Source organism: Babylonia areolata, chromosome 8, assembly GCF_041734735.1.
Source record: "Babylonia areolata isolate BAREFJ2019XMU chromosome 8, ASM4173473v1, whole genome shotgun sequence".
NCBI lineage: Eukaryota > Metazoa > Mollusca > Gastropoda > Neogastropoda > Buccinidae > Babylonia > Babylonia areolata.
This window is the reverse complement of record NC_134883.1, coordinates 19,701,057-19,825,326: the sequence shown is the minus strand read 5'-3', so window position 1 is coordinate 19,825,326 and position 124,270 is coordinate 19,701,057. Positions and strand designations below refer to the sequence as shown.

General features: G+C 43.4%; 3 protein-coding genes, 1 long non-coding RNA gene and 1 pseudogene across 8 annotated transcripts; 1 reads left to right on the top strand and 4 right to left on the bottom strand.

Moving 5' to 3' along the window:
- Positions 1 to 24,558: 24,558 nt before the first annotated feature.
- LOC143284631 (RNA-splicing ligase RtcB homolog) lies at positions 24,559 to 52,444 on the bottom strand. Its single transcript, XM_076591498.1, has 14 exons — positions 52,398 to 52,444; positions 49,713 to 49,853; positions 49,173 to 49,319; positions 47,811 to 47,859; positions 46,765 to 46,972; positions 46,267 to 46,316; positions 45,301 to 45,407; positions 44,119 to 44,278; positions 42,173 to 42,348; positions 40,127 to 40,315; positions 37,218 to 37,328; positions 35,098 to 35,217; positions 30,915 to 30,957; positions 24,559 to 27,039 (listed from the first exon to the last, which is right to left on the bottom strand). The coding sequence occupies exons 2-14, from the start codon at positions 49,800 to 49,802 to the stop codon at positions 26,975 to 26,977; spliced, it is 1,515 nt and encodes a 504-aa protein (XP_076447613.1). The 5' UTR covers positions 49,803 to 49,853; positions 52,398 to 52,444; the 3' UTR covers positions 24,559 to 26,974.
- A 215-nt stretch (positions 52,445 to 52,659) lies between these two features.
- LOC143284629 (NEDD8-activating enzyme E1 catalytic subunit-like) lies at positions 52,660 to 85,483 on the top strand. Of its 2 annotated transcripts, none has more exons than XM_076591496.1 (16): positions 52,660 to 52,753; positions 54,609 to 54,765; positions 56,160 to 56,240; positions 57,045 to 57,127; positions 59,696 to 59,776; positions 63,468 to 63,511; positions 64,048 to 64,112; positions 64,789 to 64,944; positions 66,420 to 66,522; positions 67,973 to 68,086; positions 71,122 to 71,175; positions 71,669 to 71,705; positions 74,096 to 74,177; positions 77,029 to 77,129; positions 80,118 to 80,236; positions 83,344 to 85,483. In XM_076591496.1, the coding sequence occupies exons 2-16, from the start codon at positions 54,667 to 54,669 to the stop codon at positions 83,472 to 83,474; spliced, it is 1,350 nt and encodes a 449-aa protein (XP_076447611.1). In that variant the 5' UTR covers positions 52,660 to 52,753; positions 54,609 to 54,666; the 3' UTR covers positions 83,475 to 85,483. The 2 variants fall into 2 exon arrangements, 1 of the variants encoding a protein (XP_076447611.1); XR_013055590.1 differs by lacking the exon at positions 52,660 to 52,753 and having other exon boundaries at positions 83,344 to 84,075; positions 84,130 to 85,483.
- Positions 68,760 to 69,960, bottom strand: LOC143284942 (uncharacterized; annotated as a pseudogene).
- Positions 83,683 to 87,743, bottom strand: LOC143284630 (uncharacterized). 4 transcript variants are annotated; one of them, XR_013055592.1, is made up of 3 exons: positions 86,965 to 87,743; positions 84,009 to 86,923; positions 83,683 to 83,815 (listed from the first exon to the last, which is right to left on the bottom strand). It is a non-coding gene; the product is annotated as an uncharacterized LOC143284630 (long non-coding RNA). The 4 variants fall into 4 exon arrangements; XR_013055591.1 differs by lacking the exon at positions 83,683 to 83,815 and having other exon boundaries at positions 85,461 to 85,588; positions 85,620 to 86,923; XR_013055594.1 differs by lacking the exon at positions 83,683 to 83,815 and having other exon boundaries at positions 85,626 to 86,407; positions 86,439 to 86,923.
- Positions 87,744 to 96,409: 8,666 nt separating this feature from the next.
- On the bottom strand, positions 96,410 to 112,369 carry LOC143285079 (inositol-pentakisphosphate 2-kinase-like). The gene is made up of 13 exons (XM_076592285.1): positions 112,270 to 112,369; positions 109,713 to 109,889; positions 107,715 to 107,781; positions 105,935 to 106,077; positions 104,432 to 104,521; positions 104,084 to 104,142; positions 103,311 to 103,383; positions 101,943 to 102,034; positions 100,952 to 101,100; positions 100,230 to 100,368; positions 99,370 to 99,472; positions 98,188 to 98,261; positions 96,410 to 96,923 (listed from the first exon to the last, which is right to left on the bottom strand). The coding sequence occupies exons 1-13, from the start codon at positions 112,348 to 112,350 to the stop codon at positions 96,557 to 96,559; spliced, it is 1,614 nt and encodes a 537-aa protein (XP_076448400.1). The 5' UTR covers positions 112,351 to 112,369; the 3' UTR covers positions 96,410 to 96,556.
- Between the last annotated feature and the right edge of the window lie 11,901 nt (positions 112,370 to 124,270).

The window sequence follows — 124,270 nt, the reverse complement described above, 5'->3', positions numbered from 1 at the left end:
GGTGCTCCGAAAATAAATGCATTGACAGCTATGAAACCAACCATTATAATATTACTAAGTTTGGAAGAAAAGTGTTCCCCAGTTAAAATCAAAACAGAACATAGCTGCTGTTGCTGGATCTACCACTGCTCTGCCGTCATTACCATTTCATGTGACACCACCATTTCATCCACAAGCATCATTCAGTATTATAAACACACACAGACACAGAGAGAGAGGAGAGGGAGAGCAACCCCACATCCCGACACACACAACACCTACGACAGCAGTACATCCGTACGTCATATATCAGCAATGAACAGTTACTCAAGAGCAAGACCAAAAATATGTTTTCAGATGGGTCTTGAAAGAGCCTAGGGAAGGGGCTTTTCACAGGTCAGCAGTCAGTGATCGAGTTCCAGACAGTTGGGGCTGAGAAATTAAATGATCTGTGACCAAAGGTTTTCAGATCAGTGCTCTGCACCCGAAGTAACCTGATCTGATCAGCTGGATATGTTTATTAATGGAGAAGAAATTTTCACCGTGCCCGAATTCTACTGGATATTACTGCTTGTAGGTATGATGGAATCGATGCGTGAGTAATGTGAAGGTGCACCTGGATAAACTTGTGCATCCTGCCTGTATACCTACTGACGATCAGATGCAACTGTAGCAGTGAACGATCAACAAACAACCTGGTTATCTGGAATCCTGTTGTATGTGAGTTATTTTCAGCCATGTCAACAAGGTCACAGAAAAAAAAGCTTGGTGCACGTGGGGGACAGGTCGAGAGGAACTGAGGCGATGGAGCATGGTGGTGCATGGGTGCACGCGCGTGCACGTGTGTGTGTGCGTGTGTGTATGCGCGTGCCGCTGAAATGCTATTTGCGCATGGTTATGTCACAGTAACATTATTTTGACTGCTTATTATTTTGGCATCAAAACTACAAATTTTTTCCTTCCATTTTTATTCTGTTTGAATACTGAGTCCCATGACACCCACCTGCTCATGCTGGCTCTTTACGGCCCCCTCTCTCTCTCCCCATTTCCGAAGTGAAGTTTTTGTACAAATACTCTGATGGTTCACTGCAAAAAGTGTCAAAAATGCATTAGCGTTGAAATAATACTGTGTGATATGAATTATGGTAGAAGAGAGAGAGAGAGAGAACTCAACACTAACTCGAATGTTTTATTGAGGGTAAAAGGATAAGCTGCAAGCTTCTTTTCACCATGCCCTCCTAATAACAAAATAATGCTAATGATTGAAAAAAATTATAAAAAGCTGATCAAACGAAGTAGACAGAAAAAGAAGAAAATGGAGAAAAAAAGAAAACAAGAAGAAGAAAGACAAAGACAAAAACAAAAGACTTTTTTTTTTAATTAAAAGAAAGCAATCGTGATCCCTAATCATTTGTGTCATGTTCCTATATCATGTTGACATGCCTGGAGATAAAGACAACAGCGTTCCAAATAACCAGGGTGTTTCAAAACAGTCATGACCCTTTTTGACTCACTTGTGTAAACAAAGTGAGTATGTTTTAACCCAGTGTTCAGTTGTGTGTGTGTGTGTGTATGTGTGGTAAACTTTAACATTGCCATTTTCTCTGCAAATACTTTGTCAGTTGACACCAAATTAGGCATAAAAATAGGAAAAATTCAGTTATTTTCAGTCATCTTGTTTAAAACAATATTGCACCTCTGGGATGGGCACAAAAATAAAAAAAAGAAGCCAAATTATATGCAAACTGCATTTACTGTTTGTTTTTTTGTTTTTTTTTATTCTCTAAACTTGGCACTTTGATCTGATATTCTGACACAACAACGAGAGCAGTCATTATTATCATTTTTTGTTCAAACAGGAACTTCTTTTGCTAAGCATGGAAGTTTTATTTATTTTGCAAACGTTTTGATGCAGATAGTAAAGAAGGGAAATTAATCTGTAATTAATGCTAGGGGACTTAATTTGCTTTAAACTGATCTTTCTCATCTTAAACATTACATTTTGAAATTATACTCAATACATAAAAATCTTGTTTGTTTTACTCTCAGTATACAGGGCTTTCACTATGTTCATTCGCCCAAGTGGTCTTTTTCGGAAAATACTAAAATCAATACGACGAGTGGACTTTATAGATCTATTGGCTGAGCCCTGAAGGTCATGGGCAAAAATCAATTGCGTACACATATTTATACACATTCAAAGCACGTGCTCATATTCTTCGCGAACGCGAACAACGCCGTTTTCTTTCAAGTTGTTGATACGCCCGTTCAATCCTATATTCAATGGACAATACACGATAAAATGTGATGGAAAGTTGGAGAAGGAGACCGTTAAATATTTATTCAGAGAAAGATTTGTGAACGCCTCATCACTTACTGGATTATGCCCCAAACTGCCATAAAAATATCCACAGAATCCGATGGAATTCACAGTTAAAAATAATAAACCATGTGAGTTAATACCCTTGAATTAATCGGAAACGTAAAAATTTCCAGTCTTGACTTTTCTCAAAATGAAGTCCTTTTCACTTCATAAGACGTTTAGAAGTACTTGTACTTGGCTCTACGTGTTCTTAGTTTAACAAAATACTCAATTTTCATATCAACTTTAAAACTATAAAACTAGAATGAACATAAAAGAGAAATTGAATCGACCGTGTCAACCGGGTTAACATCTTGTACATCTATCTAGATCCAGAGAAAACGGCTAAATGTTGCAGTGTGATTGCGGCGATAGCCGCATCACCTTTACCGCGGACTTAAAAATAATTTTTAATTGCCCTTAAAGATTTTTTTGAATGCCAAAGATACCCCAGAATAATGTGATTTAAACAGCATTCTCACCGCGAATATCGCAATCGATTTATCGCCCTTTAAAAAGGCATGTTTAAATATATTTTTGAACGTCAGTTAAGGAGCCACGACAGTGTAATGAGTAAGACAATTACTTCTCAACCGAACACGCGGAGTTCGAATCTACCGTTAGGACTTTTTTTCTTTCTTTTTTTTCTTTTTTTTTTAAACCCGAAGCTTTATAATAACAAATACAGAACACATTTTAACGATTAGATTTTTGTTTTTTTAAGTGTATCACAAGTGAGTCTTGAAGGCCTTGCCTCTCTTGTTCTTTTGTGTCATGTTCATATATTTTACGTTTTGAGATTTCGGTTCAACAACCCGTTTTCTGTCAGTGTTTCTGTCACATGGCTTTCATCTTCCACGCAAGAGAGAAAGAGAGAGAGAGAGTGTGAAGTCAAGTCAAAATGATCTTTATTGAGGGTAAAAGAATAAGCTTATACAACTTTTTTACATCCTGTCCTCAGAAAAAAAAGAGAAGAAAAAAAGGGGGGGAGAAATGGGGGTAGTGGGGGTCTGGAAGTGGAAAGGATAATATGGAAATAAACAATTACAAGAAACACACAAAACTTCAATCGAAAACAACAACAACAGAAATAATACAAGCGTAAATAGCAATAAATGTGTGTGTGTGTGTGTGTGTGTGTGTGTGTGTGTGTGTGTGTTCCCGAAGGGAGTAACTTTCCTTTTTTTTCTGAAAATGTGTGGGTATAGGCCATTTCTTAGGTTGCAAATTGACTGGTCCAGTTGGGCCAGGTGTTGACTACAGCGATGATCAGAAGTTTCTTTTGATTCTTCGGGTGGTGAAAGAGGTATACTACTGCATTCGTTCAGTAAACTGAGTAATGCAATAAAATGCCATCCTCGAAATCTTCACCTGTTTTTTGAGTGTTTGAATGTGGTCTTTTCTGCACACTCAGAACAGCAAAAGAATGTGTAAAAACTAACAAATACACAGACGCTGAATTCCTAGCCTTTCATCAACCGTGTCTTTGAATTATTTTTCTATACAAGATAAATACTCGGCAAAATTGGCGTGCAGGTGAAAGCAGTCCATTCCACAACCAACTTTTTTAACCTCCAAGAAACTGGATGAAAAAGTATTAGGGAGAAAAAAAATCGAACTGTGGTCAAATGGACATATCAACCTGTTCCCTATCCTAATTAGCACTGATCTGAAATCCTAAATCCGATAATCAGTTACAGGGCAAGGGCGCTAATCTCTGAATAGAACAAAGACAAAAAAGCTCAAAGGAGGAGGGGCAGCAGGAATATGATCCGATTAGTAGTTCACATGCCTGGGCTTGAAATGAGAGAGAGTGGAGAAGAGGTGTATGGGAGAGGGGGAGGAGGGGGTTTGCAGTCAGTTTTTACGCCATATTTCAAACCAGTCGTGACCCCTATTCGTTTGTATCATGTTCAAATATTGGTTTACGGTTTTCCCTCAATGAGGAAAGAAGATAATTGAAAATGACAATATGGCTGGACGTGTTTTCTTTAGTGAGGAACGAAGATAATTGAAAATGACAATATGGCTGGCCCTGTTTTCCCTCAGTGAGGAAAGAAGATAATTGAAAATGACAATATGGCTGGCCCTGTTTTCCCTCAGTGAGGAACGAAGATAATTGAAAGTGACAATATGGCTGGCCCTGTTTTCCCTCAGTGAGGAAAGAAGATAATTGAAAATGACAATATGGCTGGGCCTGTTTTCCCTCAGTGAGGAACGAAGATAATTGAAAATGACAATATGGCTGGGCCTGTTTTCCCTCAGTGAGGAAAGAAGATAATTGAAAATGGCAATATGGCTGGACCTGTTTTCTTTAGTGAGGAACGAAGATAATTGAAAATGACAATAATGGCTGGACCTGTTTTCTCTCAGTGAGGAAAGAAGATAATTGAAAATGACAATATGGCTGGCCCTGTTTTCCCTCAGTGAGGAACGAAGATAATTGAAAATGGCAGTAGAGACCTGTTTTCCCTCAGTGATGAAAGAAGATAATTGAAAATGACAGTAGGGACCTGTTTTCCAGAAGATAATTGAAAAAGGCAGTATGGGCCTGTAGGCAGTATGGACCTGTTTTCCCTCACTCAGTGACCAGCGACTCGTGTTATACATTTACAGATTTTATTTTCGTTGTTTCTCAGATGTTTGAATGGCTACTATTAATGTCTGAGTCTCTAGACTTCGATTGACGCCCTTTTCATTTATTGTTCACTTTCAGAAGGGTGTTGTGGCCATGTATAGTCAAGGCGCCGGCTGATCGTTATTTCAATGTATCAGAGATTCGTTCCTTTGCGACTTGTTGTGCTCTGGAAGCCAGTACGATGTTTTAAAAGCCTGCCATGCTTCGGAATGTGGCGTATATTGTCCTATATCAGGCCGTTTTGTGGCGTGTGTCATCCTGTTTCACGCCGTTTTGTGGCGTGTGTCATCCTGATTCAGGCTGGTGACTGTGATGACAGGGTGTTGGGGTGACTGTGATGACAGGTTGTTGGGGTGACTGATGACAGGGTGAGATGACAGGGTGTTGGGGTGACTGTGATGACGGGGTGTTGGGGTGACTGTGATGACAGGGTGTCGGGGTGACTGTGATGACTGGGTGTTGGGGTGACTGTGATGACAGGGTGTCAGGGTGACTGTGATGACAGGGTGTTGGGGTGACTGTGATGACAGGGTGTTGGGGTGTCTGTGATAACTGGGTGTTGGGGTGACTGGTGACTGTGATGACAGGGTGTTTGGGGTGACTGTGATGACAGGATGTTGGGGTGACTGATGACTGGGATGACTGGGTGTTGGGGTGACTGTGATGACAGGTTGTTGGGGTGACTGTGATGACTGGGTGTTCTGGTGATTGATGACAGGGTGTTGGGGTGACTGTGATGACTGGGTGTTGGGGTGACTGGTGACTGTGATGACTGGGTGTTGGGGTGACTGTGATGACAGGGTGTTGGGGTGACTGGTGACAATGTGTCGGGATAACTGGTGACTGTGATGACGGGGTGTTGGAGTGACTGTGATGACTGGGTGTTGGGATGACTGGTGACTGTGATGACAAGGTGTTGGGGTGACTGTGATGACTGGATGTTGGGGTGACTGGGTGTTGGGTGACTGATGACTGTGTGTTGAGATGACTGGTGACTTTGATGACAGGGTGTTGGGGTGACTGTGATGACTGGGTGTTGGGGTGACTGATGACTGTGATGACATGGTGTTGGGGTGACTGGTGACTGTGATGACTGGGTGTTGGGGTGACTGGTGACTGTGATGACTGGGTGTTGGGGTGACTGTGGTGACTGCGTGTTGGGGTGACTGTGATGACAGGGTGTTGGGGTGACTGTGATGACAAGGTTCGCGGTGACTGGTGACTGTGATGACAGGGTGTTGGGGTGACTGGTGACTGTGATGACTGGGTGTTGGGGTGACTGTGATGACAGGGTTCGCGGTGACTGGTGACTGTGATGACAGGGTTCGCGGTGACTGGTGACTGTGATGACAGGGCGTTGGGGTGATTGCGATGACAGGGTGGTGGGGTGACTGTAATGACAGTGTGTTTGGGTGACTGATGACTGTTCTGACTGGGTGTTGGGGTGACTGTGATGACTGGTGTTGGGGTGACTGTGTTGACTGGGTGTTGGGGTGACTGTGATGACTGGGTGTTGGGGTGACTGTGATGACAGGGTGGTGGGGTGACTGTGTTGACCTGTTGTTGGGGTGACCTTGATGAGTAGGTGTTGGGGTGACTGTGTTGACTGGTTGTTGGGGTGACTGTGATGACTGGGTGTTGGGGTGACTGTGATGACAGGGATTTGGGGTGACTGTGATGACATGGTGTTGGGGTGACTGATGACTGGGTGTCGGGGTGACTGTGATGAATGGGTGTTGGGGTGTCGGGGTGACTGTGATGAATGGGTGTTGGGGTGTCGGGGTGACTGTGATGACAGGGTGTTGGGGTGACTGTGATGACAGGGATTTGGGGTGACTGTGATGACAGGACGTTGGTATGACTGTGGTGACAGTGTGCTGGGATGACTGGTAACTGTGATGACAGGGTGTTGGGGTGACTGTGATGACATGGTGTTGGGGTGACTGATAACTGGGTGTCGGGGTGACTGTGATGACTGGGTGTTGGGGTGACTGTGATGACAGGGTGTCGGGGTGACTTTGATGACAGGGTGTTGGGGTGACTGTGATGACAGGGTATTGGGGTGACTGTGATGACTGGGTGTCGGGGTGAATGTGATGACAGGGTGTTGGGTGACTGTGATGACTGGGTGTTGGGGTGACTGTGATGACAGGGTGTTGGGGTGACTGTGATGACATGGTGTTGGGGTGACTGATAACTGGGTGTCGGGGTGACTGTGATGACTGGGTGTTGGGGTGTCGAGGTGACTCTGATGACTGGGTGTTGGGGTGACTGTGATGACAGGGTGTCGGGGTGACTTTGATGACAGGGTGTTGGGGTGACTGTGATGCCATGGTGTTGTGGTGACTGTGATGACAGGTTGATGGGGTGACTGTGATGACATGGTGTTGGGGTGACTGTGATGACAGGGTGTTGTGGTGACTGCGATGACTGGGTGTTGGGGTGGCTGTGATGCCATGGTGTTGGGGTGACTGTGATGACAGGGTGTTGGGGTGACTGGTGACTGTGATGACAGGGTGTTGGGGTGACTGTGATGACATGGTGTTGGGGTGACTGTGATGCCATGGTGTTGTGGTGACTTTGATGGCAGGGCATTGGGGTGACTGGTGACTGTGATGACTGGGTGTCGGGATGAATGTGATGACAGGTTGATGGGGTGACTGTGATGACATGGTGTTGGGGTGACTGTGATGACATGGTGTTGGGGTGACTGTGATGCCATGGTGTTGTGGTGACTTTGATGGCAGGGCATTGGGGTGACTGGTGACTGTGATGACTGGGTGTTGGGGTGACTGTGATAACAGGGTGTTGTTGTAGTTGTGTGTGTGTGTGTGTGTGTGTGTGTGTGTGTGTGTGTGTGTGAGAGAGAGAGAGAGAGAGAGAGAGAGAGAGAAGGAGAGATAGGGAGAGAGAGAGTTCAGTCCATGAAAATGAAGGGGTTTATCGTATATCAGTATCAGTAGCTCAAGGAGGCGTCACTGCGTTCGGACAAATCCATATACGCTACACCACATCTGCCAAGCAGATGCCTGACCAGCAGCGTAACATAACGCGCTTAGTCAGGCCTTGAGGGGAAAAAAAGAATTAAAAAAAAGAAGTCAAAATAAAATAAAATTAAATAACAAAACAAACGAAATAAATAGATAAATGAAATAAAAAGAAATAAGTAAATAAATAAATAAATAATAGATAAATATGTAACAGAGAACTACTACTAATAATGGTAATATTTATAAGGCGCAAAACTTGATGAAGTCAACTGTAACCGTACAATAATAATAAAATAAATAAATAAATAAATAAATAATTTTTTTTTTTTAAGAAAAAAAGACAACGATGGTGATAAATAAGCAAATGAATGTAAAACATGCAGACACACATTCACACATACACACACGTATGCATAACAGATATGCAACAAACATGCAGTTTCACATATATGAAAGCACAATCAAATATACATAAACGTACATGAGCCCCAACACACACACACACACACACACACACACATTACCCTGCACTCCCCCTACCTCCCCTCCTCCACACACTCATTTCTAAGCTACGTATCGCAGCTTCCACGGCACACACACACACACACACACACACAGGCACACTTACTTGTACAAGCACACACACATACGTATAGTACAGATTATAGTATTATATTATCATACAGTGGAGAGGAAGTGAAGAGCAATTGTTAATTTGAAATGTTTCTGATGTGTGAATGTTTATATCCCTATTTCATCACCCACACTTTAATTTTACATTATAGTTAAAACATAGATTGCGGCCTGCGTGTAACAGCAGAAGACTGAAATGTTAAATTCTGCTCGTACATCTCTCTCTCTCTCTCTCTCACACACACACACACACACACACACACACACACACACAAAGAGAACCGAAAACCCGAACCCTGGCCCCTCCAGATCTAATACCATAATCCACCCATTGTGCGTGTAACCGAGAGCAGGGTGGGGAAAGTTGATAAAATCACGCCTAATGAGCAGGGTGGGTGGTGACAGGTATAAAAAGCCGGTGCCCAGAGCAGTCCGTGTCATACCGAGTCTGGACCCACACACCTTGACCAACAAGTGCTGACTGACTGACCACCCTTGGTGCTAGCTGTGCACTGAACCGTGACCAAAGTACCTGTTACATTCTGCTTCATCGGGCCGGTAGAGGCGGGTAGGGGTTGACTCATTTTCTGCTTGGAAACAGGTCAAGAGATTTTTCATTTCTTTTTACCTATTGATATGCTCATGTATTTCTCTATTTCTTTGCTGAGGCCTGTTCATTTGTCCTATCTGTTTCATAGGCTACTTTTCTCAACTGTGGAGATCGTCTTCATGATGATAACTGATTCCAGTTTTCAAGTAAAATGGAAATATTTTTAAAAAGAGATTTATTAAGATTGCATCTAAACAAACTTTCGCTTTCTAATCGGGCCTCGATACAACCACTTCATTGATTGCCGAGATAACAAAGAGTTAGTTGTGCATGCAGTTCGTTTCTGACACGACAGACTGAATGGAGCGATAGACGCGTGGTGAGGGACAACAGAGGGGAAGATTCCGAAAGAAGAGATGTTTCATTGCCAGTGACCAGGAAGTAAGTGATCCGAAACAGCATCTGACGGGAAGATGGCAAAGTATGCAACAGAAATGAAGCGCCCGTTTGCGGTTTGTGACGCCAGTACCACGTGGTCCAATTCTGGGTTCAGCAAGTATCTCTATGACGTACACGGCCTGCCGTTTCTGAATGTTGCATCATCATCGTAGCAAAGGTAGCCCGCAGTGTCTGTCAAATATTGTGCCGTCATCATGGTAAAGGTAATCCACAATGTCTGTCAAATATTGTGCCGTCATCATGGTAAAGGTAGCCCGCAATGTCTGTCAAATATTGTGCCGTCATCATGGTAAAGGTAGCCCGCAGTGTCTATTGAATATTGTGCCGTCATCCTGGTAAAGGTAACCCACAATGTCTGTCAAATATTGTGCCGTCATCATGGTAAAGGTAGCCCGCAATGTCTATTAAATATTGCGCCGTGATCATGGTAAAGGTAGCCCGCAATGTCTATTAAATATTGCGCCGTCATCATGGTAAAGGTAGTCCGCAATGTTTATTGAATATTGCGCCGTCATCATGAAAAAGGTAGCCCGCAATGTCTATTAAATATTGTGCCGTCATCATGGTAAAGGTAATAATAATAATAATAATAATAGTAATACATAGTTTTTCTATGGCGCGATACCCAGCACCAATGCTGATCAAAGCGCCTTACATAATCCAGTTGACCGCAATGTCTGCGCCGTCATCATGGTAAAGGTAGCCTGCAGTGTCTGTTAAATATTGCGCCGTCATCATGGAAAAGGTAGCCCGCAATGTCTGTTAAATGTCGTATGTCCATTATTGCAAATAGCGCAGTGTTTGTCAAATTATATGCTTGTATCATGATAAATATTTCAGTTAGCATCTAATAATACTGTTTGGTCGTCTTCTAAAAAAAAAAAAAAAAAAAAAAAAAAATACAGACCGAAGTATCAGTCAAATAACTGCGTAATTGTGATGATTTTAACTTTAACTGTTCTTGATATTGAAATAATTTTCATTCCTGTAAGTCTTCAATGACATTGAAATTTTTCCCTTTCACCGCCAGTCAGTTTAGAGTGAAACATTCCCTGGTGCCAGAAATACGAAACGATGGCCTCTAAGAATAGCTGGGGATTCCCCTGTGATGTGAACGAAATGTGCCCCATCCAACCACCGAAAATAAAGAGTAGTAGGTTTGTGAATAACCAATCCATGATCTGGTCGCATTTGAGCAACAAGACATCTCGGTGACATGTCCATTAAAAACAATCATGTCAGGACACGATGTCTCTGTGACATACCGTGTAAAAAAAACAAAAAACAAACAAAAAAAACAAAACAACAAAAAAAACAAAACTCGTCAGGACTAGATATCTCCATGATGGAGTCTCCCGTTGGACCGACGGATGAGTAGGCAGGCAAGCTTGTCTGTCGGTGTGTGTCCTCATATGGGAGGCCGATTCTGGATGCGCAGCACTTCCCACACGTGTCGCAAGGGAAAACGTCTCCAGAAGTTGAGCCCTGCTTCCTTCGCTCACGCTTCTCCTTCATGGCCAGCGTTCTCTTGTTTGCAAACGTCTTTTTGCCACTAGAGCACAGCATCCTGCAGCGAGAGCGGTCAAGGGCAACAGTTTCCCAGGAAGCAATGACAATGTCTGTTTTGGTGCTGAGCATGATGCCTTTGTTGTTCCACAGCCTACTATCTCCGTGACATACCTATTAAAAACAAACATGTCAGAACACGATATCTCCGTGACATACCCCTTAAAAACAAACATGTCAGGACACGATATCTCCGTGACATACCCATTAAAAACAATCATGTCAGGACACGATATCTCCGTGACATACCCATTAAAAACAATCTCCGTGACATACCCATTAAAAACAATCATGTCAGGACACGATATCTCCGTGACATACCCATTAAAAACAATCATGTCAGGACACGATATCTCCGTGACATACCCATTAAAAACAAACATGTCAGGACACAATATCTCCGTGACATACCCATTAAAAACAATCATGTCAGGACACGATGTCTCCGTGACATACCCATTAAAAAACATGTCAGGACACGATATCTAAGTGACATACCCCTTAAAAACAGTCATGCCAGGACACGATATCTCCATCACATACCCATTAAAAACAATCATGTCAGGACACGATGTCTCCTTGACATACCCATTAAAAAACATGTCAGTACAAGATATCTCCGTGACATACCCATAAAAACATGTCAGTACAAGATATCTCTATGACATAACCATAAAAACATGTCAGGACAAGATATCTCCGTGACATACCTAATAAAAACGGTCATGTCAAGACAAGATATCTATATCTGTCTATATCCAATACCTATATATCTATATTCAGTATTGTATCTGCATTCAATATATATATATATATATATTTAATATCAATATATCTATTTTATATCTATATTGTTGAGCGGAGGGGGAGACGAGTGATTGCTAACGCGTGACAACAGCCTTGAGTTAGCCCCACATTAAATGATTTGAACGTTAGTTTATGTTGTGCAGAAAAAAAACTGCCAAAAGAACAGAAGTCCGGCACTTAAATTGCCAATGAAGCAGTTCTGAGAAGGTTCCAGACCCAAGGCTCTTCCACGTACTGAAACAAGGGTCCACGCCCTCCACCCAGTGGGAATAGTGATGTGGGTGGTTTTCTTTTTCAGACGAGACCAATCAAATCATTCAGTCAATCAAAAACACTTTATTAATCCACTTGGAAATTAAATTTGCAATCACAGGTGGGGGTATAAATTAAAGATCCTATCAAGTTTGTTAAAAGTGTTGCATTAATGTCCCTTAATCCCTTTAAAATGTATGACACATTCATGGACTGACTGGGGAGAGAGGGAGAGTGTGTGTGTGTGTTTCAGTCTGATTTCGTCACTCGCTGTCTGCATGTGTCTCTGTTTCTGTCTGTATGTCTCTCCGTGCCTTTAGTAAGCTGCCATTAAATCGTGTGCCATGCAGGGGCTATTTCAATTTTATTTTATTTTCTCCGTTTCTTTCTTTCCTGTAGATTTGAAGGTTCTACGAGTCTGCCTGTTAAAATGTCAGTCTTTGAGTGTCACGTGTGTGAGGTGGGAACGTTTTTATTGTCTCCATTCTGAAAGTGGATTCTTTGTGACTTGTAACACCTCAGGGTTTCTGGTTTCACCCTGCTGGTGAACTCCGTTCCTTCAGCGATACCTCCCACTGGCTTCTTTGCACGGCTCGCACAGCCACACGCTTTTAGCCGCATTAGCTGAGCTTCAGTCTCTGAGTAGTGAGTGATCTCTGGCCAGTCCAGCTTCAAGTGGACTTGAACAAGTCGTTGGCAAGAATAGCGCTAAGCCGCTCAGCTTGCATTGGCGTAACCGTACAGACCCATAGGACAGGAGTGTTGGATGGTAACACACACCTCACTGCTTGGGAAATTAATTCTTACAAAAATCTTGAAGGGTCAGACTGATTGGAAAGTAACATTATGTGCGCCCCCTCCCTTCCTGGAGAAAATGGGATGGTGACAGACTCCTGACGGTGTTTGGGGCTGGGGGTGGGGGAGGGTTTGTGTGGCAAGGAAATACAGTCGTGGGGAACCCCTCTGTTGGGGAAACTACAAAATATTTTATTGTCTGCACTTGACAGACATTTTGACAGCATCAATGTATGTCAGTCTGAGGTGGTAGCAAGGACAGTAATAGTGTACATTTAGGCATGTACATCCTAAGGAAGAGCTGGATAATCCATACAGGATTGTACTCTCGCTGTTTGTCTCCGCGCGCGCGAGCGCGCGTGTATGTATGTAATATGAAGTAAAGTTTGTTACAGCATGCAAGGACACCCGGTTTTTTTCTCTCCGATAAATCCAGGTTCTGAAACGTGTTTGTCCTACGTAAGCTGAACTGTAATAGAATCGCCGTGCATTACGAGCCGGCTTCCTGTGTCTTGTAACCTCATCACAAAGACGTGTAATGCGAGAGAAGTTCCCCGAAAAGATGTTGCGTAGGCGTTGTGCACAGACTGCATCTGACGTGCTGTGCATCTCGCTTAGGCATCATGACCACGGGGTAATACATCACGTGCTGTGCATCTCGCTTAGGCATCATGACCACGGGGTAATACATCACGTGCTGTGCATCTCGCTTAGGCTTCATGACCACGGGGTAATACATCACGTGCTGTGCATCTCGCTTAGGCATCATGACCAAGGGGTAATACATCACGTGCTGTGCATCTCGCTTAGGCATCATGACCACGGGGTAATACATCACGTGCTGTGCATCTCGCTTAGGCATCATGACCACGGGGTAATACATCACGTGCTGTGCACCTCGCTTAGGCTTCATGACCACGGGGCGACACATCACCTGCTGACGTCACAGGGGAGCTACACGCAAAGAAACCACTTGGAACCCCAGTTCTGTTCCTGTGTTCATTGTTTATTCATGTTATTTAGAGCTTCATACTTTGCGTTTGTCGGGAGAAGTATTCACATGTTTATTCATATTAACTGGTTCTCCATAGTTTGTGTTTGCCGGGACAAGTATTCACATGTTTATCAAATGGTTTCGCTCTTCTTGCTTTGGGTTTGCCGGGACAAGGTAATGGTATTAACGGTGTCAGCAGAAATGGACCACAAAGGTAACGGTGTTAACGGTGTCAGCAGAAATGGAGCACAAAGGTAACAGTGTCAGCAGAAATGGAGCACAAAGGTAACGGTGTCAGCAGGAATGGTTCACAAAGGTAACGGTGTCAGCAGGAATGGAGCACAAAGGTAACGGTGTCAGCAGGAATGGAGCACAAAGGTAACGGTGTTAATAGTGTCCGCAAGAATGGAGCACAAAGGTAACGGTGTCAGCAGGAATGGTTCACAAAGGTAACGGTGTCAGCAGGAATGGAGCACAAAGGTAACGGTGTTAATAGTGTCCGCAAGAATGGAGCACAAAGGTAACGGTGTCAGCAGGAATGGTTCACAAAGGTAACGGTGTCAGCAGGAATGGAGCACAAAGGTAACGGTGTCAGCACGAATGGTTCACAAAGGTAACGGTGTCAGCAGGAATGGTTCACAAAGGTAACGGTGTCAGCAGGAATGGGGCACAAAGGTAACGGTGTCAGCAGGAATGGTTCACAAAGGTAACGGTGTTGATGGTGTCAGCAGGAATGGAGCACAGAGGTAACGGTGTCAGCACGAATGGTTCACAAAGGTAACGATGTCAGCAGGAATGGTTCACAAAGGTAACGGTGTTAACGGTGTCAGCAGGAATGGATCACAGAGGTAACGGTGTCAGCAGGAATGGATCACAAAGGTAACGGTGTCAGCACGAATGGTTCACAAAGGTAACGGTGTCAGCAGGAATGGGGCACAAAGGTAACAGTGTTAACAGTGTCAGTAGGAATGGATCACAGAGGTAACGGTGTCAGCAGGAATGGTTTACAAAGGTAACGGTGTCAGCAGGAAATGGACACAAAGGTAACAGTGTTAAAGGTGTCAGCAGAAATGGAGCACAGAGGTAACAGTGTCAGCAGGAATGGAGCACAAAGGTAACGGTGTCAGCAGGAATGGGACACAAAGGTAACGGTGTTAACGGTGTCAGCAGGAGTGGATCACAGAGGTAACGGTGTCAGCAGGAATGGATCACAAAGGTAACGGTGTCAGCACGAATGGTTCACAAAGGTAACGGTGTCAGCAGGAATGGAACACAAAGGTAACGGTGTCAGCAGGAATGGTTCACAAAGGTAACGGTGTTAACGGTGTCAGCAGGAATGGGGTACAAAGGTAACAGTGTCAGCAGGAATGGAGCACAAAGGTAACAGTGTCAGCAGGAATGGGGCACAAAGGTAATGGTGTCAGCAGGAATGGGGCACAAAGGTAACGGTGTTAACAGTGTCAGTAGGAATGGATCACAGAGGTAACGGTGTCAGCAGGAATGGAACACAAAGGTAACGGTATCAGCAGGAATGGTTCACAAAGGTAACGGTGTTAACGGTGTCAGCAGGAATGGGGTACAAAGGTAACAGTGTCAGCAGGAATGGAGCACAAAGGTAACAGTGTCAGCAGGAATGGGGCACAAAGGTAACGGTGTTAACAGTGTCAGTAGGAATGGATCACAGAGGTAACGGTGTCAGCAGGAATGGTTTACAAAGGTACTGGTGTCAGCAGGAATGGGGCACAAAGGTAACGGTGTCAGCAGGAATGGATCACAAAGGTAACGGTGTCAGCACGAATGGTTCACAAAGGTAACGGTGTCAGCAGGAATGGAACACAAAGGTAACGGTGTCAGCAGGAATGGTTCACAAAGGTAACGGTGTTAACGGTGTCAGCAGGAATGGGGTACAAAGGTAACAGTGTCAGCAGGAATGGAGCACAAAGGTAACAGTGTCAGCAGGAATGGGGCACAAAGGTAACGGTGTCAGCAGGAATGGGGCACAAAGGTAACGGTGTTAACAGTGTCAGTAGGAATGGATCACAGAGGTAACGGTGTCAGCAGGAATGGTTCACAAAGGTAACGGTGTTAACGGTGTCAGCAGGAATGGGGTACAAAGGTAACAGTGTCAGCAGGAATGGAGCACAAAGGTAACAGTGTCAGCAGGAATGGGGCACAAAGGTAACGGTGTCAGCAGGAATGGGGCACAAAGGTAACGGTGTTAACAGTGTCAGTAGGAATGGATCACAGAGGTAACGGTGTCAGCAGGAATGGAACACAAAGGTAACGGTATCAGCAGGAATGGTTCACAAAGGTAACGGTGTTAACGGTGTCAGCAGGAATGGGGTACAAAGGTAACAGTGTCAGCAGGAATGGAGCACAAAGGTAACAGTGTCAGCAGGAATGGGGCACAAAGGTAACGGTGTCAGCAGGAATGGGCCACAAAGGTAACGGTGTTAACAGTGTCAGTAGGAATGGATCACAGAGGTAACGGTGTCAGCAGGAATGGTTTACAAAGGTACTGGTGTCAGCAGGAATGGGGCACAAAGGTAACGGTGTCAGCAGGAAATGGGCACAAAGGTAACGGTGTTAAAGGTGTCAGCAGGATTGGAGCACAGAGGTAACGGTGTCAGCAGGAATGGAGCACAAAGGTAACGGTGTCAGCCGGAATGGGAACCGAAGGTAACGGTGTTAACGGTGTCAGCAGGAGTGGATCACAGAGGTAACGGTGTCAGCAGGAATGGATCACAAAGGTAACGGTGTCAGCACGAATGGTTCACAAAGGTAACGGTGTCAGCAGGAATGGTTCACAAAGGTAACGGTGTCAGCAGGAATGGTTCACAAAGGTAACGGTGTTAACGGTGTCAGCAGGAATGGGGTACAAAGGTAACGGTGTCAGCAGGAATGGAGCACAAAGGTAACAGTGTTAACGGTGTTAGCAGGAATGGGGCACAAAGGTAACGGTGTCAGCAGGAATGGTTCACAAAGGTAACGGTGTTAACGGTGTCAGCAGGAATGGATCACAAAGGTAACGGTGTCAGCAGGAATGGGACACAAAGGTAACAGTGTTAACGGTGTTAGCAGGAATGGGGCACAAAGGTAACGGTGTTAACGGTATCAGCAGGAATGGGGCACAAAGGTAACAGTGTTAACGGTGTCAGCAGGAATGGATAACGAAGGTAACGGTGTCAGCAGGAATGGTTCACAAAGGTAATGGTGTTAATGGTGTCAGCAGGGATGGATCACAAAGGTAACGGTGTCAGCAGGGATGGATCACAAAGGTAACGGTGTCAGCAGGAATGGGGCACAAAGGTAACGGTGTTAACGGCGTCAGCAGGAATGGTTCACAAAGGTAACGGTGTCAGCAGGAATGGTTCACAAAGGTAACGGTGTCAGCAGGAATGGGGCACAAAGGTAACGGTGTTAACGGCGTCAGCAGGGATGGGTCACAAAGGTAACGGTGTTAACGGTGTCAGCAGGAATGGGGCACAAAGGTAACGGTGGCAGCAGGAATGGGGCACAAAGGTAATGGTGAGCTCAGCTGTATGTGAGGCTGCTTTTTGATGATGATAATATGGATACTTATATAGCGTGTATGACAGTTTGGTTTATTTACTCCGGTATGTAGGCGTCCATACTCCGTTTTCAGGGTGGGTATGTTGGGTATGTTCTTGTTTCCATAATCCGCCGAACGCTGACATGGATTACATGATCTTTAACGTGCGTATTTTATCTTCTGCGTGCGTGTTGACACGAAGGGGGTTCAGGCACAAGCAGGTCTGTGCATATGTTGACCCAGGAGAAAATATCCACCTTTTACCTACCAGGCGCCGTTACCGAGATTCGAACACACTGTTTTCAGCCTGACTGTCCCGAAAGGTTGGTGTGTGACACTGTTTTCAGTCTGACTGTCCCGAAAGGTTGGTGTGTGACACTGTTTTCAGCCTGACTGTCCTGAAAGGTGTGTGACACAGTGTATTCAGCCTGACTGTCCTGAAAGGTTGGTGTGTGACACTGTTTTCAGTCTGACTGTCCTGAAAAGTGTGTGACACACTGTTTTCAGCCTGACTGTCCTGAAGGGTTGGTGTGTGACACACTGTTTTCAGCCTGACTGTCCCGAAGGGTTGGTGTGTGACACTGTTTTCAGTCTGACTGTCCTGAAAAGTGTGTGACACACTGTTTTCAGCCTGACTGTCCTGAAGGGTTGGTGTGTGACACACTGTTTTCAGCCTGACTGTCCCGAAGGGTTGGTGTGTGACACACTGTTTTCAGCCTGACTGTCCTGAAAGGTTGGTGTGTGACACACTGTTTTCAGCCTGACTGTCCCGAAGGGTTGGTGTGTGACACACTGTTTTCAGTCTGACTTCCTGAAAGGTTGGTGTGTGACACACTGTTTTCAGCCTGACTGTCCTGAAAGGTGTAGTGACACACTGTTTTCAATTTCATTAACAATTTGTACTGTTGGGGCGTGGGGGTGGGAGTGTAAAGGGATGTTGAATATTACGTAGAATACTGCTTGTCCGGCCATTGCTGTTTGCCAGTTTAGGTCTGAACATTAATCTCATATCATCTTTGTTCCTGAAAATCCCAAAAGACATTTTGACTCGTGTCTGATTAAGACAACACCGTCCATAGCCGGTGGCTGTAAAGTGAATTTCTAACCAAAAAATGTTCTTCTATGCGTTCATTCGGCTGCGAATCTATGCTGCAAGCAGACATGTAGACTGAGCCAAGCTTGTGAAATCACGTCTAATTCCATTATGTGGGCTGCTCAGTGTTTAATACCCTGGCGGTGTGTATGCCAACAAACAGTTGTGTGTGAACTACCCGACAAGCGATCATGAGGAAAGTGTGGATTAAATCTGTGTCGGGCCAAAAACCTCATTGTTGTCGCCTCGCCGCTCAAGGGCCTGCAGGAGATTTGGGCCTGCTCTGGTTTTGGTTCCAATCTTGTGGGATTACCACTAGAGCGTGGGGAGATTGAGAGGATTGGAAGGTCTCACACATGTTTAGACTCTCTCTTTCCCCCACCGCCTTCCTCCCAAACACACACATACTAGTATATATATATATATATATATATAGAGAGAGAGAGAGAGAGAGAGAGAGAGAGAGAGAGTCAATGCGAATGGACCATGTCATAAATATTACACATGTGACTAGCAGCCCCCCCCCTTCCCCCCACTCTCACACCCCCTTCCCAAACCTCAGTGCGTTCCTCAGTGGGACAACAAAAGTCTCAATCGCATGAGCAGGGAAAATGGGTTTTCCCCCTTTCCCTTCTATTATATCCCTTTCCTGATTTGGTTTCAGTTGCTTAAATCTCACATCTGCCCCCCCCCTCCCACTCCCCATACACACACACACCCCACCCCGGCACCCCCTAGTCAGGATAAAATAGCTAATTATGTTTTTTTCAAAGGTACAGTTGACTGTTTTTCTATGACATCTGGAGGGTCTGTACAGAGCTTATCCATGTAAGCTGATTTGGGAAAGGGAGACATGTTTCGAGACTGGCTGAAAAAAAAAAAAAAAATGACGTGACACCACTACCGTTCTTTGTACTGTCGCCATGTGGCTGCATTTCGGACACTTTTATTTTTTTAATTTATGAAAGGGGCAATGAGAGGGCATCAGGCAAGACTCTTTTTATGACCGCTCGCCTGAAATCTTTTCAAAATCATCGTGTTATATAAGTATAATCATTCATTTTGGGCATTTGGGAAGGGGGCAGCTTTCAGAGAAAGGAAAAGGTAGAAAGGTGAAGGTTTTTGTATAACCGAATTACCGCCCTTCGGTAGCGCGGCAGACGACAACTTGCGAAGTGCAATGAAAAGTGAATGCCTGGGAACAAAAAACTAAAGTTTATAAAAACCTTTTGGGTGGTAGTTGAATCCTCTCTGTTTTTACACGACGTTTCGGACCATAGGCCCGTTGTTAAGTGAAGAGAAGAGGACAGTGTGACACTGTTTTCAGCCTGACTGTCCCGAAAGGTTGGTGTGTGACACACTGTTTTCAGTCTGACTGTCCTCTTCTCTTCACTTGACAACCGGCCTATCGTCCGAAACGTCGTGTAAAAACAAAGAGGATTCAAATACCACCCAAAAGGTTTTTATAAACTTTAGTTTTTTTGTCTTTGAAGAATCGTGCAGTCATTTTTGTCTTCTTCCCTGGAAAAACAAGTTCACTGCACACTGGGTTAAAGAAAGTGAAGACTGAGAGGTAATGTCCACAGAAGGAACATCTGTGTCAGTTCTACATACAAGCAGAACAATTCATTGAACGACTCAGGGAAATTGAGGGCATGGAGGGGGCATGGACAGTTTTGTTTCAGTTTCACTTTCAAGATGTCAAAGCGTACATACTGATCCATGAAGTGATGTACGCTACATCACATCAGCATTACATAAAAAAAGATTATAATATATATATAAAAACAAAGAAAATTAAAAGATTGCCTCGGAATAAACCCAACGCTCAAGGTCAGGCATTATATATATAAAAAAAAGGAATGAAATAATGGAACAGTAGAAAACTGACTGGCTGACAGATTATTGATAATTTTAACAGTGGAAACACACCCACAACATGTTGACATAAGCTGCGGATGTCAGACAGCAGTGGAAACACACCCACAACATGTTGACATTAGCTGCGGATGTCAGACAGCAGTGGAAACACACCCACAACATGTTGACATAAGCTACGGATGTCAGACAGCAGTGGAAACACATCCACAACATGTTGACATTAGCTGTGGATGTCAGACAGCAGTGGCAAGTTCAGAGCCCCTCGTTACATTAATTCATTCCAACACACAAAGCATGTAACACACTCACTACCCCCCCCCCCCTTCCCCCCCCTCCTAATTTCACCAGCAGGGGAGTGCCTGGGTGCAGACATTTTGAGCGCATGTGGGATTGGGTGGCTGAGCACTGCATGCGTGTGGGTGGCGGGGTGCGGAGGAGGGGTGTGGGCCGAGGTGCACGTTAGCGTTACTGTGTGTACTTTCTTAATTCTTCTTTTCTTAATTTACTGGATTGCATGGAGGAAGGTGGCTGAATGGTCAAGACGCTCATCTGCCAATACAGAGTCCGCAAGGGTGTGGAAGTTTGACTGGAAAATTGAACTGAGCGTCTTGTCTTTCGGATGAGATGATAAACCGAGGTCCCATGTGCAGCACGCACTTGGCGCACTGCGAAAAGACCCACGGCAACGAGAGTGTTGTCCTCTGAAGAAATCCACATTGGTACACAAATACATATGCATGCACTCAAGGCTTGACAGGAGCGTTGGGTTTTGCTGCTGGTAAGGCATCTGTCTTGCAGATGTGGTGTAGCGTATGTAGATTTGACCGAACGCAGTGATGCCTCCTTCAGAAACTGAAATATATCTTAATGTTAATTCACCAAACTGATTGGCGTGGTATACGTTGTGGTTTGTGTGTGTGTGTGTGAGCGCACGCGTCAATGGCATCTCCCCTGTTGTCCTGGTCAATGGCCCCTGTTGTCCTGGTCAACAGCCCCTGTTGTCCTGGTCAATGGCCCCTGTTGTCCTGGTCCCTGACAGCTTGTACTGTGTTCCTGCCTGTTTCACTGACACAGCCTGTACTGTGTTCCTGCTGGTTTCACTGACAACTTGTACTGTGTTCCTGCCTGTTTCACTGACACAGCTTGTACTGTGTTCCTGCCTGTTTCACTGACACAGCCTGTACTGTGTTCCTGCTGCCTGTTTCACTGACACAGCTTGTACTGTGTTCCTGCCTGTTTCACTGACACAGCTTGTACTGTGTTCCTGCCTGTTTCATTGACACAGCCTGTACTGTGTTCCTGCTGCCTGTTTCACTGACACAGCTTGTACTGTGTTCCTGCCTGTTTCACTGACACAGCTTGTACTGTGTTCCTGCCTGTTTCATTGACACAGCCTGTACTGTGTTCCTGCTGCCTGTTTCACTGACACAGCTTGTACTGTGTTCCTGCCTGTTTCACTGACACAGCTTGTACTGTGTTCCTGCCTGTTTCACTGACACAGCCTGTACTGTGTTCCTGCTGCCTGTTTCACTGACACAGCTTGTACTGTGTTCCTGCCTGTTTCACTGACACAGCCTGTACTGTGTTCCTGCCTGTTTCACTGACACAGCTTGTACTGTGTTCCTGTCTGTTTCATTGACACAGCCTGTACTGTGTTCCTGCTGCCTGTTTCACTGACACAGCTTGTACTGTGTTCCTGCCTGTTTCACTGACACAGCCTGTACTGTGTTCCTGCCTGTTTCACTGACACAGCTGGTACTGTGTTCCTGCCTGTTTCATTGACACAGCCTGTACTGTGTTCCTGCTGCCTGTTTCACTGACACAGCTTGTACTGTGTTCCTGCCTGTTTCATTGACACAGCCTGTACTGTGTTCCTGCTGCCTGTTTCACTGACACAGCTTGTACTGTGTTCCTGCCTGTTTCACTGACACAGCTTGTACTGTGTTCCTGCTGCCTGTTTCACTGACACAGCTTGTACTGTGTTCCTGCCTGTTTCATTGACACAGCCTGTACTGTGTTCCTGCTGCCTGTTTCACTGACACAGCTTGTACTGTGTTCCTGCCAGTTTCACTGACACAGCTTGTACTGTGTTCCTGCCTGTTTCATTGACACAGCCTGTACTGTGTTCCTGCTGCCTGTTTCACTGACACAGCTTGTACTGTGTTCCTGCCTGTTTCACTGACACAGCTTGTACTGTGTTCCTGCCTGTTTCACTGACACAGCCTGTACTGTGTTCCTGCTGCCTGTTTCACTGACACAGCTTGTACTGTGTTCCTGCCTGTTTCACTGACACAGCCTGTACTGTGTTCCTGCCTGTTTCACTGACACAGCTTGTACTGTGTTCCTGCCTGTTTCATTGACACAGCCTGTACTGTGTTCCTGCTGCCTGTTTCACCGACACAGCTTGTACTGTGTTCCTGCCTGTTTCATTGACACAGCCTGTACTGTGTTCCTGCTGCCTGTTTCACTGACACAGCTTGTACTGTGTTCCTGCTGCCTGTTTCATGACACAGCCTGTACTGTGTTCCTGCCTGTTTTTGTTGTGGTGAGTGGTGATATTCTTTCAGGTTGACCTTGCTGTAGCATTGAGGTGTTTCAATCACATATTTTGTTTTGTCCTATCACAGGTGTTTCAGTCACATATTTTGTTTTACCATATAAGAGAGGAGTGCAGCTCTGCTTTACCTGAGAGAAAAGATGTGTAAGGTATGTGGAAGTCTGATAACTTTTCAATCTGTACTTGTGCATGCCAACATGCTTGTGCATGACCAGATATGTATGTGCATGTGGGTTGGTGTGTATATGTTTGGATGCATAAGGAAAGAGAGAGATAGACAGATCACTAACAGGAGATTCTTGATCAAATTTGTATTGCATTAATCAAATACTTGATCTTAGATTTACCATGTTATCTGGGACTCTCAGGCTCAAAGAGATGCAGCAAAAGATCATTGAGATGACCTTGTTCTTTCTTACAGTCAGTGTGACTGACACACCATAGCTCTGTGATCTGAATACTTCACTCTTTCATCAAACACAGTGTGACTGACACACCATAGCTCTGTGTTCTGAATACATCACTCTTTCATCAAACAGTGTGACTGACACACCATAGCTCTGTGTTCTGAATACATCACTCATCAAACAGTGTGACTGACACACCATAGCTCTGTGTTGTGTATACATCACTCTTTCATCAAACAGTGTGACTGACACACCATAGCTCTGTGTTCTGTATACATCACTCTTTCACCAAACACAGTGTGACTGACGCACCATAGCTCTGTGATCTGCATACATTACTCTTTCACCAAACACAGTGTGACTGACGCACCATAGCTCTGTGTTCTGTATACATCACTCTTTCATCAAACAGTGTGACTGACACACCATAGCTCTGTGATCTGCATACATTACTCTTTCACCAAACACAGTGTGACTGACGCACCATAGCTCTGTGTTCTGTATACATCACTCTTTCATCAAACAGTGTGACTGACACACCATAGCTCTGTGTTCTGTATACATCACTCTTTCACCAAACACAGTGTGACTGACACATCATAGCTCTGTGATCTGCATACATTACTCTTTCACCAAACACAGTGTGACTGACACACCATAGCTCTGTGTTGTGTATACATCACTCTTTCATCAAACAATGCGACTGACACACCATAGCTCTGTGTTCTGAATACGTCACTCTTTCATCAAACAGTGTGACTGACACACCATAGCTCTGTGTTCTGAATACATCACTCTTTCATCAAACAGTGTGACTGACACACCATAGCTCTGTGTTCTGCATACATCACTCTTTCATCAGACACAGTGTGACTGACACAACATAGCTCTGTGTTGTGTATACATCACTCTTTCATCAAACACAGTGTGACTGACACACTATAGCTCTGTGTTCTGAATACATCACTCTTTCATCAAACACAGTGTGACTGACACACCATCGCTCTGTGTTCTGTATACATCACTCTTTCAACACACAGTCTGAAGACCAGTTCATAAAATGCATTTTATAACCATTCAAAGTCACAGGACTGAACTCTTCAAAGGGCAAGCAAGAACTGTTGCCAAAAGGGCGGGCACACTGCCGCACCCCAACAGAAATCCAGGACACCATTTTCACTGACACTATTTCATGTCCCATCGTGACCCTGTCAACCCCATATTTACAATAAATGCACAACACCAAAGCTTTTTCAGGACTGACACTCTCACACATGTTAAACCTCAATGAAACACATACTCAGCACATGAACGATGTGCTCAACTTAGAGTACACATATCAATCTCTTTTATCATAATTTCAGACATTGTTTGTTAAGACTGGAAGAACCAAATTTCAAACTTCTGCATTTACATGGGGAAACTAGTAGATAATTCCAGTTTTTATGTAATTAATATATTTCCAGCGTAATTATTGAATGAAAGATATTGCGTGATCTGATCTTAAATACATATTTTGTTTAGTTTATCTGAGACTAGGTCACACCACATTTTCAAATCAACAAATTAATTTGCCAAGAGACTAAGCTGCTCTTCACTCTGATCAGATCAGTTGTGGCAGAGAACAGAGACTGATTGATTGATATGGATACTTATATAGCACCTATCCTCTGTTGGATACCAAGCTCTAAGCGCTTTACAAACATGGGGTCATTTGCACAACAGGCTGCCTACCTGGGTAGAGCCGACCAACAGCTGCCACTGGGTGCTTATCATTCATTTCCTGTGTCATTCAATCAGATTTCAGGCACGCAAAACATACATGCTCAGACGGGCATATAATATTTTACATGTATGACGTTTTGCTTATTTACCTTGCCATGTAGGCAGCCATACTCTGTTTTCAGGGGTATGCATGCTGGGTATGTTCTTGTTTCCATAACCCACTGAACGCTGACATGGATTACAGGATCTTTAACGTGCAGATTTATCTTCTGCGTACGTATACACACGAAGAAGGTTCAGGCACTAGCAGGTCTGCACATATGTTGACCTGGGAGATCGGAAAAATCTCCACCCTTTACCCACCAGGCGCCGTCACCGAAATTTGAACCAGGGACCCTCAGATTGAAAGTCCAATGCTTTAACCATTTGGGTATTGTGCCCGAGTTGCCAACTGTTATGATTTTTACGCTTGATCACCACAGTCAGAATTGTTCTGACAAGTTCATTTTCAACGACAAAGCATACTCACGTGCTTTCCTGTCGTAACATTACTCAGAGGCTCTAGACCTATCGATCACAAGGCCAGGGCAGTCACTACTAACCTTGGTCTCATGTGATGATGCTCAGCGAATTGCATGTGTGTTTACATTGAAACAGCACTGAGTGGACCAATCAGCTTAATCGTTCACCCGAATAAGACAGAACGTGGATGAATCAAGTTGCGTCTCAGTCAAACAGTGTCTCTCTCTCTCTCTCTCTCTCTCACACACACACTTTGGTGCTGAGGAGGAGATTCCCAACCAGAACATAAGGAAAAATCTCAAGAAAACATCAAGTCACTGACTGACACTTGCTACAGTATGCCTCTCAGGTGACCTGAGGAAGTATAAACAGAGAACAAATAAGAGACTGGACAATGGAAAACAGACCTAATGTAATTATTAAAAACAGCTTCCTGTAGCAGCTACACGGAGTTACAGGTAAACCCAATTCTTTGTATGCCTTGCACATAAAATGTACGTTTGCTGATGTGGCTTGCAGTCCGAGTGTTCCTACCAAATTCAGAATGTTCCTTCCAAATTTCCTGATTGCTCCTACAAACACTTGACAGGGGTTGGCATCTCTGAGAGAATGTTTTTCTTTTCACATGATAACTGATGTGTGCATAGTGATTAGCAAAGGGTGTGCGAAATAGAGATGTGTGTGTGTGTGTGTGTGTTTCTCTTTGATATTTGCTGGCAGGCATTTTGAGTCAGCTGAAAAATAATTTTCTGTTTTGGTTGAAGCAGACAATTAAGTATTTTGAATTGAATTAAATGTACACACACATGCATGCTTAGACACAGAAGGACAAGACAGCAAAAAAAACACACACACACGCTTCTTACAATGTCAGTCAAGTTCATGATAATGAAGTCAATTGAGAATATCTCCAATAAAAGAAAAAGAAAAAAGAAACACACACAACCCTACAAAAATCATAACTGTAAATTATTCGAGCAACATACCTTTTCATCAGTTTATGGAAAAGAAAAAGGGAGTGAAACTGAAGGAATATTTTCCTAACTTGACATGTAACATGTGTGCCGCAGCACTCATGGCCTGAGAGAGGAAAGCATCAGCTCTGAAAGGCAAGGGTAGTAATAAGCCCCAGTGACACATGTCCACATCCACTGTCTGTTCTTGCCAGAAGTGGTGGGCGCCATGAGCCAGGGTCACCACAGTGCCACCTCTCACCCCTTGATCACTGCCACAGGGCGAAGCTTGACACACTTCTTGCTGATCCCCGCAGCATGGCCTGCAACACAGTCCTCACCCACTATCATCACTGTCCAACCTCATCTACAGTCATCACTGTCCACCCTGATCTACAGTCCTCACTGTCTACCCTCATCTACAGTCATCACTGTCCACCATGATCTACTGTCATCACTGTCCACCCTGATCTACAGTCATCACTGTCCACCCTGATCTACAGTCCTCACTGTCTACCCTCATCTACAGTCATCACTGTCCACCATGATCTACTGTCATCACTGTCCACCCTGATCTATAGTCCTCACCGTCTTCACTGTCCACCCTGATCTATAGTCCTCACTGTCATCACTGTCCACCCTGATCTACAGTCCTCACCGTCTTCACTGTCCACCCTGATCTACAGTCCTTACTGTCCACCCTCATCTACAGTCATCACTGTCCACCCTCATCTACAGTCATCACTGTCTACCCTCATCTACAGTCCTCACTGTCATCACTGTCCACCCTGATCTATAGTCCTCACTGTCATCACTGTCCACCCTGATCTACAGTCCTCACCGTCTTCACTGTCCACCCTGATCTACAGTCCTTACTGTCCACCCTGATCTACAGTCATCACTGTCCACCCTCATCTAAAGTCCTCACTGTTGTCACTGTCCACACCCATCTACAGTCCTCACTGTCATCACTGTCCAACCTGATCTACAGTCCTCACTGTACACCCTGATCTACAGTCCTTACTGTCATCACTGTCCACCCTCATCAACAGTCCTAACTGTCCACCCTGATCTTCAGTCATCACTGTCATCACTGTCTACCCTGATCGACAGTCCTTACTGTCCACCCTGATCTCCAGTCCTCAATGTCATCAGAGTACATGTGGTCATGGTACACTGACTGTGAGAACTAACAATTGTATTATTTGTATTGTCATGGAATCTGGTCAGGTTAAGGGCATAGCCCTTGCTACTGGTACCATGTAACCCAGTACTACCTGCTGCATGTGAAGCCTCCCAACAACGGACCAGGCAGAGGAGGAAACCTTTCCCAAGGGCTGTGAAGGCGGAAGAGTTTGACCAAAGGGCAGGGGGAGCTCTTGTCCTTGGCTGGAAGTCCTCCTATGAGACGGAACTCCAAAGAAAAAACCTGCACCTGCCAAGGCCGTCCTACCCATGGCAGTATCTGCACCTGTGGGACTGTGAGCGTCGGTAGGCGAGAGAGTTGGGAAGGGATTGCACAACTCTTCACTAAAAAAAAAAGTCACCTGTGCTGGTCAGGGAACCAGGCTAATGTTGGAACGACGAGCTAGCCCTTCAACACCCAGCTTTCCCAAGCCCTGCGGCGATGGAGAAGTGGTAACAGGGACAGGCAGAGAATGCTGCTGGCAGTTCGTAGTCATGACTCTGCACGCAGGCGGCTGTGGGGTGATGGTTGTCCGCCATAGACTGGGGCAGATGTGGCGCCCGTATCCTCCCACAGTGTCAGAGCAGCCCTTTTTAGGGACAGCACTGCTCTCTCCACATGGGGAAGGGGAGATAAAAGGATCACTAAACAAAGCCTGCCTTGCCTAGTACCTAGTAGAAAACCACACCTACTTGGACATCCAACACTTGCGGTTGAAAACAACAGAAGAAAAGAACCAGGAGTCATGCCCTGACTGGGTGCCTGGAATGTTCGCACCCTTTTAGACAGAGATGGCAGACCAGAAAGGCACACAGCGCTCATTGCTAGAATGCTTGATCGCTACCAGGTGGACATAGCAGCCCTGAGTGAAACCAGGTTTGCCGGTGAAACCCAGCTGGAGGAAGCTGGAGGGGGGTATGCCTTCTACTGCATTGGGAAGCCAGATGGCACCCCAAGAACCTCAGGCGTGGGCTTTGCCATATGAACCAAACTTGCACGACAGTTGACAGCCTTTCATGTGGGATAAACGGCAGGCTGATGACCCTGCGTCTGAAGCTGTCTGAGGATCGCTTCTCCACAGTCATCAGCTGCTATGTCTCCAACACAGTCATCCCTGAAGCACAGTGTGGCTTCCGCTCAGGCAGGGGAACATGTGACATGGTGTTTGCCGTACACCAGATGCAAGAGAAGTGCCGTGAGCAGAACAAGGAGCTCCACATGGTCTTTGTAGACCTGACTAAGGCCTTCAACATGGTTGGTGAACTGCCATGGTCTGTGGAAGATCCTCCTAAAGTTCGGCTGCCCAGAGAGCCTAATCCAGCTGATTGTGTCATTCCACAATGGCATGCAGGCAAGAGTACAGGAAAATACTGACATGTCGGATCCATTCCCTGTGGTAAATGAGCGGAGCAGGGCTGCGTCCTGGCATCCACACTGTTCTCCATTCTCTTCTCTGCCATGCTGATTGACGCCTTCCAAGACTGTGACCGGGGCATCTACATTCAGTTTCGCACAGATGGCAAACTTTTCAACTTGCGGTGACTCCATGCCCAGTCCAGGGTGTTTGAGGCACTGTTGAGAGAGTTCCTCTTCACTGATGACTGCGCGCTTGCTGCACACACCCATGAGGACATGCAGTTCATTATGGACAGGTTCTCAACCTCCTGCAGGTGCTTTGGGCTCACCATCAGCCTCAGCAAGACCGAGTCCATGTACCAACCAGCTTGCTCACAGAACGCCAGTACCTCCCCCCCACCTGCAATCAAGATTGATGACACAGAGATCAAGTCAGTTGACAAGTTTTGCTACCTGGGCAGCACCCTATGCAGCAACGGAGCCCTTGATGCAGAAGTGACACTGAGCATCGCCAAGGCCAGCTCCGCCTTTGGCAGACACAACAACAGGCTGTCGAACAACAAAGGCATCAGGCTCAGCACCAAAATCAAAACCTACAGACCTGTTGTGCTGACCACCTTGTTGTACTGCTGTGAAACATGGACGACGTATCACCGTCACATTCAACAACTTGAGCAATTTCACCAGAGACACCTACGAAAGATCCTTGGCATAAAGTGGCAAGACAGGGTCTCCAACCTCCAGGTCCTAGAGAGGAGTGGCCTGCCCAGCATCAAAAGCCTGCTGATCCAGTGCCAGCTATGCTGGACAGGACACATTGTCCGCATGACAGACAGCAGGATCCCGAAGATGCTACTGTGTGGCCAGCTGAAGGAAGGCCACCACAAACGTGGAAGACCCTGCAAGTGTTTCAAGGACACCTTGAAGACAAACCTCAAAGCCTGTGACATAGACATCGCTTCCTGGGAAACTGATGCCCTTGACCACTCTCGCTGGAGGACGCTGTGCTCTTGTGGTATAAAGACGTTTGAAAACAAGAGAACGCTGGCCATTAAGGAGAAGCATGAGCGAAGGAAACAGGGCTCAACTTCTAGAGACGTTTTCCCTTGCAACACCTGTGGGAAGTGCTGTGCATCCAGAATCGGCCTCTTCTCCCATATGAGGACACACACCCACAAATAAGCCTGCCTGCCTACTCATCTGTCGGTCTAATGGGAGACTCCATCATCATGGAGTCAGAACGATAATTATTTCAATCGAAAATTTACACTTTGAAGAAAACATCATGGCCTTATTTTGAATGATTTATGTAAAATGAAAATATGTAAATGTTTTTGGTAAAAAAAAAGGACTGATACCAAAATGAGATCAGAAATAACCAAAAACAAAAAGACAAGTTAATGCCAAAGTGGCCATCATCTGCAACTATTTTGACAGAATCGGTAATACTATACTTCTGACAATGCTCTTGCTTAGAAGTCAGAGATCAGAAAACAAAAAGTATATCAAGTTTTGTAATGTAAAACAAGCATAAAAATCTGACTTCAAACTGAGACAGTTCTAAGGTTTTCATTTTTTAAATGTTTCCTTATTCATTCAAATCACACACACACATTAAATAAAAGTTAACAAAAAGAACCACAAAGGGATACTCACAGGTATCAACTACATCTGTCACATTCTTGTAGGACTCTGGAGCCTGCAATTGTCACAGAAACAGACACAATGACTTTTTCTGTCTGCAATCAATTGTCATAGAAATAGACACAATGACTCAGGAATCACCAATCAATTGTCACAGAAACGGACACAAGGACTTTTTCTGTCTACAATCAATTGTCACAGAAACAGACACAATGACTCAGGAATCTGCAATCAATTGTCACAGAAACAGACACAATGACTTTTTCTGTCTGCAATCAATTGTCACAGAAACAGACACAATGACATAGGAATCAGCAATCAATTGTCACAGAAACAGACACAATGACATAGGAGTTTGCAATCAGTTGTCACAGAAACAGACACAGTGACATAGGAGTCTGCAATCAATTGTCACAGAAACAGACACAATGACTCAGGAATCTGCAATCAACTGTCACAGAAACAGACACAATGACATAGGAATCGGCAATCAATTGTCACAGAAACAGACAAAATGACTTAGAAGTCTGCAATCACTTGTCACAGAAACAGACACAATGACATAGGAATCAGCAATCAATTGTCACAGAAACAGACACAATGACTTAGAAGTCTGCAATCAATTGTCACAGAAACAGACACAATGACATAGGAATCTGCAATCAACTGTCACAGAAACAGACACAATGACATAGGAATCAGCAATCAATTGTCACAGAAACAGACACAATGACATAGGAATCAGCAATCAATTGTCACAGAAACAGACACAATGACATAGGAATTAGCAATCAATTGTCACAGAAACAGACACAATGACATAGGAATCAGCAATCAATTGTCACAGAAACAGACACAATGACATAGGAATTAGCAATCAACTGTCACAGAAACAGACACAATGACATAGGAATCAGCAATCAATTGTCACAGAAACAGACACAATGACTTAGAAGTCTGCAATCAATTGTCACAGAAACAGACACAATGACATAGGAATCTGCAATCAACTGTCACAGAAACAGACACAATGAGATAGGAATCAACAATCAATTGTCACAGAAACAGACACAATGACAGGAATCAGCAATCAATTGTCACAGAAACAGACACAATGACATAGGAATCAGCAATCAATTGTCACAGAAACAGACACAATGACTAAGAAGTCTGCAATCAATTGTCACAGAAACAGACACAATGATATAGGAGTTTGCAATCAACTGTCACAGAAACAGACACAATGATATAGGAGTTTGCAATCAACTGTCACAGAAACAGACACAATGACATAGGAGTTTGCAATCAATTGTCACAGAAACAGACACAATGACTAAGAAGTCTGCAATCAACTGTCACAGAAACAGACACAATGACATAGGAATCTGCAATCAACTGCCACAAAAACAGAAAAATGCAGAATTTTCAAAGGACCTGTGCCATGTTATAAACTTCTTGGAACAACATCAGTGGCACTGCCATAACAAGCACACCATGTCTTGTGGTCTGAAATGTTACCCGCAGTATATGACCATCACACTACCACTGCTTCTGTCATTACCATTTTTTAATACTGACAGTCACACTGTGACTGCTTCGGTCATTACTTTTTTTTTTAATACTGATAGTCACACTGTGATTGCTTCTGTCATTATCTTTTCTTTTTTTTTTTTAACTCACTCGGGACAAAAAGTTTTCTCCCTTGCTTTTCCCTGCAGACTTGCTTCTGTCATTATCTTTTTTTAATACTGATCCTCACATTATGACTGCTTCTATCATCACCCTTTTTATACTGATCCTCACATTATGACTGCTTCTATCATTACCCTTTTTAATACTGATCCTCACATTATGACTGCTTCTATCATTACCCTTTTTAATACTGATCCTCACATTATGACTGCTTCTATCATTACCCTTTTTAATACTGATTGTCACACTATGACTGCTTTGTTAGGGTTTGGAAAAAAAATCACAAAAAATACAAAACATAAAGTAACTGAAAGAAACACGCTGTACTTGACCCACTGACTCCTCTCCTCACATTGTGTGTACGCCCACCCCTCTCCCTAGTCACTGCCCTCCGAATCTGGAGTCACTGGCAGTACCTTCCTGCTGGCAGCTTTCTTCACTGCAGATACTTTGTTCAAAGTCTTCATCATCCTTGTCAATGTCAGAACCTTCAGTTTGAAGCATTTCAATCACATCAGCAGCAGTAAAAGCCGTTGTCATGATCTATTTTGCTCCAAAAATTTCCACTTGTATTGCATGCGATGCCATTTTCGATAAGTATGCCGATTAGCTTGTCATGTGGGGTGCCAAAGTCAGTGGCTCGCTGGCGAATGTGTTGTTATGGAATCTCACGATGAACCCTTGACATGTTTGTAATGCCCGGTATAGCTGTGGTTGTTATGCTACCCCATGAGGAAAACGTGGAAAAAATTTTAAATGTCGAAACCGCTTTAGCGTTCCATCATCTGGAACCACGCCTTATGTCAGGAACGCTAAAACGTTCCACTGTCTGGAGTGAGTTAACACTGATCATCACACTATGACTGCTTCTGTCATTACCTTCTGTAATACTCATCGTCACATTATGACAGCTTCTGTCATCTTTTTTAATACAAACACATGATAAGATCCTCTGAAATATATTGCTGAAATAGATCTGACTGACTGAAATGGACAGATCTTGCTGAAACAGATCTGACTGAGTGAAATGTACTGACCTGACTGAAATGGACTGACCTTGTTGAAATGGATCTGACTGACTGAAATGGACTGACCTTGTTGAAATAGAATTGACTGACTGAAAGGGACTGACCTTGCTGAAATATTTACCTTTCGCTCTAAAGAATCCCACAAACCACCCTTTCTAAAAGTCAGTCCTATACCAGTGATCTACAGACTTTTGCAATGTCATTCTGAAAATATCCACGCTGGCCTTTCACAAACATGGACTTTTCCAGGATATAACAAATGATTATCACGGTCTTTTTTTTTTTTTTTAGATTGTCAGTCTTACTGTTGTTTTTCCTGCCATGCCATCTTACTGATGTCTTTCCTGCCATGCCATCTTACTGATGTCTTTCCTGCCATGTCATCTTACTGATGTCTTTCCTGCCATGCCATCTTACTGATGTCTTTCCTGCCACGCCATCTAACTGATGTCTTTCCTGCCACGCCATCTTACTGATGTCTTTCCTGCCATCTTCCTGTCTTACTGATGTCTTTCCTGCCATGCCATCTTACTGATGTCTTTCCTGCCATGCTATCTTACTGATGTCTTTCCTGCCATGCCATCTTACTGATGTCTTACTGATGTCTTTCCTGCCATGTCATCTTACTGATGTCTTTCCTGCCATGCCATCTCACTGATGTCTTACTGATGTCTTTCCTGCCATGTCATCTTACTGATGTCTTTCCTGCCATGTCATCTTACTGATGTCTTTCCTGCCATGCCATCTCACTGATGTCTTACTGATGTCTTTCCTGCCATGTCATCTTACTGATGTCTTTCCTGCCATGCCATCTTACTGATGTCTTTCCTGCCATGCAATCTTACAGATGTCTTTCCTGCCATGCCATCTTACTGATGTCTTACTGATGTCTTTCCTGCCATGCCATCTTACTGATGTCTTTCCTGCCATGTCATCTTACTGATGTCTTTCCTGCCATGTCATCTTACTGATGTCTTTCCTGCCATGTTGTCTTTCTGATGTCTTTCCTGCCATGTCATCTTACTGTTGTCTTTTCTGCCATGTCATCTCACTGAGGTCTTACTGCCATGTCATCTCACTGACGTCTTTCTTCAATGTCATCTTACTGATGTCTTTTCTGCCATGTCATCTTACTGATATCTTTTCTGCCAAGTTGTCTTTCTGATGTCTTTCTTCAATGTCATCTTACTGACGTCTTTTTTCAATGAAATCTTACTGATGTCTTTTGGTCCAGTCACCTCTTTCCACACTGCTTTCAGCTCAAATGGTGCATACCTCTTCCATCACCTGAGGCATGATAACAGACAATAGTGCATACCTCTTCCATCACCTGAGACATAACAGACAATGGTGCATACCTCTTCCATCACCTGAGCCATGATAACAGACAATGGTGCATACCTCTTCCATCACCTGAGACATGATAACAGACAACTTTCATCACCTGAGGCATGATAACAGACAATGGTGCATACCTCTTCCATCACAAGCTTAGGGGAGGCCACCCTAATGCTGATTCCTTTCTCCTCAAGGGCAGCTAACACCTGGGTGTAATCCAAGTTGCGTCGAGACTTGGCTCGTGACAAAGCTCTTCCCTGCACATGAAAAAATGTGTGTTGATCAAGGATTGCAGAACCTCTTCATTGCAGATGGAATGACACAGTAATGACACAGTCTTACAGCTCAATGACACAGTCCTACAGCTCCATGACACAACAATGACACATTCTTACAGCTCCATGACACAGTAATGACAGTCTTACAGCTCAATGACACAGTCTTACAGCTCCATGACAGCAATGATACAAAGTTTTACAGCTCCGCGACATAGCAATGACAGTCTTACAGCTCCATGACAGCAATGATAATCTTACAGATCCAAGACACAGCAATGACAGTCTTACAGTTCCAAGACACAGCAATGACATAGTCTTACAGCTCCATGACAGCAATGATATAAAGTCTTACAGCTCCAAGACACAGCAATGACAGTCTTACAGCTCCATGACAGCAATGATACAAAGTCTTACAGCTCCATGACAACAATGACACATTCTTACAGCTCCATGACACAGCAATGATAATCTTACAGCTCCAAGACAGCAATGACACAGTCTTACAGCTCCAAGACACAGCAATGACATAGTCTTACAGCTCCACGACACAGCAATGACAATATCTTACAGCTCCATGACAGCAATGATACAAAGTCTTACAGCTCCATGACAGCAATAATACAAAGTCTTACATCTCTATGACAAGCAATGACACAGTCTTACAGCTCCATGACACAGCAATGACAGTCTTACAGCTCCATGACAGCAATGACACAGTCTTACAGCTCCATGACACAGCAATGACAGTCTTACAGTTCCATGACTGCAATGATACAAAGTCTCACAGCTCCATGACACAGCAACGACACACAGTCTTACAGCTCCATGACACAGAAATGACACAGTCTTCTAGCTCCATGACACAGCAATGATACAGTCTTCCAGCTCCATGACACATCAGTGACACACAGTCTTACAGCTCCATGACACAGTAATGACACAGTCTTTCAGCTCCATGACACAGCAATGACAGAGTCTTACAGCTCCATGACACAGTAATGACACAGTCTTACAGCTCCATGACACATTAGTGACACACAAGTCTTACAGCTCCACGACACAGCAATGACACACAGTTATACAGCTCCATGACACAGCAATGACACACAGTCTTACAGCTCCATGACACAGCAATGACAGAGTCTTACAGTTCCAAGACACAGCAATGACATTGTCTTACAGCTCCATGACAGCAATGATACAAAGTCTTACAGCTCCATGACAGCAATAATACAAAGTCTTACATCTCTATGACAAGCAATGACACAGTCTTACAGCTCCATGACACAGCAATGACAGTCTTACAGCTCCATGACAGCAATGACACAGCCTTACAGCTCCACGACATAGCAATGATACAGTCTTACAGCTCCATGACTGCAATGATACAAAGTCTTACAGCTCCATGACACAGCAACGACAGTCTTACAGCTCCATGACACAGTAATGACAAAGTCTTCTAGCTCCATGACACAGCAATGATACACAGTCTTCCAGCTCCATGACACAGCAATGACACAGTCTTCCAGCTCCATGACACAGCAATGACACACAGTTATACAGCTCCATGACACAGCAATGATACAGTCTTTCAGCTCCATGACACAGCAATGACAGTCTTACAGCTCCATGACACATCAGTGACACACAGTCTTCCAGCTCCACGACACAGTAATGACACAGTTATACAGCTCCATGACATAGCAATGATACAGTCTTCCAGCTCCATGACACAGCAATGACACACGGTCTTACAGCTCCATGACAGTCTTACAGCTCCATGACACAGTAATGAGAGAAGTCTTACAGCTCCATGACACAGCAATGGCACAGTCTCACAGCTCCATGACACAGTCTTACAGGTCCATGACACAGCAATGGCACACAGTCTTACAGCTCAAAGACACAGCAATGACACAGTCTTACAGCTCCATGACACAGTCTTATCGCCCCATGACACAGCAATGACACCGCCTTACCGCCCCATGACATGTTGTTCCAAACGTGTCAACCATGCCCTGTTCGGTGCCGGTCAGGACGTAGCTGCAGGTTCCCATGGTGCCTCCGATCAGCACAGGCTGGCCAGTCAGCTGAAACAAGTCCGTCAGTCACTGCTGCAACATTACTTGCTTGACCCACCATTCACTGCTGTACCATCACGTGTTTGACCCATCATTCACTGCTGTACCATCACATGTTTAACCCATCATTCACTGCTGTACCATCACGTGTTTAACCCATCATTCACTGATGTACCATTACTTGTTTAACCCATCATTCACTGCTGTACCATCACATGTTTGACCTATCATTCACTGCTGTAATATCACTTGTTTAACCCATCATTCACTGCTGTACCATCACATGTTTGACCCACCATTCACTGCTGTACCATCACTTATTTAACCCATCATTCACTGCTGTACCATCACTTGTTTGACCCACCATTCACTGCTGTACCATCACTTGTTTAACCCATCATTCACTGCTGTACCATCACGTGTTTGACCCACCATTCACTGCTGTACCATCACTTGTTTAACCCATCATTCACTGCTGTACCATCATGTGTTTGACCCATCATTCACTGCTGTACTCAGAGAGGGATTTGACGGCAGAGACACGATAACGATTATGCCTGCTCTCCTGCCGCATGTGAAGTCTCTCAACGATGGAGCAGGCAGAGGAGGAAACCTTTCCCAACGGCTGTGAAGGCGGAAGAGGATGACCAAAGGGTAGGGGGAGCTTTTATCCTTGGCTGGAAGTCCACCTGTGGGACTGTGAATGGCGGTAGGCGAGAGAGTAGGGAAGGGACTGCACAACTCCTCTTCACTAAAAAAAAAGTCACCTTTGCTGGTCAGGCAACCAGGCTAATGTCGGAATGACGAGTTAGCCCTTCAACACCCAGCTTTCCCAAGCCCTGCGGCGATGGAGAAGTGGTAACGGAGACAGGCAGAGGATGCTGCTGGAAGTTCCTAGTCACGACTCTGCATGCAGGCGGCTGTGGGGTGATGGTTGTCTGCCGTAGACTGGGGTAGATGCGGTGCCTGTATCCTCCCACAGTGTCAGAGAAGAATCCAGGCTGACATCTACAAGTATGGAAGCGAGGTGCTGACAGACAAGCTGACTGCCCTGTTCCAGTCTATCTGGGATAGAGGGGAAGTCCCCCAGGATTTCAAGGATGCTTCAATTGCCCACATTCACAAACGGAAGGGAGACAAAACATTCTGCGATAACCACTGTGGAATCTCTCTCCTCTGCATCGCCGGCAAGATCTTCGCCCGCGTCATACTGAACAGGCTGGTTGACCATGTCTCCAGCACAGTCATCCCTGAAGCACAGTGCGGCTTCCGCTCAGGCAGGGGAACATGTGACATGGTGTTTGCTGTACGCCAGATGCAAGAGAAGTGCCATGAGCAGAACAAGGAGCTCCACATGGTCTTTGTAGACCTGACTAAGGCCTTTGACATGGTGAACTGCCATGGCCTGTGGAAGATCCTCCTAAACAGGCATGAGATTGGGAAATTGTGATCGAGTCTGAAAGGTGGGGGCCTGGGGGCCACAGAAGGCCCCCAGTGGGGGTCCATGGGGCAATGCTGAAGGTTTTTCTCAATTTCAAACCATAAAATCTGCACTTGCAGGCCACCAGTGCTGCTGAGGTATTCCAACCCACAGAAGACAAACAAATCAGTCCAATTCTTCCTAAACTGAAGTGTTTTTGCTTCCAAACCTGTAAACAAAATGTCAGACTGACTCCGTGCTCAAGACTGCTGTACCATCACCATAGATAGAAACACCATCTACGTCATGAGGCAGTCCTTTATCTGAATGTTTTGGTTGGGTTACTGGCCGCAGTGTTTGCCTGACTCCTCTCCTCACTCGCTCAACAAAATGTCGGACTGATGCCGTGCTCAAGACATGCAATCGTGGCGAACTAAATCAACCAAGATTGCTTTCTTTAGCTGATGCTCAGAAAGAATTGAAACATAAATTTGAAGGAGAAGACAGTGATAACAAAAATGGCTTAGTCACGGAGCCAGACTGAGTGAGCGTCCCTCCCAGAGTGGAGACAACCACCACACCCCTCAAACAACAGCCCCCCATGAATCTGCCAACACTGAAGACATTGACAGGACTCATCCCAAGCACAGAAGTGGAGGGGTATTGAAACTGAGGTCAACATGAGAGCAGAGCATGAAAGCGAGCATGTGGGACACAGTGTGAACGATTTTCTTGGAACTCCGCCAAAGCGGTCTGATGAGAACTGGATAAAGTGACCGTGTGAGAGGGGTGCAGAAGAGAGGGGTGGAGACTGAGGGTGCGTGGCCTTACATTCATATTATCACTTGGAAAAGTCACAATGCATTGTTTATCTATCTATTTTTTAAAAATCTTTTTTATTGTGGTTGTTCTAGTATGATATTGTGTGTGCAGATATCCATTTGTCCAGAAAATATGATATTTTAGTGCAAATTACCTGACTAATGTTTGAAATGAACAAGCTGAAAATGTGACAAAAAACAAAACACTGATTTTAAAACAACAGCATGTCACAAAAAATATATAAAATGGGAAAACATCATGTGTTTTGTATTCTTTATTCATTTACCTTTCAGAAAATATATATTTTTATGGGTCTTTCTCCAGTAACAAAGAGCACAGAATTTTTTGAAAATTTATACCCGTTTTTTGTGAAAAAACCCTGGCAAACAGATTTCACTTAAATCTTATTTTCCTAGCAGCGAAAGGGCTAAAGTGGCTCAGCAAATTCTGAAAGATATGGATATGATTCAGTGACAGGTTAAGAATGGACCAATGGCTACTGACCTGGTAGTCAACAAAGGGGAAAGCACTGTGACAGGTTTAAAATGGACCAACGGCTACTGACCTGGTAGTCAACAGGAATGAGGGGATGGTGTGGGGGGAAGGCGCGGGTGGACCCTTTACGATGAACCAGCAGTGTCTTCTGTCGGCCATCCACATAGTGCTCTTCCACCTTGGCGATGTTGTGCGACACGTCGTAGATCATGTGCATGTCCAGGTCGTCGGGCGTTGTCTTGAACATCTTGGCAAATGCCTGTCGTCATGAAACACAAACCTCATGCGTTGTCTAGAACATCTTCGCAAAAGCCTGTCGTCATGAAATACAAACGTCAGGTGTTGTTTTGAACATCTTGGCAAAAGCCTGTCGTCATGAAACACAAACCTCAGGCGTTGTCTTGAACATCTTGGCAAAAGCCTGTCGTCATGAAATACAAATGTCAGGTGTCGTTTTGAACATCTTGGCAAAAGCCTGTTATCATGAAACCCAAACGTCAGGTGTCGTTTTGAACATCTTGGCAAAAGCCTGTTATCATGAAACACAAACATCAGGTGTCGTTTTGAACATCTTGGCAAAAGCCAGTTGTCATGAAATATTGATGTGATGTCAGGTTTCATTCTGAATATTTTGGAAAAACCCTGCTGTCATGAAATATTGATATCAAACTTGGTTTTGAATATTTTGGCAAAAGCCTGTTGTCATGAAATATTGATGTCAAGTTTTGTTTTGAATATTCTGGCAAAAGCCTGTTGTCATGAAATAAAAACATCAAGCGCGGTTTTGACATACATCATCTTTCTGGCCAGGTGTCACACACACACATCACCTGTCTGGCCAGGTGTCACACACATCACCTGTCTGGCCAGGTGTCACAAACATCTCTTGTCTGGCACGGTGTCACACACACATACATCACCTGTCTGGCCAGGTGTCACACACATCACCTGTCTGGCCAGGTGTCACACACACACATCAATTGTCTGGCCAGGTGTCACACACATCACCTGTCTGGCCAGGTGTCACACACACACATCACCTGTCTGGCCAGGTGTCACACACACATCACCTGTCTGGCCAGGTGTCACACACACATCACCTGTCTGGCCAGATGTCACACACACACATCAACTGTCTGGCCACACATCACCTGTCTGGCCAGGTGTCACACACACATCACCTGTCTGGCCAGGAGTCACATACACAAACACTGTCTGGCCAGGTGTCACACACACACACATCACCTGTTTGGCCAGGTGTCATACACACACACACATCACCTGTCTGGCCAGGTGTCACACACACACATCAACTGGCCACACATCACCTGTCTGACCAGGTGTCACACACACACACATCACCTGTCTGGCCAGGTGTCTCACACACACATCACTTGTCTGGCCAGGTGTCACATACACATCACCTGTCTGGCCAGGTGTCACACACACACATCACCTGTTTGGCCAGGTGTCACACACACACATCACCTGTCTGGCCAGGTGTCACATATACATCACCTGTCTGGCCAGGTGTCACATATACATCAACTGTCTGGCCAGGTGTCACATACACATCACCTGTCTGGCCAGGTGTCACACACACATCACCTGTTTGGCCAGGTGTCACACACACACACATCACCTGTCTGGCCAGGTGTCACACACACATCACCTGTCTGGCCAGGTGTCACACACACATCACCTGTCTGGCCAGGTGTCATACACACATCACTGGTCTGGCCAGGTGTCACATACACATCACCTGTCTGGCCAGATGTCACACACACACACATCACCTGTTTGGCCAGGTGTCACACACAAACATCACCTGTCTGGCCACGTGTCACACACACACATCACCTGTCTGGCCAGGTGCCACACACACACATCACCTGTTTGGCCAGGTGTCACACACACATCACCTGTCTGGCCAGGAGTCACAAACACACATCACCTGTCTGGCCAGGTGTCACACACACACATCATCTGTCTGGCCATGTGTCACACAAACACATCACCTGTCTGGCCAGGTGTCACACACACATCACCTGTCTGGCCAGGAGTCACACACACACATCACCTGTCTGGCCAGGTGTTACACACACACACACATCACCTGTCTGGCCAGGAAAGTCATGGATGAACGGTTGACCCAGGCATAGTTTGCAGCGGACGCCATGCCCTTCAGGTAGTCCTGTCCTTCCACCGAGTTGATATGTGCACACGCCAACTGCCGGTCATTGACGTCAATCTTGTCACGCTTCATCGCTTTCTCCATGGCAACCAGTGCATCTGAAGGACACAGGAGGCTGGCCTGTCAAATTCAGTGTTCCAAGACAAACATCTCATTTCCAACAGCATAAAACTCAGGGTTCAACTTCAAAGACAAACATGGCATGACTAACACTGTGTTCTGAGTACTGAAGTGTACACACATCCTGTGTTGTTCTGAGTACTGAAGTGTACACACATGCTGTGTTGTTCTGAGTACTGAAGTGTACACACATCCTGTGTTGTTCTGAGTACTGAAGTGTACACACATGCTGTGTTGTTCTGAGTACTGAAGTGTACACACATCCTGTGTTGTTCTGAGTACTGAAGTGTACACACATCCTGTGTTGTTCTGAGTACTGAAGTGTACACTCATCCTGTGTTGTTCTGAGTACTGAAGTGTACACACATGCTGTGTTGTTCTGAGTAATGAAGTATACCCCCCCACCACCTCCCACACACACACACACACATAACAGATGCAAGACGTGCATGGTGTTCAAGGCTGTTGATGAGAATTCTGCCTTTAAAACCTGACCTAAAGTAAAAGGAAATGTTCTTCCTAAAATTACGTTTATTCTAACATAGCATGACCCACTGGTGCAGACTCCGGCAGGGGTCTGATTCCCTGTCCTGTGCAAACTACTACCCTGAGAAGGGGAGAAAACCAAAGTACATGCAGCTAGTTACCTCCCCATTATAGGTTACCTTCCGTGAGCATGCCTTTAGAGCACCCTCTTCTGACGGCAGCCATCTTCCATCCCCGGTCCTGTGCTTTCAAGCGGCTAAGTCTTTTGCATTTTTTATCGATCTCTTGATACTTTTTTCATTCTTATTTTCGCATATGGTCATGTGACCTAAAGTAAAAGCTTGTTAAAGAAGTTATGTTTAAAAGAAGTTGCTCATTATTCAAGAAGCTGAAATAAAATGCCTGGTACATTTTTTATTTGTTTTCCAAAGAAATGCAGTAGTTGGGGAAGCTGGAAAGAGGGTGTATACAGGTACACACACAAGACAACGCTGTCTTCATTTTCCATGTCTCACCTGTTGTGTATTCAGTTAAACACACAAGACAACAGCTGACTCCATTTTCCATGTCTCACCTGTTATGTATACAGTTAGACACACAAGACAACAGCCTCCATGTCTCACCTGTCATGTATACAGGTACACACATACACACACAAGACAACAGCTGTCTCCATTTTCCATGTCTCACCTGTAGTGTATACAGGTACACACATACACACACACACACTCACCTGTCATGTATACAGTTAAACACACAAGACAACAGTCCCCATGTCTCACCTGTCGTGTATACAGGTACACACATGCACACACACACACAAGACAACAGCTGTCATCATTTTCCATGTCTCACCTGTTGTGTATACAGGTATAAACAAAGACAACAGAGGTATCTATATTTTACCTGTGTATACAAGTACACACAAAAGACAAGACAGGTGTCCACGTCTCACCTGTTGTGTATACAGGTACACACAAAGACAACAGAGGTGTCCATGTCTCACCTGTTGTGTATACAGGTACACACAAAGACAACAGAGGTATCTATATCTCACCTGTGTGTATACAGGTACACACAAAAGACAAGACAGGTGTCCATGCCTCACCTGTTGTGTATACAGGTACACACAAAGACAACAGAGGTATCTATATCTTACCTGTGTGTATACAGGTACACACAAAAGACAAGACATGTGTCCAAGTCTCACCTGTTGTGTATACAGGTACACACAAAAGACAACATAGGTGTCCATGTCTCACCTGTTGCCACCTGATGGCCCAGGCCTCGACTGCCGCAGTGGATCATGACGCACACCTGCCCGGGAAACTCCACACCCATTTTCTTGGCAGCGTACTCATCAAAGATCTCGTCCACCACCTGGATCTCAGCGTAGTGGTTTCCTGCTCCTAGCGTTCCCAGCTGCACACAGACACCTCAACAGCCTGAAACCCTGACTCACTTCAACCATCGGAGATTACTTGTTTTATTTGTTTTTTTTTAATTTTGACATTTATTGACAACAGCTGAACTAAGGCTGAAGCTGAACAAGTCAGAATTCAAAGTAAAAATCTGGAATAAATCAAGAAAAATGTCTTCCCATGTCATGCAATTCAGAGCCCACTCATCGATACCAGTGAAAATGGAACTTGTATCCCGTGAACACAGCAAGAAAGAAAATCTGGCAGTATGCAGGTAAACTGAAGCACCCCACCTGTGGCAGCCCTCATTTCATGGCACAATTCACCTGAAGCAGCCCTATTTCATGGCACAATTCACCTGTGGCAGCCCTCATTTCTGGCGGGACTAGACACAACTCACCTGTGGCAGCCCTCATTTTATGGCACAACTCACCTGTGGCAGAGACACAACTCACCTGTTTCTTGGCACAGCTAGACACAACTCACCTGTGGCAGCCCTCGTTTCTTGGCACGGCTAGACATAACTCACCTGTGGCAACCCTCGTTTCATGGCACAATTCACCTGTGGCAGCCCTCGTTTCTTGGCATGGCTAGACACAACTCACCTGTGGCAGCCCTCATTTCATGGCACAACTCACCTGTGGCATCCTTCGTTTCATGCCACAATTCACCTGTGGCAAAGACACAACTCACCTGTTTCTTGGCACAGCTAGACACAACTCACCTGTTTCTTGGCACGGCTAGACACAATTCATTTGTGGCATCCCTCGTTTCATGGCACAATTCACCTGTGGCAGAGACACAACTCACCTGTTTCTTGGCACAGCTAGACACAACTCACCTGTTTCTTGGCACGGCTAGACAAAACTCATTTGTGGAAACCCTCGTTTCATGGCACAACTTACCTGTGGCAGAGACACAACTCACCTGTTTCTTGGCACAGCTAGACAAAACTCATTTGTGGCAGCCCTCGTTTCTTGGCATGGCTAGACACAACTCACCTGTGGCAGAGAGACAACTCACCTGTGGCAGCCCTCGTTTCTTGGCACGGCTGGAAACCCTGGAGGGGTCAGCGTTCAACATGCGGCCGTACTCCTCACAGTGCTCCTTGTCCTCCGCCCATGCATAACCTGTACAGGTACCTCTGTCACCACCCATAACCTGCACAGGTATCTGTCACCACCCATAACCTGCACAGGTACCTGTCACCACCCATAACATAACCTGCACAGGTACCTCTGTCACCACATAACCCGCACAGGTACCTCTGTCACCACATAACCTGCACAGGTACCTCTGTCACCACCCATAACATAACCTGTACAGGTACCTCTGTCACCATCCATAACATAACCTATACAGGTACCTCTGTCACCACTCATAACATAACCTATACAGGTACCTCTGTCACAACCCATAACATAACCTATACAGGTCACCACCCATAACAAACCGCACAGGTACCTCTGTCACCACATAACCTGTACAGGTACCTCTGTCACCACCCATAACATAACCTGCACAGGTACCTCTGTCACCACCCATAACATAATCTGCACAGGTACCTCTGTCACCACCCATAACAACCTGTACAGGTACCTCGTCACCACATAACATAACCTGCACACATACCTGCCATCATGGCAAACTCAGGCATAACCTGCACAGTGCTACTGTCACCATATTGTAAACTTTCTAGGTTCAAAATAACAAATGGAACATAAAGAACAATGCACACAAAACCAAAACAAAAGATATAAACACACAGAAGTGAAAAAAGACAAAGACAAGAAAAACCAAACACAACTACAACAAGCCCAAAACACCTTGGTGTGGACACACACCCATTCTAGGCATCTTACTACCCCTAGCTTCTGCATAACACCTCAATGTGGACACACACCCATTCTAGATATCTTACTAACCCTAGCTTCTGCACAACACCTCGATGTGGACACCCCCCCATTCTAGATATCTTACTAACCATACCTTCACGTAGAGACCAGTCCATTCCCATCTCTAGGGCTTCTTCCAGATTCCTGAAAACAAGTTATAACAGTTCTCACAAAAAAAATAAAAATAAAAATACAGCTCTCATATTTCCATCTGGTATAAGTCAAGTGAGTAAAAGAAGACTATTAAAGATACTGGAATAATTAATAATGCAGAAAGGATCTGCAAAAGAGTCTTCTTTTTTTCTTCTTGTTATATTTTATCTACCTGTATGAGAAGTGTACCTTTAATATCAAACAGAATGTTCTTATGCAAATGAGAAAAAAAAATCATATGCTGTGTGTGTGTGTGTGTGTGTGTGTGTGTGAGTGTGTGTGTGTGTGCATGCATGTGTGCAACGCTCGTGCGTGCGTGCATGCGTGTGTATGTACACACACACCAAAAACAACATCCCAGATTGCTCACTCTTGCCTCTGTCCCTGTAGAAAAATGGAAAGAAAGAAAGAAAGAAAGAAGAAAAAAGTAGCTGCTCACTGTGCGGACATGGGGATGATTCCTTTGGACCCAACGCCCACAGGAATGTGATCAAAGAGACACTGTGCCAGCTGTTCTTTGACAGGCAGCACGTCTTTCTCGTGCAGGTTGGTTCGCAGCAGACGTACCCCACAGTTGATGTCAAAGCCAACACCTCCCGGTGACACCACCGCCTTGGGGTCACTCATGTCAAAAGCTGCCAAGTTACCTGGAATCAGATTTTTATCAACACATGGGGGAGAAATCTGTCATCTTGGTTATAAAAAATATCTCACCGTTTTCTTCATTCACGATCTTGTTCTATCAGGTTTGTCTGAGCCCTCTCATCTCTTTCTTTATAAAATCAGACATGTGCAGGTATTCATACAGGGGAGGGATGTGCAGGTATTCATACTGGAGAGGGATGTGCAGGTATTCATACAGGGGAGGGATGTGCAGGTATTCATACAGGGGTGGGATGTGTATTCATACAGGGGAGGATGTGCAGGTATTCAAACCGGGGAGGGATGTGCAGGTATTCATACTGGAGAGGGATGTGTATTCATACAGGGGAGGGATGTGCAGGTATTCATACAAGGGAGGATGTGCAGGTATTCATACAGGGGAGGGATGTGTATTCATACAGGGGAGGATGTGCAGGTATTCATACAGGGGAGGGATGTGTATTCATAAAGGGGAGGATGTGCAGGTATTCATACAGGGGAGGATGTGCAGGTATTCATACAGGGGAGGATGTGCAGGGTGGTGGGAGTGGTTTGCAACCTCTGTGTATTGTAGATATTACATATTGTATATATTACATATATTTAGTGAGTAAGACACAGAGTATTACAGAGTAAAAGAGAGAGTGAGAGTGTGTGTGTGTGTCAGTGAGAGTACAGAAGGATGACAATGGCCACAATAACAGACTGGTTAGAGTGACAGACTTTGTTTCACAAAGACACATATGCACATTCTCTCACACATGCACACACACGTCTTCACCAAAGACAGGAGTATTCACATGCATGATACAGGCATGCACATCCTCACAGACTGGCACTTACCAATGGCAAAACCATATCCAGAATGTACATCAGGCAAGCCAACAGACCGCTGAAACAGACCATAGCACTTGCCATGTGTTGTTCACTTCAGAACATAAGACTGCTTCAGATTCATGTCCATCAGATTATGTTAAGTAACTCTGGCAATATTCTGTACAGAGATGTCAACATTGTCCACCCCCCGCCCCCCACTTCCCCTTCCCTAGTTATACTTTGTGCATTTTGGTATGCAGCATAAAGAGGGTTGAACTCTCTGTGTCATGTCAATGTATCTATACATCATTACATGTATGACTGCACAGTGTGTCAACTTCTGGACTGACCTTTTTTTGTTGTTGTTGAAACATTTCTTACAGGTTTATTCTTTTGTGTTAACATCACTTAAGATTTTTCCGATGAAAAAAAAAAAAAAATCCAGCTTGCTTTTTTTTCATCTCTTTTTAAAAAATATGGCTCCCCAATCAAGCATGAATACAATACAAACTCTCAGTCCTTTGTCACAATTCTTCATTGATTATTGTCTTGTCTGCCTTTCAGATCTACTTTCTATCTATTCACCGTCCAGACAACTTCGTTCTTCAAATGACAAGCACACACTGTCTGTTCCAAACATTTGTACAAAATTTACAGTGATGTTCCTTTTCTTTTGTTGCAACAAAACAGTGGAATTCACTGCCCTCACACCTCCATTACACCCCAACACCCGTACTCAAGAGAGCACCCAAAACATCTCTTTACTGTACTTTTCTCACTGAAACTTTTCCTGCATTTGCTTGCTGTGATCTTATTTCCAGATGTGCTCTTTGTGTTGATTTGTGAGTAGGTACATTTGTGATGATTTTTTGTTGTGATGCTGGTTCCTTGGTGTTTATTTTTGACTATGGTGAATGTGATGTGCCTTGTTTTGCTGTAATTTGTGCCTGTGTGATCTGAGACTGTGGTGGTGCCTGCATTGATTTTACATATTTTTAAGCCACTTTGTCATAAATATGTATATCTTAGCCAATGTCCTGTGAGATTGTGTTGACTTTGTACATATTTCTATGTCATTTAGTTTTAAATATGCATATTTTACTATAAAACGTGGTGTGCCCTATCTGAGACTGGGGTACTGCACTACATAAGCCTGCATTTTATTCATTTATTATTATTAATATTCTCAAGGTGAAGATGATAAAAGTGCCACAGTCACACACTGTGGAATATCATCAGCAAGCATGAAGCTGACACAAAGCACATCACACAGTGTGGAATATCATCAGCAAGCATGAAGCTGACACAAAGCACATCACACAGTGTGGAATATCATCAACAAGCATGAAGCTGACACAAAGCACAAGCTGTGTCCCAGGAGTGACTCACGGAGACAATGCCAGGCAGAGCGGCCACGTTGGCAATTTGTTTCATCCCAGGCAGGAAGCCTCCGAAGCCTTTGCTGTGGCAGGACTGCTTCAGTTCATCAAACATCAGCTTCTCCAGCCGGTCATTCACATAGAAATAGCCATCAACCTGCAAATGAAAACACATTTCACTTCAAAATGTAATCAGCAAAAAATTATGTATTTCAACAGTAAATGTAAAAACATCTTCAGTTCATACATGTAGGTGACCTGGTAATAGCAATATTTCTTATTCATTGATTATACACAGATGGACCTCTGAGACTGGGAAAAAAAACTAAATCAAATGATTTATTTTCTTTTTATTCCTTCACTGATCCTGGTCCTGAAAGCTGAATAAAAACCATGAAGATTTAAGCTGTCAATAAAACAAAAACAAAACAACAACGATAAAACAAAAACACCCCGCCAGAAAAACAAACAAAAAACATCAACAAAAAACCAAGAAGACTTTAAAAAAGTCAGTCTCTAAGTCTAAGACAAGGTATCACTTTCTACTTACTTTCATGTTGTCCACAAAGCCTTTCTTGATCTTCCAGCAGAATGGGTTCATCTTCTCCAGGAATTTCATTTCTTCATTGTAGGTCCTCATCTTGCTTGTCTACTTCTTTACTTCTGGCACAAAACAAACCCTGTGCTGGAACTGTAGGGAAAGAAAAGTCAATTTAAAATGCTTGCAAGACTGTATTTGCACACCCCTTTCCGGCTTCAATAAATCGTAATAAATAGTAAAATACTCTATACACAGAAACAGACTTTTGGTAATCTCTATTCTAGAATTAATGTCTTTCGCACTGATTATTGAATTATTACAATTAGATGATATGTATACTATGCAAGCTGATCTAAATCATATTAGTATTCACTGTAAAAAATTGAAAAAAAAATCTTTTCATAGATGTGTTGAAATGTGCTAGTTTGTGCCAGACAATTTTAGCCACATCATATCCAAAACAGGGCAAGACATGCTTATTTCAGCAGACATTATAGGGGCTTATGAAAACATTTCATAAATATCCAAACGACTTATCACAGCTGTTAACGCGCATGTGCAGCCTGAATTGGTAGGTTATGACTCAAATGAGCCAAACTGATTTGAAGCATAAGACATGTAGAAGGCCTGTTTTCAAGTGAATTGTAGGCTTAATTACGGACGGGCGCTGAAATCCAGAGAAAATCAAGTCAAAGTTAACAAACAACAACACACACACATATGCAGGCACACATGCACATATGCACACACACACACATACACACACACCGACTCGTACCGCCCATCCACCCCGAAATTTCCCCTTCATACAAACACACACACACAAAATACAACAACACAAGTTTTCTGCCATTCCCATAATGCTGAAACATTCATGAACAATAATATACATAATACTTTAACAATAATATACATAATACTTTAACAGTTTATGCATTTCGTACCGCTGACTCTTCAATATATACATCATACTTTAATAGCTTATGCACTTCATACCCTTGACTCTTAACTACAACATATACACCCACTGGATTACGCTGCTGGTCAGGCATCTGCTTGGCAGATGTGGTGTAGCGTATATGGATTTGTCCGAACGCAGTGTCGCTTCCTTGAGCTACTGAAACTGAAACACCCACTGAGATCTAAGTAACACATTACTTTTTCTTATTTTGGAATGTTCATGGTGATTCTTTCCAAAAAAGAAACTGGCAACACCATGTTCTGTTAATAGATTTTCATAGATTTTCTAGACTAGACTCTACTTTTGTTGCTTAAAGTGAATGATGTGTGCAGTGATCTATGGCTTTTAGCTGAATGAACATAGGAAGTGATTCGTGTTTCCTTGTGTTCTTCAATTTTTTCCCCAGGATAAGTCAAAACATATATGTTATTCAGATCTGGGAACGAAAGATATTGTCTTGATCAAAACATGCTCCATGTGACAAAGATGTGTTTTAATTTGATCAAAATGATACCCTTGCCTCCCAGATCTTTATAATCTAATCCAAGATATAACATTTTGACTTAAAATCATAACATAGTTAGCGCTTTTAGTCGAACAAAACAATATCAATAACAATAAGTATGGTTATGGAGATGATGATAACAAAACAACAAGAGGAAAGAAAAGACATGAGAAATAAAATCATATTTTGATGTGTTTCAGATACCATACTTGCTTGGCAGCTTTTGGATGGTTTTTGCTTGCTGATAACAATACACAAAAACACTGCACTATTGTTCACTTCTGAATGGTTACTATAAAAGTTAATAAAAAACTAGAGCTAATAAATGTGATTTATTCTGCACTTAACAAACAGTTTGATGAAAACTACTCTAAATCTAAAAAGTGCACCTACTAAAAAAGTTTGTCTGCTACGACTGACATCAGCTCTCATGTGACGAAATCAAAGTGAATGATGCAAAAACTCTACGGTGATCACACTGCATCAGGCTTGCAAACTGATGAAAGTGCCACATTTTCAAAACCAAACACGATTATGCAGAAAACTTCATCGTCCGATTTTGGTAGACATGTTTACCAATATTCATTGTGTCATATCCTTTTAATTTTGTTTGTGTACCTTTTAATTTTACCCCATTCTTTCTACTGACTGGACTGTAAATCAGATATTATGAAGTGGTTACTGTGGTATTTTCCAGCACAGTGATCGCTGACTGTAAACTGTTGGAGAATTATGTAGGCAATCATAGTAAGAAAACATAGTAAGAGCACGAACTCCTGAGATCTTCAAAAAAATATTAACATCCCGACAGTGAACCTGCCAAGCTGCGCACCCCCCCGCCCCTCCCCCCACCCCGGCGCCCCCACCCGTCGTGATAATGCCATAATCTTGGCGACTTTCACTTTCACTGCGTTGACGGCGACAGCGATGTACCCAACAGATGCAGATACAGAGATCATAACGCACTTCTCACTACTGTCAGCAGAACGTCGGAGTCGTTCATTAAAATATTCATTTTATTACCAAAATTAATATACGTGTATAAGTGTACAAGTTCCACAAACTGCAATGTCAGCATATGAGCAATTGAAAGCTTGAAATATCCACTTTCAAAGCACGTTACAAATGTGTATAAAATATGCGTTCTGGAACGAGAACAGCTGGGATCAAAGCCAGAAGAAGTTAAAATTGGGCTGAATTTTCCTATTATTCAACCAGTTTCTCTTACCAGAACGTGCTGGTGCAACCGGAACACGATGCGTCGGCGACAACAAGGAGTGAGAGTTATACAACTTGGATTAGCTTCGTACAAAGTGACAGAAGAACAATGTCGGGATTACAACAACAAGGAATAAATGTACTTTATGCATTTTCATTTTGAACGTGATTATGTATGTGTTTTATTAACTGTAATAATTTGTGCATCGTATTTCACATATCATTCTACTGAGCTAAAGTTTTGGAAACCTATTTATTCTCAAAATACTATGCTCTCAACTGGTCATGAAATGTGATTTTTTCGATCACTAGTTTGTTTGGATTCAGGTATTTTCTGCCGGGACACAAGCAGAACTTTCGAAAAAGGTAGGCTTACCGTACGACATTTGACTGCGGGTGAACTGAGTAAGACACTAAGGAGGAGAAAAGAATCGTTTTGATGTCTGTCTTCAACAATGTACGGTCACATTCTACGGGGGGTACTACAAGGCAGGCTTTGGTCATCTGGTTTGGGAGGTGTCGGTAATGTTTGGCTGGTCTGAGCCTACCAGTTATGGAAACAAAAACATACTCAGTGTGCAACCCCCACCCCCCACCCCCAACACATTCTCTCTGTATGCCCGTCTGTGTCTGTCTCTCTCTATAAAAAATAATGTATAAATGTATTGATAGCTAGAGATACTTATATATTTTGTACTGAATATAGATATCATATACCATGATATAGGCTTCACAAAAAGTTAGTGACCACTTTCCCCCATGAACATCAGACAGACGGATATTCTGAATCATTATTTATTTTTTTTAACAGATAATTCATTTGGTTATCAGAGAACTAAACAACAGAACCATCAATAGAATGATGTTGGTTGTACAAAGGAAGAAGAAGAAGAAGAAACTGAGAAAATTCAAGTCAGTCTGATAATCAGAACACACACAGGGCTGTTCACAAAATCTTACCCCTTATTTCGAAATCTGAGAAATACAAAGATATCAGTCATATTTTCAGTACTGGGAGGGTATGTCCACATAGATGCAAACTGAAAGGCAGCAGGGGAGTGCCATTCCTCAAGCCTTGGTGGCCAGCCTGGTTGGCTCCACCACACAGCTGTACCTACTGTCATGATGGCAATGCTGAACACAACATCGACTGACTTCTCTGAGGTTTATGCTGAACACATCATTGAGTGACTTTTCTTAGGTGTATGTTGAACACACCACTGAGTGACTTCTCTGAGGTTTATGTTGAACACATCACTGAGTGACTTCTCTGAGGTTTATGTTGAAGTGACTTCTCTGAGGTTTATGTTGAACACACCACTGAGTGACTTTTCTGAGGTATATGTTGAACACATCACTGAGTGACTTCTGTGAGGTTTATGTTGAACACACCCATCACTGAGTGACTTCTGTGAGGTGTATGTTGAACACACCCATCACTGAGTGACTTCTGTGAGGTGTATGTTGAACACACCCATCACTGAGTGACTTCTCTGAGGTTTATGTTGAACCTGAACACACCACTCAGTGACCACTCTGAGGTTTATGTTGAACACACCACTGAGTGACTTCTCTGAGGTTTATGCTGAACACATCACTGAGTGACTTCTCTGAGTCTGAGGTTTATGTTTAACACACCCATCACTGAGTGACTTCTCTGAGGTTTATCTTAAACACACCCATCACTGAGTGACTTCTCTGAGGTTTATGTTGAACACACCCATCACTGAGTGACTTCTCTGAGGTTTATGTTGAACACACCCATCACTGAGTGACTTCTCTGAGGTTTATGTTGAACACACCCAACACTGAGTGACTTCTCTGAGGTTTATGCTGAACACATCATTGAGTGACTTCTGTGAGGTTTATGCTGAACACACACCACTGAGTGACTTCTCTGAGGTTTATGCTGAACATATCATTGAGTGACTTCTCTGAGGTTATGTTGAACAAATATGAAATATGGAATTTCTCACTTTGTTTAAAATGGAGTACCCTCTTAGTTTGTGGAAAAGGACAAGTGTAGAAAAGTTGTAGAGTTTTTGTGAAGCCTGTTTATGTATAGCTGTCTATAGATATGGCTATCTATCTGTTATCTGTCTGTCTATCTATCTATCTATCTGTCACCATATTTTATATTCACACAGAAAGCAGCCATAACTTGATTGCTGTAATCACATGGTGACCTCCAAGTTAGCACACAATGCTTTCATTGTTTGAGGTGGAGGAGGACAGAGACAGGAAGTGAGGGGCGGAGACCGGAAGTCAGGGGCAGAGACATGGGCGAGAAGGACTGGCCAGGACGGTGGAGTCATGTCCAGAGGCTGCTGGAGAGGACGGGGCCCTTTGCCCACCCTGACTTTGAACCCAGCCCTGAGGTACTGCACAGTCTGTCAGTCATACTGAGGTGTTGTCCTGATGTATCACCCTTTCTTTCCTATAAACCATGTTGAGCTGTCTAAAGTCTAACGGGTTATTTGCTACAGCAATAAGAGTGATAAACCATGTTGAGCTGTCTAAAGGGTTATTTGCTACAGCAATAAAGATAGAGTGATAAACCATATTGAGCTGTCTAAAGGGTTATTTGCTACAGCAATAAAGATAGTGATAAACCATATTGAGCTGTCTAAAGTCTAAAGGGTTATTTGCTACAGCAATAAAGATAGAGTGATAAACCATATTGAGCTGTCTAAAATCTAAAACTAAAAGGTTATTTGCTGCAGCAATAAGATAGAGAAATAAACCATATTCAGCTGTCTAAAGTCTAAAGGGTTATTTGCTGCAGCAATAAGATAGATAACCACATTGAGCTGTCCAATGTTTAAAGGGTTATTTGCTGAAGCATATAAGATAGAGAGATAAACCATATTGAGCTGTCTAAAGTCTAAAGGGCCATTTGCTGCAGCAATAAGATAGTGACCCCGTTTTGTTAATTTTAACGACCTTCTTCAAACCTTGCGTGTTGTTTTTTCACCAGAAACTGAGAAAGTGCTGTGCATACATATATGTATATGTTTGTGCAAATTTGAAAGAATATGGACTGGAGTAAAGTCAGGTCTATTAGAAAAACATTTTGAGCAGGGTTTTTTTATTATTTTTTTTAAATAGAATATTATTATAGATTAATACATTTTACTTTGACTGACTTAACACAGCAAGAGAAAATGTTACTTCAAATTTTTCGTTGTCTGAATAGACACTAAACACATTTAACATAACTCTTAAATGAACAGATTATTTTTTATTCGCTATACACCCCAAGATTTTAATGCCCGATTCTTAAAAAATTGATTTTTTTAATTTTGATTTCAGAGCATGTATTTGTGTTTCAGATTCTAGAGTTCATGAAAGAAACCTGTAAACTGTTTGTAGTTGGTGATTTTTTTGTTTTGGAATTCATAGCATGTATTTCTTTTTCAGATTTTAGAGTTCATGAAAGAAACCTGTAAACTGCTTGTAGTTGGTGATTTTTTTGTTTTTGAATTGATAGTATGTATTTCTTTTTCAGATTTTAGAGTTCATGAAAGAAACCTATAAACTTCTTGTAGTTGGTGATTTTTTTGTTTTGGAATTGATAGCATGTATTTCTTTTTCAGATTTTAGAGTTCATGAAAGGAACCTATAAACTTCTTGTAGTTGGTGATTTTTTTGTTTTGGAATTGATAGCATGTATTTCTTTTTCAGATTTTAGAGTTCATGAAAGAAATCTGTAAACTGCTTGTAGTTGGTGATTTTTTTGTTTTTGAATTCATAGCATGTATTTCTTTTTCAGATTTTAGAGTTCATGAAAGAAACCTGTAAACTGCTTGTGATTGGTGCTGGTGGCTTGGGATGTGAACTGCTCAAAGACTTGGTAAGAAAAGTTTAAAATGATTACAGTGTTATGGCCCATAACAAATAACTGTGGTCGCAATGACCCACAACTTTGTGACAGGTTGGAGTTTAGGTTCAGGGTATTTTTAACTGGTGATGACAGACCCTTTCCAACTCTCAACAGCCAGTCTTGCCCTGGTTACATTTGAATGTTTTAAGATTGTACGGAAGAGCATGTTTTTCCTTCATTCTCTGGCCATGGTAAAAGGTGAGTCCTGATCAAGGACTTGTGTCAGCAGGCTTGGTGTGTAGCTAGATGTTACAGCCTTTCTTGTGTTGGCAGGATTGGTGTGTAGCTAGGTATTATAGCCTGCTTTGTGTTGGCAGGCTTGGTGTGTAGCTAGATGTTACAGCCTGCCTTGTGTTGGCAGGCTTGGTGTGTAGCTAGATGTTACAGCCTGCCTTGTGTTGGCAGGATTGGTGTGTAGCTAGATGTTACAGCCTGCCTTGTGTTAGCAGGCTTGGTGTGTAGCTAGATGTCACAGCCTGCCTTGTGTTAGCAGGCTTGGTGTGTTGCTAGATGTTATAGTCTGCCTTGTATTGGCAGGATTGGTGTGTAGTTAGATAATAGATGTTACAGCCCCTGCCTTGTGTTGGCAGGATTGGTGTGTAGCTAGATGTTATAGCCCCTGCCTTGTGTTGGCAGGATTGGTGTGTAGCTAGATGTTACAGCCCCTGCCTTGTGTTTGCAGGCTTGGTGTGTAGCTAGATGTTATAGCCCCTGCCTTGTGTTGGCAGGCTTGGTGTGTAGCTAGATGTTACAGCCCCTGGCTTGTGTTGGCAGGCTTTAATGGGATTCATGGACATCCACGTGATTGACATGGACACCATTGATGTGTCCAACCTCAACAGACAGTTTCTCTTCAGGTTGGTTTTTCTTTCATTATTTTGTACCTGCTGACAGCTAGCTTGCTGCTGGTTCCATCAAGATCCATTTCACTAGTGTTCAGTTCCTGATTGAACCATACTGTTTAAAAACTACCTGTAACTATGTCCAGGTACATGACTGAATCAAGAGACTAAGAGAAGAGTTGTATCAGAAATGTGCTCAGTAACTGTGCAAGTTGTGCCCCCCTTTGGCAGTGGCAGCTGTCAGTGAATGATTCAGTGTTTAACCCGTTCAGTGCCAGAGATTTTTTGTAAAACAACAACAAAAAACTGCTCTCCTCATTCCCAAGGAATTGTGAATATTCAGGGGTAATTTATTAGAGAAAAAGTCTACTACAAGGAAAGTATAGGAGATACAGAAAGAAAGTAAGTGTTTGTGTGAAAGAAAATGAACATGGATTTTGATTCCCAATTCTTGTTTTCCCAGTTAGTTTGATTGCAGATAACTAATCAGACAAATCAAAGTGAATATAATGATTTCTGTGCATTAAACAGTCTATCACTGCCACAGAATCACATCCAAAAAGAAAACAAATAAAATTCAGCTGGAAATATGCTTATCGTCAGATTATACCTGTAGAAGAAAATAAAATAGGTTATAAGTTTATGGTAACAATCACAATTCTTGCGGACATGTAAATGAATAACTGTCCCAACAGTGACAAACGTGGGTTCAGTCAAGTTTAAAGTGAATTGTGTTCTCAGAAACTCAGCAGTCAATCTTTCTTTTTTTTTCTTAAAAAAAAAAAAAAAAAAATTGACACCTATGAGTGTCCCCCATTTTGATGGGGAAGCTCTGATGATTCTCATGCACTCGTGGTTACAAAGTGAACTGATACAATGTCTGCTGTGCATCCGGTTTGCCTCCTCCACAAAGCAATTGATCAACTGATCAGTGACAAAAAGCATGAAAAAATAATTGCAGGTAATTCCCGTCCATTGTCAGTCAACCTATGGGTTATTGGTTGTGTCAATTCCTGCTACTTGAATACTCTGGAAAGACAGGGAACTGATGTTGACGTACTGACTCTCAGTGTCAGTCATGGTTACCTGCTCCAAAAAGTCAGTCATGGTCACCTGCTCCAAACTGTCAGTCACCTGCTTCAAACTGTCAGTCATGGTCGCCTGCTCCAAACTGTCAGGATGGCCACCTGCTCCAAACTGTCAGTCATGGCCACCTGCTCCAAACTGTCAGTCATGGTCACTTGCTCCAAATTGTCAGACATGGTCACCTGATCCAAACTGTCAGTCACCTGCTCCAAACTGTCAGCCATGGTTGCCTGCTCCAAACTGTCAGTCACCTGCTCCAAACTGTCAATGACCTGTTCCAAACTGTCAATCACCTGCTCTAAACTGTCTGTCATGGTCACCTGCTCCAAACTGTCAGTCATGGTCACCTGCTCCAAACTGTCAGTCACCTGCTCCAAACTGTCAGTCATGGTCACCTGCTCCAAACTGTCAGTCATGGTCACCTGCTCCAAACTGTCAGTCACCTGCTCCAAACTGTCAGTATGGTCACCTGCTCCAAACTGTCAGTCACCTGCTCCAAACTGTCAGTCATGACTGGATTGTTGGACTGATCCAAGTGTTGAATATTGCTGTCACTGTTGTCATCACCTGTGTGTTCAAACAAATCGTCAGACAAAACAGATCCATCTCTCATTGTAAAATGCATACATATTCATCTGCAGTCTGCGATGTCATCAGACAAAACAGATCCATCTCTCATTGTTATATGCATACATATTCATCTGCACAGTCTGCGATGTTTTATTGGAACCACTGTCTTTGCTGGATTAAGTCTCTTTGCAGATAAGGCAAACTCACTTTTTTTGTGTGCTCCATGTGGGCCAGTTAGCAAAACGTTATTATGAAGAAAGTGGTCTCCCATATGGCATATGCTAATTGAAAGAGAAGGTTTAAAATCCAGGCTCATTTTACACTAACTATTCAGATCGTTTACATGTTCATTGTGAATTTTTGTTTTAATTGACTAGTTAAAAAAAAAAAATTATGGTAAGCCTGATCATATATATGCGTTTATAATGAACCTGTGATTGTACAAATGAACTTCCATGTATATTGATATAGTATTTTTGATTTGATTTGTTGACACTTTGTGTAAGAGGTCAGCTGACATCTGAGAGGCTGTGAACAGGTTAACCCTTTCACTTCTGGAACTGTGATTTTTGCAAAATAATCTCCAACCTCTAAAAAAAAAAAAAAAAAAAAAAAAAATCACAAAAATTAGAATTATGCTCAGAAGTATGTTAAAGTATATTTTTTCTTGAAGGAAAATGAAAGGAGAATATAATTTTCATAACTTCAGGTTGACAGGATGAGATAACTCTCGATCAGGGGAAGATAACTCAGATTTTTAGGAAAAAGACACACAGAATAATGGGGGAAAAAAAAGCAGCATGAGTTTGATATGCATTTTCTAAACATCAGATACATTTGTGTTCTTTTTCACTGCATTCAAAATGAATGCATTATAGTTTATTACATCAGACAACAGATTTTGTTTACTGTGTGTGTGTGTTGCAGACCAAAAGATGTAGGAAAACCCAAAGCAGAGGTGGCAGCAGCTTTCATCAATGCTCGAGTACCAGGCTGTAAAGTGACCCCGTATCCTGAAGTCTGTGAAGAATTCATGTTCTGTCTTGAGTGCTACCCAGTTCTGTCCATGAGAAATCTTTATGTAGTATACATGCATGCAGACATATTCGCATTGTTTACCATTGTTGGTTGTACAGCTGATGCACACAGACACAGAGATAAACATACACACACAGACACAGAAATAAACATACAGACACAGAGATAAACACACACACAGATACAAACATACACAGATACAGAGATAAACATACACACAGAGATAAACATACACACATACAGACACGAAGATAAACACACACACAGACAGAGATAAACATACACACACAGACACAGAGATAAACATACACACACACACACACACACAAAGATAAACATAGACACAGAGATGGACATACACACACACAGACACAGATAAACATACACAGATACAGAGATGGACACACACACACACACACACACACACACACACACACACACACAGATGGACATACACATATATATACACAGACACAGAGTCGGACATACACATACACACACACCGATACCAAATCCATCAGCTTGCTATACAAGATTAATAACCTCTACTTTCTTCCGTATAAAACTTGATGTGCTGAAGACAAAGTATAGTAAACATGTTACATGCATCTGTGGTAAGCTGTTCAGCTTCCATCTTTGTTTGTTTCACTGTCAGCAGTTATGTACCGTCTTGCCCAAGTATTTCAAAGAGAATAACTATTCTGCAGATGATTTTTGGAAAGTTATTTCTGACGAGGTTCTTATGGTCGAATGTTCACAGGCATTAGTTCATAGCACTATTTCCATATTCCTTTAACCCCTTCACTGCTACATGTAGTAAATTTTGCTATAGCCTATGCTGAGAAAATTTTCAGAAAAACAAGAAAAACATGCCAATGATTTTAATTTGCTTATATTTCAAAAAGTACTGAAGATAAGTGCATAAAAGTATATATCAAATGAAAGGAAAATGAACCAAGATTTTGTTTTTAATACTCACATGTTCAAAAATTCCATAAAATGCTACAACATCAACCAGGTTATCAACCAGTCTTTCTTGTGACTGTTGTGATCAACCACACGCACTGTCAAGGCTGTGCAACAGTGTCCAGGTCCATAAAACTCCAACACAGTCCACACAAAGAATGAAAAAGGTGTACTCACCCAGCATCTATCATCAGTAAAAACGCTGTGTGTGGTACTTGCAGAAACAGTCTTCAAGACACAGTGCTGGTTTGCTGAGGCAGTCTGGGCAGTAGAACCTCACATCCTTTCTTTACCCTTTCTTCCAGCAGACGCTGCACCTCCTTCGTAGCCAGGCCTTCTGTGGGGTATGTGGGATGACATCAGTGAAGTGTCGTCCACACAGATGAACAACGTGGTCATCTTTAGCAGTGTCTGGGTCTTGGTCACTAAAAATCATGGCACTGATTGCATCCTTCTGGAAGTCCAGGAATGTACTGCTGTTGCCGCTTTTTTGTAGAGGATGTGTGCATTCAGCATGGCAATTTGTAGAAAATGCACACACAGCTATTTGTACCACTTCAGGGTTTTCCTTGTGGCATCATAGGGCTGCAGCTGTTGGTCATGATGGTCCATGGCACCCATGTTTTTGTTGTAATCCAGAATTGCTGGAGGCTTGTTTACTACCCTTTGGTCTTGCTGCTGCTGGTCTTCAGCTGCAGGTTTGTGGCAGGATGAACATCATGATCATCACCATGCTGCCTACCTGAAACACATTGCATAAAAGACTAAGTTTGTTGGTTTTTTTGGGGGTTTTTTTGTTTGGTTTTTTACATATAAAAAGGTTATGAAATGGTACCAATTTATTTCTTATTGTTTTCAGAAGCTGAAATACAAACACACACACACCTACCCTCCCCCCACTCCACCAACCCCTGACACACACACACGCTGAAACTGGTTCATGGTATGCCACACCCTCTTCATTCTCTCTTTCTCATACAAAACAAAATGACCACACACACACACACACACACACACACACACACTCTCTCTCACACACACACTTCTTCAAGTGTTGCATTTACATAGTAATTTAGGCATACAATTCTGTATATCGTTCTCTGATTTCAGTTTTGTAAACATCATCTCCTCCCTCCCCCTAGTCCCCTCTCTCTCCTCTCTCTCTCTCTCTCTCTCACACACACACACACACACACACCAAGAACAACAACAACAACAAACCAATACACACTCAGGAATGAATTCACAGAAAGCTCTAGGCGAGCGACACACGCTGTCATCAACAATGAGCCAGCCAGTGAGCCACGCCTCCTTGCAATGTGATGGTCACACACAGTACACATTTGATTGACTCTCACACACACACACTGATTAGTGACTGACGAAGCTACTTACCACAGCTAACACGTTCAAAACACACACAATGCAGTTATATTCATTGTTACAACAAACAGAAAGCAAATAATAAACTGACAAACCTTGTAAACACCCACCTGCATCTTGAATCAGCTGAGCTTGTCTGTTTTCATTTTCGTCAAGCAACCCCACCTCCCACCCCCATCCATGTCAAAATCGGCGTCTTTGGCAGCAACTTCACGCAGTTCTGTCTCATTCAGTCCACAATCTTCATCTCTACTATTGCATCGTGAAAGATTTCTTCCAATATTTGTGCAAGTGTTGGGGTTTGTCTGCGTTCAGCCATGGCTTTGCAAACAACTTAAGCTTCGTACAAACTTGCAAAACTTTTGCCATAAATATGACAATGAGGTGAATAGTTTTAGCTTATGGAACTCAGGAGATAAAGAGCTCTCAGGGGAGCTAATTTAATGGTTAGCAGACTGTATTTTCTGTAATGCGGGACTCAAAACAGAACGTTATAACATGACGTACGGTGTACGTCAATACAGCATTGATGAGCGACATTTCATGACGTACGCAGTACGTCAACAGCACAGTCAAGAGGTTAATGTACTTCAGAATTGTGTTAATCACTTAATGGCTTCTGATTATTATTATCATTATTGAATTGTTACTATTAAATGTAATTGCATGTTAGTTAAGCATTTTTTGGTAGTTCTCTACCTTTTCTGTTTTCCTCTTCCCTTTCCCCTCCCCCTCCAACCCCACTGCCCCAGCCCCCACCCACACTTCTTTTTTTTTTTCTTTTTTTTTTTTAAATCATCTAATATCACTGATAGTGAAAAGACGCTAAACTAAAGAACGAACGAATACACACACACACATAGATCGACATACATATACACACAGACATGTACAGCTGATGCACAGAGACACAGACACAAAGATTCACACACACACACACACACACACACACACACATATATATATATATATATATATATATATATTTATAGACATACAGAGACAGAGATAGACATACATATACACACACAGACACACACTGGCATTGCCATCAGAGAATCCCTTCACCCATCTCGCATTTTGCACACATTGTTTCGCATCTGTGACTGACATGCATATGAGCATGCACACACACACACAGATATGGCACAAACATGCCAGTACTTTGGTTGGTATTTTCTGGACAAGGAAGAGAAACTCCAGTGTGGACATTCAAGGTTGTGTAATTTTTTGTTTGAAGCGTATGGGACAATTAAGGTGACGTTCATATCATTAGGAAAATGAAATGGATTGCTTTCCTTGACAGAAGAAGTCATTTTGCCAAGATCCAGGATTTTGACGAGTCCTTTTACAGAGGTGTGTTACTGGTGTAAAATGTTTGTTGCATGGGAACAGCTGTTTGCTCTATATGTGTGTGCAGGGTTCCACATTGTGGTGTGTGTGATGTGTGTGCAGGGTTCCACATTGTGGTGTGTGTGATATATGTCCAGGGTTCCACATTGTGGTGTGTGTGATGTGTGTGCAGGGTTCCACATTGTGGTGTGTGTAATGTGTGTGCAGGGTTCCACATTGTGTGTATGTGTGTGTGCAGGGTTCCACATTGTGGTGTATGTGTGTGTGTGCAGGGTTCTGCATTGTGATGTGTGTGCAGGGTTCCACATTGTGGTGTGTGTGATGTGTGTGCAGGGTTCCACATTGTGATGTGTGTGATGTGTGTGCAGGGTTCCACATTGTGTGTATGTGTGTGTGCAGGGTTCCACATTGTGGTGTGTGTGATGTGTGTGCAGGGTTCCACATTGTGGTGTGTGTGATGTGTGTGCAGGGTTCCACATTGTGGTGTGTGTGATGTGTGTGCAGGGTTCCACATTGTTGTGTGTGTGATGTGTGTGCAGGGTTCCACATTGTGGTGTGTGGACTGGACTCCATTGTGGCCAGGCGCTGGATCAACGGCATGATGGTGGGTCACCTCCCTTGTGTCTTCCTCATGTGTTACCTCCCTTGTGTCTTCCTCATGTGTTACCTCCCTTGTGTCTTCCTCATGTGTTACCTCCCTTGTGTGTCACTTACCTTGTGTCTTCCTCATGTGTCACCTTCCTCATGTGTCACCTCCTTATGTGTCACCTCCATTGTGTCCCTCATGTGTCACCTACCTTATGTGTAACTTCCATTGTGTCTTCCTCATGTGTCACCTTCCTCATGTGTCACCTCCCTTATGTGTCACCTCCATTGTGTCCCTCATGTGTCACCTCCCTTATGTGTAACTTCCATTGTGTCTTCCTCATGTGTCACCTCCCTTATGTGTCACCTCCATTGTGTCCCTCATGTGTCACCTCCCTTATGTGTAACTTCCATTGTGTCTTCCTCATGTGTCTTTTCCCTTGCGTGTCTCCTCCATCATGTGTCCCATGCCTGGCCTTGGACTGGAGCCACTGGTACCAGTTCTGTGACACACACAGAACACACTGCCTCTGTCTTGCCATCACTTTCTGCTGTACGTACCTGCTCCACATCAAGTGATGTTAGTGATGGTGACAGGTAGTGTATAGCCTGGGTGTCCACACCACAAACAGTGGAAAGCAGGCAGCACATGAAGGGACACCTGCCAGTCCTGACTGACCTGCCCTGTGTTCCAGGTGAGTTTGCTGACCTATGAGGACGGGGAGGTGGACCAGAGCACCATTGTTCCCATTGTGGATGGCGGCACTGAGGGCTTCAAGGGCAACGCCAGAGTGGTGCTACCTGGAATGACGGCCTGCATTGAGTGCACTCTGGACCTCTACCCCCCACAGGTGACTGGCCTTAGGTGTGGGGGAAAGAAATGACCCCCCACAGAGCTTTGGGTGTCAGGGAAAGAAATGACCCCCCACAGAGCTTTTTGGTGCTGGGGAAAGAAATGACCCCCCACAGAGTTTTGGCTTTCAGGGAAAGAAATGACCCCCCACAAAGCTTTGGGTGTCAGGGAAAGAAATGACCCCCCACAGAGCTTTTGGTGCTGGGGAAAGAAAATGACCCCCCACAGAGCTTTGGGTGTCAGGGAAAGAAAATGACCCCTCACAGAGTTTTGGGTGCCAGGGAAAGAAAATGACCTCTCACAGAGCTTTGGGAGTCAGGGAAAGAAAATGACCCCTCACAGAGTTTTGGGTGCCAGGGAAAGAAAATGACCACCACAGAGCTTTGGGTGTCAGGGAAAGAAAATGACCCCCCACAGAGCTTAAGGTGTGGGGGGAAAATGACCCCCCACAGAGCTGTATCTTAACTTGAATGTTAGATTAAATCACGTTGGAAGCTAGATCAGCGTCTTGACGAAGAAGACGAACCGAAGGTTGTTTACCCGTTGGTAGCAAGTCTGTCATTCCAGTCCCTGTGCGCATGTCCGGACAATCACAGTTAAGTCCCTTTTCGTTAATTATCGACTGCTGTCACATCCGCTAAGGTGATATCATCACATCCCCCTTTCTCTAGAAGCAAAGCGTTTTCTTTCAGGCTATCAAAACAACGAAATACTTCTAGAAAAATTCAATAAAACACATACCAGAATAAGTTCAACTCTCGGGTTGTACGCAATGTTTTCTTAGTCTTGGCGGAACCGGATCGGCTTTCTCACACGTCTGCCGCTGTGGGTGAAATAAGTTTTCTCTGCATCACCATTAAGTGGTGCAGTATCAGGTGTCTTGTGTACTGGAGAAGCAGGTACATGCTTGCCCTCAGCAGGCCTGGACAGGTTGATGTTGACCCATAAGTGACTGCAGGTGGTCGCCACACCTTAGGATCAGTGGTACCAGGTTTTGGAGCTGAAGATGTTGGGGCAGCTGTCTAGAGACACAGGTGCTTCCGACTACGCCTCAGAACACCCCTAGCGGTTTCGATGAGGTAGGATCTTGGGGCGCATTTCTTCTTCACAACACCAGGTTGTTTCCATCCTTTCTCTCCATCTGTTTTGATGAGCACAGGATCTCCAGTATGAGGCTCAGGCAAAGGACGAACTCCATGATGACGAACATAGTTTCATTTCTGTTTCTGTTTCATTGCCACATCATGTTTCCTCACTCGGTCATTGTTGACAGACAACACATGCACATGTCTATGCACACATACACAAACGAACCAAAATTCACTATTATTTTGGTCAGTCACACACACACACACACACACACACACACACACTCATGCCTAAGTTGACAATTATTTTTGTGATTGATTGACCCCATTACTCTCCTTACTGCATGGACATGTGTCACTGGATGATAGAGCGGGTTGGTTTCAGGTCAACTTCCCACTGTGTACCATTGCCCACACCCCGCGTCTGCCTGAGCACTGTATAGAGTATGTGAGAATCCTGCTGTGGCCCAAGGAAGAACCGTTTGGAGGTAAAGGGTAACTGTAGGTAATGTGCACTGTCTGTGGCCCAGGGAAGAACTGTGGTGGTAAGGGTAACTATAGGCAATGTGCACTGTGTGTGGCCCAGGGAAGAACTGTAGAGGTAAGGGTAACTGTAGGTAATGTGCACTGTCTGTGGCCCAAGGAAGAACTGTGGTGGTAAGAGTAACTATTAGGTAATGTGCACTGTCTGTGGCCCAAGGAAGAACTGAGGTGGTAAGGGTAACTGTAGGTAATGTGCACTGTCTGTGGCCCAAGGAAGAACTGTGGTGGTAAGGGTAACTGTAGGTAATGTGCACTGTGTGTGGCCCAAGGAAGAACTGTAGAGGTAAGGGTAACTATAGGTAATGTGCACTGTCTATGGCCCAAGGAAGAACTGAGATGGTAAGGGTAACTGTAGGTAATGTGCACTGTGTGTGGCCCAAGGAAGTACTGTAGAGGTAAGGGTAACTGTAGGTAATGTGCACTGTGTGTGGCCCAAGGAAGTACTGTGGTGGTAAGGGTAACTGTAGGTAATGTGCACTGTCTGTGGCCCAAGGAAGTACTGTGGTGGTAAGGGTAACTGTAGGTAGTGTGCATTGTGTGTGGCCCAAGGAAGTACTGTGGTGGTAAGGGTAACTGTAGGTAATGTGCACTGTGTGTGGCCCTAGGAAGTACTGTGGTGGTAAGGGTAACTGTAGGTAGTGTGCACTGTGTGTGGCCCAAGGAAGTACTGTGGTGGTAAGGGTAACTGTAGGTAATGTGCACTGTGTGTGGCCCTAGGAAGTACTGTGGTGGCAAGGGTAACTGTAGGTAATGTGTACTGTATTGCGGTTTTGTGGCTCTGTTGTTTCCGTAAACTGATAATGTTGAACCCCAGATGTGTTTCAGTTGGAGAAAGAGACAGAGAGAGCACTTTCTGAGTAATAACACCAGCAGCACAAAATGCATTACATAGATAAACATTTACAAAGCTTTACATATTTACATGCTGGAATGGTATTTCATGTCTGTTATTGATTGTCAGTCAAGCGGGAGAAAGCATCTTGCCAACCAGTTTGATTTGTTGTGCATGCAGTTGCTGAGTTGTTGCAGTCCTGTTCACTCAGAAAAATGTTGAGGCAGAAGTTGTGGATCCTTTGGCAAACATGAAATGTGAAGTGACAAGAGGGGGCAGGAAGTGTGTAGAATGGAAATGTGTCTCTGCAAAACAGTGCTCCCAATTCCTTGCAGTGTCGCACATTTCAACGTTAAAAAGAAGAGGAGGGTGGGGGTGGGAGGGGGCTTTAACACAAAACAGAAAACTGAAGGAAACAAGTTGTTCCAGAAATAACTTGGTGCATGTTCACACCCCTGATGGCTATTTCAGCATACTTGCAACAGTTTTTGTGCTGATTTATCATGTAATTGTTTGTTGTATCGGAAGCGTCCTTCACAGAGCACTGTGTGTTGTCTGTCCAGCTGGAGTGCCCATTGACGGTGACGACCCACACCACATCACCTGGATTCTGGAGAAATCCCAAGATCGTGCCAACGAGCATGGCATCTCTGGTGTCAACTACAGACTGACTCAGGGTGAGTAGTCCTCCTGTCATAACCTCATCCAGTGAGTATGGCATCAACAGACTGACACAGAGTGAGTAGTCCTCCTGTCATAACCTCATCCAGTGAGTATAGCATCCACAGACTGACTCAGGGTGAGTAGTCCTCCTGTCATAACCTCATTGAATGAGTATGGCATCTACAGACTGACTCAGGGTGAGTAGTCCTCCTGTCATAACCTCATAGTATATTGTTATATTGTAACCTAGAACGAGTTCTGACTGCATTAACAGTATCAGCTCAGAATCACCATGATTGTGAATTTTGATATCTTTGATACATGGCTATTAATCATCAGTGTTGATAATGAATTACAAATTGTGTGCTCTTAACCCGCTCAGTGCCTGTAAGATTGTTAGACGTCACCTGACACCATACACAAAGTGTTGCCATTGTGCATATTTGACATCAACTGACGTCCTGCATAATTGTATTCCGATTTTTCCTTCATCACAGTTGGAAAAAAAGGATGGTTTTGTAGTGTTTGTAGATTTTCTGCCCATTTCATGAGATGCAAAGAGGAAGACGTGGCATTGGTAGATGTGGAATTGGTAGTCATATGTGATATCAGGATAGTGTATGTCACATAGGATGTGATGTCATGACAGTGTATGTCACATAGGATGTGATGTCAGGACAGTGTATGTCACACAGGATGTGATGTCAGGACAGTGTATGTATGTCACATAGGATGTGATGTTAGGACAGTGTATGTCACATAAGACTTTATGTTATGACAGTGTATGTCACATAGGATGTGATGTTATGACATTGTATGTCACATAGGATGTGATGTCAGGACAGTGTATGTCACACAGGATGTGATGTGAGGACAGTGTATGTTACATAGGATGTGATGTTATGACAGTGTATGTCACACAGGATGTGATGTCAGGACAGTGTATGTCACATAGGATGTGATGTCAGGACAGTGTATGTCACATAGGATGTGATGTCAGGACAGTGTATGTCACACAGGATGTGATGTGAGGACAGTGTATGTCACATAGGATGTGATGTCAGGACAGTGTATATCACATAGGATGTGATGTTATGACAGTGTATGTCACACAGGATGTGATGTCATGACAGTGTATGTCACATAGGATGTGATGTCAGGACAGTGTATGTCACATAGGATGTGATGTTATGGCAGTGTATGTCACATAGGATGTGATGTCAGGACAGTGTATGTCACATAGGATGTGATGTCAGGACAGTGTATGTCACACAGGATGTGATGTCAGGACAGTGTATGTCACACAGGATGTGATGTCAGGACAGTGTATGTCCCATAGGATGTGATGTTATGGCAGTGTATGTCACACAGGATGTGATGTCATGACAGTGTATGTCACATATGATGTGATGTCAGGACAGTGTATGTCACATAGGATGTGATGTTATGGCAGTGTATGTCACATAGGATGTGATGTCAGGACAGTGTATGTCACGTAGGACTTGATGTCAGGACAGTGTATGTCACATAGGATGTGATGTTATGGCAGTGTATGTCACATAGGACTTTATGTTATGACAGTGTATGTCACATAAGATGTGATGTTATGACAGTGTATGTCACATAGGATGTGATGTCATGACATTGTATGTCACACAGGATGTGATGTCATGACAGTGTATGTCACATAGGATGTGATGTCATGACAGTGTATGTCACATAGGATGAGATGTGAGGACAGTGTATGTCACGTAGGACTTGATGTCAGGACAGTGTATGTCACACAGGATGTGATGTCAGGACAGTGTATGTCACATAGGACTTGATGTTAGGACAGTGTATGTCATGTAAGACTTGATGTTAGGACAGTGTATGTCACACAGGTCATATTTTTACAGTGTATGAATTCTGGACGTTTCCAGATTGTGATGTGTGTGGGTTTGTGTGAAATGAAAATCTCCAAAACAGCCTTACTTGTTTTCTGTCAGACTTTAAATAAAATAAACTGGTGATGACAATGTTCTGAAAGTATTAATGAGGTACGAAGTGTGTGAGTGTGAACGCTTTGGGCAGTATGTCTGTTCATATAGTGACACAGACTGATTGTATGCTGTCTATTGTGTCAGGTGTTGTGAAAAAAGGATGATGTCTGGTGTGTCAGGTGTGGTGAAAAAAGGATGATGTATGTTGTGTCAGGTGTGGTGAAAAAAGGATGATGTCTGTTTTGTCAGGTGTGGTGAAAAAAGCATTATGTCTGGTGTGTAAGGTGTGGTGAAAAAAAAGATGATGTCTGTTGTGTCAGGTGTGGTGAAAAAAGGACGCATTATGTCTGTTCTGTCAGGTGTGGTAAAAGAAAGGATGATGTGTGGTGTGTTAGGTGTGGAAAAAAGGATGATGTGTGGTGTGTTGGGTGTGGTGAAAAAAGGATGATGTCTGGTGTGTCAGGTGTGGTGAAAAAAGGATGATGTCTGTCAGGTGTGGTGAAAAAAGGATGATGTCTGGTGTGTCAGGTGTGGTGAAAAAAGGATGATGTCTGTCAGGTGTGGTGAAAAAAGGATGATGTCTGGTGTGTCAGGTGTGGTGAAAAAAGGATGATGTCTGTTGTGTCAGGTGTGGTGAAAAAAGGATGATGTCTGTTGTGTCAGGTGTGGTGAAAAAAGGATGATGTCTGGTGTGTCAGGTGTGGTGAAAAAAGGATGATGTCTGGTGTGTCAGGTGTGGTGAAAAAAGCATGATGTCTGGTGTGTCAGGTGTGGTAAAAAAAGGATGATGTCTGGTGTGTCAGGTGTGAAAAAAAGGATGATGTCTGGTGTGTTAGGGGTTGTGAAAAATTAATGTATGTTGTGTTAGACATGGTGAAAATTGGATATTTGTTTTATTAGGTGTTGTGAAAATTGAATGATGTCTGTCAGGTGTGGTTAAAATTGCATGATGTTTGTTGTGTTGGGTGTGGTGAAAATTGCATGATGTCTGTTGTGTCAGGTGTGAAAATTGGATGATGTCGGTTGTGTCAGGTGTGGTGAAAATTGCATGATGTCTGTTGTGTCAGGTGTGGTGAAAAGGATAATTCCTGCTGTGGCCTCTACAAATGCTGTGATAGCTGGTGAGTGACTCCCTCTTTTCCAGAAAGAGTTTTCACACATAAACATATATAGCATAATGAGTGATTCTGTCTTCCAGAAAGAGTTTTACATATAAACATACCAAGCATTCTTGAAGGATTGGAAGGGTCAGCATTAAAGTTTCTGTTATGGAAATGGTTTTTTCATATTTTTTTTTAGTTGAACAAATTTTTGGCAGTTTAACAATTTAATTATGTTTATTCGTATGCAAATATTCCCACTTATTGACTGCAGGTTCATTTGATTTCACACTTAAATCTTCCCTTGACCTTCCATGCATGCAGTGACTTTTCTGAAGTTCACCATTGAATGTTGAGTTTTGAACTTTGTGTGACTGTGATGAGTGACTGCTGAAGTGTATTCTTTGCTGTATACTTTGTAAGGTATGAAAACATGAGTTTGCACATGGCCTTGCTCAGTTCTGATGGTGTTTGTTGATGTGATGATGATGACAGCTTGTCGTTGGTCTTTCAGCTGCCTGTGCAACAGAAGTGTTCAAGGTGGCTTCAAGGTTTGTGCTTCACTTCCTGTCTTGGTTTCCTCGGACTGAGTGCTGTCCTTTTTTGAAAATTTTATTTGTATTATTGTTTCCTTTGACTGAGTGCTGTCCCCTTTTTATCTGATTGCTCTTTGTTACTGAGTGCTGTCCCCATTTTATCTGATTGCTCTTTGTTACTGAGTGTTGTCCCCCTTTTTTTTTATCTGATTGCTCTTTGTTACTGAGTGCTGTCCCCCTTTTTATCTGATTGCTCTTTGTTACTGAGTGCTGTCCCCCTTTTTATCTGATTGCTCTTTGTTACTGAGTGCTGTCCCCCTTTTTATCTGATTGCTCTTTGTAACTGAGTACTGTCCCCTTTTTATCTGATTGCTCTTTGTAACTGAGTGCTGTCCCCTTTTTTTATCTGATTGCTCTTTGTTACTGAGTGCTGTCCCCTTTTTATCTGATTGCTCTTTGTTACTGAGTGCTGTCCCCTTTTATCTGATTGCTCTTTGTTACTGAGTGCTGTCCCCATTTTTATCTGATTGCTCTTTGTAACTGAGTGATGTCCCCCCCCCCCTTTTTTTTAAAATCTGATTGCTCTTTGTAACTGAGTACTATCCCCCTTTTATCTGATTGCTCTTTGTAACTGAGTGCTGTCCCCCTTTTATCTGATTGCTCTTTGTTACTGAGTGCTGTCCCCTTTTTATCCACAGATGCCAACTGTTATGGTTTCGCCGTATTTTGTTAAGCTCGATCGCAGTTTGTTCCACTGTTGCGCAAATGTCAAAATTGTTCTGAAGAGTTCATTTTTGACTACGTAGCATGGTCACATGCTTTCCTGTCGTAGCAATTACCCAGGCACACTTAACCTATTGATCATGAGGCCAGGGCAGTCACCACTAACCTTGGTCTCATTTGATGATGCTGATCTAATCGCATGCTAGTTTACATTGAAACAGCTATAATCAGCTTGATAGAGAGAACCTGGCTAAATCAAGTTGCGCCTTTGTCAAACAGCTTTTGTGCCTGGTGGATTAAGCTGTGGAGTGCAAAGACGGAACAAGTGGCTCAAAACCGAGAAAGTCAGCCATGGATTCCAATTGTGAGAAACAAGACGAACAAAGAGCAGGGAAGCGACACAGTGCCACATATGTGTCAGCTGTAAAGAAGCAGCGGCAGGAACAGAAGATTCGCCAAACATATACTGAAAAATATCTGAGCATAGTGCCCTCCATTTTGGGGAACTCACATGCTTGTTGTATTATGTGCGAGTTGGACATTTGTATCAACCGATGTCAATAGACATGTGAAAAGTGCCAGGCATATTAGGCCCAAGTGTTTGTATGTCTTGTAGATAAAATGTACGTTTGCTGATGTGGCTCGGAGTCCATGTGTGCCTACCAAATTTTAAAATGTTCCAACCAAATTTTCTGATTGTTCCTGCAAACTTTTGACAGGAGTTGGCATCTCTGTTTTATTTGATTGTCCTCAATTACTGAGTGCTGTTCCCTTTTTATCTGATTGCTCTGAGTGCTGTTCCCTTTTTATCTGATTGCTTTGAGTGCTGTCCCCTTTATCTGATTGCTCTGAGTGCTGTCCCCTTTTTATCTGATTGCTTTGACCGAGTGCTGTCCCCTTTTTATCTGTTTGCTCTGACTGACTGAGTGCTGTTCCCTTTTTATCTGTGTCAACAACTACATACATGTATGGTCTGTTTTCTGTAGCTGTGTCAACATTACATACATTGATGGTCTGCTTTCTGTAGCTGTGTCAACAACTTCCTACATGTATAGTCTGCTTTCTGTAGCTGTGTCAGCAACTACATACATGTATGGTCTGTTTTCTGTAGCTGCTATCAACCTGTCAACAGCTGCATGTATGGTCTGTTTTCTGTAGCTGTGTCAACAACTACATACTTGTATAATCTGCTTTCTGTAGCTGTGTCAACAACTACATACATGTATGGTCTGTTTTCTGTAGCTGCTGTCAACCTGTCAACAGCTGCGTGTATGGTCTTTTTCTGTAGCTGTGTCAACAACTACATACTTGTATGATCTGCTTTCTGTAGCTGTGTCAACAACTACATGCATGTATGGTCTGTTTTCTGAAGCTGTGTCAACAACTCCATGCATGTATGATCTGCTTTCTGTAGCTGCTGTCAACCTCTCAACAACTACATATATGATCTGTTTTCTGTAGCTGTGTCAACAACTACATACATGTATGATCTGTTTTTTTGTAGCTACTGTCAACCTGTCAACAGTTGCATGTATTGTCTCTTTTCTGTAGCTGTGTCAACAACTACATACATGTATGATCTGCTTTCTGTAGCTGCTGTCAACCTCTCAACAACTACATATATGATCTGTTTTCTGTAGCTGTGTCAACAACTACATACATGTATTGTCTGTTTTCTGTAGCTGCTGTCAACCTCTCAACAACTACATGAACTTCAACGACACAGAGGGGGTCTACACCTACACCTTTGAGGCCATGAAACGGGTCAGTTCTGTCTGATGTCACATGAGTGGTGAGATATATGACAATAGAGTGGTGAGAAACCTGACTCACCAGATGGTGATGATATTCCTGACAACCTGGTGATGAGATACTTGACTAAAGCTGCTGTTGAGATACCTGACAAAAGTGTGGTGAGATACCTGAAAAAAGTGGTGAGGTACCTGACAAGAGAGTGGTGAGATGCCTGACAAGAGAGTGGTGAGATAAGACAAGAGAGTGGTGAGATACCTGACAAAAGTGTGGTGAGATACCTGACAATAGTGTGGTGAGATACCTGACAGAGTGGTGAGATACCTGACAAAAGTGTGGTGAGATACCTGACAAAGTTGTGAGATGCCTGACAAGAGAGTGGTGAGATACCTGACAAAGTTGTGAGATGCCTGACAAGAGAGTGGTGAGATACCTGACAAAGTGGTGAGATACCTGACAAGTGAGTGGTGAGATACCTGACAGAAGTGTGGTGAGATACCTGACAAGAGAGTGGTGAGATACCTGACAAGAAAGTGGTGAGATACCTGACAAAGTGGTGAGGTACCTGACAGTGGTGAAATAACTGACAAGAGAGTGGTGAGATACCTGACAAGAAAGTGGTGAGATACCTGACGAGAGTGGTGAGATACCTGACAAAATTGGTGAGGTACCTGACAGTGGTGAAATAACTGACAAGAGAGTGGTGAGATATGTGACAAGAGTGGTGAGATACGTGACAAGAGAGTGGTGAGATACCTGACAGAAGTGTGGTGAGATACCTGACAAAAGTGTGGTGAGATACCTGACAAAGTGGTGAGGTACCTGACAAAAGTGTGGTGAGATACCTGACAAAGTGGTGAGGTACCTGACAAAAGTGTGGTGAGATACCTGACAAGAGAGTGGTGAGGTACCTGACAAAAGTGTGGTCAGATACCTGACAAGAGTGTGGTGAGATATCTGACAGTGTGGTGAGATACCTGACAGAAGTGGTGAGATACCTGACAAGAGAGTGGTGATATACCTGACAGAGTAGTGAGATACCTAACAGTGTGGTGAGATAACTGACAACAGTGGTGAGATACCAGAGAAGAAAGTGGTGAGATACCTGACTAAAGATGGTGATATTCCTGACAGCAGAGCTGCAGAGAAATAGTTGACAAAGTGTGGTGAAACACCTAATTGGTGAGATATATGACAATAGTGTGATGAGAAACCTGACAATAGAGTATAGTGATGAGTTTGCTGACAATAGAGCCTGATGATATGCCCGACAAGAGCCTGGAGATGAGATACTCGACAATAGAGCCTGCTGATGAAGTAAGACGTGTTGTGATGTGTTGTCAGGATGATTGACAAAAGTAAGATGTGTTGTCAGGATGACTGACAGAAGTAAGACATGCTGTTTTGTTGTCAGGATGACTGACGAAGTAAGACGTATTGTGTTATCAGGATGACTGACAGAAGACAGACGTGTTGTGTTGTCAGGATGACTGACAGAAGACAGACGTGTTGTGTTGTGTTGTGAGGAAAACTGACAGAAGTAAGACGTGTTGTGTTGTGTTGTGAGGAAAACTGACAGAAGTAAGACGTGTTGTGTTGTCAGGATGACTAACAGAAGTAAGACGTGTTGTGTTGTGTTGTGAGGAAAACTGACAGAAGTAAGACGTGTTGTGTTGTCAGGATGACTGACAGAAGTAAGACGTGTTGTTTTGTGTTGTCAGTATGACTGACAGGAGGAGGACATGTTGATTTGTTGTCAGGATGACTGACAGAAGTAAGACATGTTGTGTTGTCAGGACGTCTGACAGAAGTAAGATGTGTTGTTTTGTTGTCAGGATGACTGACAGAAGTAAGACTTGTTGTTGTTGTGTTGTCAGGACGACTGACAGAAGTAAGACTTGTTGTGTTGTGTTGTCAGGACGACTGACAAAAGTAAGACTTATAATGTTGTCAGGACGACTGACAGAAGTAAGACTTGTTGTGTAGTGTTGTAAGGACAACTGACAGGTTAGTAGATGTGTTGTCAGGATGGCTGACAGAAGTAAGACATGTTGTGTTGTGTGTTGTAAGGACGAATGACAAGTACGACATGTTGTGTTATCAAGATGACTGACAGAAGTAAGATGTGTTGTGTGTTGTGAGGATGACTGACAAGTACGACATGTTGTGTTGTGTTATCAAGATGACTGATAGAAGTAAGATGTGTTGTGTTGTCAGGACAACTGACAGAAGTAAGAGATGTTGTGTTGTGTTGTCAGGATGGCTGACAGAAGTAAGATGTGTTGTGTTGTGTGTTGTCAGAATCAGAGTGAGGATGACTGACAGAAGTAAGATGTGTTGTTTTGTGTTGTCAGGATGACTGACAGCAGTAAGATGTGTTGTGTTGTCAGGATGACTGACAGAAGTAAGACGTGTTGTTTTGTGTTGTGTTGTGCTGTCAGGACAACTGACAGAAGTAAGACGTATTATGTTGTGTTGTCGGGATGAGTGGCAGAAGTAAGACATGTTGTGTTGTGTTGTCAGGATGACTGACAGAAGTAAGATGTGTTGTTGTGTTGTCAGGATGACTGACAGCAGTAAGAAGTGTTTTTGTGTTGTCAGGGTGACTGCCAGAAGTAAGATGTGTTGTTGTGTTGTCAGGATGACTGACAGAAGTAAGACGTGTTGTGTTGTCAGGTAGACTGACAGAAGTAAGACGTGTTGTGTTGTATTGTCTGGATGACTGACAGAAGTGAGACGTGTTGTGTTGTGTTGTCTGGACAAATGGCAGAAGTAAGTCGTGTTGTGTTGTCAGGATGACTGACAGAAGACAGACTTGTGTTCTCAGGATGACTGACAGAAGTAATTCATGTTGTGTTGTCAGGACGACTGCCTGGTGTGCAGCTCTCAGCCCCAGAGTCTATCCTTCTCTGACAGCGACAGACTGCAGGACATCATCACCTTCCTCACCGAGAGCCTCACTTAGTGAGTACATCCACCCATTTAACATACCCAGCCTCACTTAGTGAGTACATCCACCCCTTTCACATACCCAGCCCAACTTAGTGAGTACATGCACCCCTTTAACACATCCAGCCTCACATAGTGAGTGCATCCATCCCTTTTACATACCCAGCATCACTTAGTGAGTACATCCACCCCTTTAACATACCCAGCCTCACTTAGTGAGTACATCCACCCCTTTAACACATCCAGCCTCAGTGAATGCATCCATCCCTTTTACATACCCAGCCTCGCTTAGTGAGTACATCCACCCCTTTAACAAACCCAGTACATCCACCCCAGTAAATTCACCCCATTAACACAGCCTCACTTAGTGATTACACCCACCCCTTTTACAAACCCAGCCTCATTTAGTGAGTATAACTACCCATTTAACATACCCAGCCTCACATAGTGAGTACATCCACCCTTTTAACATACCCAGCCTCACTTCGTGAGTACATCCACCCTTTTAACATACCCAGCCTCACTTATTGAGTACACCCACCCCTTTTACATTCCCAGTCTTAATACATCCACCCCTTTAACATACCCAGCCTCACTTAGGACATCCACCCCATTAACATACCCAGCCTTACATAGTGAATACACCCACCCTTTTTACATACCCAGCCTCACTTAGTACAGCCACCCCTTTAACATACCCAGCCTCACTAAGTACATCCACCACGTTTAAATACCCAGTCTCACTTAGTGAGTACATCCACCCCTGTAACATACCTAGCCTCACTTAGTACATCCACCCCTTTTACATACCCAGCCTCAGTGAGTACTTCCACCCCTTTAACATACCCAGTCTCACTTAGTATGTCCACCCCTTTAACATACCAAGCCTCACTTACTACATCCACCTCTGTACATCCACCCCTTTATCACAGCCTCACTTAGTGAGTACATCCACCCCTTTAACATACCAAGCCTCACTTAGTACATCCACCCCTTTATCTCAGCCTCACTTAGTGAGTACATCCACCCCTTTAACATACCAAGCCTCACATAGTGAGTACATCCACCCCTTTAAGATACCCAGCCTCACTTAGTATATCCACCTCTTTAACATACCCAGGATCACTAGGTGAGTACATTCACCCCTTTAACATACCCAGTCTCACTGAGTACATCCACCCCTTTAATATACCCAGCATCACTTACAACAGCCATCCCTGTACATCCACCCATTTATCACAGCCTCACATAGTGAGTACATTTACCCCTTTAACATACCAAGCCTCACTTAGTGAGTACATCCACCCCTTTTACATACCCAGCCTCACTTAGTGAGTACATCCTAACCTTTAATATACCCAGCATCACTTAGTGAGTACACCCACCCCTTTAGCATACACAGCCTCACTTAGTGAGTATATCCACCCCTTTAACATACCCAGCATAACATAGTGAATACATCCACCTCTTTTACATACCCAGCCTCACTTAATGAATGCATCCACCATTTTCACACAGCATCAGATAGTGAGTACATCCACCCCATTCACACAGCATTAGTGAGTACATCTACCCCTTTCACACAGCATCAGTGAGCACGTCCACCCCATTCACACAGCATCAGTGAGTGCGTCCACCCCATTTACACAGCATCAGTGAGTACATCCACCCCTTTCACACAGCATCAGTGAGTACATCCACACAGCATCAGTGAGTGCGTCCACCCCATTCACACAGCATCAGTGAGTGCGTCCACCCCATTCACACAGCATCAGTGAGTACATCCACCCCTTTCACACAGCATCAGTGAGTACATCCACCCTTTTCACACACATTGCATCACTTAGTGAGTACATTCACCCAGCATCACTTAAATCCGCCCCTTTCATTCAGTAACTGTGTTGCAGTCAGATGATGATGTGTGTTGCAGTCTGATGATGATGTGTATTGCAATCACATGATGTGTGTTGTGTTTTGCAGTCACATGTTGTGTGTTTCAGTCACATGATGTATTGTGTGTTGCAGTCGGATGATGATGTGTGTTGCAGTCAGATGATGATGTGTTTTGTGTGTTGCAGTCAGATGACCGTCAGACAGACAGATGATGTGTGTTGCGGTCAGTGTAGATGTGTGTTTTGCGTTACAGTCTGTGAAGATGTGTGTTGCATTCAGTGAAGATGTGTTATGTATTGCAGTCAGATGATGTGTGTTGCAGTCAGATGATGTGGCACATGTGCTGCAGTCAGTGTAGATGTGTGTTGCAGCTGGGTGATGTGTGTTGCTGTCAGATGATGTGTTGCAGTCTGTGAAGATGTGTGTTGTAGTCAAATGTGTGTTGTGTGTTGCAGCCATATGATGTTTTATGTTTTGCAGTCAGATGATGTGTGTTGCAATCAGATGATGTGTGTTGCAGTCACATGATGTGTGTTGCAGTCAGATATGTGTTGTGTTGCAGTCAGATGATGTGTTGTGTGTTGCAGTCACATGATGTGTTGTGTGTTGCAATCAGATGATGTGTTGTGTGTTGCAATCAGATGATGTGTGTTGCAGTCAGGTGATATGTGTTGTGTGTTGCAGTCAGATGATGTGTTGTGTGTTGCAGTCAGATGATGTGTGTTGCAGTCACATGATGTGTTGCGTGTTGCAGTCAGATGATGTGTTGTGTGTTGCAGTCACATGTGTGTTGCAGTCAGATGATGTGTTGTGTGTTTCAGTCAGATGATGTGTTGTGTGTTTCAGTCAGATGTGTGTTGCAGTCAGATGATGTGTGTTGCAGTCAGATGATGTGTTGTGTGTTGCAGTCAGATGATGTGTGTTGCAGTCAGATGACATGTTGTGTGTTGCAGTCAGATGATGTGTTGTGTGTTGCAGTCACATGATGTGTGTTGCAGTCAGATGATGTGTTGTGTGTTGCAGTCAGATGATGTGTGTTGCAGTCACATGTGTGTTGCAGTCAAATGATGTGTTGTGTGTTACAGTCACATGACGTGTTGTGTGTTGCAGTCAGATGAAGTCTCCAGGTGTCACCACCTGCGTTGACGGCAAGAACAGAACTCTGTACATGGCCAGTGTCAAGTCCATTGAGGAACGAACCAGGGAGAACCTGAAGAAAACCCTGAAAGGTGAGGACCACTTCAGCACTTCCTGTACACTTCCTGTACTTTTTATCACAACACATTTCTCTCTCTCTCTAGTAGTGTATTCAGGGCTTCCTACATCTGATTTGTTTTGAGAGTCCACAGGACTCCCACTCAGGCATTTTAGGGAGTCCTCACGTGGTTCTAGCGAGTCCAGTCACAGGTCAAGAAACCATTCTTTCATCCAAACACATCACACACTGCCTTTCAATCAGTTCACACTCACACACTAACACACTGAATGAGTGAAACAGACGCATTCGCACACACTCACTCACAAACAATCTCTTAGAGAGAGATATACATGCACACACACAGAGAAAAAAGAGAGATACACATGCACACACACACACACACACACACACACGCACAAACACCCCACTCATCTCTCCCACCCCTCCTCACACACGCACAGATACACACACAGTGACTGACTGAGAGGAGCGAACCACTGAAAAGGAAAAGCCACACAAGGATGATTTTTGAAAGTTTGTCGATTCTGTCACAAATGCATTTATTTCTGGAGAGTTGCACGATGACCTGGCTGCAAATTTCACATCAGTCTTGCACTTCACTGCATGTGCGTCTTGGTCATAATGCAGCCATTTAATTTCTTACTCACATGAACGTTGATGAGTGCGGCTTTTCGTTCCCAAAACTGGCTGATCGACGTCGGCTGATTCAGAATCAGCCTTTTCGTCTTGTTTGCATTTTGGAGCGTCAAGCCACAATAGTGGAGGCATTCTGATATTGAACTGTAGCACAGAATATTCGACAAGCCTCATTTTGAGTGTACCAGAAATGGGCAACAGTTTTCTGTAAAGATGAAAGTAATGAACTTTGTAGCAGTCGCCGATTTTACGGAAGATAAGATGGCAACCGAAAACTAGTGATATGATCTGGTTATCATCCATTATGACATTCCATACTGACCAAATCATAACACGATCTGGTTATCATCCATCATCCATTATGACATTCCACACTGTGACCAAATCATAACATGATCTGGTTATCATCCATTATGACATTCCACACTGACCAAATCATAACACGATCTGGTTATCATCCATCATCCATTATGACATTCCACACTGTGACCAAATCATAACACGATCTGGTTATCATCCATCATCCATTATGACATTCCACACTGTGACCAAATCATAACACGATCTGGTTATCATCCATTATGACATTCCACACTGTCACCAAATCATAACATGATCTGGTTATCATCCATTATGACATTCCACACTGTGACCAAATCATAACATGATCTGGTTATCATCCATCATCCATTATGACATTCCACACTGTGACCAAATCATAACACAATCTGGTTATCATCCATTATGACATTCCACACTGTGACCAAATCATAACATGATCTGGTTATCATCCATCATCCATTATGACATTCCACACTGTGACCAAATCATAACACAATCTGGTTATCATCCATTATGACATTCCACACTGTCACCAAATTCAACCCCCAAAAGTCACGAAACCCCAAAGACAGATAGAGGTCTGAATTTTGAGCACTGACATAGTGGATGATAACCAGATCTAGATGACATGGAGCTGGATGATTGTGGGCATGATGGAGAGTGTGGTAGTGGTGATGATGGCTGTTAGTTATCGTCGACCATCGACTACGATGATGATACCAGAAGTATATGCTGGAAGTGGTGAACTAAGGGAGAGAACCATGGAGACATAGCAACTGATGATGGCAGTTGTAAACGATGTGTTCGAGCAACATGGTGTTGTAGTCTAGTGTCAGTAGTTGACCAAGCCAAAGTGGCAATTTGATTTATAGCGAACAGTTCATTGGACAGAGTAGTCCACCAGATTTTCAACGGCATTTCACTGCAGACTGACTGGCTCAGGTGAATGTAGGTGCCAGTTCTTATGGAGCATGCTTTTTGTAAGTCAGGAACTTTTTTTTGCTCACTGTCCAAACAAACCTGTTTTTTTGCTTTGTTTGGTAACTGTTCAAGCTGACCAGTTTAACCCTCAAAACACTTTATATTCAAACACTGAAATATGGATATGATTTTTCTGATAGCCTTTTGTCTTGTAGAAGTTAGTGGCAAACATTGTGTAAAGGGTGTCGTCCCTGTGGTGTATTATGATGGATGGTGTTCCTGTTGTGATGATGGATGGTGTTCCTGTTGGTGACAGATGGTGTTTGTTGTGATGGATGGTGTTTCTGTTGGTGACATGGTATTCATTGTGATGGATGGTGTTCCTGTTGGTGACATGGTGTTCGTTGTGATGGATGGTGTTCCTGTTGGTGACATGGTGTTCGTTGTGATGGATGGTGTTTCTGTTGGTGACAGATGGTGTTCGTTGTGATGGATGGTGTTCGTGTTGGTGACATGGTGTTTGTTGTGATGGATGGTGTTCCTGTTGGTGACAGATGGTGTTCGTTGTGATGGATGGTGTTCCTGTTGGTGACATGGTGTTCCTTGTGATGGATGGTGTTCCTGTTGGTGACAGATGGTGTTCGTTGTGATGGATGGTGTTCCTGTTGGTCACATGGTGTTTGTTGTGATGGATGGTGTTCGTGTTGGTGACATGGTGTTCGTTGTGATGGATGGTGTTCCTGTTGGTCACATGGTGTTCGTTGTGATGGATGGTGTTCCTGTTGGTCACATGGTGTTTGTTGTGATGGATGGTGTTCCTGTTGGTGACATGGTGTTCGTTGTGATGGATGGTGTTCCTGTTGGTGACATGGTGTTCGTTGTGATGGATGGTGTTCCTGTTGGTGACATGGTGTTCGTTGTGATGGATGGTGTTCCTGTTGGTGACATGGTGTTCATTGTGATGGATGGTGTTCCTGTTGGTGACAGATGGTGTTTGTTGTGATGGATGGTGTTTCTGTTGGTGACAGATGGTGTTCGTTGTGATGGATGGTGTTTCTGTTGGTGACAGATGGTGTTCCTTGTGATGGATGGTGTTCCCGTTTTGACGGGGTGATGTTACCATTGTGATGTGACGTGTTTTCCCCTTGTGATGGATAGTGTTGATGTTGTGAAGGTGTCAACATTGTGATGTGTTGACAGCTTGTTGACATGTTTCAGAGCTGGGGCTGAGGACCGGCCAGGAGCTGTACGTGGCTGATGTGACCACTCCCATCTCCCTCACCTTCACCCTCACCCTCACCACCGACATGGACATAGGGACAGATGGCCAGGTCAATGCTGCCAACTGACACCTCAGGTCCTCCCAGGACTGGTTGGATGTGGGGGTCAGGAGCCAGCACAGCCTTCAGGGGCTTCCCCTCAATCCCTCTGCCAGTGGAGAACAATCCCACCCCCCCTCTCCCAGTAGAGAACAGTACCACCCCCCTCTGCTGTCCTGTGTACCCCCTCACCCCTCTCGCCAACCTCCCAGTGGAGAGCAGTACTAGTTAGGTCTGCTGTCCTTTTGTACCACCCCCCCCCCCCCCAGTGGAGAACAGTACCAGTTCTGCTGTCCTATGTACCCGCCACCCCATCCACCCATTGGAGAGCAGTACCAGTTAGGTCTGCTGTCCTATGTACCCCCCCACCCCTCTTGCCAACCTCCCAGTGCAGAGCAGTACCAGTTAGGTCTGTTGTCCTATATACCCACCCTATGTATCCCCCCACCTCCCAGTGGAGAGCAGCACTAGTTAGGTCTGTTGTCCTATGTAGTCTCCCCTCCACCCAACCTCCCAGTGGAGAGCAGCACTAGTTTGGTCTGTTGTCCTATGTAGCCCCCACACCCAGTGGAGAGCAGTACCAGTTAGATCTGCTGTCCCCCACCTCCCAGTGGAGAGCAGTACCAGTTAGGTCTGTTGTCCTATGTACCCCCCCGCCCACCTTCCAGTGAGCAGTACCAGTTAGGTCTGTTGTCCTATGTACCCCCACCCCCAGTGGAGAGCAGTACCAGTTAGATTTGCTGTCCACCACCCTGACCTCCCAGTGGAGAGCAGTACCAGTTAGGTCTGTTGTCCTATGTAACCCCCCCCCCCCCCTGCCCACCTTCCAGTGAGCAGTACCAGTTAGGTCTGTTGTCCTATGTACCCCCACCCCCAGTGGAGAGCAGTACTAGTTAGATCTGCTGTCCACCACCCCCCCACCCCCAGTGGAGAGCAGTACCAGTTAGGTCTTCTGTCCTATGTACCCGCCACCTCACCTCCTAGTGGAGAGCAGCACTACTTAGGTCTGCTGTCCTATGTACCCCCCCCCCACCTCCCAGTGGAAAGCAGTACTAGTTAGGTCTGTTGTCCTATGTAGCCCCCCCCCCCACCTTCCAGTGGAGAGCAGTACCAGTTAGGTCTGTTGTCCTATGTAGGCCCCCCCACCTTCCAGTGGAGAGCAGTACCAGTTAGGTCTGTTGTCCTATGTAGCCCCCCCCCCCCCCCACCTTCCAGTGGAGAGCAGTACCAGTTAGGTCTGTTGTCCTATGTAGCCCCCCCCCCACCTTCCAGTGGAGAGCAGTACCAGTTAGGTCTGCTGTCCACCACCCCCCCACCTCCCAGTGGAGAGCAGTACCAGTTAGGTCTGTTGTCTTATGTACCCCCCCCCCCCTTCCAGTGAGCAGTACCAGTTAGGTCTGTTGTCCTATGTACCCCCCAACTGGAAAGCTGTACCAGTTAGATCTGCTGTCCTATGTACCCCCCCACCTCCCAGTGGAGAGCAGCACTAGTTAGGTCTGCTGTCCAGGTTTCACCTGTGTCACCAGACCGAGGAGAAAGCTCAGTTTAAAATCATCAACAGTATATACCCACCTCAGATACTGTGATGATGAAGTGACACCCAGACATGGTTATCATGTGTTGACAGCTGCTGGCAATGTTTCATTCACAATTATTTCCAGACTGGGGTCTGTGTTCTTCACTTGGTGCATATGGAACCCAATTTGAAGCCATTCATGGCTGGTGAATGTTGAAAGCGTGGTGGGATCAGTGCATTGTTGTATTGTGAGCTGTATGTTAGCATTTTGGAAGTGTGTGGGAACATCCTTTGTGCTCATGTCAGAGCAGTATGCTTTGCACACACACGCACACAGTCCCGTGAAGAAAGGTGTCTCATTATAGAACTGACATTCAATGTGAAATTTCTGTGTGCAGTGCACATGTCATGAACTTGTTCAGTGTTTTAAGATATCTTCAGACTTTTACACACACACACACACAAAGAGATTAAAATTGTGTGTAGGAGAAAGAATGATGAGAAATAGCAGTATTGAATCTGGTGGCTTTTGTTGAATGTTTTTGTGGTTGCTGTGAAAACACTCCCTCCCCTTTGCCACACAGGCCGAGTCAGAACCTTGGTCCTGACACAGGCTGTGAGGCAGAACCTTGGTCCTGACACAGGCTGTGAGGCAGAACCTTGGTCCTGACACTGGCTGCGAGCCAGAACCTTGGTCCTGACACAGGCTGTGAGGCAGAACCTTGGTCCTGACACTGGCTGTGAGGCAGAACCTTGGTCATGACACTGGCTGCGAGCCAGAACCTTGGTCATGACACAGGCTGCGAGCCAGAACCTTGGTCATGACACAGGCTGTGAGGCAGAACCTTGGTCATAATCTTTGGTGTCTGCTGTTGGAACTGTCAGCTTCACTGCAGAATGGTCATTGTGTTGGTCAGTCCTGTCCATGTTGTGCTGATGGGCTGTATGAGTGATGGGTCTTTGGCTCTTGACAAAGTGAGGGGTGCACAAACTGCTGTAGAGGACACTTTGGCAACATGTCGGTGCACAGAAACATGCTGCATGAAGGGCCTGGGTCTGACGTTGGTGTAGACATGTCAGTGGCTGGGTGTCACTGTGGGGTGTAAGGGTGTCACTGTGTAATATGGTGTCCTGTGTGTGGATGTCACTGTGCTGTAGGTGTCCTGTCTGTGGGTGTCACTGTGTAATATAGGTGTCCTGTGTGTGGAAGTCACTGTGTGCTGTAGGTGTCCTGTGTGTGAATGTCACTGTGTAATATGGGTGTCCTGTGTGTGGATGTTACTGTGTGCTGTAGGTGTCCTATCTGTGGGTGTCCACACTGAACTTGACAGTCAATGTCAGTGTTAACAGGGAGCCACACTGAACTTGACAGTCAGTGTCAACAGGGAGCCACACTGAACCAGACAGTTGGTCTCTATGTCAGTGTTAACAGGGAGCCACACTGAACCTGACAGTGTCAACAGGGAGCCACACTGAACCTGGCAGTCAGTCTCTATATCAGTGTCAACAGGGAGCCACACTGAACCTGGCAGTCAGTCTCTATGTCAGTGTTAACAGGGAGCCACACTGAACCTGGTAGTCAGTCTCTATATCAGTGTTAACAGGGGGCCACACTGAACCTGGCAGTCAGTCTCTATGTCAGTGTCAACAGGGAGCCACACTGAACCTGGTAGTCAGTCTCTATATCAGTGTTAACAGGGAGCCACACTGAACCAGACAGTTGGTCTCTATGTCAGTGTTAACAGGGAGCCACACTGAACCTGGCAGTCAGTCTCTACGTCAGTGTTAACAGGGAGCCACACTGTACCTGACAGTGTTAACAGGGAGCCACACTGAACCTGGTAGTCAGTCTCTATATCAGTGTTAACAGGGGGCCACACTGAACCTGGCAGTCAGTCTCTATATCAGTGTTAACAGGGAGCCACACTGAAGCTGGCAGTGTCAACAGGGAGCCACACTGAACCTGGCAGTCTATATCAGTGTTAACAGGGAGCCACACTGAACTTGACAGTCTATGTCAGTGTCAACAGGGAGTCACACTAAGCCCATGTGCTGACAGTCCCCCTTTCACCAACTTTGATCCAACAAGTTTGTGTTATCAACAACTCTCCTGATCAATTCAAAATACACGGTTGGGATGCATACAGATTATGTATGATTTATGTCAATAATTCAATAAAAATTCATATTGCAAATAAATGACAAGCATTAAACAAAAGGTATGTAAACCCTGCATCAAGTAATGCACTTCTATGTGTGTGTGTGTCTGAAGGACCAGCAGTGAGTACAAGGTCCTTGTCTTCAAGGTCACATATCTACCTGTAATGTGCACATGACCTGTCTACCATCCCTGCTTGGTATTAATCATCTTCAAGGTCACATTATTATTTATTTACTGTTGCTCATAGTCCAGCAGGCCGCATAGGGCCATATCGGGATGCCCAACTAACAAATGTTCAACACAAAACTGTCAAACACAAAACTGTCACATACACACCCAAAAAAACCCATTACGATAAACCTACAAAACACCATTTATGACACATTATCCGAACCATTTAGCTCCTTAAAGCAAATAAGATTAGGCAATGCTGAGTAAGTCAGCCCTTCCCCTTTACTTATCATCCCCAAATTTTGAAAATCATAAAAGAGGAAAAAAATTTACTTTAAGCCAAACAAAAAATACAAGGACCATACAGGCAAATAACACTGCAGAATGGCAGCTAGTGCCCATCCCAGTGTTTACAATTTCACTACTTAATCGCCAGAGCAGAACAGCCCAGATAGTGCGGAAAAGAGAAAACTGTGTCAAGGCTTCCTTGAAAAAAAGAACAGGGAAATGGACTGGGAAGGCAGACAGAGGAGACAACAGTGAAGGAAGAAAAAAGCAGAAAAGAGAGCAATAGAAAAGAGGAAATTTCTAGCACATAATTTCCAGGAGGCTGCATGTATTCCTGTCATGTGCACATGACATGTCTACAATCCTGGCATGGCATGGTATTGTATAATTGATCACTCAGCCAATCCACCCTATTCAATAACACCACACCACTTGTCACTGTCATCAACATCACCACAGAATGGTCATTTTTCATGTGCACATGCAGAAAAAAAACAATGATTGTGGACCACGTAATCATTAGTAACATTACTGTTTCCAATATCATTGTCATGTGACAGTCAAATACCATTTTCTATCAGGCTGACAGTGAAAGCTGGGCTGGGAGAACTGTAATAAAGTGATATAAAACTGCAGTGTCCATGCAGGATTTGATATGTCTGGTGATTGGGGCAATCAGCAACTTGCTTCAAAATGAGCAAACCAAAACAAATTAATATGTACTACTATACTGTGAAGCCATGTAGCACCCTTGCCACTTATCACTACATCAATTCAACAGATCAATGCATGCTGTTCTTGTAAGTATCACTTCATGAACACATGAATGCATGCTGTTCATTATACTTATAAATACATCAATTTCTCAGAGCAATGCATGCTGTTCATATCCTCATCACTACATCAATTCAACATAAATGCATGCTATTCACATACTATGCTATTCACATACTTATCACTATATCACCACATGAACGCATGCTGTTCATTACACTTATCACTACATAAATTCAAAAGATTGATGCTTGTTCATATCACTACATTCGCAGATCAATGCATGCCATTCATTACACACGGAGGGCAGACTGAGACCAGCTGGCTGTGTGGAGTCCTGGTGACAAACAGCAGACTGGGTTTAGCACTACAATACCGCCATGGCCTTCATCATCCAATCCTAATACTGCAGGCTGGGGACACAGCAACACACCAACACTGACACATACTTCACTTCACAAAGTAAGGACATGGCCAGAAACATCGACAGAAAAACACGTTTTTCACTTCAACAGCGGTGATAAGTAAATGAAGATTCATGCATAAACCACTATTCAAATTCAAGAAACAAGTTGACTAACTGATAAATTTCATAATCAAAGTTCAGACTGATGCATATAGAAATGTAAAATACACAACCAAAAATACAAAACAAGCATATACAACAACAAACTGAATGTAATCAGCGTTTCAAACAAAATGAATAAAAGAAACAATAACAACGCAATATGATAGTCAAGCCATTCATGTTGTTTGTCTTTTGATTAACATCACCAGCTGGCAGTGAAATCCAGACTTGCTTGATCTTGTCTATTGTACACTTGATCTAGGGCAGAAATGTGTTTTGTTCACAGTTAATTCATGGGGCACAACAGGGTGACTTTAGTGTTGTGACATCATTCATGGGGACTGACAGGGTGACTTTAGTGTTGTGATATCATTCATGGGGCCTGACAGGGTGACTTTAGTGTTGTGATATCATTCATGGGGCCTGACAGGGTGACTTTAGTGTTGTGACATCATTCATGGGGCCTGACAGGGTGACTTTAGTGTTGTGATATCATTCATGGGGCCTGACAGGGTGACTTTAGTGTTATGATGTCATTCATGGGGCCTGACAGGGTGACTTTAGTGTTGTGACGTCATTCATGGGGCCTGACAGGGTGACTTTAGTGCTGTGATGTCATTCATGGGGCCTGACAGGGTGACTTTAGTGTTGTGATGTCATTCAAGGGGCGTGACAGGGTGACTTTAGTGTTGTGACGTCATTCATGGGGCCTGACAGGGTGACTTTAGTGCTGTGACATCATTCATGGGGCCTGACAGGGTGACTTTAGTGTTGTGATGTCATTCATGGGGCCTGACAGGGTGACTTTAGTGCTGTGACGTCATTCATGGGGCCTGACAGGGTGACTTCAGTGTTGTGATGTCATTCATGGGGCCTGACAGGGTGATTTTAGTGCTGTGACATCATTCATGGGGCCTGACAGGGTGACTTTAGTGTTGTGACGTCATACTGATAAAGCCACCCTTCCTACCAGTCTTTTCACCAGCTCAATTACATGTACCTCTAATTTTAATGGTCTTTTCACATGTTGAATAACATGTATCTAATTTTAAAAGTCTTTTTGCATGCTCACTTACATGTACCTCTGATTTTAATGGTCTTTTCACCTGCTCAATTACATGTACCTCTGATTTTAAAGGTCTTTTCACCTGCTCAATTATAAGTAACCCTATTTTTAATGGTCTTTTCACCTGCTCAGTTACATGCATCTCTGATTTTTAAGGTTTTTTCACTGTATCTCTGATTTTAAAGGTCTTTTCTCCTGCTAAATTACATGTATCTCTTATTCTAAAGACAAATGTTTACATCGTGGGATAAAAACACAAACCCTAATATACTTATCACTGAATACCAAACACCTCTACAATATGTATACTAATAAAATTTCCACCACATGAATTTTTACAAACAAAAACTACACATAATAAAATTTACTTCAAACTTAAGTTTGGCAAACAAAACATGAAAATACATGATACTAAATCCAGATACTAAAAGCAATACCATAAAGTGAAAGAACATGATACAAAATCCAGATACTTAAAAGCAATACCATAAAGTGAAAGAACACGATACAAAATCCAGATATTTAAAGCAATACCATGAAAACAGTATACATCAAAAGAAGAAAAGATCCACTGTCCCAAACAACACGAGTTCCACTTGACCTCCTGAGAAAGAACAGATATCAGAAGGGCTGTGAATGTCAACATCATGACACATGGCCATCAGACGGGCTGTGAATGTCAACATGACACATGGCCATCAGACGGGCTGTGAATGTCAACATCATGACACATGGCCATCAGACGGGCTGTGAATGTCAACATGACACATGGTCATCAGACATCAGAAGGACTGTCAATGTCAACATTACGCATAGCCATCAGACATCAGAAGGGCTGTGAATGTCAAAATGATGACACATGGCCATCAGACATCACAAGGGCTGTGAATGTCAACATTATGACACATGGCCATCAGAAGGGCTGTGAATGTCAACATGACGCATAGCCATCAGACATCAGAAGGGCTGTGAATGTCAAAATGATGACACATAGCCATCAGACATCACAAGGGCTGTGAATGTCAACATCATGACACATGGCCATCAGAAGGCCTGTGAGTGTCAACATGACACATGGCCACCAGAAGGGCTGTGAATGTCAACATCATGACACATGGCCATCAGAAGGGATGTGAATGTCAACATCATGACAAATGGCCATCAGTAGGGCTGTGAATGTCAACATGACACATGGCCATCAGACATCAGAAGGGCTGTGAATGTCAACATCATGACACATGGCCATCAGAAGGGCTGTGAATGTCAACATGACACATGGCCATCAGACATCAGAAGGGCTGTGAATGTCAACATCATGACACATGGCCACCAGAAGGGCTGTGAATGCCAACATGACACATGGCCACCAGAAGGGCTGTGAACATCATCGTCATGCATCTGTCAATGAGAATTCCACTGTAACAGGAGACTTACACAAGTTTGCTGTAACAACAATAAATAACAATAAACATGCACTGGAATGAACACAAAAGGGAAAAAAGGTTGTGAAAAAAAGGGGGGGAGGGAGATGTGGGTGGGGAACTGTATGCTGTCATCATGTCCAACATAAACCAGGACAGAACTGTATGCTGTCATGTCCAACATAAACCAGGACAGAACTGTATGCTGTCATCATGTCCAACATAAACCAGGACAGAACTGTATGGTGTCATCATATACCACATAAACCCAGTGTGCAGCCCACATGTACACCAGCAATGCTGGTTAGGAAATTTGAGCAAACCATGAACAGAAAATAACATGAAGCTGAAGCTGTGTTCTCAAGAAGTGGGGCAATATTCTCTCAATTCCTGTAGGGGGGGCGGCAAATAGCATCACAAGCCAAAAAATAATGTCACAAGTGAACATTTCATAGGAAGGGGAAAGGCCAAATTGATGTCACAAGTCAACATTTCATAGGGAGGGGAGGCCAAAATAATGTCACAAGTCAACATTTCATAGGGAGGGGAGGCCAAAATAATGTCACAAGTCAACATTTCATATGGAGGGGAGGCCAAAATAATGTTACAAGTCAACATTTCATAGGGAGGGGAGGCCAAAATAATGTCACAAGTCAACATTTCATATGGAGGGGAGGCCAAAATAATGTTACAAGTCAACATTTCATAGGGAGGGGAGGCCAAAATAATGTCACAAGTCAACATTTCATAGGGAGGGGAGGCCAAAATAATGTCACAAGTCAACATTTCATAGGGTAGAGAGGCCAAACTAATGTCACAAGTCAACATTTCATAGGGTAGAGAGGCCAAAATAATGTTACAAGTCAACATTTCATAGGGTAGAGAGGCCAAAATAATGTCACAAGTCAACATTTCATAGGGTAGAGAGGACAAAATAATGTCAAAAGTCAACATTTCATAGGGAGGGGAGGCCAAAATAATGTCACAAGTCAACATTTCATAGGGAGGGGAGGCCAAACTAATGTCACAAGTCAACATTTCATAGGGAGTGGAGGCCAAACTAATGTCACAAGTCAACATTTTATAGGGAGGGGAGGCCAAACTAATGTCACAAGTCAACATTTCATAGGGTAGAGAGGACAAAATAATGTCACAAGTCAACATTTCATAGGGAGGGGAGGCCAAAATAATTTCACAAGTCAACATGTCATAGGGAGGGGAGGCCAAAATAATTTCACAAGTCAACATGTCATAGGGAGGGGAGGCCAAACTAATGTCACAAGTCAACATTTCATAGGGCCAAAATAATGTCAAGTCAACATATCATAGGGAGGGGAGGCCAAACTAATGTCACAAGTCAACATTTCACAGGGAGGGGAGGCCAAACTAATGTCACAAGTCAACATTTTATAGGGAGGGGAGGCCAAACTAATGTCACAAGTCAACATTTCATAGGGTAGAGAGGACAAAATAATGTCACAAGTCAACATTTCATAGGGAGGGGAGGCCAAAATAATTTCACAAGTCAACATGTCATAGGGAGGGGAGGCCAAACTAATGTCACAAGTCAACATTTCACAGGGAGGGGAGGCCAAAATAATGTCAAGTCAACATATCATAGGGAGGGGAGGCCAAAACAATGTCACAAGTGAGCATTAAATTTTCAAAATTCCTGGACATGTCCACATTTCTGAGGAAGGGGAGACAAACAACATGAGAAGTGTTGATTTGACTTGCACACAAATCCACTCTGGGCCTGTCCCCTGACCAGGACTTGCAGATCACTTCAGGAGCCAGAACACTCAATCAAGCCCTTTAAAACAAAAAGACTGTGTACTTCTTGCAGTATGCACTGCAATGTCCAAAACAATCTATTTTTCATTTAAAAAAAAAACAACAACAACAACAAAAAGGTGAGAAAGAGCCCATTCAACAGGCCCACGCTGAACATAGTGCCAGACATGGTAAAAAAGTTGAAATACATGTCCCCACACATCATACACTACAATGGCTATGACAGACACAGCCCCTTAAGGACATTTTATACCATCAATAATTTCACATATGCATAAATAGCAGTCAACATTTTCCCATTATGTTCATCCCTGTGTGAAAGAAGAGAAGTGTTGAAGGGAGAGCACCATATGTTCATTCAACACAGCTCCACACTGACAGTGGGTGGGACGTCATGGGTCTGACTGCTGAACCTATGCCAAGGAGGACTGGACAGCACTTCAACATCATCATGTGCAAGTGTATGCAAGGAAATAGGCTGCTGCATGGAAACCTGTATCCACTGAATCAATGTGGCAAACTATTTCATGCCCAGTAGAAGAGAATGTGCTACTCCATGCCTAGCTGTCATACTATTTGTCTCACACTGAGTGCCACTATATTTACCTATATTCCCTGTCACAGGATTTGTGACACTTTGTCTCACACTGAGTGCCACTATATTTACCTATATTCCCTGTCACAGGATTTGTGACACTTTGTCTCACACTGAGTGCCACTATATTTACCTATATTCCCTGTCACAGGATTTGTGACACTTTGTCTCACACTGAGTGCCACTATATTTACCTATATTCCCTGTCACAGGATTTGTGACACCTTGTCTCACACTGAGTGCCACTATATTTACCTATATTCCCTGTCACAGGATTTGTGACACTGTCTCACACTGAGTGCCACTATATTTACCTATATTCTCTGTCACAGGATTTGTGACACTTTGTCTCACACTTAGTGCCACTATATTTACCTATATTCCCTGTCACAGGATTTGTGACACTTTGTCTCACACTGAGTGCCACTATATTTACCTATATTCCCTGTCACAGGATTTGTGACACTTTGTCTCACACTGAGTGCCACTATATTTACCTATATTCCCTGTCACAGGATTTGTGACACTTTGTCTCACACTGAGTGCCACTATATTTACCTATATTCCCTGTCACAGGATTTGTGACACCTTGTCTTACACTGAGTGCCACTATATTTACCTATATTCCCTGTCACAGGATTTGTGACACTGTCTCACACTGAGTGCCACTATATTTACCTATATTCTCTGTCACAGGATTTGTGACACTTTGTCTCACACTGAGTGCCACTATATTTACCTATATTCTCTGTCACAGGATTTGTGACACTTTGTCTCACACTTAGTGCCACTATATTTACCTATATTCCCTGTCACAGGATTTGTGACACCTTGTCTCACACTGAGTGCCACTATATTTACCTATATTCCCTGTCACAGGATTTGTGACACTGTCTCACACTGAGTGCCACAATATTTACCAATATTCCCTCTCATTAATTATACCTATTACAGGATAAGTAGTCTCACTTTTACTGCTACACCCCATCCCCTTCATCTAAGAGAGAACAGGAAGAAAATGCACTGAACATCAAATTCTGATTTTCTGCATGAGAAAGACCAACAACATAATATATTCAAACACAGTGGCTATTGCTCGGCTGATACTTATAACAGTAAATAAATAACTGTTGCAGTGTAGGTATGTAGAAGGATTTTCAACGTATCATTCTTTACATCCACATCACAATCCATCACATAACAAACCTGATTTTTTGACATGTAAGAAGTGAAATATTAAAAGTCATCAAAATGCACTTTTCCCATGGCATTACAGGACAAGACAGACAACACACACCCTGACAGACAACACACACCCTGACTGACACACAGACAACACACACCCTGACAGACATACAGACATCACACACACCCTGACAGACAACACACACCCTGACTGACACACAGACAACACACACCCTGACAGACACACAGACATCACACACACCCTGACAGACAACACACACCCTGACTGACACACAGACAACACACACCCTGACAGACACACAGACAACACACACCCTGACTGACACACAGACAACACACACCCTGACAGACACACAGACAACACACACCCTGACAGACACACAGACATCACACACACCCTGACTGACACACAGACATCACACACACCCTGACAGACACACAGACAACACACACCCTGACAGACACACAGACAACACACACCCTGACTGACACACAGACAACACACACCCTGACAGACACACAGACATCACACACACCCTGACAGACACACAGACATCACACACCCTGACAGACACACAGACATCACACACACCCTGACAGACACACAGACAACACACACCCTGACAGACACACAGAAAACACACACCCTGATAGACACACAGACAACACACACCCTGATAGACACACAGACAACACACACCCTGACAGACACACAGAAAACACACACCCTGATAGACACACAGACAACACACACCCTGATAGACACACAGACAACACACACCCTGACAGACACACAGACAACACACACCCTGATAGACACACAGACAACACACACCCTGACAGACAACACACATCCTGACAGACACACAGACAACACACACCCTGACTGACACACAGACAACACACACCCTGACAGACACACAGACAACACACAACCTCTACAGACACACACAACCCTGACAGACACAGACAACCCCTACAGAAACACAGACAACACACAACCCCTACAGACACACACAACCCTGACAGACACAGACAACACATAACCCCTACAGACACACACAACCCTGACAGACACAGACAACCCCTACAGACACACACAACCCTGACAGACACAGACAACACACAACCCCTACAGACACACACAACCCTGACAGACACACAGACAACACACAACCCCTACAGACACACACAACCCCTACAGACACACACAACCCTGACAGACACAGACAACACACAACCCCTACAGACACACAAGACAACTTCACAACCCTGACAGACAACACACACCCTGTCAGTCACATGATTCTTTCCTCACATGAATGAACTGTCACTGGGAGTAGAAAACTATATTACAATTCTTCATTTATGTTCATGCCTTCAGGTGTGTGTGTGTGTGTGTGTGTGTGTGTGTGTGTGTGTGTGTGTGTGTGTGTGTGACTGTGTGTGTGACTGTATTTTATGTGTGTTGGATTTACTGTCACGAAGAACAAAGCTGATACAGGCTGTCCACACAAACAATCCTTCCCTCTGTTGCTGGCCAGTGTGAAGGTCACAACAAGTCTGACTGTCCCTTCTTGCGGGCCTTGAGGTCAGAGGTCACACTAACACAGGACATGCCCTCACCCACTGACTGTCCCTTGTTGCGGGCCTTGAGGTCAGCGGTCAGACTGACACAGGACATGCTGTCAGCCACACTGATGCTGGGCTCCCTGTCAGCAGGGCTGGTGGTGGAGGGGGTGGAGGGAGAGGGGTCCTGGAAGGAGGCACGGATATCTGTAGCCTGGCGGAAGTAGGTGGGGATCTTGTCCAGGGGTTTGGGGTCCAGGTCCACCAGAGCCACTGACACCTTGTGCCAGCGTCCCCCAAACTGCAGCACGTTGTTGCCTCCCCTGCTGCCGCCAGTCTGCTCCACCTCTCTGCACACACCACTTCCTGTCACCATGGTAACCCTCATTTCCTGCGCACACCACTTCCTGTCCCCATGGTAACCCTCACTTCCTGCACACGCCACTTCCTGTCACTATGGTAACCCTCACTTCCTGCACACACCACTTCCTGTCCCCATGGTAACCCTCACTTCCTGCACACACGACTTCCTGTCCCCATGGTAACCATCACTTCATGCACACACCACTTCCTGACACCAGTCACAACACCACACTGACACCAGTCACAACACCACACTGATACCAGTCACAACACACTGACACCAGTCACAACAACACCACACTGACACCGGTCACAACACCACACTGACATCAGTCACAACAACACCACCACACTGACACCAGTCACAACAACAACACATTGACACCAGTCAAACAAAATGACACCAGTCACAACAACACACTGACACAAGTCAGAACTCCACCACACTGACACCAGTCACAACAACAACACCACACTGACACCAGTCACAACAACAACACCACACTGACACCAGTCACAACAACACCACACTGACACCAGTCACAACAACAACACCACACTGACACCAGCCACAACAACACCACACTGACACCAGTCACAACAACAACACCACACTGACACCAGTCACAACAACAACACCACACTGACACCAGTCACAACACCACACTGACATCAGTCACAACAACAACACACTGACACCAGTCACAACAACAACACCACACTGACACCAGTCACAACACCACACTGACATCAGTCACAACAACAACACACTGACACCAGTCACAACACCACCACCACACTGACACCAGTCCCAACAACAACACACTGACACCAGTCACAACACCACCACACTGACACCAGTCACAACACCACCACACTGACACCAGTCACAGCACACTGACACCAGTTATAACAACACCAGTCACAACAACAACACACTGACACCAGTCACAACAACAACACACTGACACCAGTCACAACAACAACACACTGACACCAGTCACAGCACACTGACACCAGTCACAGCACACTGACACCAGTCACAGCACACTGACACCAGTCACAACACACTGACACCAGTTACAACACCAGTCACAACAACAACACACTGACACCAGTCACAACAACACACTGATACCAGTCACAACAACAACACACTGACACCAGACACAACAACACACTGACACCAGACACAACACACTGACACCAGTCACAACAACAACACACTGACACCAGACACAACAAACTGACCTGTTGGTGAGGGGACGCACAGCCACCATGATGGAACAGTCCTGTAGAGTCTTGGACACCAGGAATCGTTTCACCTGAAGAAAAAACAAAGCACACACACAAGCACACACACATGCACACACAAACACGCATACATGTCCACATGTTCTGCCACATCAACATGCAAATACCACAGTATGCTAATCAGTTGTGTCAGACTATGACCATCACAGCAGCAGTGGAAGCAGGGACAATTTTGACAGGGACAACCCTTTTGTTGCCATGGGTTCTTTTATGTGCACTAAATGCAAGCTGCAAACGGGACCTCAGTTTATTGTCTCATCTAAATGATGCACCAGACTACCACTCATGGTCTAGAGGTGGGGGAGAAAATACTGGCGAATCTTGTATTCAAACCAGTGCGCTCAGATTCTCCTGCTTCCTATGCAGATAAGTTTACCTCTAGACCACATATCATTATAGTGCAACTCCTTGGTTCAGAAATTTCTACATTTCTAACTCCCCATCAGGATTGCTTGTACAAAAGCAGAGTGTCACAAACATTCCTTGAACTATTACTTTGAGGATCATTTACACATACTTTGAAGATATTATGAACATAACATTAAACAGCTTTAACTTTGCAAAATAATATTTTGAATCTACAGTCATCTAGAAATGAAACAGATTCCATTTTCATTTTCACCGTTGATTTCAACTTCTCTCAATATGAGAGTAACTGTGGCTGTGGCATGTCTAGTGTGTCTGTCTCCAACACGTAGGTGTGTGTCTGTCTCCAACAAGAACCAAGTCCAACAAATAGGTGTGTGTGTGTCTGTCTCCAACAGGTAGGTGTGTGTCTTTCTCCAACAGGTAGGTGTGTGTGCGTCTCCAACAGGTAGGTGTGTGTGTGTCTCCAACAGGTAGGTGTGTGTGTGTCTCTAACAGGTAGGTGTGTGTGTGTCTCCAACAGGTAGGTGTGTGTGTCTGTCTCAACAGGTAGGTGTGTGTGTCTCCAACAGGTAGGTGTGTGTGTATGTGTGTCTCCAACAGGTACGTGTGTGTGTATGTGTGTCTCCAACAAGGACAAGTCCAACAGGAAGGTGTGTGTGTGTGTGTGTCTCCAACAGGTACATGTGTGTGTGTGTGTGTGTGTCTCCAACAAAGGTCCAGGGAACAGGTGAGAACAAAGAAGGCACGCACCGTCTGCACCTTCCAGTCCAGAGAGGTGGGGTCCAGGGCATGGAAGGCAGCACTGTCCAGCAGCCAGTTGTGAGGAAAATGGCCATCAAACCCCCACTGCGACCTGTCACCACATCCGGTGTCACTCACATCTCTCATCTTGCATGGCACAGACAGCAAGACAGAATGAACAACACTTGTCTTTCCAATGTTCATCACCTTCCATTTACAACAAAATATATTTCTGGTTAACTCAAGTCATATCACGAAAAATTAATCTTTTTTTTTTTTCATGTTCAATTGTTTCCCAACAGAGATTTCATGGCTATCATTACAACTGTTTGGAAACACACAAACAATGTACAGCAATCTGCCTGAGAAAGCAACATCCTGCACTCATTATAAAGTCACAGCATTCAGTTCTCTTCAGCTTTACCACTGTCAGAGTTTTGTGGAACCACTTTTCCACAGCATCAATCACTGGATACGAAAGGTGACTGTAATCATCATGGCCATCAACATCACATGACAAAAGATGATTTTTTTCATCTGACCACAACATTTTCTGTATGTGCCTAACAACCTAGCAAAATGCACTTGGTCATCACAAACTCCTCTAAATACATAGCAGTAGCCAGGAGTGTGCATGCCCCAAGTGATAGAAGGTGTAACCATGTGAAAGACGATATTCCCAGTGAGGGTGAATGGGTGACGTACCAGAGGGAGGGGTGGTTGTTTAGGTGTGTCATGAGGTTCAGATACAGAGGGTAGACCCCAGTGAGGGTGGGTGGGTGATGTACCAGAGGGAGGGGTGGTTGTTTAGGTGTGTCATGAGATTCAGATAGAGGGTAGACCCCAGTGAGGGTGGGTGGGTGACGTACCAGAGGGAGGGCTGGTTGTTCAGGTGTGTCATGAGGTGCAGGTACATAGGGTACACGCCCATTACGTCCATATCATCCAGCAGCTGGGCAGCATACACACGCTCCAGGACACAGCCCTCCGGCAGCCACTGACAGGCACCTGCACGATGCACTGACTGTATGTCACCTGCACATGTCATGTCACTTACAGTCTGACACCTGCACACCGCACTGACTGTATGTCACCTGCAAACGGCACTGACTGATTCACACCTGCACAAGGCACTATCTGTCTGACACCTGCACATGCCACTGACTGACAGACACCTGCACATGTCACTTACTGACAGACACCTGCACATGTCACTGACACCTGCACATGTCACTGACTGACACCTGCACATACCATATCACTGACTGTCAGACACCTGCATGTGTCACTGACTATCAGACACCTGCACATCATGTGACTGACTGACACCTGCACATATCACGAACTGACTGACACCTGCACATGTCACTGTCTGACATCTGCACGTCACTGACTTACACGTCTTCAAGTTATCATCCCTATGTCGTAAAAGTTGTAATATGCAGGAATCTTCATTCAAGTTCATCGCTCTGAGGGCCAAGAATTGAAGGCAAATGTTGATGGAACTGTGAAATGTCTGGGATGTTCCAGCACTATAATACACTATGTAATACTTACATATCTCTCTATATATCTATATGGGTACACTGACTGTGGCCATGCTTGGTGTACATGAAGGAAGAGCTCTGGCAGCGCTGCAAGGTGGGCGACCTGGTCAGGTCAGAGTGAGGCTGGTGGTCGTCCGGGGAGACCGACATCAGCAGGATTTCTATCACCATGTCCAGGAACAGGTTCACCGCCCTGTCAACAACAGTGTCAACACCCTGTCAACAACAGTGTCAACACATGTCAACAACAGCCTCAACATCCTGTCAACAACAGTCTCAACATCCTGTCAACAACAGTGTCAACAACACAGTGTAACCAACACAGTGTCACAAACAGTTTTTTTCACAGAAGGGTTGTTGAACCACTGATGGAGTCTCCCATCGGACAAACTGTGTGAAACTGAATGTAGATGCCCTGGTCAGTCTTGGAAGGCGTCAATCAGCATGGCAGAGAAGAGAATAGAGAACAGTGTGGGTGCCAGGACGCAGCCCTGCTTCACTCCATTTACCACAGGGAACGGATCCGACATGTCAGTATTTTCCTGTACTCTCGCCTGCATGCCATCGTGGAATGACGCAATCAGCTGGATTAGGCTCTCTGGGCAGCCAAACTTTAGGAGGATCTTCCAACAGACCACGGCGGTTCACTGTGTCGAAGGCCTTAGTCAGGTCTACAAAGACCATGTGGAGCTCCTTGTTCTGCTCACAGCACTTATCTTGCATCTGGTGTACGGCAAACACCATGTCACATGTTCCCCTGCCTAAGCGGAAGCCGCACTGTGCTTCAGGGATGACTGTGTTGGAGACATGGTCAACCAGTCTGTTCAGTATGATGCGGGCGAAGATCTTGCCGACGATGCAGAGGAGAGAGATTCCACGCTGTTTTTCTTCACTGAAGGGTTGTTGAACCACTAGTGTAGTATATATCACCAACCTGTTTTTCTTCACAGAAAGGATGTTGAACCACTAGTGTAGTATATATCACCTACCTGTTTTTCTTCACAGAAGGGATGTAGTGTAGTATATATCACCTACCTGTTTTTCTTCACAGAAGGGTTGTTGAACCACTCATGTAGTATGTCTTCTAGGTCTTCTCTCCGTTCAGAACTGTACACATTTTCTCCATCCTGAAAAGTCACAGCCACGAGTCCATTTACATGTATCTGCTGACATCTTGTTTTGTGTGTTCAAAGTGTATCTATCATTACTGCTGTCAGTCAGGAACTGTGCTCAGTGTGCTCAAAGTGTATCTATCATACTGTTACCGCCATCAGTGAGCAACTGTGCTCAGTGTGCTCAAAGTGTATCCATCATACTGTTACCACTGTCAGTCAGGAACTGTGCTCAGTGTGCTCACAGTGTATCTATCATACTGTTACCGCCATCAGTGAGCAACTGTGCTCAGTGTGCTCACAGTGTATCTATCATACTGTTACCGCCATCAGTGAGCAACCGTGCTCAGTGTGTTCAAAGTGTATCTATCATACTGTTGTTCATACAGTTGTTCAATGAATATCTGTTACAACTGTGCTCAGTGTGTTCAAAGTGTATCTATCATACTGTTGTTCATACAGTTGTTCAATGAATATCTGTTACAACTGTGCTCAGTGTGTTCAAAGTATATGTTACACTGTTACTGCTGTCAAACAGCAACTGTGCTCAGTGTATTCAATGGATATCTGTTACACTGTGCTAGGCGTGTTCAATGGGTATCTGTACACTGTGCTCAGTGTGTTCAATGGATATGTCACACTGTGCTCAGTGTGTTCAATGGATATCTGTTACAACTGTGCTCAGCGAGTTCAATGGATATCTGTTACACTGTGCTCAGTGTGTTCAATGGATATCTGTTACAACTGTGCTCAGCAAGTTCAATGGATATCTGTTACACTGTGTTCAGTGTGTTCAATGGATATCTGTCACACTGTGCTCAGTGTGTTCAATAGATATCTGTTACAACTGTGCTCAGTGTGTTCAATGGATATCTGTTACAGTGTGCTCAGTGTGTTCAATGGATACCTGTCAAACTGCTCAGTGTGTTCAATGGATATCTGTTACACTGTGCTCAGTGTGTTCAATGGATATCTGTCACACTGTGCTCAGTGTGTACAATGTTCAATGGATATCTGTTACACTATGCCCTTGTGTTCAATGGGTATCTGTTACAGTGTGCTCAGTGTGTTCAATGGATATCTGTCACACTCTTATCCTTTCCTTTCCATCATCATAATCATTATCATCACCATTCATTATTCCATCACTGTAGTAATAGCAATAATTATATGGATAAATGAATGAATATGAAACCAGTCTGGAGGGAAAATATGACAATAATATAAAAGCCAATGAACTGACCACAGAAACAAATTAGCAACAAATACGATAAGTTATGATCACACATACCCTCCATAACTTGAAGTTATTCTGTGGTGTTTTGATCAAAGACTGCAATGCATGTTTCATTCGTTCCTGGTTTCTGTAAAAAACAAAAACAAACACAACATTTATATGCAACATCATAATCAAACTGAATATGAATATTCATGAACACATGAAACATGTGAATTAACCCCTAGGCTGCCAATATGATGAGATAACTCGTCAGCGCAAGCATGTATGCTTCGCTGCCACAGTGACGAGATAACTTGTCATCAAAATATTCAGACTTTTCCCTACTTTACATTGAGTTTGCTGACAAAAATACTGGTAACTTTAGTTTGGAGAATCTTTCTAGATTTTATTCATAGCTGGTATAACTTGAAGACCTCAGAATACAGACCACTCACTGTCAACACAGAACACAAAGTGAGACCCGGTTTAATTAATTTGAAGACCTTAAAATACAGACCACACACCACTCACTGTCAACACAGACCACAAAATAAAACTTGAAGACTGTAAAATGCCCAGATAAATCTGACAATGCTTGGTGATCCGTGCTTAACATTTAAACTGCAGGCCACACATTGTGTGCAAGGTGAGCAGGGCTGCAGTTTGTTTTCTCCAAACATTCTGCTGAAAAATAGTTGGTACTGATCAAATATTCAATTTCTAAATTTCATGTTTCCCATGATCCAGAGAATTGATGCTGCACATACACACAGTCACACACAGACATACACACACACAGTCACACACACAGTTACACACACACAGTCACACACACAGAGACTAACCCTGAGAAAAGATCCAGAGGACAGTAGTTACTTGTCTCTGGCCATTGTCCTGACTGACACTGAAACAAAAGAACAAATGAATCACCTTAAATTTGCACACAGTCTGTCAGCACAGACCATACCACTCACTGACTCAGTCATTCATATCCCTTATCTTTCACTTCCTTTCATGCATGATAAATGCTTTTACCAAGTACAAGTGATTTTATCAACTGCATGGCCTAACTCATTCATATCCTTTCACTTCCTGTCATGTATGATCAATGCTTTTAGTTTTATCAACCAGGTAACTTATCAGAACAAGTGATTTGATCCATTCTGTTTTTAAAAACAAACATTTTTTTTTACCTTCAAATGCTGGTGCATACAAAACTTGCAGACACCGGAGCTTTCAGAGATTTCATCAGAGTAGTCAGAAGAGATGAAGGCTTTCTTTGGCTGAAACAAAACAAAACAAAACAAAAAATAAATAACCCAGTAGATTTCCTTTATCTGTCAAATCTGTTACCTTGAGTTACACAGAGTAAGCTCTATTCAGCACTTTCTGTCCCAGGATGCAACAAAAACACTTGTCTGTTCCCTGGTCCTATCTAGTCGGACTACTTACTTGCTGGAGGTCTCTGCTACTTGTTATCAAGACTTCGGAGCAAAGAGTCCAAAACTGCTTACCTTACCTTCTCCCAAATTTGCTCATGTCACTCCTCTTCTTCATTCTCTCTACTGGTTAACTATTGAGAAAAGAACAGATTACAAACTCTCTGTCCTGTGCTACAAATTTATGAATGGCATGACTCCTTATTTTTCTGAGCTTCTGCATTACCACTCTCCATCTCTGGTCATCAGGTGATGACCATCTCTTCCATCTTAAAGAACCAGATCATACGGAAAACGCACTCTCTCTTTCCAGGTTTCTTCTTCGTGGAACTCACTCCCGTTTCCTGTCCGCCATGCTGCTTCTAGCCCTTCTTTCAAAACCTCTTTGGGCACTCATTTATTTCCAGCCATTCAAATCAGTAACTAATTTCTTGTGTTCACTTTAATGTTTTATCTTAATTCTTATACTATTATTGTTACTATTTCTAAACATGCACATGTTCATATACTTTGAGTGGCCAAAGTGTGTGTGTGTGTGTGTGTGTGTGTGTGTGTGTGTGTGTGTGTGTGTGAGTGAGTGTGTGTGTGTGTGTACATCTTGTGTGGAGTGGGTGTGGGTTTGTTGGTTGGGGTTGGAGTGGGAGGATTTAAGAGTGCAGGTGTACTGTGTGTGTTTTTAGTATGCAAATGTCATTCTGCTTTTCATTGCAAACGCCAAGGGCTTACGTATCACTGGAATTGGCGTACCAAATGTCCTCTTATCATTATCATACTGATGGTGACATAACCTGTCTGCTCACCCTGATGTCAGTACTGATGGTGACACTTTGATGTCAATACTGATGGTGACTGATGTCAATACTGATGGTGACACCTTGATGTCAATACTGATGGTGACACCTTGATGTCAATACTGATGGTGACATCTTGATGTCAATACTGATGGTGACTGGCTTCAATACTGATGGTGACACCTTGGTATCAATACTGATGGTGACTGACATCAATACTGATGGTGACACCTTGATGTCAATACTGATGGTGACTGATGTCAATACTGATGACACCTTGATGTCAATACTGATGGTGACACCTTGATGTCAATACTGATGGTGACTGATGTCAATACTGATGACACCTTGATGTCAATACTGATGGTGACACTTTGATGTCAATACTGATGGTGACACCTTGATGTCAATACTGATGGTGACACCTTGATGTCAATACTGATAGACACAGGACATGTCTGCTCACCTTGATCTCTATACTGATGGTGACAGGAGGACATGAGTCGTTCCTGACACTCTTGCTGTCTGACACAAAGCAGAAGTCTGGCAGCACCAGAGCTGACAGCGATTCCTCGTCCACCCGGTCTCCTGTCTTCTTCAGTCGCCGAGCTGTAACATCCACAGCATGGATGCAGTGAAACAGTTCTCCCTCTGCTTATCAAAGCTATGCACAGGATACAGAATATATCTGCAAACACTAAAATATCCAACTTAGACTACAACTGCTAAGCAGACTTTATTTCAATGTATACAATGTATTCATTTTTCTTCTTGCCCCTCTCCCCCAACCGAAGTGCATGGTTCTAGTAACCAGGCAAGGGTACAGTGAGAGGCACAGTTCATGTTCATCATGAACATAAATTCTAGGACTGTACAGTCACAAATATCTATTTTGCACAACAATACAGTTTTCACATGATCATCACTTTCTAAATGATACGATATCAATGAACTGAGAGGAACAGCAATGAAACTGAGCATTAACCAGTTCAGTGCCAGAGAATTTGAAAAGAAAAAAAAGTGCTCTCCCCCTGCCAGTACGGCAAATACAGGATCCTGTGTTATTTAAATGAATGACAGCATTATTGAGGAGAGTGAAAATGCATCATGTATACTTTGTAGTCAGTCTGAAGATGGTCAAGGTGTTGGTCAGTGAAAGACAACAGATGGCGGAGAACAAATTTCCCAAAGCATTTCATTATTTTTGAAGTTGGGGCAACAGGATGGTAATCATTCATGGGGTTCTTTTTCTTGGGGATGAGACAGGTAATATAGTTTTATCAGATGTTGTGGACAGAGCAGTTCTTAAGACCAGTTGTGTTTACAAAATATATCACTGGGCCAAAAATAACACACTCATACTGACCATATCAAATATTATAATTAACACTAATTAGTCATACAACTATGACACAGCATATACTAACTGTACACCAATACATAGCAAACAGTAGTTGTCATCACACATTCATCATGTCACCACTTCAACAAAGGTACATGCCTTTGGGCACAAGTATCTGCATCAAAACTAGCCTCTAACTGCTTGTGCAACACAGTACATTTAACACAAGTATGTATTCATCATATAAAGGATAAATATACCCCCCCTGCACACACCTTACAGAAAGCACACAGGTCACAGTCTGTAAAACATAAATGGTGTCTCTATTCCTACACTGTGCAGACTGTGAACTGAAGGAGAGGTTGGAAAAGAGGTTCTGGGAGAATGCAGAAACTCTACTGCACATTCTATCTCCTGAACAACTGCTTGATAAACAATCCATGAACATGATAAAGGAGCTGGGTCACAGATACTGTTCATCTGCTGGGCACATTTTTCTGCTGCTAAGAATGAAAGGTTTGTAAGGATTCCACTTGCTTGTGTTTCCATTCACTGTTTGGAGTTCCATTTATTGAACGACAACAATTTCAACAAATTCAAGACTTGTTTTTAAAACTGGTGTACTTGTAGCTTAACAGCTTATATATATATATATATATATATATATATATATATATATATATATATAATATACCATATAAATATAAATGAGATATTGTTAATAAAGTTATTGTCTGATCTCTTTCAGTATTTATAACACCTCAAAACAAAATCTATTACATGTTATTTTCTGGACTTGACAAAATGACAGGGCATGTTCCAGATGCAAAGTGTGAAGTGAAAAGAGGAAATTGTACAACAACAAAAAAAAAAGGGAGAAAAAAGAGAAGAAAAAAAAAGATACCTGGTCGTTGACTGCTGACTTGCTTCACCACACTGGCCACAAACTGTTCATCCACAGTAATCAGTTTCTGGAAGAACAAGTGCATTCTTAGATATTTAATTAATGACATTCCTAGATATTTAATTAATGACATACAACACTACCTGCAGACATCCTCACATATATTGTGACACATGCTATGTGCGCGTGCACACACACACATACACAGAGGAACTTTTAGTACAATCACACATACAGTTGTAATATATATATATTGCAAAAAACATTTAAACCACAGACAGAGAAATGGTCACTATGTATTACAAACAATGAGCTTTATGGTTCACTCAGTTCACAACATATAAAATAATAAATTTGTTCAAATGTCTTGATGCAACTCCAGCTGTGGCATCTTGTGATCTGATCTTCAAACAGTCTGACTTAGTAATAGCTTTTTGAAATATTTAACATTTTGTGCCCTAAGCTGGTTCATAGCTGAAAATCACTTCCCAACACACACACCCTCTCCTCAAATATTCCAAACTGATAAAGTTCTAATTATTTACAAACGACTTTCACTCTTTCAAATAACCCCCTATCCTACAGCAATGAGACTGACATGGCAACAGTAGGGTCCAGTCAGTATGTGTGTCACTGTGTGAAATCAAACCTGGTATGTTTAATAATTCATCATGCATATAATTATATAAATGAGTGCATGATATTAATAATGATATCCCTGTTATATGCCTGACTCAGCATGCAGCCTAGAGCCTGATCACACAGTGCACTGTCTGCCACCTGTGCAATGACTGATGTGACACAGGATGTCAGTGCTGTCCCCTGTGTCAGCAGTGCTGAGTGGACTCTGGAACTTGACAGCTGACATGTACAGCACTACAGCCATCACAACAGACAGCTGACATGTACAGCACTACAGCCATCACAACAGACAGCTGACATGAACAGCACTACAGCCATCACAACAGACAGCTGACATGTAGAGCACTACCGCCATCACAACAGACAGCCGACATGAACAGCACTACAGCCATCACAACAGACAGCTGACATGTACAGCACTAGTTACAGCCATCACGACAGACAACTGACATGTACAGCGCTACAGCCATCACAACAGACAGCTGACATGTACAGCACTAGTTACAGCCATCACAACAGACAGCTGACATGTACAGCACTAGTTACAGCCATCACAACAGACAACTGACATGTACAGCACTAGTTACAGCCATCACAACAGACAGCTGACATGTACAGCACTACAGCCATCACAACAGACAGCTGATAATTACAGCACTAGTTACAACTAGTTACAGCCATCACAACAAACAGCTGACATGTACAGCACTACAGCCATCACAACAGACATCTGACATGTACAGCACTACAGCCATCACAACAGGGGGTGGACTCATTATTAATGTAAGGTTCAAAATGCCCAAATTGGCATCGACAAGGTCATTGTCCACTTCATTTCTCTCTTAGCTTGGACAAGGTGTGCAACAATCTTTGGTGACAATTGGATCCTCCCAAAATGACGGGATCAATGTGAACAAGGCCAGCACACACAAAGGGTTTTTACTATCTGTGGCCAGCATCATTATGCATGCAAGCTGGAGGCAGTTTCAGCTGGTGTCTTAGTGTTTGATTAAGCAGGACCTAATGTCTTCTGTCACTGCTGGACATGACAGCGTCTGCTTCTTTTCTGCCCATGCGGACGAGGTCATGCATCAATCCATTGCTCGATCTTCCCAAAGAAAACATTAAAGCATTTAAAGGCTTCCAAGGATAACAGATCTTTGGCTTTATTTTCTAGAACAATGACTAGAAGATGCAAAACAAAGAATATTCAAGTCTAAGAGTTTCAACGAAGAAACCACCATCAGTGAGACCGTGACTTTGAATATAGTGTTAGAAAACCCTCAATGATGCCTTTTAGTTCACATACACAAAGGCATGGAAATGTATGTAACACAAGCAAGCACACAGTCTTACCGGTATAACCACATAACTGGGAGACAAGAGAGGCTGCATGACCCATCGTGTGTAGCTGATGATTTGCTGGAGATCGCTGTGAATTGCCTGCACTTTGCCTTCGCTGTTGCCAGTCTCCATGAACAACCCAAACTTCTTTGTATAATGCCGTTTGATCAGACGATACACTTTTCTCTTCTGCAACGGCAACAAAATTGAGGAAACAATATTACTTTATTTGGTATGAAAACACTGTTTAAGTTTTAGTGACAAGCATTAGCCAGTTCCCACCCCAGGTCTGACTCAAAATATGACACAATGTTCCAGTTAAAAACAGATTTCATGAAACAGAATGCACATACTCTCAATCACACTGATAAATAGCAGCCTGAAAACAGTGAACAATTACTGGGGGTAAAAAAGAACCCCAAAACCCAAACATCAGTAAAGCCTTGCCCTCTCAAATACACAAATATACTTACTGGACAGCAATGAGCACTTCTCGCCTTATGTTCATTATTTTTCTTCAGTATCTAATGGTGTGTTTAACTCCAAATCCAATCCTCCATGTTCGTCTAAAAAGATCACATTTGACTGATAACTGATAGAATCACTTAACTGGTTTTTGTTTGTGCCCCCTTCACAATGACCTAATTTTGACAGTACTGAAACATGCAAACATACTTTTAGAACAGCTGCATTTAGAGGCAATCAAAACTTTTCTAGGGGTAGTTAATGGGATGTCATAAAAAAAAGTTGTGTAAGGAGTCTTGTCTTTGTACACCAACAGAAAGACGAAGATGGCATAACCTGATGATAAATCACCCGGGTTTGTATAATTTAAATCATCTAGTTCCCACTCCAGAATCCACTTCAAATTCTTATTCAAGACAGGGATTGGTTGATGCAGAGATATATTCATGTGGAGATCTATCAAAATGTTGCTGAATCCTCCTCTTGCATAATAATAAATAATAATGATGGTATTTATATAGCGCTGAATCTTGTGCAGAGACAAAACTGAGCGTTTTCACACCAGTCATTCACACGCATGCATAACTCTAAAACTGAAGAAACTGAAGACAAGGAAGAGGTAGGGGAGGGGGGCTATCTTGTGAAGAGGTGGGTTTTAAGGCCAGACTTGAAAGAGCTGAGTGTGGAGACCTGACGAAGCGAAAGAGGAAGTTCATTCCAAATACAAGGTCCAGAAACAGAGAAAGAACAGCATATATGTGTGTGTATGTGTGCATGTGTGTCTGCATGTTTTACATTTATTTGCTTATTTATCATCATTGTTGTCTTTTTAATTTTTTTATTTTATTTTATTTATTTGTTTTTTTGTTGTTTTTTTCTTTGGTACGCTTATAGTTGACTTCATCAAGTTTTTGTGCCTTATGAATATAATTAGTAGTAGTAGTACTTCTTTTTTAATTAATTTATTTTTTTGTTTTTTTTTTCTAATATTTTTTTTGTTTCTGTTTTTTTTGGGGGGGTTATTATCTTTTTTTATTATTATTTTTTTAATTTATTTATTTATTTTATTTCATTTAAAAAAAATTATTTATTATTTATTATCTTTTATTTTTTCTCAAGGCCTGACTACGCGCTGGGTTACGCTGCTGGTCAGGCATCTGTTTGGCAGATGTGGTGTAGCGTATATGGATTTGTCTGAATGCAGTGACGCCTCCTCGAGCTACTGATACTGATTGCTTCTCCGCCCCACCCTCCTCTCAAGGCCTGACTAAGCATGTTGGGTAAAGCTACTTAGCAGAAGTGGTGTTGTGTATACAGAACTGTCCAAACACAGTGACACCTCCTTCAGTTACTGAACTATTGTCCTTCCCTGACCACCATCCCCCAGTTGATGATCTTAGCTACCTCTTGCAGGTCTTAAACACAAAACGAAAAAGGACAGACTTTTTTTGTTTTGTTTTTCAGAAATACACATCGGCAAACCACAAATGTTAATGTGTTTGAAAGAAAGCTGTTCATTTTTCAGCAAATTTAATGACAGGGAGGGGAAAAAAATGGAAAAAAAAAGAAGAAAAAAAGAAAACAAAAAACAAACAAACCCTTGGACTGTCATTGTGTCCACTTCGAACTTCTTCCTGTGAATCCTGATTTTGGTGCTGATGTGCGGTCAAAGAGTAGTAATGTGTACATGACCTGTCACTATCAGTACCACTGCAATGAATCACTGTGGTCACTGAACAAATTGTGTGCTTCGTGATGTTATCACAAAGCGAAATCTGTGCTAAACTTCGGCGTGGATGGTCTGAATCATTCTTTTGTTTATCTACAAAAGAATTTGCAACGCACGTAAAATTTTTAAATTATCTTTGAATCAAATTAGCGTTTCCTCAGCTCCCGTCCCCTAACTTCCCTGCTTAACAAGCCCAACAGATCCTGGCAGTGATGAAGAACAGGCCATGACTCGGGGAGTGCTTCAGGAGTCAGCCTGATGGAAATAAAGATTAACTTGTTATCTCTGAGAACTTTAAGTAGGAAACAATATCGAAGGTAAGCATAAAAATGATATAATACTAATCATACATTTCTTTTTTCAAATAACACTCACCACTGAATCAGCAACGACAAGGGAACAATTTCCCTCTCCACGATATTGCCAATCCATGCCTGACTGTCTGCCTCCTTTCATTCCATTTTCTTCGCGACCACTGAACGTACCTCACTGACTGAAAACTACTAGGACAGTCGGGATTTGTCTCCCTTGCCATGTGACGATTTGAGCGCGCGCTGGCATTGCGTGCGTAGCCTACTGTCACGAACCTTGCAGCACGAAGAAAAAAAAAATCGTATAGGTGTCTGTGCCTTGCAGGTTGGGCCCCTGGCGTGTTGTTGCGGGGTTTGAGACTGTTTAACTGGGACCCAATAACCCCTTCCCACAGGTCCTGTACTTTGAACTGTGTGCAGGGACTGGTTTGCCAGGACACAACCTCATCAAGGGCTCCGTGGCAATCATGAGTGGAAATCACGAACCAATGAACAGAAATACGTCCGTTGTCGAAATAGGCTGCCAGCCTTTCTGCCTCATGAAAGCCGTGTTCTCACTTCTCAACATGAGCAAGAGACGCTTTTCAGTACTGACCAACTATTGTCAAGTGTGTGTGTGTGTGTGTGTGTGTGTGTTGGAGCTCATGTACGTTTATGTGTATTTGACTGTGCTTTCATATCTTTGAAACTGCATGTTTGATGCATATCTGTTATGCATATGTGTGTGTATGCTTATTTATCATCATTGTTTTTTTGTTTGTTTTTTTAATTTAAAAAAAAAATATTTATCTATTTATTTATTTTATTCTCATTATTATTATTATTATTATTATTATCTGTTTATTTATTCATTTTAAAATCATATTATTTATTTATCTATTATTTTATTTTATTTTATTTTATTTTATTTTTCTCAAGGCCTGACAAAGCTGCTGGTCAGGCATCTGCTTGGCAGATGTGGTGTAGCATATATGGATTTGTCCGAACGCAGTGACGCCTCCTTGAGCTACCGAAACTGAAACTGTCAACTGAGGAAGTCAGTATTGAATGTTGAATACATACTGATGCGCAAGAGATGGCGGCGGCCAAATTCTAGAGCAGGAGAAAAAAAATAGGAAAATTACGGTCGCTACTGTTATTCAGTTTCTGTTATTTGGGATGTCATCTGGTACAGATTGGTGCCCAATGAATAAGCAAACAAAAGTTGCTTGTGATTAGCCATCAGATAGGAGATTTTCAGTTACACAAGCTGTGGAGTTGTCGCCGGATCAGTCGACTTCCTGAGTGACTCATCTGTGTTGACTGTTCCCGTCATTTACAAAGTTTTGTGCTTTATTTTTGTTAGTACTCAGTGTTACAGTACTGTACTAATATTTTGGTTCCATAACTGGTTGTTGGTTTCACTTTGGTTTTATCAATATTAACAACCACAACTGAGGTAAGCGGACACACTGTTTTCCGATTTCATTTTCGGGTATTGATTATTCTGTCAAAACATGTCCAAAATGCGGCGCAGCGAACAAAATAACAACATACGGAGGGCGCAAAATCGCAGCTCCGACTCCGCGAACAAACCGAAACTAAGCGGCCCAAAACCGAAAGCAAACATTGGAAGCCGGGAACGGTCTCCCCGCCCAGTCTGCCTGGCAGTGTCTTCACTGCAGCAATCCAGTGCAACGTCGAACAAGAGAACTTGACCAAGTGCTTCACGTGCAAAAAGTGGGCTCATGAAAAATGCTCAGGGCTAAGCTAGTGCGCAGCTGTTTGAAACGTTTTGCCACCCAAAACTGCCCGATTTGGAGTGGACCTGCCAGCAGTGTGTGGATGCCAAAAACGAGGTACAGGCAAGGCAGGACCCACGTATTGATAAACTACTGGACCTCATACCCCTTGTCAGTGGATGCACTCAGCGCTCGTCTAGAGAACCTAGAAAAGAACCTTCTTGGTGAAAACCTAGAAGAGAAAATTGAAGAAGTAGTGGACAGGAAACTGGCCAAGGCCATGGAAGAGCAGAGAGAGGTGGAAAAGAGGAAGAAAAATCTATCATTGTGAACCTGAAAGAGAACTGAAAGACCGATATCAGTGAGAGGACTCAAGAAGACCTGTCAGCTGCCAAGAAACTGCTGGGGAAGCTGGTCACCCTGGAGGAGGAGGATGTAACTGACTCTATCAGACTGGGCAAAGAAGGTGGGAATAATCCAAGATTAATGAGTCACTATCAAGACGGAGAGCAAGAAGCGAGAGATCCAGAAAAATGCCCCTGAACTGAACAAAGACGTGAGGGACAAGGACAAGAGTCTTTGTGAACCTGGACAATACCATGAAAGAGCGCGAGAACCGTAAGATGTTGAGGGATGAGATGAAAAAATGCATTGAGGAAGGTGAAAAAAAACTTGGCAGTACGCCAAGGAAAGATAGTAACCCAAAAACCAAGAACGACCAATGACAAGACTCTGCACTTACCGCTTGTTGTTATCATTATTATCTCTGCACTTACATCTTCTTCTTGTTATCATTATTATCTCTGCACTTACCGCTGCTTGTTGTCATTATTATCTGTGCACTTACCGTTTGTTGTTGTCATATTATCTCTCGCGGCACTTACCGCTTGTTATCATTATTATCTCTCGTGACACTTACCGTTTGATGTTTTCATTATTATCTGTGCACTTACCGCTTGTTGTTGTTATTATATGTGCACTTACCACTTGTTGTTGCTATCATTATTATCTGTGCACTTACCGCTTGTTGTTATCATTATTATCTCTGCACTTACCGCTTGTTGTTATCATTATTATCATCTCTGCACTGACCGCTTGTTGTTATCATTATTATCTCTGCACTGACTGCTTGTTGGTATCATTATTATCTCTGCACTTACCGCTTGTTGTTATCATTATCTCACACTTACCGCTTGTTATCATTATTATCTCTGCACTTACCGCTTCTTGTTATCATTATTATCTCACACTTACCGCTTGTTGTTATCATTATTATCTCTGCACTTACCGTTTGTTGTTATCATCTGTCATTCAATCGTCACAGTTTATTTATAAATTTTTATAACTTTTTTCTACCCAAAGTGTAAGCGGCCACGCATCGGCGGGTTACTCTGCTGGTCAGGTATCATGCTTCGCGGCAAGTGTGGTGTAGAGTGTATGGATTTGTTCGAACACATTCAGTGACACCTTGAGAAACTGGACTGAACTGAGCTCCCTTCGCTTAAGTTCCCACACACCTGCAACACGGTACTAAATAGAATGCGTTGATAAATAATCATAGTCAGTGACTGAATTATCAGCACCTTATAAAAAAGTGTTTGTCTGCACTCTCTCTCTCTCTCTCTCTCTCTCTCTCTCGGTGAGTGCGTGCTTCAGTGTGTTTGTGTGTGTGTGAACTAACGCCGTGCCCGAGCTGTCTTCTACTGACACCGCACCACACTAATGGGTGTTGAAGTCTGATAAACGTCAGTATTAGACCATCAGTGTTGATATCTATCTATCTATATACTGATATATATATATATATATATATATATATATATATATATATATTACTGATAAAGGAAACACCACTCTCACAGCTGTTTCTTGTAAAACGTAGGACACACACACACACACACACACACACGCATTGGAACTGATCTTGACCTTGACCTTAATTCAGTAGATGGGGCCACACTGTAGCATCATGTAACAAAACGAAGTGGGGACGAGTATACCCACCTTAAAAACATTTGAGCAAAAAACAACCACACACGCACGCGCGCGCGCGCGCGCGCGCACACACACACACACACACACAAAACCCAACAAAAACAAAAATGTCTCAGTATATATATTTATCTATATCTACATGTATAAGTAAGCCGACCATCATGGACACTTCCCCTGCGCCATATCAAAAGAAACTTTTTTCTGTGGTAATTCCAGTGCTAAATTTCAACTCGATCAGTCCAGTCCTACCGGTGGATGAAAATAGAGTGAAGAAATAATTACATCATCTTTGTATAATTTTGATCTTTGGCGGACTGTTCTTCGTCATGGCGGCATCAGTGCACAGTGTTTTTTTGTGACAAGTCATTATAATCATTTAGCGCCTAATATGTTTCCATAACCGTTTGCTTTAGTTATTTTTCTAACTTCGAAATTTAAATCTATGTGCTTTCCTGCTTTCAAATTTACACACCGATAGTATATAAGATGTTACATTAACACACACACACGGCACACACAGATATATATATATATATATATATATATATATATATATATATGGTTTAAACAGTATTTTATTTGGAACATGTCACAATACAACACACTGAGATATCGACTGATGAACAGGACAACAAGAAAATCTTATATAAAGTCCTGTCCTGATACATGAACATACTGAATATGCGGCGGATGTCATCATGACTAGAAGTTAAGACGTGATCACAAATGAGTTTTGAACAAAACTAAGCTGAAATATAAATGAAGTGAAAGAAAATGAATAATAAACGTGTGGTGGAGAAAGAAGTCAACAGGGAGAGAAAGAGAAGTATCAACGCTAGCGCACAAGCACAGCAACTCAGTCAGACAGAACTTGGCCGACAAAGCGGCGAAGGCCAGACCGTCCCGAAGAAGAAGAAGCTTGCACACCATCATGTATTCATACCATGAGCTGGCAAGTGAAAGGGCAGCACTGTTTCAGGCACATGCACTTACATATATGCATGCAGACAGGATAGCACTCATCGTTAAAAACTTTTTAATTAAATGCATGCAAACATATATAGGTATAATTATGTATACGTACACACACATGCCCATCCACACACACACACACACATAAATACATACATATACATACACATATATACATATACATACACATATATATACATATACATACACACATACATTCATACATATAAATAAATAGATAAAAAATAATTAATAAAAGAAGAAGAAAAAAAAGAGGGAATTGTCTGAATTAGGGATCAAATATTTCACTTTGAGTAATAAATTTGTGAACAGTTTCAAAGATGCTGACATTTATCTCAAGACTAATGGAAGTGTTACCAAATAGTATGTTATGTACAGTGATATGTTCTTGTGGGAGATTATGAATAGTGTTTGTTCTGTGTATGTTGTGGTTCGCGCAGTGCAATAGAAAACGCTCAGTTGTCTCTTAAGGAAAGCTGCAAGCACAGGATGGACCATTCCTTATATGTCTATTATACAGATCAGAGTTTAATTCGCTCATACCAAGTCTCAGACGACAGTGGATAATTTGTTCTTTCCTTTTACCCAGATAATAATATGGTGGGACTGTAGTGTCTGTAGAGGAAAGGTAGCGTTTCAGTTGACTGAGAGACTGGGTGTGTTGAACAGAAAGAGGAAGGGTGTTCCAAATAGCCGTGGCTGAAGGGAAAAAAGATCTGTTGGAAATGTCAGTGTGGTGTGGAGGGACGATTCGTTCAAATGGTCTTCGCCTGTGGTATGGGTTTACTGTTGACACGAGAGGGGGCAATAAATAGGTAAGGTGCTGAGGACAAATATTATTGATAATTCTAAAGAACATTATTATTTTATGTCTACGACGCCTTTCTTTTAATGAACAGAATCCTGATTATGCGAGCAATTTATCGTGGCTAGTACCACGAACGGTACCAGTGATACTATGCAGAGCGTCTAAGTGTAAGTCTTCCAACATTTGACATTGGTACTGTGCGCAGTTGTAACAGATTATATCAGCATAGTCCAAATTTGGGACGATGAAGGATCTGTACATCGTTTCCAGAGCCCCCCTGGTCAGCTTGTACTTAAATGAACGAAGACAGCTGATCAGTAATCCAGTCTTACAAACGATACTATCTATGTGGTCACCCCACCTACAATTGCTTTGCAGAATGACCCATAGGTGCTTGTGTTGATTGTGTTGTGGTAAGTTGACATTTCCAAAAGTTAGGTCGTAGTATACTATGTTTCCCCAGAATACATTTAGTAGTTCTGTTTTAGATTCATTAAAATTAACTTTCCATGTATTTGCCCAAACGTCTATTCTATTTAAGTCAGCTTGCAGGGTTTCTTTTCTCGTGACAGGGCTTCTCATTGCAAGAGACATGCTCGTGTCATCAGCAAATGATTTGATATCAGAACTAATAATACAGACTATGTCATTGATATAGACTAGATCCTTGTAGTTCACCCTGAGGAAGTTTTAACTTAACTGACTGTGCACCTTTGATTAGAACTGACTGGTACCTGTCTGAGAGATAATCTCGAAACCAAACCAAGAGTTTGCCTCTGATACCAGCAGCTTCCAGCTTAAGTAAAAGGCCCCTGTGCCACACACGATTGAAAGCTTTAGATATATCAAAAAAACAAAACCAACAACAACAACAACAACAACAAAACAAACTGAACAGGAATACTTTTATCGTAGTTAGAGTTGTCATTGATAATAAGTTGGTTAATTGTCGAGTCACCATGAACAAACCTTGATTGTGCTTCCGAAATCAGGTTGTTAGATGTAAGAAAGTTATAGACATATTTTTGCACACATCTTTCAAAGACTTTTCCTTAAAAGGGAGATCGGCCGATAATTATTACATTCATCTTTGGTTCCTTTTTTTATGAACTGGTCTAATATTAGCTGTTTTCCAAAGCTGTGGAAATTTGCCTTCGTCCAAGCATCGATTAAAGAATGTGCTGAGTGGAGCAGATATAACATCAACTGAAGCGACTAATAATTTGTTGTGAATTAGGGGTCAGGGCCAGGCACCTTTTTTGTATCAAGATTATCAATAATGGTTTTCACTTCAAGAGCTGTCAGTGTCATTTTTTCTATCTGTGTCGATTCATTGTATACTACGTGTGGACGAGGATCGTCTGTATCTACTAGTTTACACTGGTCTAAAAAAAAAAAATCATTAAATATGTTTGCTTTATCTAGATTGGAGTAGTACGTTTTTCCGTCCACAGTAAGTGGCGGTATATTATCAGAATCTATACCTTTTTTGTTCATAAACTGCCTAACTATTTTCCACCAATCTCTTTGTCAAAACTGATCAGGATCTAACACTTTGTCACTTAGCTCATAGTAATACTCAACTTCCTTTTCCGCACCTTATCCACTACTTCATTTCTCACATTCCGGAAACTTTCCCAGTCACCCTGTTCGTTCGTTCTCTTGGCTTTTCTATGGAGTTTATTTCTTTTCTTAATAAGTCTTTTTGATTCGTTATTGAACCAAGGAGCATCTTTGGGGCGTATTGTTACAACTTTACATGACATGCACTGGTTTTGCAGCCAACAAAAATATTTCGGTAAAATGTTCACAAGCATCATCTACTGTGTTATTCATAAATAAAAAAATATTTCGTTCCAGTTTTCGTTCCATAATAATTCGCAGAATTTGTTTCGGTCTAGCTTATCATAACCAAAGATTGTTCTCAAAGTACTGTGCTTGTGTACAAGAGGTTTTAAAATTACACATGGAACAGTATGGTCACTACTTTTTTTAAAATATGAAGGCAATACTTCAGTGGATGTAATCATGTCCGGACTTTGAGTAATAATTAGATCTATGCATGTCATAGAAGTGTCTGTGATTCTGGTAAGGGAATTTACTACTTGTTTAAGCTGATAGCGATTTGAGATCTGTTAGATGCTTAGTTAGGCTAGTTTGTACATCTACACTGAAGTCTCCTAGAATAATAAATTTTACCATTGTTCCTTATTCTATCATTTATCAAATTCCAGTAATCAATTTTACATTAGGGGGACGATAGAATGACCCAGCAAGTAAGCTCTCTTGGTCAATCTTGGTCTCAATTCATACTGCTTCATGAGTATCAACATACAGGTGAGGACGAGGTTTAAGATACAAGTAATCTTTTACATATACAGCAACCCCACCATGTGGGTCATTGAGTCTGTCTACTAGTAGACGGGGGGGTGGGGAGGGGGGTGGGGTGGAAGGTCTGTAAGTGTAGGGATTCATTAGTATCCATTGGTGATAACCAGGTTTCGGAAATAGTTACAATATCAAACTGATGACACTCCGTTTCGAATAAATCTATCTTGTTTCTTAACCTACGTGCATTCACATGTGTGACACAGTTCCCTACGCTTTTCAGGACCAGGGTTGCTTTCTATATCACCAGACATCATGAGTAAAGTTTTATGAAAATCAGAATTTGTCTGGTTCTTCTTATCAGGCAGAGCAGATGAACATTTTTCTTGGTTTGTATTTTGTACAAACATGTCAACACTGAAATGCATAACAATGAAAAATAACATAATAGATAAAGTCAAGTTCATTTCTAGTAGCATAAACTGAAAGAAAAAATGGGACAGTTGCTGCCTTGTTTAAAAAGAACAATTTTTTGTGCAGCAAGACTGGCTGTGCTTTTGAACAGTCCAATCACAATTCTGTGAACAAATATATCAACACCCATTTAGGTTATTGAACTGACAAAGATAAGAAGAAGCAAAATCGTGATTGGAGTGTCATTTGTCCTTTTACTGTACCCGGGAATTAACAGTACATCACCTCTCTCTCCAGAAACTTCCAACACCACACTAAGAGAACAGACAAGTACAGAACTCATTCTGAAAATAACAGAAGAAGTAAAAACGATTAAGAAAGTTCTAATCAAAGTCAAGATCAAGCACATACGCTCGATTACCCAATGTAATGCACGTATGGACTCTGGTCAAGGCTTCAGGAAGCTTTCCTTTCAAAAGAAAAAAGAAAACATTGACACTCGGCTCCAGACGAACGTCGGCGGACACGTGGCGCAGAAGTCTGACCAAGGCAAGAGCCTTCAATCGAAAGGCCCAGGTGCCAGAACTCAGCATACAGCGCCAGGCAAAGGCCCAGGCTGCACGTCAAAAAGCTAGGAACCCAGGACACCAGTCACGGGGCAGGAGGGGACGAAGACTAGACCCAGGACACCAGTCACGGGACAGGAGGGGACGAAGGCCCAGGACACCAGTCACGGGACAGGAGGGGACGAAGGCCCAGGACACCAGTCACGGGACAGGAGGGGACGAAGGCCCAGGACACCAGTCACGGGGCAGGAGGGGACGAAGGCCCAGGACACCAGTCACGGGGCAGGAGGGGACGAAGACCCAGGACGCCAGTCGAAAGCCTGGGACCCAGGACCAAGGACCCAGGACACCGGCTGAGCGGGACGAAGATCTGGGTCACCAGACAAAATGTCCGGGACCCAGGACACAGCGAGACCTGCCACAGGAAGCGTACACCAACGACCACCACAAAGACACGTCGACGACGACACACGGAGAAACACAGATGTGGCTCCAATGGAGGACAGGCGGCCCTCACTTCAAATGGTGCCAAGACGTCGGGGTTGCTTCCCCACCAACAACAGAGGCGACCCGTACACTACGGCAGTCGGGCTGCAAAAGCCCCGAATATCGTTCCTGCCCAACAATATTTCGCACACGCTCATGTGAACTGAGTAACATGCACGTGGTTCGTGCGCAGTCCAAGACTTTTACCCGAACTGAAGGATGGGAGGAGGAGGAAAAGTGAAAGGAGAGGGTGGAGAAAAACAAAGACGGGCCACACGCCCTAACTGTCGTCACAAGTTGTGACACATGTCGTCGGCGACTCGAAAACGCTGGATTTACAGCCAGGTTCGTGAGCGTAATGTACCCACCCACACAAATGCAAATGTATACGCTCATAGTTTCCATTTCGAGTAGACAATGCTTGTACGGTCTCCAACAACTGTCAGCTGACGTGTAAAGCATGAAGGAAATCTAATATAGTGTCCCTTGTGTTCTACCATGTTTTTACACGTTCGTGCACACATATATAACAAGAGTTGATAAAGTACAGAAGGTGTTGATAGATGGTTATGTAATAAGTGCATCATATAAGTAAATGGTTGAATGACAAGTAAGGATTGTTAAACTTTTTGTTAATACACGCAATGAGTAAATAACTGGTGAATAAGTACGGATACAAAATGTGAAACAATGATTTACTTGGACTATTCATGGGCAAGTGAAAATTATTTGATGTATACATGGTTTCTGTAAGTAAGTTTTAATGAATATACCAACGTCGTAGTTATGCGGGTGTATGTTCTCGCTTCTTTCCGGTCTCCCCCTGGCATCTTTTTATTTATTTATTTATTTTGAATACTTATTTAGATTTGGTTTTCCCAAATCCATATTTTACATTTCCACCCCCACCCACCTTTGTTTTCCAAAACCCAAGGTACGAACTGTCTTGGTTGTGCGAACAGATGAGTTATATTACAAACATAAAGGGATGATGATGCATGAAGGGATGGTCATTCACTTACAGCCTAGACAGACAACTGGCTGATTATGTAGTTTTAACTCTCTCCATACGAACGGCGAAAGAGACGACGTTAACAGCGTGTCATCCCAATTACCATCATCAAAGTATTGTATGCGGAACGCTCTTATACTGAAGAGGTGAATGTTGACAAAGAATACCACAGTTCTGACGACGGAAGCTAAAGGTTGGGTCATTCAGACACCCACTGGACATCCGAGGGGTCTGTGTAGAGGAGAAGAGAGGACTGGCCGTACTGAGTGAGTTTTAACCCAAAGCGTCAATTTGTTGTGGGTATGTAACCTTATGCACGTCGTTTCCCGTTTTCATATATATATATATATATATATATATTCTCTCTCTCTCTCTCTCTGTATGTGTGGGTGTGGGTGTATGCGTGGGCGTGTGTGGCCAGATATACTATTATTAGCCTTTTCCAGTTTGAGGTTTAGTCATCTAGGATGAAGGCGCCGTGGCACTGGACTCCCGATCCAGTGTTCACCACTTCCAGACGCCTTTTTGGCATGGTGTGTCCTTGAGAAAGCATTTTTACTCCGATTTCCTCAGTGCAGCCAGGTGTGAAGGATTACCTGACTTGGTGCAGGAAAGGTCACAGCGGCGGAAGGATAGAACTGGGCTCCGCCTTTCTGTGCTCGGCCCCAGACACATTGACAACTGCCCGATGGCTTAGTGGGGAAGGTTGTGGAAAGTGAACCATAATCTGAACGTCTGGCTGGGGCAATGTCACAGAACTGTCTGAATTTCAGTTCTCTTGCGTTGTAGCAATTCTTTTCATGTCAGAACTGAGCAACTATGATGGGAAATGAAAAAAATTATCTTTGGCGTTTTAGGAAATATTTTCAGTATTTGATAAGCAGCTGATATCATATAATTATGTTACATTTGAACATTAGTGTTGTGGACATTCTTTTCAGTATGTGAGAAGCAGCTAGTATGGAACAGGCTAAGACTGAAGACTTTTTGATTTTAGTTTATTTGTGTGACGGCCAAAGATGTGCCAAGAGCTGCCACGACCAGGCTACTTTGAATCACGCCGATCGACTTCAGAGTAGTTTTGGCTCGTGTGCGTTGATACGTCATTCAAGCAAACCATGATTTATGTTACCACTTTGACCGATTTCTGAGACCTAGACAACACACGGCGCTCAGTTTACCCCCCCTAGATCATTGATTCACTTCACAGTGTGGTCGCCACCCTCACCCCCCCTCAACCACTCCCCTCCCAAACCCTCACGCACCTGTTTGTGGGCCAGGTGACGTGCTATGCTGTGCACAGCGGGGCCAACATGTGGGCTGTATGTATGAAACACAGGCTGTGACCTCACAGCTGCTGAATAGTACTGATGACGTCATCAAAATCTAACTGCCCTGACCGATCACCTTTCCCGGGACCTGTGTCAGTCCGTGTGTCCGCGGAGCTGAGCGGGTGACCCTATGGGGACACACAGGCCCATCAGACATGACCGTGTTCAGCCGACATCATCAGAGCTGCTTCCCCCTCCCCTATCTCTCCCAGGGACAGCTGTTGCAGCAGCTGTAAAAGTGACTGTCGCTGTTGTTTAATCTTCACAGCTTCTGTCACTGGTGGTGACACCAGCCCGCCATGCATCAATATGTCTGTCAGGATTCCTCTCTCTATCCCTTGATAATTAAGGTATGTGCCACGGTATTTTCCTCTCTTCATTGTCATGTCAGTGTCTGTTCCTGTCTCTCTC

Excerpts from the sequence above, each read along its gene's own strand:
- LOC143284631 (XM_076591498.1), bottom strand. The coding sequence starts at position 49,802 with ATGAGGACCTACAATGAAGAAATGAAATTCCTGGAGAAGATGAACCCA. Across the intron at positions 49,320-49,712 it reads GCTTTGTGGACAACATGAAA|GTTGATGGCTATTTCTATGT; the intron begins GTAAGTAGAAAG and ends TTTCATTTGCAG. Across the intron at positions 47,860-49,172 it reads CTCTGCCTGGCATTGTCTCC|CGGTCTGTTGGCTTGCCTGA; the intron begins GTGAGTCACTCC and ends GGTCTGTTTCAG.
- LOC143284629 (XM_076591496.1), top strand. The coding sequence starts at position 54,667 with ATGGGCGAGAAGGACTGGCCAGGACGGTGGAGTCATGTCCAGAGGCTG. Across the intron at positions 59,777-63,467 it reads CCAGGCTGTAAAGTGACCCC|TCATTTTGCCAAGATCCAGG; the intron begins GTATCCTGAAGT and ends TGACAGAAGAAG. Across the intron at positions 63,512-64,047 it reads TGACGAGTCCTTTTACAGAG|GGTTCCACATTGTGGTGTGT; the intron begins GTGTGTTACTGG and ends ATGTGTGTGCAG.
- LOC143285079 (XM_076592285.1), bottom strand. The coding sequence starts at position 112,350 with ATGAAAGGAGGCAGACAGTCAGGCATGGATTGGCAATATCGTGGAGAG. Across the intron at positions 109,890-112,269 it reads TTGTCGTTGCTGATTCAGTG|AAGAGAAAAGTGTATCGTCT; the intron begins GTGAGTGTTATT and ends TTGCCGTTGCAG. Across the intron at positions 101,101-101,942 it reads CCTTCTGTGAAGAAAAACAG|GGCGGTGAACCTGTTCCTGG; the intron begins GTAGGTGATATA and ends TGTTGTTGACAG.